The sequence below is a fragment of the Oryx dammah genome, unplaced genomic scaffold (genome assembly GCF_014754425.2).
Source record: "Oryx dammah isolate SB20612 unplaced genomic scaffold, SCBI_Odam_1.1 HiC_scaffold_13, whole genome shotgun sequence".
NCBI lineage: Eukaryota > Metazoa > Chordata > Mammalia > Artiodactyla > Bovidae > Oryx > Oryx dammah.
In genome coordinates, this window is record NW_024070197.1 from 48029879 (window position 1) to 48173454 (window position 143576).

Sequence of the window (143576 nt, forward strand, 5' to 3'; positions counted from 1 at the left end):
GTCCAGACATTGTGCTAGGGACTGGGGACACTTGGATGAATGATCAGTGCCCTTATTCCCCTCAGAAGTTCACATTCAAGGGTGCATGGAGTTGTAGACATGTAAGACCTGTCAAGTTATAATATTAATACGAGGATGTAATTTGGTAGATCAGAGATATAAACCAAGTGCTAAGGGAATCTAGAAGTGGGAATTCAGAAAGCCTTCCAGAGAAGCGGGGGAGGCCTTTGAGCAGGGTCTTGAAGGTTAAGTAGAAGACTGCATGGCAGAAAAAGGGAGGTAAGTCTTACCAAGGAGAGTGCATACTGTGTGCACAGAGAATTTTGTACCGATTGTGTTGTTTTAGAGGAATGAGATAAAATTTAGTGATAGATTTCTGTGTTAAGGTAGAAGTTGGCCAAAATCTATAGTGCCTTGATCTAGGAGTAGTAGAAATAGGAATTAATGTTTACTGAGGAGATCCAACCAGTCCATTCTGAAGGAGATCAGCCCTGGGATTTCTTTGGAGGGAATGATACTAAAGCTGAAACTCCAGTACTTTGGCCAGCTCATGCGAAGAGTTGACTCATTGGAGAAGACTCTGATGCTGGGAGGGATGGGGGGCAGGAGGAGAAGGGGACGACTGAGGATGAGATGGCTGGATGGCATCACGGACTCGATGGACGTGAGTCTGAGTGAACTCCGGGAGATGGTGATGGACAGGGAGGCCTGGCGTGCTGCGATTCATGGGGTCGCAGAGAGTTGGACACAACTGAGCGACTGAACTGAACTGAACGGAGCTGAGCATTTAAATGTGCCAGCCCTATGCTTTAATATTCTGTGTCATTGCAGTGTCAGAGCAACTCTGGGAGGTGGGCACTATTACTTTCCACAAACTGAACTTAGGAAAGTGACTTATTGAAGGAGACACGCACATAAATGGTAAAGATGAGATACAACTCCAGATACTATTGCCCTAACGAGTGAGAGTACCTCCCCTCCCCCCACCAGTGCAGAAAGTGTGGACCGGTGTACAGGAGACCTGGGTGCCCTACCTTTTGAGGTTTTGTCTAACTCTGAGTACCTTGATTCCAGCCTGTCTCTCTGACTTGTGGTATGAGCTTGAACAAGCCACTTAACACTGATAAGTCATAATTTTCTCATCAATAAGAGATCTGTCTCATGAGGAAGAGGATGTCAATGAACCCATCTGTGAAAATGCTTTGGAAACTATCAAATATCATGCAAATAGGGCATTCTACCTTCTGCTTCTTCAATCTAGCCATACACACAAAATGTATGTTGAACTGGGGTGGGGGGAGGAAAACAGCGGTTAAGACAGGTTTCAACTGGGACTGAGTGGCTGCATAACAAGGATGTGTTTATAATGTTTCCTATGCCAAATGCCAGGGCAAACCTTAATGGGTATAAAGTCCAGTTAGATCCAAATATGATGTTAGTTGCCTGGATGATCAGTTAGGATTCCTTCTCTGCAAGAGACAGAAAAAAACAACCTTACCACAATGAGATACCACCTTATACCTACTAGACTAGCAATAATAAGAAAAGAAAAAGGAACATAACAAGTGTTGGTATGAATGCTGAGAAATTGGAACCCTCGTGAACTGTTGGTGGGAACGTAAAATAGCACAGCCACTGTGGAAAACACTGTGGCAGTTCCTCAAAGAGTTAAATATAGAATTATCGTATGATCCACCAAATCTGGTTCTACAGATTTGAAAGAATTAAATTTCAAGAATCGAATCTACAGATCTGAAAGAATTACCACAGAATTGAAAGCAGGGCTTAACAGGTATTTGTATACCAGTGCTTATGACCTTATTCACAATAGTCAAAAGGTAGAAACACCCAAATGTCCATCGAGAGATGAATGGATAAACAAAAGGTGACCTATACAAACTGTGGTTTATCTTTCAATCAGAAACAAATGAAAAATTGATATATGATACAACTTGGATGGATCTTGAAAGCATTATGCTAAGTGAAGTAAGCCAGATGCAGGCTGCTTCAGTTATGTCCGACTCTTTGTGACCCTATGGACTGTAGCCCACCAGGCTCCTCTGCCCATGGGATTCTCCAGGCAAGAACACTGGAGTGGGTTGCCATGCCCTCCTCCAGGGGATCTTCCCCAACCCGTGGGATCGAACTGAGTCTACGATGTCTACCTATATTGGCAGGCGGGTTCTTTACCACTTATGCCACCTGGGAAGCTCCAAATATTGTATATTTCCACTTAATGAGATACCAGGAATAGGCAAATTTGTAGAAACAGAAAGAATTTTGAGAAGAGGTTACCAGGGGCTAAGGGAGGAAGGGGAGAGAGAATGTTTAATTGGCAGAGTTTTTATCGGTGTTGATGAGTTTTAGTGGATTGTTACCTGACATTGTAAATGTATTGAACACCACTAAATTGTACAATTACAGTTAAAATGGTAAATATTATGTTATGTATATGCTAACACATACAGGGACGCACACACACACACCCCAGATGGCTTAAGCTAAAAGAACCTCTTGGATCACAAAACAGGAAGGCCAAGGTTGATTCAAAAGACCAACATCCCCTTCAGTCTGCCTTGGCTTCATCCTTGGGCTCTGCTGTGGGCTGTGGGGGCTCCATGTCTCCTCTTCCCGAGCCAAGATGGTTGTAGCCTCATTTGTTCAGTTGGTGAGAAAGTACAAGCCCTTTTTCTGGTGATTGTTGTCTAGGTCCTGAGATACACTCTGATTGGTTACCTTCCCCACCCCTCAGCCAATCGCTGCGGCCAGGGGTTACCGCCTTCTGGTTTGCTTCCACCTGAGAGTCTGCTCCACCCTGAGCTGGTGGTAGAGCCCCACCTGGACCACACAGGCCTGATGGCTAGGAGGGAGGCGGCCCCTGAACAAGACTTGGGAGCTGCTGCCTGCAGAAGGAAGGGGCACTGGGAAGGCACAAGGAAGACCACTTGTGGGAGTTTGATGAGTTTCTCTGGATCCAATAATCCAGCTCTAACCATCCTGACTACCCTGGTGGCTCAGATGGCGAGAAGTCTGCCTGCAACGCGATACACCTGGGTTCAATCCCTGAGTCCAAAAGATCCCCCAAAGATGGAAATAGCAACCTACTCCAGTATTCTAGACTGGAAAATTCCATGGACAGAGGAGCCTGGTGGGCTTACAGGCCATGGGGTCCCAAAGAGTTGGACACAGCTGAGCAAGTTTCACTTACTCAGGCACCCTCGGTCACGTGCTCTGTGGGTGCAGACGACTTGATGGGCAAGTGTGCCTCTTGAGCACTTTTCTTTCTCTCCCGAGGCAGATTCAACCTGGACCCCTTTGACTGCTGCACGGACGAGCAGATCTGGGATGCCTTGGAGAGGACGTTCCTGAACGAGACGGTGAGTAAGTGCAAGGCTGCGTTCTCAGTCCTGCTGGTCCTCGGGGCTCCTCTGGTGTGGTATGCCAGAGGCTGCGTGGATTAAATCATCTCACGGGAATGAGATGGCTTGAGATCCCTAGATAAAGGCTGATGATGCCAGTAGTAAGCCAGGCATGTACCAGCTCAGGGCAAGGGGGGTACAGCTTTGTCTTTCTGGTGCTTACAGTCAGGAGAGACTCAGATGGGACCAGTGCTGTGTAGGTATTGATGAGAACTGCAGACACCGCAGTGGGTGGCCAGCCAGGGCCTCTGTAGAGACACACATTGGAGAGACCAAATGCTGAGGGGGCGGCAGGGCACAGATCTTTGAGAGAACATTCCAGGTATAAAAGCTAGCAGGTGCAAAGACCTTGTGAGGGGAACTGGATGGGCAGAGCTGGGGACGAGAAAGGTCAGTGTCTGGAGTGTGGAGACGGGGTTGGGGAGGGAGTGTCACAGACAGGACAGGACAGGAGAGGTATGAGGGGTCAGGTTTTGAACTCATCCCATTGTGGCTCACGGGCGTCTTCCTCGATATCACAGATCTCAAAGTTGCCCCAAGGCCTGCAAGCAGAAGTTGTGGAAAATGGCTCAAACTTCTCTGTGGGGGAACGGCAGCTGCTCTGCATTGCCCGGGCCCTCCTCCGCAGCTCCAAGGTGAGAGCTGGGGGCACACGAGGGGTCTGGGGGATGCCCAGCTTGGGAAACACACTGCTGTTTCTCCCTCAGGCATCTGGGACTCTGGGCTCCACACTGGGTTCTGTCCACAAATCTACAAAGGGCTTGATGGTCACTTTCTGCCATTCTGGGCAACCCTGCCTGTGGAAGGGGGGCCTCTCTGTCCACGTGCTCTGCCCCTCTGGCACCCTAACCTAGACTTGAAACGTCCCTGCCACAACCAAGCCCCAATGCACTCCTCCTGCACAAAGCCACAAGGCTAGAGATACATTCACTCAAAGTCGCCTACTGTGCTTTCCTTTTAAAACTTGGGTGCAGGACATTCCCTCATCTTTGTTAGATTTGAGAATCAGATGACCGCTGTTCAGGAGCAAAATAACATTTTTTTTTAAAGTTTCATCCAACAGTGTTTCTTCAGTTCAGTTCAGTTCAGTTCAATTCAGTCGCTCAGTCATGTCTGACTCTTTGTGACCCCATGGACTGCAGCACGCCAGGCCTCCCTGTCCATCACCAACTCCTGGAGTTTACTCAAGCTCATCTCCATTGAGTCAGTGATGCCATCCAACCATCTCATCCTCTGTCGTCGCCTTCTCCTCTCACCTTCAATGTTTCCCAACATCAGGGTCTTTTCCAATGAGTCAGCTCTTTGCATCAGGTGGCCAAAGTGTTGGAATTTCAGCTTTAGCATCATTCCTTCCAATGAACACCCAGGACTGATCTCGTTTAGAATGGACTGGTTGGATCTCCTTGCAGTCCAAGGGACTCTTAAAAGTCTTCTCCAACACCACAGTTCAAAAGCATCAATTCTTCAGCGCTCACCTTTCTTTATAGTGCAACTCTTCCATCCATACATGACTACTGGAAAAACCATAGTCTTGACTAGACGGACCTTTGTTGGTTTAAAATTTTCCAAATATTTCAGGTACTACAGGGGCTACTTAGGAGCCAACTTTCCCTCACAAGTGAGGCGCTGTACACACATACATACACATACTTCCACACTCACATATGTATACATACTTGCACACACATGCACGTGCAATCCACAACATGGTCAGTTAATGAGCAGTGCAAAAACTGTTGGTGCGACAGTCAGAGCTGAGAGGAGGAAGACAGAGCTCGATGGGGCCTGGAGCAGGGAGGTTTCAGAGGAGGAAGGACTTTCCCCTCTTGCTCAGAGAGAGGGGTGACAGGCCTGGCCACGTGTGGGTGACATTTTCTTAGCCCCTCAGTGCCGCATTTCAGTTCCTGAGCCACTCGGGGTGAAGGCAGCTTTCCCTAGATTGTTTTCCAAGTTTGTGTCGTCACTTTATGATTTTTGTCATATCTGTGTACCACCTAGCCTATGATTTCCTTGTGATGCCTTGTCTTGTGAAGGAGCAAAAATCACACTTTCTATGCCGATTAAATTCTTCCAGTGCCTATTTTTTTTAACTTTTTAATTTTGTGTTGGGGTGTAGCCGATTAACAATGTTATGATAGTTTCAGGCCAATAGCAAAGGGATTCAGCCATACGTATACATGTATCCATTCTCCCCCAAACTCCCCTCCCATCCAGGCTCATAACATTGAGCAGAGTTCCCTTTGCTACACAATAGGACCTTGTTGTTTATCCATTGTAAATATAGCTGTGTGTACATGTCCATCCCCAACCCTCTAACTATCCCTTCTCCCCTTTCTTCCTTCCCCTGAAACCGAAAGTTTGTTCTCTAAGTCTGCTAGTCTCTTTCTGTTTTGTAAGTTCATTTATATCATTTCTTTTTAGAGTCTACAGATAAGGGATGTCCTATTTCTCTTTCTCTGTCTTACTTCACTCGGTATGACAGTCTCTAGGGCCTCCATGTTGCTGCAAAGGGCATGTGATGCATATTGTTAATGAAAGAAATACAAACATGTTGAAGTAAAAAGTGCATTTATCCACATACTCGCTGCACCATCTCTTCTGCCACCCAGGATGTGTGCTTGGCTGTCCTGAGAGGAACATTGCTCTACGTTAGTTCAGACAAATAGGAAAGCAGTTCATAAAACAGGAAGTTGCTACTGGCACATTTTCACTTTTAAGAACTTAATTTTCTGGTCACTAAAGAAGGCGTCCCTGGTAGTTCAGCTGGTAAAGAATCTGCCTGCAATGCAGGAGACCTGGGTTCTATCCCTGGGTCGGGAAGACCCCCTGGAGAAGGAAATGGTAACCCACTCCAGGATTCTTGCCTGGAGAATTCCATGGACAGAGGAGCCTAGCGGGCTACAGTCCATGGAGTTACAAAGAGTCAGACACAACTAAGCTACTAACAGACACAAAGTATAGTTAGCTCTTGGTTGAGACTTAACATTCTCTTCATAATGTGATGGATAACTTAAAGCTCTAAGTGGGTTTCGAACCAAGTCCAAAGATCTGATTTTCCAACTGAGGTACTAGGCGGACTAGCGGTCACCCCAGGACTAGACCCAGGAGTCTGAGGAGGCTGCCTTCACCCCTGTTTCTTATCTACCAGATCATCCTTATTGATGAGGCCACGGCCTCCCTCGACTTGGAGACGGACATCCTCATCCAACACACAATCCGTGAAAGTTTCCGGGGCTGCACAGTGCTGATCATCGCACACCGTGTCACCACCATCCTCAACTGCGACCGCATCCTGGTCATGGGCAACGGGAAGGTGAGGGGACACCCCCAGGCCACGGGGAGGATGGCGCCCAGGCCTTCGGACCCCTCAGGACCAAGCTCAGCTGCACCCTGCTTCCCTCCCCTTCTCTCTCTGCCTCCCAGGTGGTGGAGTTTGACAAGCCTGAAGTCCTGCAGAATAAGCCAGGGTCCATATTCGCAGCCCTGCTGGCAACAGCCAGTAGTTCGATGAGCTGAGGAGGAGGGACTGCATGGAGGCGGGTGTGGCTGAGCCGGCCACGGTGCAGTAGTCAGAGTCGGCGGGGAAGACTGCAGCCTGCAGCCTCCTCTGCAGAGATGGCTGCTTCTCTGCAAAGCAGGGCTGGAGCGTGCTCGAAGTGCTGGTGATGGGCGGGAAAAGGACACTGAGGGAGCACAGCCTGGAGTAGGGCACTTGCTGGCTCCCCTGGAGACCATGGAAGAATTTCATAATAATGGTAAAGTTTATTACAATTTTATGATTGGTGTTAAAAGTGTTGCAAGTGGTATACTGATTTTGTAAAAAAGAAAAAAAAAAGTTGCACTCTCAGTTCTGCTTTCTCTTGTTAGCTGGTACTCATTCAGCTACAGGGAACAGAAACGTTCTTAAGCTTTCTGGTAAAAGGGACGTTATTAGCTCATGTAATGGAAAGTTCCAGAAAAAACTCTGGGTGGAGTGCCAGTATCAAAAGGACATCTGCCGTGCGGGCTCTGCCTTTCTTCACTCAGCCTCACTTTCATTTGTTTGACTTCACTCTCTGGCCTTCTCTCCTCATGGCACAGCATGGCTGCCAGCAGCCTGAGGCTCACATTCCACCAGCTCCGTGCTCCCAGTCCTCTTTCTCCAGGGATTCCAGCAAAACTCCAGGGCTAAATCTCACTGGGCCAACTTGAGTTGCTCATCCCTGAACTAGTTACGTGATAGGCTGCTGGAATGCAGTGAGGGGTCAGGCCCAAATTGTATGCCTGTACCCAGGCCCGGGGATGGGATCAGCTACCCTGATTCACGTGAATGAAGGATGGAGAGGGTTGTTTCCCCAAAATAAAATTGGGGTGTTATTACTACGTTAGGAAAGAGTGAACAGCCCCCAAATAGTAGCTGTCTACCATGTGCTTGCTTACTAATTGGAGCATAGATGGGTGAAATAAAGAGTTAACTTATTATTAATACATATGCCAACTGGAAATAAGATCATTTGTGGCCCCCCACCCCTAATGTTTATAGATACATATAAATAGAAAAGGGAATTATTTTCAATTTACTTCTAGGAAGACCTCATTGTTCGAGGAGAATATGTTTCAAAGTACTTTCCTTTTGTTTTCAGATTAGTGTCTGATTTTGCCCTAAGAAAGATCAATTCAGTAAACGAATATTTCTTACTCTGTTGCACTGGGGTGGATGCTGGGGGTGTAATGATGTCCCCGCTTTCATGGAATTTGCCCTCCAGAGAGTAAGTAGTGAGGGAAAGTCGCTCAGTGTCTGACTCTTTGTGACCCCATGGACTGTGAAATTCTCCAGGCCAGAATACTGGAGTAGGGTAGCAGTTCCCTTCTTCAGGGAAATCTTCCTAACGCAGGAATCGAACCCAGGTCTCCCACATTGCAGACAGATTCTTGAGCAGCTGAGCCACCAGGGAAGCTCTCCCAGAGATTAAGTAGTAAGCAAGTAAACAGGAGGTTCTAAAACCAAGCGACAGGAGGCGAGGGCAGGGTTCAGGAGATGGAGGCAGTCAGAGCAAGCTTCTTGGTGGAAGTGATGAGACCAGAAAAATGGACAAAGCTTTGCTCAGATGAAGGGGACTGGGGTAAGGAAGACTGTCCCAGGCAGAGAGAAAAGCCAACAAACCCGTGTGGGAGTGCACTGTGGCAGGGCTGATTCAGCCGCGGGACCTGAGCTAGTGCCGCGGGTGCGTCGCCTCTGTGCGCTTCCTGGTTCTTAGGCAGCACCCGCTTCTCTCCTGGGAGTGTTTCCCAGGTGGATGTCTCATCTCTCTTAAAACTGCTTTTGTTCAGTGGGTCCTCTTCCCTTCATCCTTGCTTTTTCCTCCTGGGGCCCTGAAGAGCGGCCGCTCCTGCGCCCAGCCTGGCACAACTCTGCAGCGTCGCAGAGGTGCTCGTCGGCAAGCTGAAGATCACTCTCCTCGCCCGGCCCTGCCCTCTCCCAGAGCTGCGGTGGGGCAGCTGCCTACGCCACGTGTGGGAGGGCGCTCCACATACTCAGTGCGGCTGCCTCACAGGACACAGTTAGCTGCCTGTTTTCCTTCAGTTGGCCAGCAGATGGCAGGCTCTTCCCAAAAATGCGGGGAAGGTCCCGCGGGTTCCGGGTCTAGATCCACTGAGAACTACTATTGACCCCTTACTCAGAGGACAAGAACCAGAGCCCTTTTCCACTTGGTCTTCAGGGCCTCGTTTCACCTCTCCTCACAGCAGCTTCTCTTCAGGGCGGGTTCTCAGCCTTCCGAGCACACTGGCTTCACCCAAGGTGCTTAAAATATCCTGATGGAGGTCCACCCCTAGGTGTTTTGATTTCATTGGTTTGAGGTAGAGAATGTACACTGGGATTTTTAAAGCGGTAAGTGAATCTAAAATGCAGTGGAAATTGAGAACCATTGGCTCCAAACAACAATAAAGCAAAACTGTTTGAAAAAATAATATATGAGGCTTTTTGTTCTTTTTAAAAAATGGTAGACTCTTGAGAGTCCCTTGGACTGCAAGGAGATCCAACCAGTCCATCCTAAAGGAGATCAGTCCTGGGTGTTCTTTGGAAGGAATGATGCTAAAGCTGAAACTCCAGTACCTTGGCCACCTCATGCGAAGAGTTGACTCATTGGAAAAGACTCATGCTGGGAGGGATTGGGGGCAGGAAGAGAAGGGGACAACAGAGGATGAGATGGCTGGATGGCATCATGGACTCGATGGAATGACTTTGGGTGAACTCTGGGAGATGGTGATGGACAGGGAGGCCTGGCATGCTGCAGTTCATGAGGTCACAAAGAGCTGGACACGACTGAGCGACTGAACTGAACTGAACTGATTGGTAATATTTTATTCCTTAAGTTGAATGATGAGTATATGAGTTTGTTTTCTTTAATTCTTTATATATTTTGGGGCTATCTGAACTATATTGTAATACAGTTTTAAAAATTGCATTTTTTTAAAAAAAAATTTTGGCTGCACTGGGTCTTGCAGCACACAGACTTCTTTAGTTGCAATGCATGGACTTAGTTGACCCATGGGATTTTAGTTCCCTGACCAGGGATCAAAGACACATTCTCTGCATTGAAAGGTGAATTCTTAATCATTGGACCACCAGGAAAGTGCCCCCCAAAACTGATATTTCAAAAATAACCTAAAAATAATTATAATGAGAGAATGCAGCTCTACTTCCTTATATTTACTTAGTGCTGTGCTTAGTCACTCAATCGTGTTTGACTCTTTGCGACTCCATGGACTGTAGCCCTCCAGGCTCCTCAGTCCATGGGATTCTCCAGGCAAGAGTACTGGTGTGGGTTGCCATGCCCTCCTCCAGGGGATCTTCCCAACCCAGGGATCTAACCCAGGTCTCCTGCATTGCAGGCGGATTCTTTACCATCTGAGTCACTAGGGAAGCCCATATTTACTTAGTGGTTTGCAGAGACATTACTTTGCCGACTAAGGTCCGTCTAGTCAAGGCTATGGTTTTTCCAGTAGTCACTAATGGATGTGAGAGTTGGACTGTGAAGAAGGCTGAGCGCCGAAGAATTGATGCTTTTGAACTGTGATGTTGGAGAAGACTCTTGAGAGTCCCTTGGACTGCAAGGAGATCCAACCAGTCCATTCTGAAGGAGATCAGCCCTGGGATTTCTTTGGAAGGAATGATGCTAAAGCTGAAACCCCAGTACTCTGGCCGCCTCATGCGAAGAGTTGACTCATTGGAAAAGACTCTGATGCTGGGAGGGATTGGGGGCAGGAGGAGAAGGGGACGACAGAGGATGAGATGGCTGGATGGCATCACGGACTCGATGGACGTGAGTCAGAGTGAACTCCGGGAGCTGGTGATGCACAGGGAGGCCTGCCGTGCTGCGATTCATGGGGTCGCAAAGAGTCGGACACGACTGAGCGACTGAACTGAACTGGACTGAACTGAACTTGCCATTATTTGTATTTTCAATTACATCCCTATGGGGATAGGAGGGTATTTTTAGTGTTCAGGGATCTAAAGCCCTCCATCGGCTGTCAGGGCCTAGTCCCCCTCCTGGTTGAGTGCTGTGGACAAACTTCAACACAAACTATGTGATGTGGATATGGTCACAGAAACCTCAAGCAGACGTGCAGATCGAAGGAGGCCGTGGTCCACCTGGCCCTGCCCTGCCCTCTGCCTCCGGCTCAGGGCACTATTTTAAGAGAAACAGCTACATGGAGACTCTTCCAAGGGCGACCACTAGGTGGCCTGAGCCATGTTGTGAGAAGGACCAGGAAAGAAGAGGGAGTCTTCACTTTCCCTAAGGGCTTCCTCTAGGAACAGCTCCAGAGGGCAGCCCCAGGTCCCCGGGAACAAACATTCTTCAGCTGGAAAGGTCGGGCTAGGAGCTGCCCCTGGCTGGAAGCCTTTTCTGATTTGCACAGTTCTCCCCAGTGTAGGGCAAGGGACACTGCTGGTGTTTCCAGGCTCGGAGGGTTCCCACAAGACTGAGTCCTGGCAGGGATTCTGTGTGCGTGGGAGATCAGATTGGATAACTTCTAGGGCATATATGACTCCAGGATGCAATGGTGAACATAATAATGCCAATGGCAGGCGTCCTTTAGCCTGGAGGGCTAAAGCAAACCTTGCCAGGGCCCTCACCCGACACACGTTCTGATTCAGGAGGTCTGGAGTGGGACTCGAGAATTTGCCTTTCTAACAAGTTCCCAGATGTTGCTGAAGCCAGACCCAGCCCCACACTCTCAGAACCCAGGGGTTAGCAAGATGACTCTATCCTGTAGGGGCTAGACCGCGAAGGTTTAAACCTTGGTTCTAATGTGTTCTCCAAAGCTTCCCCAAAGTCCATTTCTGGGGCTCTTTTATTTCTATGACCTCTTTTGGTTCAGACTCCGGAGCGACCCACTTGGACCACACAGACCCTCGTTTCCTCCATCACGTTGACTCAGAAGGAGAACTCAGCACGTTCTCTTAATTTCCTTATTCCCTTTGTATGTGTGAAAGTGAAAGTGATAGTCGCTCACTGATGCAGAGGACTTCAGTGAAGTCTGGGCCAAGGGGGAGTTTCTGTGCTAGTCTGCTTCATACCCTCTGAGTTCTCTCTGCTTCCGCTTCCCAAGCCCTGACACGTGCTACTCAGAACTGTTCATTTCTCTCTGTGGATGACTTTTCCTGCTGGGCAAGTCTTCAGGGTCGTATAGTTTACCTCAAGAGACTGGTCAAGGCAGTTCTTTAAACAAACAAACAAAAACCAGTTTCCACCCTATGATAGGTGCCAGCTGTTAAGACAGTACCATTTCACCCTCATTAACCTCAGTGTGGTAGTCTATCCAACTCTGTGGAATCCAACTATGTCAGAGTCAGAAGCAACTTCAGACACTGTCAGTTCAGATGTTCTTAACCTGTAGTCCGTGGACTCCTTAGCTAGATTCAGGGGAGCCATCAACTTGAATGGGAAAAATTGTTTTGTTTTTGTTTTTACTAATAGAAATTTCCATTGACTATGAATGAGACAACAAACTATAATGGTATTAGCACTGCCTGTGACTTTGTCCTCAACAGAAATCATCAGTATTCTCAACTCTCCCTTCAGTTGTTTTAGATGTCTCAAAATATCATTTATTTTATTTTATTATGCATTTATTTGGCTGTGCTGGGTCTTAGTTGAGGCACATGGGTTCTTAGTTGCAGCATGTGGGATCTCGTTCCCTGACCAGGGATCGAACCCAGGCCCCCTGCACTGGAAGTGTGGAGTCTTAGCCCTTGGACCACCAGGGAAGTCTCACAAAATATCATTTGTATGCATCCCTGCTTTGAAATTATAGTAGTTATTTACTCTCTCAGTAGAGAAGCACATATGACAACATCTGAGTTTACTTTTTGCATATTGTTTTGCTAGCTATGTATCAGTGTAATTGGTTTTCTTCCCACTCCTGTGTAGTTTATTTTATGCATTAGAAACTCTATTCTGAATGTCAGAGAGATCCATGGCACAAAAAGTGTTAAGAACCCTCATTTGTTTCCATTCTTGATTTTACAGAGGGAAGCTGAGTCCCAGACAGAGGCTTCTTGCCCACAGCTATACCACTGGCTTTTAACTGGCTGGCTTGGGACTTGACTCTAAAACAGGGAGGAATAGAAGGGGCAGGAGAGGGGACTTCCCTGGTGGTCTAGTGGTTAAGACTCTGAGCTCCCAATGCAGGGGGCGTGGTTTTGATCCGTGGTAAGAGAACTAAGATCCTGCATGCTATGCAGTGTGGCCAAAAATTAAAAACAAAACAAACAAAATAAAATTAGATTGTGGAAAAAAAGAAAGGACAAGAGGGTAGCCAGGGCTGGGGAGAAAGGCCTCACCCAATACTGTGCTCGGGCACGGTTTGCTCAGAGCAGGGAGTGATCCCCTCACACAAACTCTAGTGTTGCTGCTTGGCTGACCCTTCCCTAGTTCCTGCAGCCATTGCATGAGCTCTAAGCAGTAACAGGGCAAAACCATTTCTCATTACAGCAAAGAGGAGTATAATTTTCCCACTTAATAATGATGCTTCCTGGCCAGTCTTTGGTTCCCCAATGCTTTGTCGTTTGTGCTGCACTCTAGCAACAACTGACTGATTCAGAACCTTCTGTTCCAATAGGACAGTCCCAGGGCCACTCAGCATTTACTGGGACGCTCCTCACCCCTTTCCCCACACTCATCAATACATTTCACAGTTCTGGGCTGTGTCCAATTCATGATTTAGAGCTTACAGACCATGTCCACACAAAATATGTGCCATGAGACTGTGCACCATAGCTAGAAAAGGCTAAGAGTTTTCACTCTGAGTTCCTTAACAGTTAGCATGAAGAAAGAAGAAAGATGTGTTACAAGAACTTCACGACCCAATTATTTTAAAAAAATATAGTTGTTGACAACGAGCATAGTTTTCCTGGTCCTAAGAATGGAGGGTCATCTTTCCCACATGTGGAATATTACTCAGCCATAAAAAAGCACATTTGAGTTCATTCTAATGAGGTGGATGAACCTAGAGCCTATCTTACAGAGTGAAGTAAGTCAGAAAGAGAAAAATAAATGTTATATATCAACACATATATATGGAATCTAGAAAAATTGGCAGCAATGGAAATGCAGACATGGAGAACAGACTGTGGACACAGTGAAGGAAGGAGAGGATGGGACCAACCGGGAGAGCAGCACGGAAGCATGCACATTACTACACGCGCAATAGACAGCCAGGAGGGATTTGCTGTATGAGGCAGGGAGCTCAAATCCGGCATTCGGTGACAATGTAGAGGGCTGGGATGGTGTGGGTGGTGCAAGGGAGGTTCAGGAGGGAGGGAACATGCATCTGCCTACGGCTGATTCATGTTGTTGCATGGCAGAAACCAACACAATGTGGTAGACACTTATCCTCCAAATAAAGTAAATAAAGACCACTGTCTTCCAAAGATGGGCTCAGGTCTTTAAACTCTAAGTGGCAGAGCTGAGCCAGAACACAAGTTTTCTGCCCAAGAACATGTTTTGTGTTTTCCAAGAGGCTTGCTTTCTCATCGCTGTATGCACACATGTCTGGTTCACTCATTCATGTTTCTTCCGCTTCCTGTTTTAAAAGCCCATTTGAATTCCAAGTTACTTTGCAAAATCATTTGACATCAGCTTTGTTTGATCTTCCCCTTGTATCTCTCTCCTGATTTCACAGGCAAACAAACAAAAATGAAAACCCCAAACTTCTTCCTTTTGCAGGTACTTTGTGTCCTTCCAACAGCAGCTCAGAAAGTAGACTTCCTATTTCCCTGTGAGATCTTGCTAATTAAAAAATTATTATTCACAAATAATAGCTACCATTTACTGAGTGTTTACTATGTCTAAGACACTGTGTTAAACACTTACATTATCTAATCCCCAATTAATTTACAATGCTTGGAAGTTAGTATTCTCATTTTGTAGCTGGAGAAATTTAAATTTAGATACTTTGAGCTCAGATCTAATTCCAGAGTTCCTATTCCTAACGCTACACGTTGCTGACTCTGTGTGACTCCATATGACTCCATATGCCAACCTCTGTGTGCTTCCTGGGGTAGTCGAGCCAGGTCTCCCTGTCTGTCTCTTTCTCCCTTTATTATTTCTCCCCCCTTTTTTTCTTTCTTCCTTCCTTCCTTACCTCTCCTACCTCCCAGCTTCCTCCCTCCTGCCTTCTCTTCCTTCCTTCACCTCTCTCCTTCATACACATACATTTTTTAAAATATTAAGCAATTTTTTGAGGTTAGTTGAGTTCATGCCTTTTATGCTTTGTTGATGAAGGCAGGAATAGGGAGGATTTCAGACAGAGAGTGACTTTGGAATAAAGGCCTCATAGAACTTCAGAGCTGGAAAATCCTCCAGAGGAGCGGACCTGAAACTTTGCACTGAGCGCAGCATCAGAGTCCCGACACAGGCATGGACACTTATTTACTATGATGTACTGCATATACGCGTAGGTTGTATACAAACGTATTTGTATACACAAAAAATAGAATTTTTATAAGGATGAGGACAATTTAGAAATGATTTCTAAAATTTTTATTTTCTTCTTGTACTCCAGTGGATTCTCTGCCTCTGCAACCCCCTCCATAGAGGTGTATACTCCCTGCCTGGGCCTCAGTGCCCAGAGCTTCTGTGAGTGTTCTCACCACCTGGACAGGAGCTTGTCTATGCTTCTCCTAAGGACTCCCTGGGGTGGTGACTGCACAGGCCCTCTCCATGATTCATGCCCCAACCTGCTGCATGATCGGCCAAATGATCTTCTGGATGTGGCACCTCAAACTGTATCTTGGTAGAACCAGTTTCTGTAGACCCTCTATAGACATGGAGGAAAATTGCCTGTTCTTCTCCTTCCATAAACCCGCCAGCATTTGAATCTGTTTGGAAATTGTGACAGTGAGTCTGTGCTGGGTTTCTGAGACCTCCTGGGGTTGTTGTGAAGATCAAGTGATGAAAGGAGGCAGAACTTTGTGATACACAAAGGCCCTACAAATGTCAAGTTATATTATTAGCTGTGATGTGCTTTTATGGAGGTAGGAATGGAGGCAAATAAAACGAGACCACTTAGACTTGCAGAGAGAGAGCCTCCGTGGGCCCAGCACCCCCCTGAGTTCAGGGAAACTTCCTCCTGGGAAGGTTTTCCTATACTGTCTGCAGTTCAGTTCAGTTCAGTCGCTCAATCGTGTCTGACACTTTGGGACCCCATGGACTGCAGCACGCCAGGCCTCCTTGTCTATCACCAACTCCCAGAGCTTGCTCAAACTCATGTCCATCGAGTCAGTGAGGCCATCCAACCATCTCATCCTCTCTTGTCCCCTTCTCCTCCTGCCTTCAATCTTTCCCAGCATGGGAGTCTTTTCCAATGAGTCATTTCTTCACATCAGGTGGCCAAAGTATTGCAGTTTCAGCTTCAGCTGTCTGCAGACCTCCATTTCCCACCTCCCTTTCAGGCACAAAGAGAGAGCGGCCTCCTCCGTGAATTTTAAAAAATTTATTTTATTGAAGTACAGTTGATTTACAATATTGTGTTAACTTCTGCTGTACAGAAAAGTGATTCAGTCATATATATATATATATCTATATATTGATACATATATTTATTGTTGTTGTTTAGTCACTAAGTTGTGACCTTGCAACTTAATGGAGTGTAGCCTGCCAGGCTCCTCTGTCCATGAGATTTTCCAGGCAAGAATACTGGAGTGGTTGCTATTTCCTTCTCCAGGGGATCTTCCAAAAGCAGGGATTGAACCCATGTCTCTTGACGGATTCTTTACCCCTGAGCCACCTGGGAAGCCCAATATTCTTTTTCATATTCTTTTCCATTATGGTTTATGACAGGATATCAAATATAGTTCCCTGTGCTATACAGTAAGATCTTGTTTATTCATCCTATATGATAGTTTGCCTCTGCTAACCCCAACCTCCCACTCCATCCCCTACCCTCAGACCCTTGGCAAACACAGGTCCACTCTCTGTCTCTGTGAATGACTCCCCTAGGATATGAAGGAGTCAGGCACAGCCAGCAGGGGGAGAAATTGATCAGGAGAAGAGTGGGAAGAGGCCTCGGCAGGCTTCAAATGATATAGAAAAATTTGTTGTAAAATCCATGTGAATCAAATGAAGAAGGCCTTTTAAAGTGGTAAATAGTTCTTAAGAATGAATCAAGATTTGCTATTTCTGGATTTATAGATGTTGCTCCTTCCCAACCATTCACCGGCAACTGTGGAATCCTCCAGCCACCACTGAGCTGGGTATGTATTCTGAGGAAAGTACTGAGGCCGGCCACTCACAGAGACTCAAGAAATTGGGAAAGACCTGTAGTTACCTGTGTTACAGAGTTTGCAAGCTTGAAGTGAGATAAACAGAAAACTTTTATATGCAAGACAGCCAGTCTCGGACTTACTTTTCATTTAATTCAAGAAAGCAAAATTAAGCTCAAGTTGCATTTTATTTTTAGTTAAATGAATGGGGAATGAATGAATGAAGTTTTCTGTTTTGAAGATTGGATTTCCCCATCTGGCCTCAGAGTTGCTTCACCTTTGCAGGAACACGGAGGGAGAAACGCTTATCTCCTGGGAGTGGGGAGACTTGGCTACAGTCTGAGCCTTGCCCCATTTCAGCCATGGAAAGCCCTCTGTTTTTTGGTCTCCTGGCTGTAGGGAAGCCCAGCTGGGGAAGGAATTTCTCCTCTTATACAAGGCAGTGACGTGGCAGGCTGGCTGGGCAAGCCCATGACATGAGCTTGGACTGTCACTGAAGGAGTGGGACCCTGCCCCAGGTCCATCCTGCGAGGGGGCAGTGCCCTTTAATGTGGGCAGAGGGAATGTTGGTCCCCCAGGGTTCCCTTCACAGGCGTGGTGGGAGCGGCAGTTGAATGGGGCAGTTGGAGAGGAGGGCTCCAGGAGGAGGGGCAAGGAAGCTGAGTCGGAGGTCCGAGGAGCGAAGGTGACCCGGCAGCATCGGCAGGCACGGCCCTCGGAGCCCCATGACTTCTGGCCCTGCCTCCTCTCCCGCCCATCCTCAGGACCAGAGCGTTTCCTGCCCAGGTAAAGCTCCTCTCTGTAGCGCTCAGCGCCCAGTTGGGCTTCGAGGCCCTTGTCTCTCTCTCCCAGGACAGGGTGTGACGGGCAGCCTGTGTGGGAGGAGGCAGTGACCTGGGGCCCCCAGGGCACAAGGGCACCCCGGGCACTGCCATTAGGGAATCCCCCTAGTGTTGTTAAAAAGAAGCAGAAATGCCAAGGCAGGATTTCCAAATCTGACATACAAAAGCCTACATGAATAGACCAAGTCCTTCACACACACACACACGTTCACCATTTAATCAAAGGATTTATTAAAAAGAAACACTACTTTGTGGTACTCTCCTGTACGGTTTTGGTGTAAATGGAAGTCTTCATCTTTCTTCAATCTTGTGAGAGCATCTCTGTAACAGAGACTGCCTCACCTGGAAACCCCTTCACAGATCGCCATCGGGGCTCTCTGGGGACAAGAGGACTTGAGCTAACCTCTGTCTCCTTTCTGCACTCCAGTCCCCATGATCCCTTCTGCCCTCTCTCCCCTTCTTTCCTCGCTCCAACACCAGTCCCGGGACTGGCTGTCCACCTGGATGCCGGGGACCGCTAGACTGGACAGATGGCACAGGGGAGGAGCAGGGGCTGAGGGAAGCTTCCCAGAGCTTCCCGCCTGAGCTGGAGGCTGGTTAGACTCTCAAGGAAGGGGCTGCAGGATTTGCAGGGAAGCGCATAAGACCATCAGATATTGGTAATTTTGATGATTTTAAATTAAGAAAAGGTTTGTTAAGAGAGGAATAGTGGCCATAATCTCTTATCTGGGAAGGATTTTATTTTTATCCATTTGACTGATGCAAGAGAGTCCTAAGGAAGGATTTCCAATATGGGCACCAGGGGAACCTGAGAATCCAGTTCTCAAACGAGACATTGTTAATTGTTCATTTTCTGGGTTAGAGAGGCAGAAATAGATCATGATGGAACAAAGTAGGTAGGTGTGGAAAATGTTTCTTCTTGAAATGCTCTCAAGGTATCTTTTGTCTTCCATCTTTGGAGAGAGACAAGGTTAGAGAAAAATGAACCCACTGTAAGGAAAATAGCAAATGTGATGATAAATGCTAAGTCACCCAGACCCCACAGTCAAGGAGACATTAAGGAGTGGTGGAGACTGTGGCAAACTAAAACCCTTGTGCCCTACCTAAAAAGGGTTGACGCGGATCTTCATGAGTTGATACAGAGCTCCTGATACTGAGCATACAGAACTCCTGACTTCTTGACAAAAGGCAGAAGTCTTTTTTCTTTTTAACAAGAGTATCTTCTGATTTTTAAATGTTTTCTACAGGTTCAGAAAATTTGAAAAACTATACAGGCTAAATAAAATGGACTTGCAGGTATAATGGTCTATGATCTGTGAGTTTGTGTCCTCTGCTCTAAAATGAGACCTTCCTGCTTCTGCCTTTCCTAGTCTATTGAGGTCAGCTTAGGGAACGTCCTGCCAGCAAGCAGAGGGATGCACCAGGGACCTTCTTCCTTCTCGTATCATCCCTCAGATACTCTGAGTGGAAAACAGCAAGGTGGGAACAGAGTCATGACGGCTGCAGGGGCCCTGGCCTGTTGGGTCCTCGCCTTTTCCAGCTCTCATCAGCGGCCCCCACCCCTACCCACCCCATGACTGCCAGCAAGCAGATTTCTCGCTCCAGGCAGCTCCTCACTCCTGGCAGAGGATGGCACGACAGACGGGGTAGAGACGTTAGCCAAAGCAGACTTCCTGATTTAAAAAGCCTCATTTCCCCCTGGGGCTGCCAAATTCTGCAAAGTACCATTCCAGCTGCAATGCTTCCAAGTGGTCTTAGGTAATCACAACTCTGCATTCCCTGTGGAGTGCTCAAGGAAATTACCTCCCAGCCCCAATTTCCTATGCATTCTGATTACCTGAACCTAACCAGGGAGGCCTGCTGTCCTGTGTTTGGCATCTTGGAGTCCAGACCCCTTACGACAAGCTGATGACAGCTCCCTGCCAGGACTCTTTGCTATCAGAGAAGTGAGGAAAATAATAGAGATCATAGGAGAGTTCTCCATGGATGGGGAGATGCAACCTCTCAGAAGGAGAGTCAGGATCGGAGGCACTGGGGACGTTCAACCTGGAGGAGAGAAGAATAGCAAATGGTTTGATGGGGTGAGCAGAGGGACACAGCAATTGTATTCATGTGTGTGAGGGTGCATAAAGAGGGCTTAAATGTGATCTGCATGGCCCAGGTGAGCAGAGCGACTATGGCAGGCAAATCGCTTTCAGTTCCACTGAAGAAAAACGATTTGTTCCCTGTAGGGCTATTTCTTTAAAAAGAAGTTTAGCTTTTTATTTTGAAATGACTTCAAACTTATGAAAAGTAACACGAATGATGCTATGAAATTCTAACTACTCTTCACTCTGATTTGCAAATTAACATTTTGCCACACTTGCTTTAACATTTTCTCTCTATGCATAATTATTATTTTTCTGACAAGTTTGAGAGTAAATTGCAGACATTTTGCTCCATTACCTCTAAATACTTCAGTATGTATTTCCTAAGGGTTAAGGATGTTCTCTTACATAGTCATAATTATCAAAATGATCAATTATGAAATTGCACAATTATCAAAATCAGGATATACTTTGATATATTAATAATAATCTTATGTAACCTACAGTCCACATTCAAATTTCAATTGTCCCAGTAGCATCCTTATTTTTCTTCTGATCCAGGACTTAATACAGGATTGTATGGGCTTCCCAGGTGGCACTAGTGGTAAAGAACTCACCTGTCAATGTGGGAGACGTAAGATACATGGGTTCGATCCCTGGGTTGGGAAGATCCCCTGAAAGAGGGTATGGCAACCCACTCCAGTATTCTTTCCTGGAGAATTCCATGGACAGAGGAACCTGGCAGGCTACAGTCCATGGGGTCAGAGAGAGTTGGGCATGACTGAAGCAACTTAGAATGCATGCACTCCTATGGCTTTTTGAAGAGTTGGACACGACTGAGCAACTTCACGTTGACTTTTTACTTTCATGCATTGGAGAAGGAAATGGCAACCCACTCCACTGTTCTTGCCTGGAGAATCCCAGGGACGGGGGATCCTGGTGGGCTGCCGTCTATGGGGTTGCACAGAGTCGGACACGACTGAAGCGACTTAGCAGCAGCAGCACGTCCATTTAGCTGTCTTTAACCTAGAACGTCTCCTTGCCTTTTTCTGTCTTCTATTATACTAGCAGTTTTGAAAAGCACAGCCAGTGGTTTTGCAGAATGTTTCTTTAGGTTTGTCTGATATTTCCTTGTGACTAGATCCAGGTTATCCATTATTTGCAGAAATATTGCACGAGGGCTATCTTGAAAAGAATGACTGGGGTCTGTTGCCAAGCTTGTTGCACCACAGTGTGGCTGACCAGAAGGAAATTCTTACTCAAGACACTGAGTTTGCCATGTCTGATGTCTTCTTGGATTCTTTTAATTCTTGGATTCTGGGATTCTCACTCCTCAAAATAGTTTCAGTTGAGTCGCAGAACTTGTACTGAGCTCTTTCATCAGCTAATCTGCTTTCCTACCTCTGCTGTGCTCAATTGGAACTTCCAGGCAGCCCTCAGGGCCCAGAGCCCACAGGAAGCTTGGGCATCTGGTCAGGGACCACAGCGTGGCTGTTCATAACCCACGGCAGTGACAGGGAGGATGGGGAGGCTGTCAAGAAACTCTGCATACAAGGCTGTGCCTCTGACCAGATTTCCTTCCTCCTGCCTCTCTGCCCAGAGCTGGATTGCATATATTCGGGGAGCCAATGACCCATCCAAGAGTGACAGTCCAGTTTCTTTACTTTTCTCAGTCCGAGCATCCCTACAGTAGCTACCAGCCCCCCTCACACACACTTCTCCCCTGCATATTCCTGCAGCAAAGCCCGAGAAGCCAGGAGGGCATGGTGTTTTGGGTAGAGGAAGCTGTGAAGAGCTTTCTGGTAAATAGACAACGGAAGTCTTGTGGGAGAGGCTCAGGGTCGGACCTATGCAGGGCCCGCAGTCTGCTGTCCACAGAAGCAGGAGCGGATCTAAAGCCCTCACTGGTGTTTCCAGTCTTGTCGCTCTTGACTCTTGCCTAAATCTCATGCATGTGGTTCCCTTAAGAGCCTCACTACACAGACACTACACACCCAGTCTCAGCGAACGTCCCACCTGGGCTTCCCCTCAAACTCTCTTTCTCTCCTCTCGTCTGCTTCTAGCCACCCACCTCTAGCCTCACTTCCTATTAGAAATCCTCCTGAAAGCCATCCTCTTCCCAGACCGTCCTGATCTGTCCTTCCGCAGAACTTGGGTAGCACAGAGGGCCTGCATTCCTCTGTGATACTCAGCACAGTCAGCCCAGTCCCAGGTTTGCGTTCTTAAATACGTGGTTAAATATTTCAATGTCATGGGTCAAAACCTGTATGACCTCTATTTCTCTACCTTGAAGGTAATAACCATCATCTTGAAATTGGTGTATATCTTTTCAAATTCATTTTTTAAAAATACACTTAAAAAACAGTATTATGTTTACAGAAAAATTGAAGAATAGTATGGAGGATTTCCCCTCTTATTAACAGATTAGTATGGTGTATGTGTTATGATTCCATATATATTACTATTCAACAGTAAAAATTAATGAAATAAAGCTACACATCAACCTGTGTGAATATTGTAAATCAAGAGAGGAAAAAAAGCAGGTTGTAGGAAAATTTATTCACTGTGATAACCATATGTGAAAGTTCACATACTAAGTTCAGTTCAGTTCAGTTCAGTTCGGTTCAGTCGCTCAGTCATGTCTGACTCTGCGACCCCATGAATCGCAGCACACCAGGACTCCCTATTCATCACCATCTCCCGGAGTTCACTCAGACTCATGTCCATCGAGTCCGTGATGCCATCCAGCCATCTCATCCTCGGTCATCCCCTTCTTCTCGTGCCCCTAATCCCTCCCAGCATCAGAGTCTTTTCCAATGAGTCAACTCTTCACATGAGGTGGCCAAAGTACTGGAGTTTCAACTTTAGTCATTCCTTCCAAAGAAATCCCAGGGTTGATCTCCTTCAGAATGGACTGGTTGGATCTCCTTGCAGTCCAAGGGACTCTCAAGAGTCTTCTCCAACACCACAGTTCAAAAGCATCAATTTTCAGTGCTCAGCTTTCTTCACAGTCCAACTCTCACATCCATACATGACCACAGGAAAAACCATAGCCTTGACTAGATGGACCTTAGTCGGCAAAGTAATGTCTCTGCTTTTGAATATGCTATCTAGGTTGGTCATAACTTTCCTTCCAAGGAGTAAGCGTCTTTTAATTTCATGGCTGTAATCACCATCTGCAGTGATTTTGGAGCCCCCCAAAAATAAAGTCTGACACTGTTTCCACTGTTTCCCCATCTCTTTCCCATGAAGTGATGGGACCGGATGCCATGATCTTCGTTTTCTGAATGTTGAGCTTTAGGTCAACTTTTTCACTCTCCTCTTTCACTTTCATCAAGAGGCTTTTTAGCTCCTCTTCACTTTCTGCCATAAGGGTGGTGTCATCTGCATATCTGAGTTTATTGATATTTCTCCCAGCAGTCTTGATTCTAGCTTGTGTTTCTTCCAGTCCAACATTTCTCATGATGTACTCTGCATAGAAGTTAAATAAGCAGGGTGACAGTATACAGCCTTGACGTACTCCTTTTCCTATTTGGAACCAGTCTGTTGTTCCCTGTCCAGTTCTAACTGTTGCTTCCTGACCTGCATACAGATTTCTCAAGAGGCAGGTCAGGTGATCTGGTATTGCCATCTCTCTCAGAATTTTCCAGTTTATTGTGATCCACACAGTCAAAGGCTTTGGCATAGTCAATAAAGCAGAAATAGATGTTTTTCTGGAACTCTCGCTTTTTCCATGATCCAGCGATGTTGGCAATTTGATCTCTGGTTCCCCTGCCTTTTCTAAAACCAGTTTGAACATCTGGAAGTTCATGGTTCACATATTGCTGAAGCCTGGCTTGGAGAATTTTGAGCATTACTTTACCAGCATGTGAGATGAGTGCAATTGTGTGGTAGTTTAAGCATTCTTTTGCATTGCCTTTCTTTGGAATTGGAATGAAAACTGACCTTTTCCAGTCCTGTGGCCACTGCTGAGTTTTCCAAATGTGCTGGCATATTGAGTGCAGCACTTTCACAGCATCATCTTTCAGGATTTGAAACAGCTCACCTGGAATTCCATCACCTTCACTAGTTTTGTTCGTAGTGATGCTTTCTAAGGCCCACTTGACTTCACATTCCAGGATGTCTATGTCTGGCTCTAGATTAGTGATCACATCATCATGATTATCTGGGTCGTGAAGATCTTTTTTGTACAGTTCTTCTGTGTATTCTTGCCACCTCTTCTTAATATCTTCTGCTTCTCTTAGGTCCACACCATTTCTGTCCTTTATCAAGCCCATCTTTGCATGACATGTTCCCTTGGTATCTGATTTTTTGAAGAGATCTCTAGTCTTTCCCATTCTGTTGTTTTCCTCTATTTCTTTGCATTGTTCATTGAAGAAGGCTTTCTTATCTCTCCTTGCTATTCTCTGGAACTCTGCATTCAGATGCTTATCTTTCCTTTTCTCCTTTGCTTTTCGCCTCTCTTCTTTTCACAGCTATTTGTAAGGCCTCTCCAGACAGCCAATTTGTTTTTTTGCATTTCTTTTCCATGGGGATGGTCTTGATCCCTGTCTCCTCTACATACTAAAACACTAATATATTCCTTTACTGATAAATATGTTTGCAGTAAAATCCCATTTCTCCAAGGAGCTTGGATTCCTTTTGTTGGGGAATGTTGTTAGAAACCAAGATTTGGCACTGGGTGTGTTATTTGTTGCAGGGATATATACATCTTGCTTTTCTCACTTTTGGATAAATTGTAGAAACAAAAAAATTAAGATTAAGAAGAGAAGTGACATGCTGGTGTAAATGTGATTCATTTAAATATAAAAAATTAATATCCAGAACTTATAAAGAATGCGCAATAAATAATAACAAATACAATTAATTATCAATACAATTGATACATACAGTTGATCAACTGGTTCAACTGTTGAACTGTTCAACTGTTGATCGACTGGTTCAACTTTGGTTCAACTGATCAATACAGTTAAGAACACATATAAAAACACATATAAAAATGCTTAACCTTTGAGTATCAGGGAAGTGTGAATTAAAGCCACAATCACAAAAGAGCTATTTATCATTCTTCGATTGTCAGTATTTAAAAGCCTGGAAATTGTAAGTCTTAGTATGTACATGGAACAGAGCAGCTCTTAAGCCCTGCTCATGGGAGTAAAATTTGTCCAAAGCAATTTGGTGCTTTATGGTCAAGTTGAAGAGTATCTTACTAACAGTGCCAGCAATTCTCGCTCTTAGGCATTTACGTGATCCGAACAGATTCTGCTTGCTGAAGGAGTCACCTGCAGAGTGGCCACCAAATTTGCATGCTTCCTCCCACTGTCCTCACAAATTCCCCTCACCTCTGCTAGCCTTGTTGTTGTGGTTCAGTTGCTCAGTCATGTTTTGTGACCCCATGAACTGCAGCACGCCGGGCCTCCCTATCTCTTGCTATCTCCTGGAGTTTGCCCAAGTTCATGTCCATTGAATCGGTGATGCCATCCAACCAGCTCATCCTCTGCCCCTCTCTTCTCCTCTTGCCTTCAATCTTTCCTGCATCAGGGTCTTTTCCAATGAGTTGGCTGTTCACATCAGATGGCCACAGTATTGGAGCTTCAGCATCAGTCATACGGGAGAGTTCTAACAAAACATGGTCCACTGGAGGAGAGAATGGCAAACCACTCCAGTATTCTTGCCCCAAGAACCCCACAAACCGTATAAAAAGGCAAAAAGATATGACACCTAAAGATGAGCCCCATAGTTTGGAAGGCATCCAATATGCCACTGGGGAAGAGCAAGGGCAGTTACCTCTGCAAGCCTCTCTCCTCTTATACTCACTGATGTCAACACAAGTTTAATTTAAAAAATGCAAGCAAACAATCCACAGAAAATAGACTCTGCACAAAATATCCTTGCGGCTCTCTACAGGAACATTTGTAGCAACTCTAACAGTTTTAAACATTCATCAATAGAAAAATGGATGGATTGTGTAATATAGATATAGAATGTTACTCCATAACTCATTTATTTTGTGACTAAGAGTATTTTTACCTCTTAATCTCCCTCACTATTTCATTCACCCTTGCCTCCCTCTGGCAACTACCTGTTTGTTTTCTTTATCTGTGAGTCTGTTTCTGATTTGTTATGTTTGTTCATTTGTCCTTTTAGATCCCACATGTAAGTGAAATCATATGGTATTTGTCTTTCTCTGTCAACTTATTTCACTTAACATAATACCCTCTGGATCTACCCATGTTGTCACAAATGCCAAGATTTCATGAAGTGTAATCACTGGATTGTATAGCAGTTCTATGTTTAATTTTTTGAGGACTCTGCATATTGTTTTTTTATAGTGGCTGCACCAATTTACATTCTTCCCAACAATGCATGAGGGTTCCCTTTTCTCCATATCCTCCTCAACACTTGTTATTTGTTGCCTTTTGACGGTTGCCATTCTGACAGGTGTGAGGTGGTATCTCATTGTGATTTTGATTGGCATTTCCCTGATGATTAGTGATACCTAACATCTTTTAATGTGCCTGTTGTCCATCTGTATGTCTTCTTTGGAAAAATGTCTATCAGGTTCTCTGCCCATTTTTTAATTGGGTTGTTGGAATTTTTGATGTTGAATTTTAAGACTTCTATGTTTATTTTGGATATAGACCCCTTATTGGATGTATCATTTGCAAATATCTTCACCCATTCAGTAGGTGGCCTTTTCATTTTGTTGATAGCTTCTTTTGCTGTGAAAAAGCTTTAGTTTGATGTAGTCCCGCTTGTTTGTTTTTTATTTTATTTCTCTTGCTTGAGAAGACATAACCAAAAAATATTTCTAAGGGCAATGTCAAAGAGTGTACACTGCCTTTGTTTTCATCTAGTTTTATGGTTTTAGGTCTTTAAGTCTTTAATACATTCTGAGTTTATTTTTTTATATGGTGTGAGAAAATAGTCCTGTTTGATTCATTTCCATGTTGCAGACCAGTTTTTCTAACACTATTGAAAAGTCTGTCTTTCCCTCATTGTATATTCTTGCCTCTTTTGTGTGGATTAACTGACCATACCAGTGTGGGTTTATTTCTCATCTCTTGATTCTGTTCCACTGACCTATATGTTTGTTTTTGTGCCAGTATCATACCATTTTGATTCCTGTCACTTTGTAGTATAGTATGAAATCTGGATTTGTTCTTTCTTAAGATAGTTTTTCCCACTTGGGGTCTTTTGTGTTTCCATACAACTTTTAGAATTCTTTATTCTAATACTGTGAAAAATGCCATTGGTCTTTTGATATGGATTCTGTTGAATCTGTAGGTTGCCTTGGATAGTATGGTCATTTTAATAATGCTAATTATTCCAATCCATGAGCATAGTATATCTTTCCATTTGTGTCATCTTTCATTTCTTTCATTAACCTTGTAATTTTCTGAGTACAGGTCTTTTAACCCCTGGTTTGATTTATTCCTAGGTATTTTATTCTTTTTGATGCAATTGTGAATGGGATTGCTTTCTTAATTTCACTTTCTGATAGTTCATTGTTAGTTTATAGAAGTGCAACAGATTTCTATATATTAATTTTGTATTCTGCAACTTTACTAAATTCATTGATGAGTTCTAATAGTTTTTTAGTGGCATCTTGAGGACTGTGTACATAGTGTTATGTTATCTGCAAATTGACAGTTTTACTCCTTTTCTAATTTTTTTTTAAATTATGAAAGTATGATAACACATTTACAGGAGACAGAAAATACAGGACAAAGTTACATATAATTCGGCTATGTATTCCAATTATTTTTTAAGTAGATAAATTAAGATTTTTTTGCTTTCGAACTGTGACTCTTGAGAGTCCCTTGGACTGCAAGGAGATCAAACTAGTCAATTCAAAAAGAAGTCAACCCCGAATATACATTGGAAGGACTGATGCTAAAGATGAAGCTCCAATACTTTGGCCACCTGATGCGAACAGGCAACTCACTGGAAAAGACCCTGATGCTGGGAAAGATTGAAGGCCAAAGGAGAAGGAGGGAGGCAGAGCATGAGATGGTTGGAATGCATCATCGACTTAATGGACACAAGTTTGAGAAACTCTGGGAGATAGTGAAGGGCAGTCTGGCATTGCAGAGTTGGACATGATTTAGTTACTGAACAACTACAACAAAATTAAGATTTTTAGCTGGAGTTTTAATATCAAACTCTCAACAATCAATAGAATGAATATAGAGAAAAGTAGGATATAGTAGACCTAAAAAGCACTATGAACCAATTCAACATAATTATGCAATTTTCACACAACAGTAGGATACAGATTCTATTCAAGTTCCCATAGACTATAAACTAGGAGATACTGGGACATATACAGGGACATAAAACAAGGTGCAAAAATTTCATGGTCTTGTAGTAGGCTCATGATCTTTTTTATTTCTGTGGTGTCCAGTGTAACTTCTCCTTTTAATTCTGCATTTTTTTAATTTGGCCCCTTTTTCTTTTTTTCTTGATGAATTTGGCTCAAGGTTTATCAGTTTTACTTTTTCAAAGAAACAGCTATTACTTTCATTGATCTTTTCTATTGTTTTTAATCTGTTTCATTTATTTCTGAGGATCTGTTCTGATCTTCATTATTTCTTTCCCTTTACTAACTTTGGGTTCATTTGTTCTTCATTTTATAGTCCCTTTAGTGTAAGGTTAGGTTGTTTATTTGTGATTTTTCTTATTTCCAGATGTGGGATTTTACTGTTATAAAATTCCTTTTTAGAACTCTTTTGCTGGGTACCATACATTTTGGATCATTTTGGTTTCATTTGTTTCCAGATATTTTAAATTTTCCTCTTTGATTTATTCAGTGATCTATTGGTTGTTTAGCAGCATATTGTTTAGCTGCCAGGGGTTTGTGTTTTTTGCATTTTTTTTTCTTGTATCTGGTATCTAGCCTCATACATTTGTGGTCAGAAGAGATGCTTGATATGACTTCAGTCTACTAAATTTATTTGGACTTGTTTTGAGGCCTAGCATTTGGTCTATCCTAGAGAATGTCCTGAGCTTCCCTGGTGGCTCACTGGTAAAGAATCCTTCTGCAATGCAAAAGCCCCAGGAGATGAGAGTTCAATCCCTGGGTTGGGAAAACCCCCTGGAGGAGGACATTGCAACCCACTACAGTATTCTTGTCTGGAGAATCTCATGGACAGGGGAGCCTGGTGGACTATAATCCCTAGGCATGCAAAGAGTTGGACATGACTAAAGTGACTTAGCATTCACTCAGAGAATGTTCCACATGCACTTGAAAATTTTTCAGGCCAGAAAACTGGAGTGGGTAGCCATTCCCTTCCCCAGGGGATCTTCCAGACTGAGGGATTGAACCCAGGTCTCCTTCACTGCAGGTGGATTCTTTACCAGCTGAGCCACCAGGGAAGCCCAAGAATACAGGAATGAGTAGCCTATCCCTTCTGCAGCTGATCTTCCTGACCCAAGAATCGAACTGGGGCCTCCTGCTGTGCAGGCAGATTCTTTACTAGCCGAACTACCAGAGAAGTCCAAAGAATGTGTATGCTGCTGCTTTTGAATGAAATGTTCTGTATGTATACCTATCAAGTCCCTTTGCTGTAATGTATTATTTAAGGCTTGTGTTTCCTTGTTGATTTTATGTATGATCTGTCCATTGTTGTAGGGGGAGTGTTAAAGTCCTTTAATATTATTGTGTTACTGTCAGTTTTCCCCTTTATGTTTGTTAATATTTGATTTATGTATTTAGCTGCTCTCATGTTGTGTGCATATATATCTTCAATTATTATATTTTCTTGTTGGATTGATCCTTTGATCTCATGTAATGTCTTTATATCTTGTTACAGTCTTTGTTTTAAAGTCTATTTTTCTGATGTATGTATTGCTATTCGAGTTGAGCTATTTCAAATTCTGAAAGACAGTTATGTGAAAGTGCTGCACTCAATATGCCAGCACATTTGGAAAGCTCAGCAGTGGCCACAGGACTGGAAAAGGTCAGTTTTCATTCCAATTCCAAAGAAAGGCAATGCCAAAGAATGCCCAGACTACCGCACAATTGCACTAATCTCACACTCTAGTAAACTGATGCTTAAAATTCTCCAAGCCAGGCTTCAGTGGTACATGAACCATGAACTTCCAGATGTTCAAACTGGTTTTAGAAAAGGCAGAGGAAGCAGAGATCAAGTTGTCAACATCCGCTGGATCATGGAAAAAGCAAGAGAGTTCCAGAAAAACATCTATTTCTGCTTTATTGACTATGCCAAAGCCTTTGACTGTGTGGATCACAATAAACTGTGGAAAATTCTGAAAGAGATGGGAATACCAGACCACCTGACCTGCCTCTTGAGAAACCTATATACAGGTCAGGAAGCAACAGTTAGAACTGGACATGGAACAATAGACTGGTTCCAAATAGGAAAAGGAGTATGTCAAGGCTGTATACTGTCACCTTACTTATTTAATTATATGCAGAGTACATCATGAGAAACGCTGGGCTGGAGGAAGCACAAGCTGGAATCAAGATTGCTGGGAGAGATATCAATAACCTCAGATATGCAGATGACACCACCCTTATGGCAGAAAGTGAAGAGGAGCTAAAAAGCCTCTTGATGAAAGTGAAAGAGGAGAGTGAAAAAGTTGACTTAAAGCTCAACATTCAGAAAACGAAGATCATGGCATCCGGTCCCATCCCTTCATGGGAAATAGATGGGGAAACAGTGGAAACAGTGGCTGACTTTCTTTTTCTGGGCTCCAAAATCACTGCAGATGGTGATTACAGCCATGAAATTAAAAGACGCTTACTCATTGGAAGGAAAGTTATGACCAACTTAGACAGCATATTAAAAAAAAAAAAAACAAGCAGAGACATCACTTAGCTGACAAAGGTCTGTCTAGTCAAGGCTATGGTTTCTCCAGTGGTCATGTATGGATGTGAGAGTTGGACTATAAAGAAATCTGAGCGCAGAAGAACTGATGCTTTGAACTGTGGTGTTGAAGAAGACTCTTGAGAGTCTGTTAGACTGCAAGGAGATCCAACCAGTCCATCCTAAAGGAGATCAGTCCTGGGTGTTCATTGGAAAGACTGATGCTGAGGGTGAAACTCCAATATTTTGGCCACTTCATGTGAAGAGTTGACTCATTGGAAAAGAACCTGATGCTGGGAAAGATTGAGGGCAGGAGGAGAAGGGGACGACAGAAGATGAGATGGCTGGATGGCATCACTGACTCGATGGACATGAGTCTGAGTGAACTCCGGGAGTTGGTGATGGACAGGGAGGCCTGGCGTGCTGCGATTCATGGGGTCCCAAAGAGCTGGACACAACTGAGCGACTGAACTGAACTGAACAGATGTACTTATTGCCATTTTTTTAACTGTTTGGAGGCTGTTTTTGTAGTTCATTTTTGTTCCTTTTCCCCTTTGCTCTTTCCCCTTGTGATTTGATGTCCATTTTAGCATTATCTTTGGATTCCTTTCTCTTTTTTGTGTATATATCTATCACAAGTTTTTGGTCTGTTCCCATAAGGTTTACATATTAACAGACTGTATATGGTTGGCTGGTGGTTTAGTCACTAAGTTGCGCCCAATTCTGGGAACCCCATGGACTGTAGCCTGCCAGGTTCCTCTGTCCATGGGATTTCCAAGGCGAGAATACTGGAGTGGGTTGCTGTTTCCTTCTCTTCCTGACCTAGGGATTGGACCCAGGTCTCCTACATTACAGGTGGAATCTTCACTGAATGAGCCTCCAGGGATAGCCTGTGTATATAGGGAATTATTTTAAGTTGATGATCTCTTAAGTTTGATCACATTTTGACCCTGCATTGTTCACTGCCCCCATCTCTCCTGTTTAATGCTTTTGATATCACATTTTACATCTTTTTTTTTTTTTGCTTATCTCTTAACTGCTGATTGTAGATATAGATGATTTTACCACTTTTGTCTTTTAACCTTCCTTTTATCCTTGTACGTGATTGATATATTCCCTTTACTGTATATTTGCTTTACCAATAATTTTTTGGGGGGGTAATTCTTATATTTCTAGTTATAGTCTTTTTCTCCATTTAGAAAAGTCCCTTTAACATTTCTTGTAATGCTAGTTTAGTGGTGCTGAAACTCTTTTAGCTTTTGTTTGTCTGTAAAACTCTACCTCTACATTTAACCTGAATAATAACTCTGTTTAGTAGAATATTCTTGGCTTTGGGCTTTTTCCTTCCATTGCTCTAAATATATTGTGACACTCTTTTAGCCTGCAAAGCTTTTGCTAAAAAGTAATCTGACAGTCTTACGGAAGTTCTCTTGAATGTAACTGGTTACTTTTTCCATGCTGCTATTATGGAATTGTTATTATGGATTGTCTCTTTATCATATTTTTTTTGCCATTTTAGTTACATGGTGGATCTCTTTGGTTTGATCTTGTTTAGGACTCTGTGGTTCCTAGACCTGGATATCTGTTTCCTTTCTAGGAACTTACTAGGGAAGTTTCAGCTAGTAAGTCTTTAGATATATTCTTTGCAATTTCTCTTGCTCTCCTTCTGGGACCTCTATAATGTGAATGTGAATATTTTTGATGTCATTCCAGAAGTCTTGAAAACTGTCCTTGTTTTTTAAAAATTCTCTCTTTTTTTGGTTCAGTTTGGGTGTTTTCACTACTCTGCCACTTCACTGATCTATTCCTGTCTTCTAATCTACTGTTGATTTTTCTAGACTCTTTAATTTCAGTTATCGTGCTCTTCAGCTCTGTTTGGTTCTTCTTTCTATATTCTAACTATTTGTTAAACTTACCACTGTGTTCATCCATTCTTCTCCTGAGTTCATTGAGCATATCTATAATCATTACTTTGAACTCTTTATTGGGGTAAATTACCTCCACTTCATTTTGTCTTTTTGGGGGGATTTATCTTGTTCCTTCATTTGAAACCTATTCCTCTGTCGCTTCTTTTTGTCTGATTTTCTGGTTTTATTTTTATATATTAGGTAGACGGGTTAGTTTTTTGATCTTGAAGAAGTAGGCTGTTTAAGAGATGTCCCTGAGGCCAGCAGGACACTGTCTTCTGGCCACCACATCTTTCTGTTCTAAGGGTGCACCCTCTGCAGACTGCGTGCTCCCTTCTGTTGTGGTAGGGCCAACTACTGTGGGTGTGTTGGTGGTTGGGCATGCCTCCAGCCCTGTTGGTTCCTAGGCTCTGCTTCATATGTGATCTCCCTGTGGGCACATTCAGGTCTCAAAGCAGCTGGCTCTGGGTCCTAGAAGGTCCCAAGGCTGGTGCTGGCCTGCTGGTTAGTTAGAAAGATCCTAAGGTGACAGGAGTGGGGCTTGGGTGGGCCTAGCTGGAATCTTAATTTATTTTAATTTACATTTTTTAAAGAGTATCTTTTGATTAATGACATATTTTCCCTTTTTGTATTTACTGTACTCTTGAAAGCACTTTATTCTGCTTGATTAAGCTGTTTATCAAAATGCTTTTGGGTTGACAATTCTGATATTGTTAGCATGGTTTTTTGCATCCTTTTTTTTTCAACCCATTTGTGTCTTTATATTGAATGGATCTCTCATAAGCAGCATATCACTGGGCATTACTTTTATATGCAATCTGACAACCTCTGCTTTTTAATTGAAGTATAAACTCCATTTATATTTAATGTAATTATTGATTCAGCTGTGTTTCTGTCAGCTTGATATTATCTTCTATTTGCTTTTCCTCTGTCCCTCCTTACCTATTTTTGGGGGGTTAATCTGCAACTTAGTGCTCCATTTTATTTCCTTGATTGACTTCTTAGCTCTAAGTCCTTATTTGTGTGTGCATGTGTGTGTGTGTGTGTTTTCTAGGGCTAACACTATGCTTCCCTGGTGGCTCAGAAAGTTAAGAATCCACCTGCAATGTGGGAGACCTGGGTTTGATTCCTGGGTCAGGAAGATTCCCCGGAGAAGGAAAGGGCAACCCATTCCAGTAATCTTCCCTGGAGAATCCCCATGGATAGAGGAGCCTGGTGGGCTATAGTCCATGAAGTTGCAAAGAGTCGGACACAACTGAGCGACTAAGCACACACAAGATTATGCTATGGTTTTATATTTTCATGTGTGTTATTGTGTGATCATTTCTCCCTTTTTGAGGAAAGGAATTTTGTCTTAGAATTCTCTCCTATCATCGTTATTCATTCATTCAGTTCATTTATTCATTCAACATATTGTTATCAAACATCTACTATGTACCAAGGACTTCTAAGTATTACAAATACAACTGTGATCCACAGAGATATGAAGCCAACAGTCTGCTTGGAAATAGATAAGTAAGTAGGACAGTTTTCCCAAAGGAGGAAACACCAGAACTAAGCCTTGAAGGCTCAACAGTGAAGTTCAATTTTCTTCAAGTGAAGGGAATAATGTTAGATTGTTTCAGGTTGTGGCAATAGTGATTTCAAAGACCCAGAAACAGGAGCAACTGGTAATTCGCTCAGGGAGTGGTAAGACATGCAGTGTGGCTGGAGCACAGTGTTAGATGGAGCAAATGGGGTGGAATGTGAAGTATGAAATAGGTTGGCAAGAAGTTTAAGGAGTCCCTATGCTGCGATTCATGGGGTCGCAAAGAGTCCGACACGACTGAGCGACTGAACTGAACTGAACTGGTGATAACTTCTAATTTTGGGGGGAATCTATGATATATCCATGATATTCATGTTATTAATGTTCACTAATTGAATAACTGAAGAGATTTTGAACAAAATTGTTGCCTATAAACCATGTGCCTCGTCCAGTTGTCTATAATGCCTGTTTTCACTTTGAGAGATTTGTCTTTTGGAGGTGAAGACATTTTGATTGTCAAATCCTATTATAAAGAAGAATATGTTATTCCAGAGGAGTGCTTTTTGTAACATAACATAAGCAAGGGATTTTCCAAGGTTATTGGAGAAGAGAGTATGCATCCATTTACCTACACCTAGATTGCCTCAGATGAGAAAGTGCTTCTTATTTTACATATATTCTTCCCCTGCCCAGCTTCACTGGGATGTAATTGCTCCATAACATTGTGTAATTTTTAAATGTACAATGTGTTATCTTTCTGTTTTTTAAATTTATTTTTAATTGGACGATAATTGCTTTACAATATTGTGTTAGATTCTGCCACACATCAGTGTAAATCAGCCATAGGTATACATATGTCCCTTCCCTCTTCAACCCCCCTCCCACCTCCCTTCCATCCCAGCCTTCTAGGTTGTCAGAGAGCATCAAGCAATGTGTCAGTTTGACACATGTATATATTACAAGGTGATTACCACAGTAGCATTAGTTAAGTCCTCTATCTATTCACATAATTACCAGTTCTTTTTTATGGTGAGAACACTTAACATCCACTCTTAGCAACTTTCAAGTGTATAGTACAGTATTGCAAACTATAATCGCCATGATGTACATTAGATCCCCAAAACTTATTCATCTTATCACTGGAGGTTTTTCATACTTTGACCAATAGCTCCCTGTTTCTCCTGACCAATAGCTCTCCTATTTCCCCTGACAATTGCAAGACTATGCTCTGTTCCTATGAGTTTCTGTGAGTTGGGCATTGAATATATATATTTACTTGGCTGCATCAGGTCTTAGTTGCAGCCTGCGGGATCTTTATCACATCATGTGAGGTCTTCCGTTGCAATGCATTGGACTTTATAGTTGTGGTGCGACAGCTCCACGGGCACGGGGCTCTGGAATATGCACATTCAGTTGTTGCCATGCACAGGCTTTGTTGCTTCACAGCATGTAGACCTCAGTTCCCTGACCCGGGATAGAACCTCTATCCCCTGCATTGCAAGGTCAATTCTTAACCATTGGACCACTAGGGAAGTCCTAAAGTGAAAAAGTGAAAGTGAATGTGAAGTCGCTCAGTAGTGTCCGACTCTTTGCGACCCATGGACTGTAGCCCACCAAGCTCCTCCATCCATGGAATTCTCCAGGCAAGAATACTGGAGTGGGTTGCCATTTCCTCTCCAGGGGATCTTCCTAAGTTAGGTATTTTTAGTTTTCACACATAGGTGATATCATATAATATTTGTCTTTCTCTGACTTATTTCACTTGGCATAATGTCCTCAAGGTCTGTCCATGTTGTCACAAATGGCAGAGTTTCCTTCTTTCTCATGGATGAATAATATTCTACTGTCTATACAACTGACCCTTGAACAAAGCAGAGGTTATTGCTGCTAACCCCCCAGTGCAGTGCAAACTCGTGTACAGATACCAATGGACAACTATAAACTTGGATACCGATGGTATCCAAGGAGAACTGGTTCCAGGACCTGGCACAGGTATTCAAATCTGAAGACGCCCAGATCCCACAGTCAGCCGTCTGCATTTGTGGTTCTGTGTCAGTGGAGTCAACAACCCTGGATCATATAGTACTGCAGTTATTGAAAAGAACTGTATGTAAGTAGACACACACAGTTCAAGCTGGTTTTATTCAATGGTAAATTATATATCCACTTCATCTTCTTTATCCATTACTTAGATTGTTTCCATATCTTGAAAGTGTTAGTCACTCAGTCGTGTCTGACTCTTTGTGACCCCATGGACTGTGGCCCGCTAGGCTTCTCTGTCCATGGAATTCTCCAGGCAAGAATACTGGAGAGGATAGCCTTTTCCTTCTCCAGGGGGTCTTCCTGATCCAGGGATTGACTCTGTCTCTCTTATGTCTCCTACATTGGCAGACAGGTTCATTACCACTAGCGCCACCTGGGAAACCCAAGATTGCTTTATCATGCTTTATTTTACTTTCATTCTCTTTTTTTAAAAAAATATAAATTTATTTTTTTTTAATTTGGAGGCTAATTACTTTACAATATTGTAATGGTTTTGCCATACATCAACATGAATCCGCCACGAGTGTACATGTGTTCCCTGTCCTGAACCCCATTCCTGCTTCCCTCTCCATCCCATCCCTCTGGGTCACCCCAGTGCACCAGCCCCGAGCACCCTGTCTCATGCATCGAACCTGGACTGGCAATCCATTTCACATATGATAATATACGTGTTTCAGTGACATTCTCCCAAATCATCCCATCCTTGCCAAAAGCCGTGGTACTTTCATTCTCAAAGGATAATTTCACTGAACAAAGAATTCTTGATCCTTTTCTTTCATCCCTTTCAGCCACCAGGGAAGCCCTTCCATATCTTGGTTATTGTAAATAAAGCTGCCATGTACATGGGGGTGCAGATATTTCCTTGAGATACTGATTTCATTTCCCTAGGATATAGACCCAGAAATGGGATGGTTGGATCATATGGTAGTTCTATTTTTAATTTATTGAGGAACCTTCAGACTGTTTCTATAGTGGCTGTACCACTTTATATTTCTGCTAACCATGTTTTCTGTATCTTTGTCAACACTTGGTTCCCTGGTGAATCAGATGGTAAAGAATCTGCCTGCAATGCAGGAGACCTGGGTTTGACCCTTGGGTCAGGAAGATCCCCTGGAGAAGGGAATGGCTTTCCACTCCTGTATTCTTCCCTGGAGAATCCCATGGACAGGGGAGCCTAATGGGCTACAGTTCATGAGGTCGCAAAGAACTTGACTGAGTGACTAACATTTTCACTTCGCTTTCAACACTTGGTTATCTCTCGTCTTTTTGATGCTAGCCATTCTCATAGGTGAAAGGTGTTATGTCCTTGGGATTTTGATTTTAATTTTTATGGTAATTATGGTAATTATGGTAATGGTAGCACCTTTTCATGTACTTTACGACTATTTGTGTGTCTTGTATTCAGTTCCTCTACCCATTTTTAAACTGAATTGTTTTTTGTTTTGTTACTGAGTTCCTTATATATTTTGGATATTAACCACCTATCAGACACACAATTTTTTCTCTTCTTCCATAGGTTATTTTTTCATTTTATTGATTGTTTATTTTGCTGTGAAGATGTTTTTCAGTTTGATGTAGCCCTACTTAATTGTTTTTACTTTTTATTTTGCTTGTGCTTTTGACGTCATATTAAAAAAATACCTGCTGAGACTATTTCCCTATGTTTTCTTCTAGGATTTTTATGATTACATGTCCTATGTTTTAAGTCTTTGATTTAAAAGTGTCGGTTGTGTGTGATAGGAATGCAATTTTAATCTGTATGTGATTATATGGTTTTTCCCAATACCTTTTATTGAAGAGCTTATCCTTTCTTCATTGAGTGTTCTTGACTCTACTGTCAAATATTGGTTGACTGTGTATGTGAGGGTTTATTTCTGGCCCTTAACTATGTTTCCTTGGTCCATGAATCTTTTCTTATGCCAATATCATACTGTTTTGATTAATAAAGCTTTGCAGCATATTTTGAAATTAGGAAGTTTTGTGCCTCCAACAATTTTGTGCCTCAAAGAATTTTCTTATTCTTTCTCAGGATCGCTTTGGCTATTCAGGGTCTTTTGCAGTTTCATACAAATTTTAGGATTGTTTTTTCTATTTCTGTGAAAAATGCCATTGGAATTTTGATAAGCATTGCATTGAATCTATAGGTAGTTTTGGGTAGCATGGGCATTTTAACAGTATTGATTTTTCTGATCCATGAACACAAGATATCTTTCCATTTGTTTGCATCTCTTCAATTTCTTTCCTCTAAGCCTTGTAGTTTTCAGTGTACAGATCTTTTACTTCCTTGGTAAAATTTATTCACAAGTATTTATTGTTTTTGATGCTACTGTGAATGGGATTATTCTCTTTATTTCTTTTTCAGATATTTTATTTTAGTGTATGGAAACACAACTGGTTATGTGCTGATATTTCCTACAACATTATTAAATTTGTTGATTAGTAACAATGGTTCTTTTGGTGGAGCCTTCAAAATTTTCTCTATATAAAGTCATATCATCTACAGAGACAATGTTATTTATTTATTTCCAATTTGGATGGCTTTTATTTCCTTTTCTTGTCAATTGTTATGGTTTCCAATACTGTGTTGAATAGAAGTAGTGAGAGTACGCATCATTGTCTTTCTGATCTTAGATGAAAAGCTTTCAACCTTTTACCACTGAGTGTGATATTATGTATGGGTTTGTCAAATATGGCCTTATTATTTTCAGGTACTTTTCTTCTATACCTAAGATTTTTCTTTTTATTATCATGAATGGATGTTGTATTTTTTTAAAAATACATCTGTTGAGATGATCACATGATTTTATTTTTTATTCTGTAAGTATGGAGTATTTATTTAGTGATTTATGTTGTTGAACCATCCTTGCATCCCAGGGATAAGTCCCACTTGATCATGGCATATAATCCTTTTAATGTGTCATTGAATTAAACTTGCTAATATTTTGTTAATATTATTACATTGATATTTATTAGGGAAATTGGCCTGTAGTTTTCTCTTTTTTTTCCTTATAGCATCCTTATCTGGCATTGGCATCAGATAACACTGGCCTCACAAAATGAATTTGGGAATATTTCCTCCTCTTTAATTTTTTGGAAGAGTTTGAGAAAGACTGTCATTTAACTCTATTTATTTGCTAGAATTCACTACCGAAACCATCTGGTTCTGGGCTTTTCTTTGTTAAGAGATTTCCAATTAATGATTAAATCTCCTTACTCATAACTGGTTTGTTAAGATTTTCTGTTTCTTCATAATTCAATCTTGCTGTTGCCACTAAGTCGCTTCAGTCGTGTCCGACTTTGTGCGACCCCATAGATGGCAGCTCACCAGGCTCCCCTGCCCCTGGGATTCTCCAGGCAAGAACACTGGAGTGGGTTGCCATTTCCTTCTCCAATGCATGAAAGTGAAAAGTGAAAGTGAAGTCACTCAGTTGTGTCCAACTCCTAGCGACCCCATGGACTATAGCCCACCAGGCTCCTCCGTCCATGGGATTTTCCAGGCAAGAGTACTGGAGTGGAGTGCCATTGCCTTCTCCCAATTCAATCTTAATAAACTGTATATTTCAATGAATTTCTCCATGTTACAGAATTTGTTGGTATATAATTGTTTATAGTCTCTTACTATTTTTTGAATTTCTGCCTACTCTTTCATTTCATTTCTTTTTTTTTTCCCTTAGACTAGTTAAATGCTTGTCAATTTTATCTTTGATATTCCCCTCCCCAGCCTTTTGTTTCATTGGTCCTTTCAATTGTTTTTCAATATTGTATTTCACATATTTCTTCTCTGATACTTATTTCCTTCATTCCGCTTTGGTAGACTTAGTTTGTTCCTTGAAGTATAAAGTTATTGTTTATTTTAGATCTCTCTTTTTTCTTAATGTAGGCATTTATCACTGTCAACTTTTATCTTGGAACTATTTTTGCTGCATCCCATAGGTGTGGGTATGTTTTGTTTTCATTTGTTTCAAGATTATTTTTATTTCCCTTTTTATTTTTTTCTTTGACCCCTTGGTTGCTCAGAAGTGTGTTGTTTATTTCCACATACTTGTGATTTTTTTCAGCTTTCCTTCTGCTATTGATTTCTAGTTTCATACCATTGTGGTAAGAAAAGATACTTGATATGATGTTAACCTTCTCAGATTTGCTAAGTCTTGTTTTGTGGCATATCATCCTCTATCCTGGAGAATATTCTATGTGCACTTGAGAAGAATGTGTATTCTACTCAGTTGGATGGAATGTTCTATACATGTTTGTTAGGTCCATTTGATCTAAAGGATATTTCAAGCCCAATGTTTCCTTATTGATGATCTAGATAATCTATTTATCTGGATGATCTATTTAATGTTGAAAGTGAGGTATTGAAGTCCCTTATAATATTATATTATCTATTTCTCTCTTCCTCATCTGTTAGTATTAACAATATATTTAGATGCTCTAATATTAGGGATATATATCCCCAATATAATTATCATATCTTCTTAATAAAATGACATCTTTACTATTATGTAATAACTTTTGTCTCTTCATATAGTTTTTGGCTAAAGGTATGCGTTCTCTGGGCTGGAAGAAGCACAAGCTGAAATCAAGATTGCCGGGAGAAATATCAATAAGCTCAGATATGCAGATGACACCACCCTTATGGCAGAAAGTGAAGAAATAAAGAGCCTCTCGATGAAAGTGAAAGAGGAGAGTGAAAAAGTTGGCTTAAACCTCAACATTCAGAAAACTAAGATCATGGCATCTGGTTCCCATCACTTCATGGGAAATAGATGGGGAAAGAGTGGAAACCATGGCAGACTTTTTATTTTTGGGGGGCTCCAAAATCACTGCAGATGGTGATTGCAGCCATGAAATTAAAAGACACTTACTCCTTGGAAGAAAAGTTATGACCAACCTAGATAGCATATTCAAAAGCAGAGACATTACTTTGCCAACAAAGGTCTGTCTAGTCAAGGCTATGGTTTTTCCTGTGGTCATGTATGGATGTGAGAGTTGGACTGTGAGGAAAGCTGAGTGCTGAAGAATTGATGCTTTTGAACTGTGGTGTTGGAGAAGACTCTTGAGAGTCCCTTGGACTGCAAGGAGATCCAACCAGTCCATCCTAAAGGAGACCAGTCCTGGGTGTTCTTTGGAAGGAATGATGCTAAAGCTGAAACTCCAGTACTTTGGCCAGCTCATGCGAAGAGTTGACTCATTGGAAAAGACTCTGATGCTGGGAGGGATTGCGGGCAGGAGGAGAAGGGGACGACTGAGGATGAGATGGCTGGATGCCATCATTGACTCGATGGACGTGAGTTTGAGTGAACTCCGGGAGTTGATGATGGACAGGGAGGCCTGGCGTGCTGCGACTCATGGGGTCACAAAGAGTCGGACACAACTGAGTGACTGAACTGAACTGAACTACTGATGTTTTCTCTGATATAAGTGTAACTACCCTGCTCTTTTGGTCTCCACTGTCATGGAATATCATTTTACATCCCTTCACTTTGAACCTTTGTGTATTCTTAGAGCTGAAATGAATCTCTTGTAGGTACATAGAGTTGTGTCTTGTTTTTTCAAATCCATTCAGACACTATGCTTTTTGATTGGAGAATTTAATGCATTTACACTTAGAGTAGTTGTTAATACATATGGACTTTCTAGTGCCATCTTATTGTCTTCTGACTGTTTTGTAGTGTCTTTGTTTCTTTCTTCCTCTCTTTCTGCCTTTCTTTGTGAATTGATGATTCTCTGTAGTGTTACGATTTGATTCCCTTCTCTTTATCTTTTGCAAATCTATTGTAGGATTTTGCTTTGTGGTTACCATGAGCTTACACAAAACATTTTATAGATATCAGTTCAGTTCAGTTCAGTTGCTGAGTCATGTCTGACTCTTTGTGAACCCATGGATTGCAACATGCCAGGCCTCCCTGTCCATCGCCAACTCCCGGAGTTTACTCAAACTCATGTCCATTGAGTCAGTGATACCATCCAACCATCTCATCATCTGTCGTCCCCTTCTCTTCCTGTCTTCAATCTTTCCGAGCATCAAGGTCTTTTACAATGAGTCAGTTCTTCACATCAGGTGGCCAAAGTATTGGAGTTTCAGCTTCAATATCAGTTCTCCGAATGAACACTCAGGACTGATTTCCTTTAGGATGGACTGGTTGGATCTCCTTGCAGTCCAAGGGACTCTCAATAGTCTTCTCCAGCACCACAGTTCAAAAGCACCAATTCTTCAGTGCTCAGCTTTCTTCACAGTCCAACTCACACATCTATATATTACTACTGGAAAAACCATGGCCTTGACTAAATGGATCTTTATTGGCAAAGTAATGTCTCTGCTTTTTAATATGCTGTCTAGGTTGGCTATAACTTTCCTTCCAAGGAGTAAGCATCTTTTTATTTCATGGCTGCAATCACCATCTGCAGTGATTTTGGAGCCCAAAAAGGTAAAATCTGCCACTGTTTCCCCATCTATTTGACGTGAAGTGATGGGACTGTATGCCATGATCTTTGTCGTCTGAATGTCTAGCTTTAAGCCAACTTTCTCAATCTCCTCTTTCACTTTCATTGAGAGGCTCTTTAGTTCTTCTTCACTTTCTGCCTTAAGGGTGGTGTCATCTGCATATCTGAGGTTATTGATATTTCTCACAGCAGTCTTGATTCCAACTTGTGCTTCATCCAGCCCAGCATTTCTCACGATGTACTCTGCATATAAATTAAATAAGCATGGTGACAATATACAGCCTTGACGTATTCCTTTTCCTATTTGGAACCAGTCTATTGTTCCATGTCCAGTTCTAACTGTTGTTTCCTGACCTGCATCCAGGTTTCTCAAGAGGCAGCTCAGGTGGTCTGGTATTCCCATCTCTTTCGGCATTTCCCACAGTTTATTGTGATCCACACAGTCAAAGGCTTTGGCATAGTCAATAAAGCAGAAATAGATGTTTTTCTGAAACTTTCATGCTTTTTTGATGATCCAGAGGCTGTTGGCAATTTGATCTCTGGTTCCTGTGCCTTTTCTAAAACCAGCTTGAACATCTGGAAGTTCACAGTTCATGTATTGCTGAAGCCTCGCTCAGAGAATTTTGAGCATTATTACTAGCATGTGAAATGGGTGCAATTGTGTGGTAGTTTGAGCATTTTTGGCATTGCCTTTCTTTGGGATTGGAATGAAAACTGGCCTTTTCCAGTCCTGTGGCCACTGCTGAGTTTTCCAAATTTGCTGGCATACTGAGTGCAGCACCTTTTCATCATCATCTTTCAGGATTTGAAATAGTTCAATTGGAATTCCATCACCTCCACTAGCTTTGTTCATAGTGATGCTTCCTAAGGCTCATTTGACTTCACATTCCAGGATGTCTGGCTGTAGGTGAGTGATTACACCATCATGATTATCTGGGTCATGAAGATCTTTTTTGTACAGTTCTTCTGTGTATTCTTGCCACCTCTTATTAACATCTTCTGCTTCTGTTAGATCCATACCATTTCTGTCCTTTCTTTGAGCCCATCTTTGCATGAAATATTCCCCTGGTGTCTCTAATTTTCTTGACGTGATCTCTAGTCTTTCCCATTCTTTCCTGTATCTGACAAAGATACTATTCAGAAATAAAGGAGAGATAAATATTTTCCAGATAAAAAGCTGAAGGCTTCATTACCTCTAAACCTACATTAAAGAAATGCTAAAATGAGTTCTTCAGGTTGAAATTTAGATCTCTGATCTGAAAACATGAAAATATACCGCATATTGGTAAAGTAAATATATAATCAAATTCAGAATGTCCTACTACTATAATATGTAATGTGTTAGCCATGATGGGTGAAGCTGTCTTCCCTCCCTGCTGTTTACCTGGAGCCAAATGGCAAGGCAACAGCAAATGTTTAAGGAGAGCTTGCCATGTGCCAGGACCTGTTTGGGTGCTTTACAAACATCTCATTCACTCCTCACAACCACCCTGGATGTGATTATATTTTTCTGATGTGTGAATAAGTGAGGCACAGAAAGGTTAAAGGTAATAGATACAGGAATAGAGCTTTCCTCTATTTCTTTGCACTGATTACTGAGGAAGGCTTTCATACCTCCTCTATTTCTTTGCACTGATTACTGAGGAAGGCTTTCATACCTCTCCTTGCTATTCTTTGGAACTCTGCATTCAAATGGGTATATCTTTCCTTTTCTCCTATGCTTTTCACTTCTCTTCTTTTCAGAGCTATTTGTAAGGCCTCCTCAGACAGCCATTTTGCCTTTTTGCATTTCTTTTTCCTGGAGATGATCTTGATCCCTCTCTCCTATACAATGTCACGCACCTCCATCCATAGTTTATCAGGCACTCTGTCTTTCAGATCTAGTCCCTTAAATCTATTTCTCACTTCTACTGTATAATAATAAGGGGTTTGATTTAGGTCATACCTGAATGGTCTAGTGGTTTTCCCTACTTTCTTCAATTTAAGTCTGAATTTGGCAATAAGGAGTTCATGATCTGAGCCACAGTCAGCTCCCAGTCTTGTTTTTGCTGACTGTATAGAGCTTCTCCATCTTTGGCTGCAAAGAATATAATCAGTCTGATTTTGGTGTTGACCATCTGGTGATGTCCATGTGTAGAGTCTTCTCTTGTGTTGTTGGAAGAGGGTGTTTGCTGTGACCAGTGTGTTCTCTTAGCAAAACTCTGTTAGCCTTTGCCCTGCTTCATTCTATACTCCAAGGTCAAATTTGCCTGTTACTCCAGGTGTTTCTTGACTTCCTACTTTTGCATTCCAGTCCCCTATAATGAAAAGGATATCTGTTTTGGATGTTAGTTCTAGAAGGTCTTGTAGGTCTTCATAGAACCATTCAGCTTCAGCTTCTTCAGCATTACTGGTAGGGGCATAGACTTGGATTACCATGATATTGAATGGTTTGCCTTGGAAACAGAGATCATTCTGTCATTTTTGAGATTGCATCCAAGTACTGGATTTCAGACTCTTTTGTTGACTATGATGGTTACTCCATTTCTTCTAAGGGATTCTGTGCTTTGCTGGAGCAGTTGTGAAGGTACACCCCACGTCCAAGGTCAAAGAAACCCCAGTAAGTGGGTAGGACCTGGAGTGGCTATGAGGAGATACCCCACATCCAAGGGGCAAAGAAGAAGCCCCAGCAAGATGGTAGAAGGGGCTAATTCACATTTAGAATCAAACCCCATTCCCACCAGAAATGCTCAGAGGGCTTAAACAAACTGTGTGCACCAGGACCCAAGTACCTCACAGAGACTGAGCCAGAACTGTGTTAAGTGTCTCCCATGGAGGTGCAGGTCAGCAGTAGACTGCCCCAGGGACAGGGGCTCTGGGTGCAGCAGGCCTGGGTACGGCATAAGCCCCCTTAGAGGAGGCCACCATTAACCCCACCATAGAGCTGCCAGAACTTACACAGGACTGGGAAACAGACTCTTGGAGGGGCAGAAACAGAACCTTGTGCACCAGGACCTGGAAGAAAGGAGCAGTGCACCGACAAGAGACTGACCCAGACTTGCCTGTGAGTGTCCAGGAGTCTCCAGTGGAGGCGTGGGTCCATGGTGGCCCGCTGCAGGGTTTGGGGCACTGAGTATAGCAATACATGCATGGGACCTTTTGAAGGAGGTTGCCATTATCTTCATTAGCTCCACAATAGTTTGGCCCCAGGTAAGCATCAGGGAGGGAAGACAGCTTCACCCATCATGGCTAACACACTACATATTATGGAAGTAGGGCATACTGAATTTGATTATATACTTACTTTACCAATATGCTGTATATTTTCATATGTTTTCAGATCAGAGATCTAAATTTCAGCCTGAAGAACTCACTTTAGCATTTCTTTAATGTAGGTTTAGAGGTAATGAAGCCTTCAGCTTTTATCTGGAAAATATTTATCTCTCCTTTATTTCTGAATAGTATCTTTGTCAGATACAGTATTCTTGGTTGGCAGTTTTTTCTTTTGAATATACCAGCCCACTCTCTCCTGACCTGTGAGATTTCTGCTGAGAAATCTACCAATACCTTTATGGGAATTCCTTTGCAAGTAATGAGCTTCTTTTCTCTTGCTGCTTTTTAGATTCTCTTGTAGTTTGATTTTTGACAGTTTTATTAAAATGTGACTTGGAGAGGATCTCATTAAGTTCAGTTTGTTTGGTGACCTATTAACTTCATGAAATGGGATATGAAAATCTCTACCAAATTTGAGAAGTTCTCAGTCATTATTCCCTTAAATTAGATTTCTATCCCCTTCTTCCTCTCTTTTTCTGGAACCCCAATAATTTGCATATTGTTTCCTTTGGTTGTATGCCATAGATAATGTGGGCTTTCTTCACTGTTTTTCCTTTGTTGTTCTCTGTCTGGATAATTTCAAAGTTCTTATCTTCCAACTTTTATGTTTTTCTTGCTGTTAATATTCTTTAATATAATTTTCATTTTATTTGTTGCATTTTTCAGATCCAGCATGCTTTTTTTTGGTTCTTTTTAATGATTTCATCTCTTTGATAAATTTCTCATTTGCATTTAAAGTAGTAGTCATCTCTTCTAGTCTTTACTAACTGTTTTTGGGAGAGAAACACCTTCTGTTAGTCCTGCTAGGGACTCTGAGGTTTTCTCAGAGTCAGTTCTGTGGATTCACCTACAAATTGCTTTTGTTGGACAGGAGGCAGAGAAGCATAAATGAGGTATATCTTAGCCATGAATTGATGTCACTAATATACTCTTGAGTAAATGCTTTCTCTTCTTTGGACCTCTGTTTACTTTTCTGAACAATGAGGAGCTTGTAACGATTGCATTTGAGGTTACCACCAACTCTGAAATGCCATAGGTCTATCAGCCATTAAAACCTCAATGGGGATTGATTAACTTTATGTTTCTGGTCATGAAAAATTCCATAGTGAATTCATAGGATTTGTGTATTTATAATGGTGAGGCTTCTGGTTGCTAGTGACAGAAACTAACCTGGGATAATTTAGGTTAAAAAAGAGAGTTTATTGATAGAATATGAGGAGCAGAATGTCATGGAACTTTAGGGCAAGAATAGAGCTATGTACCGGGAAAGAGTTTGAACTAGGCATAGAAAACCTTCGGGAATTGTTCTCTATTACTTAGGATTAGGTGATTGGTGAATGGGGTGGTTGGTTTGTGAACTGGACAGGCACTCCCAAAAGTGTCCCCTCAACCTAAATTTTTGACTTCTCTTTGGGACAGTTGTCACAGAAGTGGAGGGAAGGGTGCAGACTTGATCAGATGTGTCTGGTCCCGAGAGGTGGTTTCTTTGAAGTTCTCTGATCCTTGGGGTATGGAGACATAGGAATGTGGGTATCTGAAAGAATTAGGGAGAAAAGGGGGTTTGTATGTGTGACAAACTTCAATCTGGGTCACATTAAGGCAGCAAACACAGCTTCTTGGGTTCTTTTGCTGGGCTGGTACTTAGGCATGGTCATGGGCTGGCTCCTGGTAGAAAACCTGCCTTAGCCTTTTCTCCCGGTCAGCCCAAAATGGGGAAAAAGAGGGACAGAATGTCTTTGCTCATAAGGAAGCCTCTTGGTGGAGTTGAGGGAATTATGGGGCATCTACACTCTCCCCCATGATGTGAAAGGTTGATTGGTGAAACCAGACTGGCGCTGATCTGGGTGGAGTAGGGGCTGCCTAACCCCATTTCAGAGTGTTCTCATCTCCTTACCTTTCTGCTGCAGAGTGAAGGTCGCTAGACCAGGAGCCCAGGGCTCTAGACTGCCATCAAGATGGTGGGTGATGGCCCCTACCTTATCTCTGATCTGGACCGGCGAGGCCAGCGGAGATCATTTACAGAGAGATATGACCCCAGCCTGAAGACCATGATCCCTGTGAGACCCTATGCAAGGTAAGTCAGGAGGAGGATTGAAGGGAGGTCTGGGCAGAACTTCCAGGAATCATTTCCAGCCCATCAGGACAGTGGACACTGCCCCTGCTCCCTAAGTTGCGGCTCTGTATGCTTGTACTTTTGGCCTTCCATCCATCCATCCATCCATTTTTAAAATTTATTGACCATTCACTTCAAGAATCCTCCTTTCCTTTGGTGGAAAGGAGGCAACAGCCAATGTTTAAGGAGAGCTTGCCATGTGCCAGGACCTGTTTGGGTGCTTTACAAATATCTTCTCATTCACTCCTCACAACCACCCTGGACGTGTTGTGATTATATTTATCTGATGTGCGAATAAGAGAGGCACAGAAAGGTTAAATAGCTTGCACAAAGTTAATCACCTAGATATCACTTTGTAACAAACTGCCTCTGCACTTAGTAGCCTAAAACAATCACCATTTCTTTAGCTTGAAATTTTATACGTGGTTCAGCAACTTGAGCTAAAAAAACGGTGATTGTTTTGGGCTTGACCAGATTTTCCTATGCATTGCTGGTCAGCAAGATGGCTGTGCTTCTGGGGGTGATGGGCTGGGGGAAGGTGGGCCCCATGGACTATGAACTTCCAGCAGGCTAGCCTGCACTAGGTTCACCATTTCTTTCACTGCATTCTATTGGCCAAATCAAGTCACATGTAAGCCCAGATCCAAGGTGCGTGGAGAAACAGATCTGACATCTTGAAGGAAGAAGCTGCAAGGGTCTGGAACACAGATGGAGAGAGAGAATTGGGTTAAATTGCAGAATAGGAACTCGGGAAGTCTGAATTTCAAGCTCACATGCTTAACTATAATGTGATGTTATATTACTATATGTGTATTCTTAACATTACATTGACTATAATGTTTTAAAAAGCTGCTTTTTCTCAGTGGTTAAGAGTCTGTCTGCCAGTGCAGGAGCACAGGAGATGAGGGTTTGAATCCCATGGACAGAGGAGCCCGGGGACTAAAGTCAATGGGGTCACAAAGAGTCGGACATGACTGAGCAGCTGAACCCACATGCACACAAGCACACACACCTTTTCTACATGAGAAGTGCCCTATAACCTGTCCTCTGAGCAGCAGAAGGCCAAGTGACATCTCCATGGTGAGATGACATAGCACTGCTCTCCTTTCAGAATATGTAGACCAAAGATAAACCTGTGAACACTCTAAGGTAAGAGGTGAAGGTTGAAGGGTCACGGCATGGGCTACCATCTTTAGTTCCAGGCAGGAGAGCTCTAACTACCCACTGTTTTGGCTCTGTTCACAATTTTGTGGAGAGGCAGTGTGATATAGTGCTTAAGAGAAAGATGGGAGTTGGTCAATCAAGTGTTGGTCTTGATTTCCTGCTTCACCACTGACTAGCTATAAGACTTTGGGCAAGTACTATAACCTCTTTTTGCCTTGATGTTCTTGTCTATGAAATGGGATCATAATATCACCCAAATACTTGGGCTGTTGTTAGGATTATATCATGTGATGCATTAATGTTACCCTTTGGGAAATGTTTACTATGCACCAGGCACATAGTATTAATACATTATTCATGAGTTAGCTTAAAGTTCAACATTCAGAAAACGAAGATCATGGCATCTGGTCCCATCACTTCATGGGAAATAGATGGAGAAACAGTGGAAACAGTGTCAGACTTTATTTTGGGGGGGCTCCAAAATCACTGCAGATGGTGACTGGAGCCATGAAATTAAAAGACACTTACTCCTTGGAAGAAAAGTTATGACCAACCTAGATAGCATATTGAAAAGCAGAGACATTACTTTGCCGACTAAGGTCCATCTAGTCAAGGCTATGGTTTTTCCAGTAGTCACGTATGGATGTGAGAGTTGGACTGTGAAGAAAGCTGAGTGCCGAAGAATTGGTGCTTTTGAACTGTGGTGTTGGAGAAGACTCTTGAGAGTCCCTTGGACTGCAAGGAGATCCAACCAGTCCATTCTGAAGGAGATCAGCCTTGGGATTTCTTTGGAAGGAATGATGCTAAAGCTGAAACTCCAGTACTTTGGCCACCTCATGAGAAGAGTTGACTCATTGGAAAAGACTCTGATGCTGGGAGGGATTGGGGGCAGGAGGAGAAGGGGACGACAGAGGATGAGATGGCTGGATGGCATCACTGACTCGATGGTTGTGAGTCTGAGTGAACTCCGGGAGTTGGTGATGGACAGGGAGGCCTGGCGTGCTGTGATTCATGGGGTCACAAAGAGTCAGACACGACTGAGCGACTGAACTGAACTGAATACTATCTTAGCTTGGGTTCTCCCAAAAGCAGAACATGACAAAAACTTGGGTGCAGGTAGCTGACTTGGGAGGTGATGCCCAGCGGCAGGAGGGAAGGTTTAGGGAGCGTGTGGCAGGGAAGGAGCGCGTGTGTGTTGTCAGTGTCGCTGCTTGTAGACGTGGGACTGGATCCTACGAGGCCCCCTCCAGAAGTATACAGTTTTCTACCCATAGGGTGGGAGGTGGGGGCATTTGTCTGTGGGCTCTTATACTGCATTAGTTAGGTTTTCTTCCTGCAGGCACTGAAAGTGAAAGTGGAGTCGCTCGGTCGTGTCTGACTCTTAGTGACCCCATGGACTGCAGCCTACCAGGCTCCTCCGTCCATGGGATTCTCCAGGCAAGAGTACTGGAGTGGGGTGCCATCGCCTTCTCCAGAGGATCTTCCCGACCCAGGGACTGAACCCGGGTCTCCCGCATTGTAGGCAGATGCTTTACCGTCTGAGCCGTCATTAGCCCCCTGAAATTCTGGGCTACACTTATGCTCTGAGAAGACCCTGAAGGTAGTGAAAAGAGGCACAACACACCTGTGAGATGGGACACTGTCAGCAGAGCCCAAGCTGTACAGCATTGTCCTCCACAGCTGAGATTGGAGGTAAATGTGACAAAGTCTACACAAAGTCTGTGACTCAGAGCATCTTGACAGTATCTGCTACAAGTACAAAGCTCTTCCAGGGCCTGGAATATAGCAAACACTCAGGAATTAGTAGATAACACCCTGTGTCTCTGACTCTTATTCCATCTTACATGGTTAATTCCTCAAGGGCAGAAACACATCTCCTCCTCCTCCCTTATTGCTTTCCTTTTTCCCTTCCATCTCCCCTGTCCTCCTTCTTTATCTGCTAGCTAATATTTATATCATAGTTGTTGTTTAGTAGCTAAGTTGTGTTCAGCTCTTACTACTCATGGACCGCCGCCCACCTCTGTAGGCTCTGTAGGCTTCTCTGTCCATGGGATTTCCCAGGTAAGAAGGCTGGAGTGGATTGCCATTTCCTCCTCCAGGGATCTTCTCGACCCAGGAACTGAACCTGCATCTCCTGAACTGGCAGGCAGATTCTTTGCCACTAGCGCCACCAGGGGAGCCCAGTATTGTGTAGTAGCTTAAATACATTAATTCATTCCATCCTCACAATAAACCATGAGTTTGACTTTAGCTCTTGCCTCCTTGGGCGGGGTCACCCCCACACCCTGCTCTGACCCTCCCCGTCCTCCCAAGAGCAAAAGCCAGGTGCCCAACTCCTCTGATGATCAGCTACCTGGTCTCCATTTCCTCATGGCAAATGAAGCAGGTACCCTCTTTTCCATGGGGTGGTCATTGCTAAATGTTTAACAACTGGCTCACTAAAAGAATTCCCTCGTTTGTAGCACTTCTCATTTTTTATGGTGTAAATTCTCCCATCATGGCTTATTTCAACATGCTGTCACTGATTGCAAAGTTGAGAATGGATGCATGGTAAGAGAGTCCCATTATGTGTGCTATTTCCACCACAGAGGTCATAGACTTAAATAATTGAAAGAATCAGTTCAGTTCAGTTCAGTTCAGTTCAGTCGCTCAGTCGTGTCCGACTCTTTGCGACCCCATGAATCGCACGCAGCACGCCAGGCCTCCCTGTCCATCACCAACTTCCGGAGTTCACTCAGATTCACGTCCATGAGTAAAATCCAGTAAAATAATCTAGGAAGCTATGAGTTTTGCATATTGATTGCATTTGTCTCTAAGATAATTTACTTACATTTATGTAATTCAATTTTTAATACTGGCTATGTTTAACAACTGACTTGCAGAATTCCTAAAAATCAGCTCTTACAAGCTAGCAGGAGCTGGCCCAGCACAGGGCTGCTCACAGGGCTGTGATGTGAGTCGCCACCTGAGAGTGGCTATGGTTATCACTGTAGTTTAGAATTCTAGCCAGGCACTCAAGGCAAGGACCCCAACACCCTGGGACACCGAGCGTTTTGTCTGCTTCAGGTTGGCGCCCAACCCTGTGGATGACGCAGGGCTCCTCTCGTTTGCTACTTTCTCCTGGCTCACACCCGTGATGGTGCAAGGCTACCAGCACACGCTGACTGTGGACACCCTGCCCCCTCTGTCGCTGTATGACTCATCCGACACCAATGCCAAAAGGTACGGGGGTTTGTTCGGGTCTGTTTCGTTTAGAGAGGAGCCCAGGGACCTGCGAGCCCTTTTACGTGCTCCCGTTTCCCCATGGGGAAATCTCCACCCACCAGTCTTGGTGGCCACTCCCCCTGGCTCCTCCCTGAGATGTGGGCTGGGCTGACTGGGCTAATATTTCACAGTCTGACTGGCAGAATCACACTTTTCATTGCTTCCTGGCCTAGTCTCCGGGGAGGTGAATACTGGGGAGAGTTGGTGGAGAGAAAGAGCTTCTTGAGAGCTTGAGGATCCAGGACCACTCGGGCGCAGCTGTCAGCTGGCTCGTAGGATCACCGCATCAGGACAGGAGTGTCTGGAATCTCACTTTGCTCTGTGCTGGCTGGACTCCACCTGGGCTGCTGCCTGCTGTGCCAGCCACGGTGTTTTATTTCACTTTAAAAGTTGTCACTGGACTTAAATTTTTTTTTATTTTATATTGGAGTATACTTGATTAACAATGTTGTATTAGTTCCAGATGTTACAGCAAAGTGATTCAGATACACACACAGGTATCTATTGTTTTTCAAATTCTTTTCCCATTTAGGTTATTACAGAACATCGTGGACTTTCGTATTACAAAATGCATTTCGGTTGAACCGAATGAAATATTTGATAATTTTGACTTGCCAAAACATACATTTCAGTGGTTCAACCTAATTCAGATTCATTACAGAAATGTTAAAGCAACAGAAGTTTAAGCAGTGGAAGTGCCCCCACCATACGCCCACCCCATTCCCCAGAGGTCAACAATGTTAAATGCTGGTTTGCATCTGTCTGGAATTTTTTCTACTCTGATTAAACACACCCTGTGCTACCATCTTCTGCAGATCAATATCTCTTCTTCTTTCCTACTGACAGGTCATCTTTTTTTCCTTTGAAGAAAAACTGAAGCATACTATTTCATGGTTAACCATTTTGCTATTTTCAGTTAAGAGTTTATATTTTTCCACAGCATAAAAACCTCCTGCTGTGCAGCCCAGTTCCTTCATTCTTTCTAATGGCTGCATTGTTTTAAGCAGTGGAGAAGCTCTCAAAGTCGTCTCTCTGCATTTGTTTCTTCTGGAATTCTCCTTCTTTTTGGTCTATATGCTTGACGGGCTGTGAGTTCCAATCATGCTCCTACAATTGTGCCTTCACATCCCCTTATCCGTGTCTCGAAGAAATCTCAGCCAGTGGTGGTTTCCAAAACCTACAGTCCAGGGAGCACAGAGAGAAATGGGCTGGACCAGTGTCTGAGGAGTACCAGGTTTTCCTTCTACCCCTCTCTCTCTTTTTAATGTTGCCTTCCTTCTACCCAACATCAGCTTAGATCCTTTTCCAAACACATGCTTGACAACCTTAGTAACACGTGATCTTCAGTCCATGCCTCTCTTCCGGACTCTGAGTTCATACACCCACCATCCAACAGGACTTGGATGATTCACAAGTATCCTACATCAAAAGCTATGTTCTTGATCCTCAGCCCTGCCTGATGATATTCCCTTTCTCCATCTCTGTCAACTCCATTCCCACAGTTCTCCTTTTCTCCCGCATCTAATTCATCTGTAAGTCCCAATGTCTCCACTGTCTACCTTTCTGTAAATTCTCAGCCACCTCCCACCTGGATGGGCTTCCATGGTGGTCTCTCTGCTCCCCACCCTCATAACCCACTATTCTCACAGCAGCCAGATGTTCTTTTAGATATGTAAAGTAATCTTGTCACATCAGCTTAAAAACCTGCAATGGCTTCCTTTGTACTTGGAATGAAATCGAATCTCCTTCCTGAGGACTATGAAGTCCCGTGAGATCTGGCCTTGCTTTGCCTCCCTGTGCCCCTACATGCCTGGCACACTGGCCTCTGTTCTGATTTTTGACATGGACAAACTCCTCCTTGCACTGGAGACTTTCTTCTTGATTTCTCTATTGCCTCTGTGTTTCTGTCACAACTGGTATTGTGCCAGGGACAGGCAGGAGGAGGAAATCAGGGCCTGGAAAGAGCCCAAATGCCAGATCCCAGCTTGTTCTGTGTCAGGGCTCTGGCCACTGCCGGTCCCATGTCCCACCCACCCTGTGAAACAGTGGTCCCCAGTTATTTTGGCATCAAGGACCAGTTTTGTGGAAGACAGTTTTTCCACAGATCAGGGGTGAGGGGATTGGTTTCATATTATATATTATTGATTTCATATTACATATAATAAGGATGTTACAATTATTGTGAACTTTATTTGTATTATTATTACATTGTGGTATATAATTAGATAATTATAGAACTCACCTTAATGCAGAGTCAGTAGGAGCCCACCAGTTCAGTTCAGTTCAGTCTCTCAGTTGTGTCCAACTCTTCGCTACCCCAGGAGCCCACCAGATGCAGCTTAATTGTCCCTTGCCACTCACTGATAGGGTTTTGATATGAGTCTGGAAGCAGTTGACTTATTGTGGTCTCTGCAGTCAAATCCAGAGAAGACAGTAGCACCCCACTCCAGTACTCTTGCCTGGAAAATCCCATGGACGGAGGAGCCTGGTGGGCTGCAGTCCATGGGGTCGCTAGAGTCGGACAAGACTGAGCGACTTCACTTTCACTTTTCACTTCCATGCATTGGAGAAGGAAATGGCAACCCACTCCAGTGTTCTTGCCTGGAGAATCCCAGAGGCGGGGGAGCCTGGTGGGCTGCCGTCTATGGGGTCGCACAGTCAGACACGACTGAAGCGACTCAGCAGCAGCAGCTGCAGCCAAATCTCTCTGCTAAGGATAATCTGTATTTGCAGCCACTCGCCAGCAGTAGCGTCACCACCTCAGCTCCACCTCAGGTCATCAGGTATTAGGTTCTCATAAGGAGCGTGTAACCTAGATCCCTTGCATGGCAGTTCACAGTAGGGTTCATGCTCCTATGAGAATCCAGTGCCATCACTGATCTGACAGGAGGCAAAGTTCAGGCAGTAACTGAACGATGGGGAACTGTTGTAAATACAGATGAAACCCGCTGCTCACCTCCCGCCATGCAGCCCAGTTCCTAGCGGGCCACAGATGGGTATCAGTTCGTGGCCCAGGGATTGGGGACCCCTGCTGTAAAAGAAGAGAGAACTAATGACTAATGTTGTTCTGAAGCTGCCTCTGCCAGGGATGTGGGTTGTGGATCCTTGCAATGTTTTATCCATCAGCATAGCTTTCAATAGCAAGTGGGAATATAAGTCCCTTTCCTTCTTCCTGTTCTTTTGTCACAGATTTCGAATCCTTTGGGATGAAGAGGTAGAGAGGATGGGTCCCGAGAAAGCCTCTCTGGGCCGAGTGGTCTGGAAATTCCAGAGGACGCGTGTTTTGATGGATATCGTGGCCAACATCCTGTGCATTGTCATGGCAGCCATAGGGCCGGTGAGTGCAGTGGGCCTTCCTGCCCTTGTCTCCCAGGTCCCCAGACAAGCAAAGAATGTTATTAGTTACTTTCTCTATGAGCTGGTGGGTTTAGTACATTGTTGTTATCTTTGCACTCCTTGGGGGAGAATTTTCATAAAGCTAATCCTTGTCAAGCACGGCAGCTACCACTGAAATTAATTAAAACGTTTGCCTCATAAAGTCTGCTTGCTGACATTATCTGAAGCCTCCTGTACCTACCTTGAACCCCAGCGGCACTCTCCTCTCCCCTCCGCACTGTTTTACAGACAGTTCTCATTCACCAAATCCTCCAGCAGACCGAAAGCGTCTCCAGGAAGGTCTGGATTGGCGTTGGCCTGTGCGCAGCCCTTTTCACCACTGAGTTTACCAAAGTCCTCTTTTGGGCCCTTGCCTGGGCCATAAATTACCGTACGGCAATCCGGTTGAAGGTGGCCATCTCCACCTTGGTTTTCGAAAACCTGGTGTCCTTCAAGACGCTGACACACATCTCTGTTGGTGAGGTAAGCTGGTCCAGAAGGAGTCTAACTTTAGGAAACTGCATTCAGACTTTTCTGAATATGAGTGAGGTGTGCTTCCGGGGTGGAATATCTGCCCCCTCTTTTGGTTGTCTATCATTTCCCTTCTTCCCACTAAGTAAAGTGGCGGACACTCAAAATACCAGAAGAATTCAGAGAAAGGAGGACTCTATTTGAGCTGGAGAATTTGGAGAGGCTTCCCTGTTCCAGTTGGAACAGGGCTTACGGGTGACCTCATTCAGCCCCTCTGACTGTCAGTGAGGACATCGGAGCAGTACAGAGCATGCTACGGCATTTAATAAAATTAACTAATGGATCTGATGATTCCAACTGTGTAGCATTTTGGATGCCAAGTCACAACAAAGACCATGCCTGTTGGACTTTAGAGTTGACATTTCCTTAAGCCCTTAATCCTCAGCAATAAAAACTCCACCTTTTACATGAGAATATTTCCCTGGCCAAGGGAACCCTAGGTAGTGTGAGGTAAGGGAAAAGACTGTTTCTTTCAGTTGCTCTTTCAGTTTGTTTAAAGCATCCGGTATCAATTGTGATTAGATTCACTTGTGTAAAACCAAAACCCCCAAATAACAGTGGGTTAAACAGGATGAATTTATTTCACTCTGTGTGAAAGGAGTCTGAAAGAGGGTGATCGAGGGCTGGAATGGGGGCTTCCAGGCTCGTCTGTCTGTCTTTATCACTACCTTAGTACATGGTTTCCATAATTGTTCAGGATGGAAACTGCGGGTCCAGACATCCAGTCATGTTTCAGAGAAATGGTAGGAAGAAGCAGAGAAGAGAAAGGGATAAGTCTTCCAAGTCGAGTTGGCTCCCTGTCAGAATTCACCCCCAAAGCTTCTTGACCTGTGTCTCATTACCCTGAGCACAGCCACATGGCCACAATGCTTTCACAAAACAGGCTTGGAAATGTGCTCTTTTTCCAGGGCCCATGGATGCCCTGATTAAGCAGGGTTGAGCTAACAAAGAAGGAGGAGAGAGAGCTGTCAGGTAGACAGTGGGCTTTGCCGATGTACTCCTAGGTGGTATTTACGCCTTTCTTCATTGGGATTCTCAGTCCTAAAAGACGGGCTTCTCCAGAGTCATACTAGAGTGAAACTCACAAAACTCACTGTGTTGGTTCTCTGATGACCTCCAACCCCTTTAAGGCAGTTTTCCCTTTCCTTCCGCAGATGCCCCAGCCATTCCAAAAGCCGTCAGTTGAGGAAATGCTCGGGTGGCCCTTCCAAAGCCTGAACCTGTGTGCTTTCTTTCCAGGTGCTCAATATACTATCGAGTGATAGCTATTCCTTGTTTGAAGCTGCCTTGTTTTGTCCCTTGCCAGCCACCATCCCTATCCTAATGGCTGTCTGTGCAGTGTACGCCTTTTTCATTCTGGGGCCCACAGCTTTCATCGGGATATCCGTGTATATGCTATTCATCCCCATCCAGGTAATAGAGCCTGTCTTTGCAGTTGTATTTCACACACACTCTCACTGAAATGGGTAGAAGGCTTTGCTTCCCGGGCCTGGCCCTGAAACCTGAGCCCTTACTTTGGGCTCATGGACAGTATAGTTTTTAAAGAACTTGAATTTGAATGCCCTGGGGAAGGGGGCATGCTTCTTCAATTTGTCAAAGTCCCCAGTGCTTCCCTTGTATCCTGGTGATTCATGCATCTGTATCACCTGGCCAGACTCAGGTTGTGTCCCCAGAGAACATTGACCACAACTCAATGGAAGGATTCAGCTGAGAATCTCTCCCTTAGAACTTTTCCTGGCAGCTACACTCCAATCCCTGGATTTTTAGGCCAACAGCAACTCAGCAATTCTCTCTGAACACTGTACCTTGATTTCAGATGTTTCTGGCTAAGCTCAATTCAGCTTTCCGACAATCAGCAATTTCAGTGACAGACAAGCGAGTTCAGACAATGAATGAGTTTCTTACCTGCATCAAGCTGATTAAAATGTATGCCTGGGAGAGATCTTTTACCAACAGCATCCGAGGTAGGATAAGCAACGGCTGATAGAACCACTTACCCCGTAGAGTGTGCTTTTCCAATGGGTTCTTAAGATTCTGGGTTTGGGAATTCTGGAAATGGACTGAGGGGACTTCCAAGCTGATCTGCAGGCTTTTCAAAAGAGTATAGAGATTTTGGAATAGTCCCAGGCATCTCTTCTAGGGAACCCAAAGCTTAGTAGGTGAGTGGCATATGGTTTAGCCATACTGAGGCTGGCGAGTGGTTGTACTGGCCAGCTACCCTTCACAAAAATAATCCACTAAAGCATTATGAGCAGAAGAGCTGGCTCAGGCTATTTCGTTGACTTGGAAGCTCTCCATATGGGCACATGTATGCACTCACACTTATACACGTGTCCCCTCCTTCCTGGCACCAGCCTCATCAGGATTGGATGTCCCACTGACTTGACATGCTTTAGGCAGATAGGAGAATGCATATATAGCTGTTTTTTTTTTAAAGATGATATTTAAAACTCTCAATCAAATAAAAATGCAAATCTAATTGCAGGAATATTTACATAATTGCCGACATAGACTCAGGTGGTTGACCAGTTAATGATCTGAACCACTGTTACAACCGACTGTCTGGATCTACAATTACACTTGTAGACCAGCCTGTAATTGGATCCAAAGTTGTGTATCCACAGTTTCAAAAGTGGCTTTAGAAAATCTGCTTTTGAGCTTGCCAAAGGAAGTGTCCCAGGTTGGGACACTGGCAGCCTTATGTACCCTCTTTCAAGAGCCAGAAATACTTCCGTGCACATTGAACTTCACTTTAATACAATTTATTTGATGTGATTATATTTGATTCCATTTTATGTAATTCAATGTAAGTCAATTTAATTCAATAAATATGTACCAAGTTTCTACTATGTACAAGGCCACAGGAGTCACACAAAATAATTAGAAAGGATCTCTATTTTTAAAATGAAGGAAGGATGAGCTAACTAAGTTCAAAAATAGCTATAAGTTTGTTGGCTCTGCTTCTAGGATATATCCAGAATCTGTCTACTTCTCTTCATTCCACTGCCACCCCAGTCCAAGCCAATATCCTCTCCCTTCCCATTTATGGAAAGAACTTCTAGATGCAACCTCTGCTTTCTGCCTGCCCCATAAAATCCATGATGCACTCAACAGAATGACCTTTTAAAAATGTCGATCAGATCCTGTCTCTCCCCTGCTGAAAAATCTTTAGTGACTTCTTATCACACTTAAGTGTTTTCAAATTTAGGACTTCTGAATGAAGTCCAGATTCCTTCCAGTACTTTAACTTTTTCTGTTAGTTCCCAAGATTTAAATGTAGGGCGATGTCTCACAAAATTCCAGATCTCAGCCTATTAGATCCAGCACCATCTGACCCCTGCTGACCTCCTGACCTCATCACATCTTATCCCAGGCTGGTAGCTCCGCATGAGCCACTCGGATCCTCTGTTTTTAAAGCAGCATCCGCATCCATTCATGCCTCAGGAGCTCTGCAGCTGCTGCTCCCTCTGCCTTGAATGTCTTCTGCTAGTTGTTTGTGCTGACTTTGTCTTAACTGTGGGTCTCCTAAAGTAACGTCAGTGGCGCACGAGGCCTTCTTGACCACAGTCCCGAGCAGGTCCACTCCCTCTTTTTTTAGCTCTTAGTCTTGTCTCCCTGTTCATTTCTCTCATATCACCCAACACAGTTTGTAATGATCTTATTTACTTGTCTATTTCTTGTCTATTGCTCCTACTGGAAAGGCTGAGACCCTCTTTACCCCTATATTCCCCAGAACCAGGCACAGCCCCTGGCATACAGTAGACATCAGATTAAAATTTATTTAAAATAATAAGCAAACACGTGAATTAATTATAGAATAAAATGGGTAAAAAGCCACAACAGAAACTGAGAGGAGATCCGTGGGCATGAGAGATGAGGAAAAGGCTCCGGCAGAGGCGGCGTTTTAAAAAGGATCTGAAAGACAGGAGGGATGTGGACACCGCAGGAGCTGGGAAGCCCCACTGGGCAGGAGCAAAGGCCTAGAGGCTGTGCTCGGAAAGGAGGTGGCTGCTGTTCTCGAGGGGAAGGCTGTGTGGACAGCAAGTGTTGAATCCCAGAACTGGATTCTAATTCTGCCCTGACCTCTTAAGGAGCAAGTCACTTAGCCCAGGAAGACTTTCCTCTACTGTCGGGGGGCATAGTGATGGCTTCTCCTTTGCCACGCGGTAGGGAGAGTGGCTTAATGAGAGCCTGCCTGTGCAGGGCTCAGCCCAGCACCTGGTCCATAGGCCACAGTCCCCGAGCAGGGCTGTGGCACCATGCTGCTAACGTGGAAGGGTTTCTGTGGAGGAGGCTGGTGTTGGTGTTGAGAACTTTAAACACCAGGGGAGGGATGCTTGAATTCTATCTGAAAGTGGTACAGAGTCTTGGTGTCATCTGGACTACGGAAGGCAGACATGTTCTTGGGGTTTTGTAGCTGTTCCTGAGACACAGGGCACGGGCCTCAATCTGGCAGTCTTCAGGCTGGCATATGTGTTTTGTTTGGCTCCTACAGTACTTTAACTTTTTCTATTAGTTCCCAAGATTTAAATGTAGGGCGATGTCTCACGAAATTCCAGATCTCAGACTTCAGAACAGTCTAGTGAGCCTGGGACACCCTCGCTCTGGTCTTGCTCTCTGCCCGCTCCCTTTATTTACATTACTTACCTGTAGGCATCTGAGTGTATGATTCCTGACACACAAGGAATCAGATTGGAAAGGACCTTGGAAGCCATCCAGCAATGGCAGCTGACAAGCACTGAGCCCCCAGTACATGCCGTACAGGCGTTGTGCTCAGGGCTGTCTGTGCTTCCTCTCATTTAAACTTCTCAGCAGGAGCCCTTATCACTAATTTGCAGGAGGATCCAGCAGAAGTTATGCTTTTTTTTTTTTTTTTTAATTGAAGCAGGTGGCGCTAGTGGTAAAGAACATGCCTGCCAAGGCAAGAACTGTAAGAGATGCAAGTTGAATCACTGGGTCCGGAGAAGGGCACGGCAACCCATTCCAGTATTCTTGCCTGGGGAATCTCATGGACAGAGAAGCCTGGTGGGCTACAGTCCATAGGGTTGCGAAGAGTTGGGCATGACTGAAGTGACTTAGCATGCACACACATAGTTGATTTACAGTGTTGTGCTAGTTTGGGGTAAACAGCAAAGTGATTCAGTTATACATATATATAGGCTTCCCAGGTGGCTCAGTGGTAAAGAACCTACCTGCCAATGTAGGAGACAAGAGATATGGGTTCAGTCCCTGAGTCGGGAAGATCCCCTGGAGGAGGGCATGGCAATCTACTCCAGTATTCATGCTTGGAGAATTCCATGGAAAGAGGAGCCTCGTGGGCTACAGTCCATAGGGTCACAAAGAGTCAGACATGGCTGAAGCAACTCAGTACACATGTATTTGTATATATTCATGTATGGATGACATGGAAAAGAATCTGAAAAATATTCAGATTGGTTTGCGGTAGTTTAGTGGCTAAGTCATGTCCGACTTTTGTGTTTAGTTGCTAAGTTGTGTCCGACCAAGTCATGTCTGACCAAATCGTGTCTGATTTCCCAGGTAAGAATACTGAAGTGGGTTCCTGTGCCTTTCTCCAGGGGATCTTCCCAACTCAGGGATCCAACCATCACCTAAAGGAACTGAGTAGATCCTTTACCAGGATCTACTGGGAAGCCCAAGTATCTTTTAAGACCAGACTCCCGATTTATCCATCTCCCTACCTCTTCCTCTTTGGTAACCATAACTTTGTTTTATATGTCTATAAGTCGGTTTCTATTTTATAAATCAACTCATTTGTATTATTTTTAAGATTCCACATATAAGTGATGTCATATATTTGTCTTTTCTGACTTCACCTAAATTTTTATATATATGATAATCATCCATGTTGTTGCAAATGGCAATGTTTCATTCTTTTTTTGTGGCTGAGTAATATTCCATTGGACTTCCCTGGTGGCTCAGATGATAAAGAATCTGCCTGCAATGCAGTAGACTGGATTTGATCCCTCGGTGAGGAAGATCCCTCGGAGAAGGGAGAGGTTACCCTCTCCAGTATGCTTGCCTGGAGAATTCAATGGACAGAGGAGCCTGGCAGGCAACAGTCTATGGGGTTGCAAAAAGTTGGACACTACTGAGTGATGAACACTTTCAATATTCCATTGAGTAATATATTTCTCAATACTGGTGCTTGACATGCAAATTAAGACCACTATGGACCATTTCTATTTACTAGGTATAAGGAAGAAGGAAAGGAAGTTACTGGAAAAAGCTGGATTTGTCCAGAGTGGAAACTCAGCATTGGCCCCCATTGCATCCACCATTGCCATTGTACTGACATTCACCTGCCACATCCTCTTAAGACGCAAGCTCACCGCCCCTGTGGTAAGTGCCTCTCTAGAACTGGCCTCTTCTGAACCAAACTCTGCCAAGTGCCGGATGGGTAGCTCCTCCCCACCTTTGCCCAGCCCTGGCACCAGAACACCTTATCACGGTGAGCTAGGTGACACCAGAATTCCATCCCAATTTCTAAAACCAGTGCTTGGGCTAACAGGGAGCAGAGGAGAGCTTAGTAGCAATTCTTGTTTAGTCTACCACAGGATAGGGGTAGTAGTTAACACTGGAACACAGTTTTACATTTGGAAAACAAAATGGAAGCCAAAGGAGCTCTTTGTTCGTATGTATACATATATATGACAGGAGCAGAGTTTGTGGAAGTTCTCTGGGTGGGAGGAGGTATCGGTGTTGGGAGAAGCAGTATGGTGTCTAGATCAGAGTCCCCCTTGTTTCAGTCCCCACTCCACTCTCTGCTGTGACTTACAGCAGTTCCTGGAGCCTCTCTTGCTTCAGTTTTATCATCTGTAAATGGGGTGATGACACTCTCTATGGCTGTGAAGACAGAAGTTCTTTTAAACAAAGCCCATGGGCCAGCGCCTAGAATGCAGCAAATTCTGTAGAAGTGTTTGCTCTTCTTATTAGCCTGATGCTCACCCAGGCTGGGCATAACTGAGTTGAAAGCCTCAGAGGGAGAATTGGATTGAAGTTGGGGTGGGGGGCGGGTCTTGAATTACAAGGGGGCTGCGCATTCAAAGGTAAACCTGAGCTAGAGGGGGAATGGCTCCGAACTGAAATAAACAAACAGATATTGAACAAGTGTCTGAAGGGCAAGTGGTTGGAGGAAAAAACACAAAGGCAAGAAAAAGAGAGAGAGGAAAGTAAATAAACTAGGAGAAGTATGCTCACAGGGGAAGAATTGCACCAAAATCAATACTGGTGCTTGACATGCAAATTAAGACCACTTAAGTGGGAAGGTGGCGGGGACATTTGAGAAGGCAGGATCTCTTCTGGTTCGTCCGTTGTCAGGCCGTCAGTCCCATTGCTGCCCATGTTTCTTTAGAAGGCACTTTTTTGCCCAGTGTTCTGTCACACACACACACATTCTGGGAGCTTGAACATAGCCACAAACTCAAAGCCGGTGTGAATGTCAATGATGATTATGCTGAAGCCTGAATGAATGCTACCTGATTCTTGTAACTGCTGCCTATGATCCCAAGCCAAAAAAACAAAAAAACAAAAAAAACCCAGAACACACCAAGCAAATTAATTTGAAGCCAAATTGAGTGCATGTAGTTAATATTTTCTAAAACAATGATTTAGAAGAAATCTAGATCCAGAACAGTTTGACTGAACGTGAGGCTTGTATTTCTTTAGACTAATAATCCTTGCAGTCTGCTTCTCTGCCAGGGTCACATCAGTAGGAGGTCAGCCCTGAGGTGCTGTCACATCAGGCAGCCTGGGGTCTCTGGGTTTCCTGAGCCAAGAGGTACTTTGGAACCGGGAAGAGATGAGTTCTCTTTGGGGATGTATTTAGGATCAGATGTGATGAAGGCGGCGGGGGGCGGGCTTCCCAAGGGCCTCAGTGGTAAAGAATCTGCCTGAAATGCAGGAGCCACAGGAGATGCAGGTTTGATCCCTGAGTCGGGAAGATCCTCCAGAGGAGGGCACGGCAACCCACTCCAGTATTCTTGCCTGGAGAATCCCATGGACAGAGGAGCCTGGTGGGCTACAGTCCATGGGGTCATAAAATGTCTGACATGACTGAAGCGACTGAACTCGCTCATGACGAAGGGAGCGTCCTTCATCACGCTCTTAATGAACTAAGTGGGATTGGTTGACACCTGGGAGCCCTGACCACAGGGCCCATTCAGCAGCAGGAAGGATCACTCCAGATTTGTTGAAGGAAGTTGTGTTTTTAATTTCTCAGATGGGTGGTTAGGGAGAGGCTGCTAATTACAAGTCGGACAGATGAGAAGATGAAATCTGAGATCATGTCCCCCCTGGGGTACTCACAGAGCAAGGAAACTTGTCTTCATTGAAGCTGTATGATATTAGCCACCCACTAGGCAAGGCTCAGTGGGGAAGGCCCTAGTGAAGAGGATGATTTTTTTGGAAATGGCAGTGGAACAAAGACTCTCAAATCAGTCCCTTATGAGTGTGTGGAGGTAGAACATGGAGGCCAGCCCCTGAGGGCAGGAGAACGAGCAACCAGCCTAGGCCGAGCACATCATTGCAGGGAGCGTCCACCTTAAACACTGGCCTGTGTGGTGTGTAAAGGGATGCTCTGTCTCTGAAGGGTCAGATGCTCTGAAAGAAGGGGACGATTTAGGAAAATCTGCGTACGATTTCAGTGAACTGCCTAGGCCAAATAAGGATGTGGGATGGATGGGGCTTTCCACATACACTCAATTAGAGGCCCTTCTCGGACTTTATCCTCTGGACTGACAGAGATAAGGGGATAAGTTTCCCACCATGTTGATGAAAATCCAAAACCAAAATAGATTAAGATGTTGATATCTTTAATTTGCCATCCCATGATTTCTGAGCCATGAAATGAGAAAATTGCTCCTCTGAGAATCCCAACTGTGCTACTGTTTCTCATTTCAGCAAGTTTAATCCCCATGGACTTAATGGTTCAAAGGCAAGGCAACATCCCATCTTAAACTCTATACCTCTCTTTTGTTCTTCAGGCATTTAGTGTGATAGCCATGTTTAATGTAATGAAGTTTTCAATTGCAATCTTACCTTTCTCGGTCAAAGCAGCGGCTGAAGCCAATGTCTCTCTAAGGAGAATGAAGGTATAACTAACACTGGGTGAGTAGGGAAGAGAGATCTCATTTTTGGGTGGGAAAATTCTCAGAGAAGGGGAGGCTGGGCTTCCCAGGTGGTGCTAGTGGTAAAGAACCCGTCTGCCAGTGCCGGAGAGACAGGAGAGGCTGGTTCGATCCCTGGGTCAGGAAGACTCCCCGGAGGAGGACATGGCAACTTACTCCAGTATTCTTGCCTGGAGAATCCCATGGACAGAGGACTCTGGTGGGCTACAGTCCAGGGGGTCTCAAAGAGTCAGACATGACTGAAGCAACTTAGCAAGCATGCACGTGTCAACACTTTGGAAGGCTGGGTCACTGGTTTGGTGGATATTGGGAGAAGACCCTCCATTCAGTGTTGGATACATAAATATACATCATGCAGGATAGAGGCAGAATATTATAGGCGGCCTGTTCTTTTAATAAAAGTAAGATAGAGTCTCCACTCAGGGAGATGATGTTCCTGACCCTCTTCTCTTTTTCCAAGCTATAAATCTTAAGTTCCAGGAGTGGAGTTCAGTCTGCACTGAGCCATGCCCCCTTGCCTATCTAGTTTGTCCTATGATGGTGACAGAAGTGATGATAGCGTGGGGGCACCATATTTATACACTCATTTAGCCACTTTATTTTTTTTAACTTATCCATTCACCAAAGACTTATTGTATGAGTCCCAAACAGGACAAACCAAAAGAGAACCACACCAAGACTCTTTGCAATTAAAGTGGTAAAAGGCAGCAGGGACTTCCCAGGTGGAGCAGTGGTAAAGAATTCACTTCCAATACAGGGTTTGCAAGAGATGCAGGTTCAGCCCCTGGGTTGGGAAGATCCTCTGGAGTAGGAAATGGCAACCAACTTCAGTATTTTTGCTTGGAGAATTTACGTGGAGAGAGGAGCCTGGCGGACTACAGTCCACAGGGTCGCAAAGAGTCAGACACAACTGAGCGACTCAGCATGCACATTAAAAGCAGCAAGGGGAAAGCAACAAGTTACATACAAGGGAACTCCCATAAGGCTAACAGCTGACTTCAGCAGAAGCTCTGCAGGCCAGTAGGGAGTGGCACAATATATTTAAAGCGATGAAAGGGAAAAGTCTACAACCAAGAATAATCTACCCAGCAAAGTTCTCATTCAGATTTGTTGGAGAGATCAAAAGCTTTCCGTTCAGTTCAGTTCAGTCGCTCAGTCGTGTCCAACTCTTTGTGACCCCATGAATCGCAGCACGCCAGGCCTCCCTGTCCATCACCAACTCCCAGAGTTCACTCAGATTCACATCCATCGAGTCAGTGATGCCATCCAGCCAACTCATCCTCTGTCGTCCCCTTCTCCTCCTGCCCCCAATCCCTCCCAGCATCAGAGTCTTTTCCAATGAGTCAACTCTTCACATGAGGTGGCCAAAGTACTGGAGTTTCAGCTTTAGCATCATTCCTTCCAAAGAAATCCCAAGGCTGATCTCCTTCAGAATGGACTAGTTGGGTCTCCTTGCAGTCCAAGGGACTCTCAAGAGTCTTCTCCAACACCACAGTTCAAAAGATTTACAGATAAGCAAAACTAAAAGAGCTCAGAACCATAAAACCAGTTTTACAAGAAATGTTAAAGGGACTTTTCTAAGCTAGAAAGAAAAGGCTACAACTAGAAACATGAAAATTACAAAAGGAAAAAGCTCATCAATAAAGGCAAATATACCGTAAAGGTAGTAAGTCAACCTTGTGCAAAGTTAGTAGGAAGGTTAAAAGACAAAACTATTAAACTAATCTAAATCCACCATAAACAGTTAAGGGATAACAAAACAAAAAGATGTAAAATATGCAAAACAGCATGCATGAGGGGAGGAGAATAAAAACACAGGGTTATTAAAATGCATTTGAAATGAAGAGATGTGTAACTTAGAATAATCATGTATTCATATATAGATTGCTATATATAAACCTTATAGTAATCACAAATCAAACGTCTATAAGAGATACACACACAAGAGAAAGGAATCCAAACATAACACTAAAGATAGTTGTCAAATCACAAAGGAAGAGAACAAAAGAAGAGAGGAATTTTTTTTCCTCAAAAAATTAAAAATAGAACTGCCATATGACCAGGAAGTCTGGAGTATATATGTGAAGAAAACCGAAACATTAATTTGAAAAGATACATGCATGTGTATCCCACTGTTCATAGCAGTATTATTTATAAAAGCCAAGATATGGAAGGAACCTAAGTGTCCATTTATAGATGAATGGATAAAGAAGATTGTGGTATATATATACAGTGGAATACCACTCAGCCATAAAAAGAATGGAATTTTGACATTTGCATCAACATGGATGGATCCGGAGGGCATTATGCTAAGTGAAATAAGTCAAAGAAATACAAATACTGAACAATACCACTTATATGTGGAATCTAAAAAACCCCACAAAACTCTGACTATAACAAAAAAGAAACAGACTCACAGATACAGAGAAAAAATTAGTGGTTATCAGTGGGAAGACGGAAGGGGGAAGGGGCAAGGTAGAGGTAAGGGAATTAATAGCTACAAACTACTGTGTATAAAATAGATAAGGTACAAGGATATATTGTACAGCACAGGGAACAGGGAATATAGCCAATATTTTATAATAAATTTAAATGGCATATAATCTATAAACATTTGCAATCACTATATTGTACATGTGAAACTAATATAATATTTTAAATCAATTATGCTCTGATTATAAAAAAGATTTACTGTGTGCTTCCATATACACAGCATTGTGGAAAGTGCACATACAAAGAAGAGGGTCTTTACTCTGAAAAGCCTCCAGTCTAGTATAGGACCAGGTACCCCAGTAACTGCTGTATACAGTAAGGATGTGATGTGCAGAAAGGACTGATTAAGTGGCTTTGAAATTGAGGCAAGAAAAGGAAAGAAGGGGATTTCAGTCAAGAGAGCAACATGTTCAGATGCCTGTGAATTGATGGGAAGATCTTATTCATTCAAGCCTGAAATGTAGATGTCGTTTTAAATGTCTTAGGGTGGCGCTAGTGGTAAAGAACCTGCCTGCCAATGCAGGAGACGTAAGACACGTGGGTTCAATCCCTGGGTCAGGAAGATCCCCTGGAGGAGGGCCTGGCAACCCACTCCAGTGTTCTTGCCTGGGAAATCCCACGGATAGAGCAGCCTGGTGGGCTACAGTCCGTGGGGTCGCAAAGAGTCGGACGCGACGGAGCGCACGCACGTGGGTGCCTGCATCCCTCTTCTCCTGTTCAGTCCATATCCAACCAGTCATGAATCTTGCTGACTCACTTCCTGATTGCTGAATTCCTTTAAGTTTAAGAGGTACCATTGTAAGACTGGATTGGAAGATTGCATTGTTATTATTTTTAAAATAAGACACAAGTCGATCTCATCACATTATTAGTATAATGATATCCGATGTCTTAGACTAGAGGAAAAATTCTATTTCTTGACTCTTCAGCCTCTACTCTGTCCCTAGTGGGGATCATCCACTAGAGATGGGGATCACCTCCGTTTAAGGCCTTATAGTCTCTCACCAGAACTATCACAGTGACTTAAGAACCAATCGTCTTTTCCCACAGTTGTCCTTTTCAAATCCACGTTGCACTGTTAATTGAGCTGTTAAATGATTTGTCTGATCACTGATATTAACCTGCTTGAAATCCTTGTCCTTCACCCTCCAGGGCTGTGCCCTTGATCAGCGGGTCCTCAGTTATTTCTCCACCTCATTTCCTTTCTACCTTGGGCTCTGGGCCTGGTGATCCTGAATTTCTTGCTTCATAACCCTTCTCCCTGAAAACCACACTATTGCATGTTTCCTTGCATTTGCTCACGCTGTGCCCTCTACTATAAGATAAAGCTCTCCTCCCCCTCCCCTCCCTCATCACTGCCTATACAACACTGTAAGGACTCAGCTCGGGCATCAGTTACCTGGGTCTCCAGGATGGGGATCAAGGATCCCATCTCTGACAGTTATAGGGTGCAGTCCCTATCACATTTCACTGAAATGACCCATGCATGTTCCCGTCTCGTACCAGACTGCAGTCTTTTCAAGGACAGGAAGTATGCTTTATTAATACTTGCATTTCTGTTGCTTACCCCAGAATCTAGCATAGAATAAGCACTTGGCAGGTGTTTTGTTGAACTGAGCTGAGTGGGGACTTAGGAAGGCAACACAGCAGAGATTGAACATGTGACCTTAGTTTCATAAGCATTAGTGCCAAGCAATAAAGCCCACTGCCCAAAGACTGGCATAAACTGGCCCTGGTGGGCATTAGGGTAAAAATGTAGCTGGAATCAGCATTCTCCAATGTGGGTGACCCAGATAGGCCTGTGGTTGAAGAGTCATCTGTCCTGGATAGTATGAGCTAGTGGCTATTTTTGTTGCAGCTTCTCCTGGGGGGGAATATCTTCAGAATACCTTTCTTGGATGTCCCAGGTAGAATTGCCAAGACTGTGATTTGAGGTCATTAGAAGATATATTGGGATGATTCTTGCAAATGGATGACATCTGCCAAGTTAATTTTGTTTCTTTAATCTTAGAAAATTCTCATAGCTAAAAGCCCCCCATCTTACATCACCCAACCAGAAGACCCAGATACTGTCTTGCTTTTAGCAAATGCCACCTTGACATGGGAGCAAGAAACCAGCAGGAAAAGTGGCCTAAAGAATGTGCAGAACCAGAAAAAGCATTTTCTCAAGAAACAGAGGCCAGAGGCATACAATTTGAGTCCATCAGCTCAGGGAGCCCCTGATGAGGAGGAGCAACATGAAAGCCCCAAATCAGTTCTACACGATATAAGCTTTGTGGTGAGAAAGGTGGGTATGTGTTCCAAAGGTGTGGCCTGAATATGATTCAGTTTGAGCAGGAGGTGGTGGTGGGATGTCTCCATTTCTCCCCAAATTTTAAAGCTAGTAAATCAACCATGGGCTTCTCTCTCCAAGCCGAGAGAATACCATGGTCTTAGTGATTGTTTGTGCTGATCTTCAAATTACGGAGGAGTTGACAACCAGTTCCAGTGTTGAACAGACACTCCATTTCAGGTGGCTAGACTCAAACTGACTAGCCTTCATAAATCTTTTCAGATTTGTTCTTAATTTCACATTGGAGTCCTATGATAGATTATAATAGCTGACAATTATGAGCAATTTCTATTTACCAGGCATGAAATGAACTCATTTAACCACCCCAATGACCCTATGAGATGGGTATATAGCCACCCCACTTGATGACTGAGGAACCAGAGGCACAGCAGGTTAAATACTTTGTTCAACTCACACAGCTCGAAAGTGGCAGAAGAGGGCTTCACACCCTGGGCGCCTGGCCCCACAGTCTGCACTTAACCATTATGAGACACTGCTCTTGTAAAAAAAACAAAATGAGAGCAATAAGCAGCCCAGCAACAGAAGCCAGCCAGAGCCTGCTGCCTGCCCCCGTCGGGATTGCGGGTGGGGTAGAGTGTTTAGAGAAGCTCTGCATTTGGGGAATGTCTGACCTTCTCCTGAGTGTGGTTTTCTTGCCCTGGGAACTCAGCAGCCGTGCTCCCCGGATGGCAGTGTTGATTTTGTTGCAAAGGGCTCAGCATTAATCTTGTGCCTAATATTTTAATCTCCCCTCTTGTTGACTCACCTTTTCCCCATGTGAGCACTATAGCGGGAGAGGTTCTTATGTGTTATGCGACGCTAAGCTCAATAGCTGGTGTAGAGTGGTACTTCTTGTAGTCAACAAGGCTGTCTGCACACATTCATTGGAAATGCTATTTGGTTGGCTGAGTGCAATCGAGCTTGGCTCTCAGCTAAGTCCTGCTGTGTGCAGCCCACTTGCTTGCTCATCACTTTCCCCCACCTATGACGCACAGCACCCAGATTACTTCAACCATGCCTTCAGAGTTGCTCCTAAGAGGCCTCAGTGAGCTGCTCTTGGGTTGTGAAGAAGCTGCCTCTGATCTCTGCACTTGCTTTCCTCCTTTTCAGTACATTGGTTGCTCCTGACTCATCATCAATGACACGGTCAATGTTTTGTGAAGTAAGGTGAAGTTCAAAGGGGCAGCACACTGTCCTGGGGCTTTGGGCTCTGCCTCTCCAGCCTAGTGGACCTGGGCTCCAGTCCCTGACACTGGTCAGCTGTGTACCTGAACATACTCTCTAACCTCTTGAAGTCAGCTTCTTTACCTGCTCCATGGGTATTTTAACAATCGTACTGGCTTCCCAAGGTGGGGGTGAGGTCAGAAAGACATCACACACAAATGCTACGTCCCCGTGGGTGAGCTATGGTTGTTGCCTTTTTCCTCCAATAATCATGTCCAGCTTAAGTGCTGCCCATAAGTGTCCTAAGTTCAAGACATCCATGTTTTCCCAAATTCAGTTCCAAGATTCTATTAGACTGTAGCCTCTTCAAGGTCAGGGCCCATATCTTCTACACAGCTGTGACCTCACACTGGGCCCAGTGCCTGGCACAGAATAGATTCCCAGTAATGTTTTCTGTATGAACGAATGAATAATCAGAAACTCAGGGATGAGGCCTCATGGATTTCTTGCTGAAAACAAGGATGAATCTAGGCTGAAACAAGGCTCAGACCTGGCTGCAGGTAGTAGACAGGACTCAACGAAAAGCCAAATGCCTAGGCTGGCTGGATCCATCCTTATGTTTCTTTGTCTCAAAGTCTCCTTAATGCCCCCTTTCCTTGTAGTTCTTTTAGTGGAATTAAGATGATCAGTTTTATTTATGTGCAGCTCCGATGACTACAAGGCATCTGCCCTGAGCACTGTTTTATCGCCAGTGCCTACTGCTGTGCCTGGTGTTCCGTGAAGACTTACCCAAGGGATGAGTATGGACAGGCAGCAACCCTCGTGTGCTGGGGTAGCAGGCCAGCAAGAGGCCCTTCTGATCTAGCTCAGGTGGAAAAGGAGTCATATTTGGTCCCATGCTGGGCATTTTTGTTCCGAGGGATTGCTGCAGGTCTTTTTTAAAAAATAATTTTATTTATTCATTTTTATGGCTGTGCTGGGTCTTTGATGCTGTGCAGGCTTTTCTCTAGTTCAGGAGAGCAGGGGCTACTCTTCGTTGCAGGGCAAAGGCTGCGCGTTGCAGTGGCTTCTCTCGTTGCAGAGCGTGGGTGTTAGGCTGTGCAGGCTTGGTGGTTGCAGCATGTTGTCTGAGTAGTTGCGGTTCCTGGGCTCTGGAGCGCAGGCTCATTAGTTGTGGCACATGGGCTTAGCTGTGCCTGTGGGACCTTCCCAGATCAGGGACTGAACCCGTGTCTCCTGCATTGGTAGGCAGATTCTTTACCACTGAGCCGCCAGGGAAGCCCTGGGAGCAGGTCTTAAGGAGAATGTTTCAGACGTTGCAACCACAGCTTTGCAATAGCTGCTTGAACTCGAGTGGGTCTGTGCCAACCTCAGAGTCTCTGCGTGGACTCCTCCTCTGCCAGCAGCGGCTCCCTGCTGATAGCTACACAGCTCACCCCCCTCACCTCCCCCGGGTCTTACTCAGACATCACCAGTAGCAGGTACTATCACTGACCCATCTGTGTGTCCTGGCCACCTTCCAATGGCCAGATCAGCATCTGTGTGCCTGGGCGCCCTCCCCACCATGCTCAATGAGCCAAGACATCAACAGTTGAGGGAACAGCTCTCAAACACTGGCTGCGGGATATTTATCCTGATTCCTTCAACCAGTGGGAGGATAAAGACTCAGTTTCTGCGATTCCTTGAGTTTCTCAGCAGCATTGAGCTTCATTTGCCTCCTGTGGAAGCTGACCCAACAGCACACCCGTGATGGGCCACCTTCCTTCTCCTGTACTATCCCCCTCCCCGCAACCCCCCCCCCCCGCCTCCCTGCACCTTCCCAGTGAGCTACCGTCACTCAATTCCTTGCTTTGGGTCCTCTTTCTGGGAGAACTCAAGCTAAGATATCCACCTTCCCGGTAAGGCCTCTGCCCCCATTTCCTGCCTGCTTTATTTGTTTCCATAGCAAGCATCTGTCCTACTTCATATTTTATTCAATTATCTTGTTTGCTGTCTGCCCAACTAAAGCATAAGCTCCATTAGGGTAGACCCAGACTGGACTGTTGTGGTCTTTGCTATACTGTGCTGTTGCTGGGATTCAGAACAGCACCCGGCATAAAGCAGGCTTTAACAACCATTTACTAGTTGAATTAATAAATCTGCTGCTGCTGCTGCTGCTAAGTCACTTCAATCATGTCCAACTCTGTGTGACCCCATAGACGGCAGCCCACCAGGCTCCCCTGTCCCTGGGATTCTCCAGGCAAGAACACTGGATTGGGTTGCCATTTCCTTCTCCAATGCATGAAAGTGAAAGTGAAGTCGCTCAGTCGTGTCCAACCCTCAGTGACCCCATGGACTGCAGCCTTCCAGGCTCTTCCGTCCATGGGATTTTCCAGGCAGGAGTACTGGAGTGGGGTGCCATTGCCTTCTCCGTATATAAATCTGCAGCCATAGAAAAATCCATGAACCCAACATGCTGGAACAACATAACTGCTCAGTAATTTCGGACTGAGATGTTATGGTGGGTGGGTGCTTTAAGAGGACTTTTAGAACGCTCCCAGGCCTCTGCACTTCAAGGCTGCCCCTGTACCTCTGGGCTGTGCAGCCTTTAGCGTCCATTGAACTTGCTTTCCTGGAGTCTGGGCACAGGACAGCTCTCAGATTCAGGGCCTGTGTGTCCCAGACCAGCACAGGCTGTTCCGCATCAGTACTTACGCATGATTTCTAGAAGTCCTCCGGGCACTCTGCTGGGCTGTGCAGGGGAGGCACTCAATTAGGGCTGAGGTTCCAGCATCCTCCCAGGCTGTGTATCAGGGCTGGGGTGTGAAGCTGCGGCTGCCACCTCACAGAGCCAGCAGTGACCCGTTGGTCCCTGCCTGGCCTGGCCAGCACAATTTGCGGATGACCGTCTAAGAGCTGGGAGACTGACTGTCTTTTCTGTTTTTCTGATAGGGGAAGATCTTGGGCATCTGCGGGAATGTCGGGAGTGGGAAGAGCTCCCTTATCGCAGCTCTGCTAGGACAGGTAAGCTGCGTGCGCAGTGCTGTGACGGTGGAGTGGTTCCCCGCCTGCTTTGTTCGGGGCCCTGGCCTCAGCCCCACTGGATGCTGTCCTCAGAGTTAACAGTGAGTCCCAGGCAGTCGATGCGCTTGGCCTGTGGGGCCGGACCTTCCACACTCTCTCTGCTTTGCTCGCTGAGTTAAGCAGTGAGAGATTTCTTGCCTGGAGCTCCATCTTGGTCAAAGGGAGAGACGGGTCATTAAACCCACGGTTTTCTCATGACATGCTTGGCCTGCGCCGATTAGAAAGGCCAGCCAGGCGGCTTGGCGGGGAAGCACCCGAGGACCTGCAAGTCATCGGAACTTTAGATCCACCTCCATTTCCCCAGCGTCTGCCCAGAGCAGGTGCCGGTCCTTGGAGGAGGGGCTGAGTGAATGCATGAACCAAAGCACACCTCGTGGTAGGAATGGGGGGTGGGACTCTTGTCCCTTGTCTGCTATTTCTAGCTGCGTGACCCCAGGTAAACAGCCAAGCCTTTCACTGTATCCACAGTAAGTGAACCGTTCACAGTTACCAAGGCTTCCGAAGTGAATGAGAAACATTCAGGGAAAAATATTAAGTCCCTTTCCCCCTCACTCTATGCTCCAAAAGAGCTTGGGACCTGCGACTGCCTTTGCCTGCAGCAGAGACAGGGGAATGCCAGGCTCAGAAGAGCCTCTCCAAACAGGGTGACTTCTGCCAGCCTCAGTTGCCTCGCTTGTAGGAAGAGTGACAGCTCCTTCCCTGCTTGAAGGCAGAGGTAGGGGCTGAGGCAGGTGAGCTGCTCAGCCCCTTGTGCTCTGGGATTTGGCATGTGTCTCTGTGACAACCCTAGAGCCGGCAGGTGCATGACAGGTGACTCAACCTAATTCTCCTCCTGGAATCCTTTCCACGAAATCCTGTAAGAGATGAACCAGCCTCTACTCAGATACCTCCAGTGATGGGGGACTCATGACCTCACCCTGATCCCTCTTTGGAGAGTTTTGAGGTGTGTGGGAGTGAAATCTCCCTCCTTCTAACTTCTGCTCTTGCCCTGCTCCTTTGGAACATCCCAGAGAAAACAGAATCCAGCTGCCATGTGACAGGTGCATGGTGTCCACAGCAGCCACACAGCCTGTGTTCTCCAGCATGCAGGGGCTGTCTCTGCTCCTTCTGGAACATTCCCACCTGGCCTCTCAAACGTGTTTGAGTGCCTCAGTCAGCACAGCTGGGCTTTGTGTGTGGCGAGACATCCTGTCACCCTCCATGCCTTCAGAATTTGTGCTCATGGAATAAGCAAGTGGCAAAGGTCCAACGGGGCTTCCCTGGTGGCTCAGTGGTAAAGAATCCACTTGCATTGCAGGAGCCGCAGGAGATGTGGGTTCAATCCCTGGGTAGGGAAGATCCTACCCAGGGACTGAGATGGGCATGGTGACCCACTCCAGTATTCTGGGCTGGATAATCCCATGGACAGAGAAGCCTGGTGGGCTACAGTCCATAGGTTCGCAAAGACTCAGACACGACTGAAACACACACTCATGCACACACTCATGCACACACGCAAAAGTGCAACAGGGCCCCGAGGAGAAGACAGTGAGGCCTGGCTCCTGAGGGTTCTCTGGTGTTGTTGCTTCAGATGCAGTTACAAGAAGGGATTGTGGCCGTCAACGGGACTCTGGCCTATGTTTCCCAGCAAGCATGGATCTTTCATGGAAATGTGAGAGAAAACATATTATTTGGAGAAAAGTATGATCACCGAAGGTAATATTAACTTTGAAAGTGTGAAGTACTTTTGTGTTAGGTACACTCTGCTACAGAGGCTGATGTCATTGGTAATGATAGCTAAGTGGGTTTCTTTAATGAGTCCTGATTAAACATTCATCATATGTGGAAGAGTGTTGGTTTTTTTCTTCCTGATCCCAGAGTTCAAGAGAGGTGCCTTCTGCAGACCTGAGATCACACTCCCAGAAATGAATGGAATCAGCGCTCCATCCCAATGCAGAGTAGCATATGTTCTGAGGTTTTCTGTAGCAGTGCATATGGTGTCTGACTGCAGAAAGAGGAATCTGACAATTTTGCTTTAGGCCAAGTGACAGGAACTTTCCTTGAAACTCTGTGCAGCAGGTATGCAATTAATCAACCCTGAAACTATTAACTGACACCAGAGCGGTCCGGGATATGTTGCTCTTGATGTCCTCAACATGAAAGGAATGAAAACAAAATTCATAATTTTTGAATCCATGGATAGGGCCATTATATTTAAGCTCGGGAAACACATTCTTAAGGTTCTTTGCCAAGTTTGATCTGTTGCCACGTACAGTCTTTTATTAGAGTCCCATAACCAACCGTTTAGGAGGACTCTGGCATCATATCCCCATTTAACAGAAGAGACTAAGGCCCAGAGAGGAGAGCTGACCTGCCAAAGAGAGTTGACTCTGTCAAACTCCATTCCTGCTGGCTGGCATTGGCCGGCATATGGGTTCTCAGCAGGAGAGATGTTACCTCCCCTCCTCGTCCCTGGTCATGACATCCTGCTGTCAAGAGGCTCCGTCAGGGAGTCCTTAGCACTGGCCACACTGTTCTTCCCAGCATCTCCTGGCCTGCCTTTTCCTGTGCCTACTCCCAGCCCTGTCTGGAACGGCTTGTCTCCGCAGAGGCAGACTAGAGGAAGGGATTCTTGTCTTTATCTCTTAGGGCATCAGAATGCAAGTATTTACCAAATGCCCGCAAGACACAGGACTGTGCGTGACCAGGGGGGCCACTGGGGTGGCTCAGACGTGTCTTTGGCCTTCAAGCGCTCAAGTCTGGAATGCGTGGTAGGAGACTCACAGAAGTGACAATGGGCCAAGGAGGAGTATGCCAAGGGCAGGAGGCTGCCAGACTGTTCAGAGGCAGCAGAGACCACAAGAGGAAAGAGAGGGTGGCACTTGAATTGGGCCTTGAAGGATGGACTGAGCACCCTTTGTGTGTGGCATCTCTAGCAGAGGTTTTGCTCTTGGGATGGATATTGAGACTCTCAGGACCAAGGGAAGCAGGAGGGTAGGAGGAAGTTTAAGATGGGAGTGGAGGTGGCAAGATGAAGATGTCCTGAGCAGCCTGAGTCTCATAGTCAAAGACTGGCCAAGGTGATAACATTAGTTGTAACTACTGCTGATGGAGAATTTGAGCATCAGACAGCGTTCCCGCTTCTCCCAACCCAATGAGTTATTAACCTAATGTACAGAGTGGAGAGTGAGGATCAGGGAGGCATAGTCAAGGTTCAAGGTTACCCAGCTAGATTCAAACCCAGGTTGTTCTGATTCCAAAGCTAATGGTCTCAGCCACTAGGCGTAGCAGCCCTGAAGCTGACACATGGGCGCAATGCTCAGGGCATCAGATGCTTCCAGAACCTGGTGCAGACCTGTGATCTGCCTGCTCACTGTCTGCTGGTGCCCCCCACATGCATCTTCTTGGCCATCAGTGGTCTTGCATCCTCTGGGCAATCTCCTCCAGCGACCTCAGCCTTCACTGGTGACTCCCTGCTCCGACCCCCATGAGTAATTTTCCCTTCAGAGGTCTTGTATGCACTGATTTCATCTTTCTCAAATGGTAGGAAGCCTGTGAGGGAAGGGACCGGGACCCTCCCGAGTCAACTGTGCGTCAGATAGGTGGGAAGAAGTCAAGAGGGAGATGCCCTTGGACATCAAAGATCAAGCAACCAGCCACCTCCTTGCCTGCCCATGACACCAGTGTGCCTTTTGAGCCACCCTGGGCTGCATGGACGTGGGGTCTTTCTCACTGTACTGACCTCGAGCTTTGCTCCCACAGGTATCAGCACGCAGTTCGCGTCTGTGCCCTCCAGGAGGACCTGAGCAGCCTTCCTTATGGAGACCTGACCGAGGTGAGTAGAACCCAGAGCTCAGCCCCACAGCAGTGCATAGCAGCCCAGATGCCAGGTCCACTGGGCTGAAGCTCTGCAGGCTCTGGTTCCATCATATCCAGGTGGCCCAGAGGACCGAAGGGTCCCAGGAGATGTGGGGAAAGTCAGGCTCTACCATCCTGTATTCTCCACCTGGGTCCTTTCCTGGGAGATATCACAATGGGTGTGACACCAGCTCCACTTGGGTTTGGCTTTGCCTGGCCACTCCTGGGGTCACTTCCAGTTTGTCTGGCATCTCAGGGATGGTTTCTGGCAACAGCTGCTTCCCCTCCTCCCAGGCTGGCTTGTCCTCCAAAGACAGAGGCTGGGGGTACAGCACTGTGGCTGGATGCTCACAGGCCCCTTCCTGCTTTGCAGCCCCACTCGCCCAGGAGTGTAAGGGTCATCTCCAAATATCTCCCCTGAAGGGTGTTCATGTAAAGGGCCGGGGCTGAGCCTGCCAACTCAGGTGGCTGAGGGAAGCCCCCAGGCCACCTTCTGTCTCCCCATCCCAGGGGGCCCTCCGCGCAGTCTTCCGATCTGCCAGGAGCCCAGAGAAGGAAGGCACCTGCGAAAGGCCTGTTCAGAGCCCACGTCACTCTGCTGGTGCCGCAACGTGCCTGCCTTAGGGGAAGGGCCGCCACCGCCCGCGTCTGCTTTCACCCACCCCTGCGTGCTTGCCTAGCTGCGCCCTCCCTCCCAGGGTCTAGACCTCTGCTCCTGCCGATTACCTCCATTCGAGATCCCACTCCAAATCCATCCCCTTGAGAAGACTTCCCTGAGTCCCAGAGTCTAAAGTAATATGCCCCAGAGTACTCCGTTTATGCTTCTCAGTCGGCACCTGTTAAAATCTCCCTTGTGCTATTACTATGTGAACTAAAACTGCCCACCCCTGCTAAGATGTGAGCTCCCGGGAGAGAGGGGACTCTTCTTGTCTGACTTACGTGTCCGGCCCTAGTGCTCAGTCCAATACCTGGCTGAAGTCCTGGAGGCTCGCTTTTGGGTCAGTCGGATAGAATCACCTCAAGCAGGCAACCTAGGCTTTTCACCTTTTCAACAAATGTTTGCTGAGCATCTGTTCTGGTCCAGGCGTGGTGCCAGGCCTTAGGAATATAATGGTGAACAAACCAAACACATCTCTTTTCTTCACAGAGCTTAGAGTTGCCTAGGGGGAGTGAAAAGTTGACCCACATGTGGACAAATAGAGATACCCCGTGCTTGACCCTCTGCTCCCATCCACTTCTCTCCCCTGTTCACGTGTCCACTGTCTTTCCTGCTCCACAATGAGAGATTCCTGCTCAACAATGCCCTCTGGTGCTACTGGTCAAGATGAAGCTCTCTCTATGGGGTTGTACTGGGGTGGTGGTGTTGTGAGCCAGGTACCCCTCACGCAACACTGGAAGGAGCATTTCCCTAGTTGCCACTGCCCACCAGGCTTCCTGCAGAAGTGGAGCCTCCCACTGCCCAGGGTACCTGGTGTGGCCAGGGTGTTCCTGGAAGGGGGTGGAGGAATTGGACCATAGTGATGAGCGGTCTGCTGAAGAGTCTCCAGGAAGCTCCTGGTCCCCAAGGACTGCGGGATGGGAGATGGGGCCTGATGATGGACTGTAGTATTACCCTTGTCCACAGATTGGGGAGCGGGGCCTCAACCTCTCTGGGGGGCAGAGGCAGAGGATCAGCCTGGCCCGTGCCATCTACTCAAATCATGAGATCTACCTGCTGGACGACCCGCTGTCGGCCGTGGATGCCCACGTGGGGAAGCACGTCTTTGAGGAGTGTATTAAGAAGGCGCTCAGGGGGAAGACGGTTGTCCTGGTGACCCACCAGCTGCAGGTGACTGGGACCAGCAGGACTCATGAGACCATGAAACGAGTGTGGCATCTGATGCTCGCAAAGACTCCTCTTCTGCCTGAACCTGCAGTCCTCACCTGGACCAGGTCAGGGAAGGGGCAGGGGACACTGTGATGGTCCCCAGCCATCCAGGCTTGCGTGGAGCCCTGCCCAGTCCTCTCTGGGCTTGGCCTCCTTTAACCCTACCTTTGGGCTCAGTGGAGCCAAGACCATCCATCAGAGGGAAATTCTCCAGGAATACCTGACCCCTACCTGCGGGGTCGACACGGGGCACCTCCTCCAGCTCTGGATCACTGATGGTGGGTAGGTGGGAAGCCAGGTAGGAACAGCCTTCTCCTCCATCAGGGGCTGGGCGGGCCTGAGGCCAGGGGTCGGAGGTGCCAGGAGATGATGAACGCTTGATCAGGATTCAGATGCCCCTTGTATCACTCCCTAGGGGAAAGGGGCTGGAGACTAGGACTTCAGGGCTGAGGCAAGAAACTTCTCCCCACTCAGAGCCACTCTCAGGCTTAGGAACATGAATATTGCCCAGGAAAGGGTCTGACTGAACTCTCTGAATAAGCTTGGGAATTTGGCAAAGTGGCGACAGTACTTACTGTGTCAGCCCCACGGAAAGGGTTCAGGACCCCTCTCCACCCCGAGATAAGTTAGGTTGGTCCTGGCTTGTCTACAGTGAGTAGGTAAGTGAGTCCCCAGGGGTGTGCTGTGCGTCTGTGTGTGTATGTGTGTGTGTGTGTTGCTGGAGGAGAGAGCCCTCAGCATTGGATTGTAATGAGAAGTCAGTTGGAGCAGCAGCAGCAGAAGTCCTATCTTCTGACTCGGGGGAAATGTTAGGAGTAAGAGATGGGACTCCCCGCCTTTGCAAGGGTAAGACAAGCTGGGGGAGGGCTCTGAGCTGACAGCATGTGAAGTTGCCATTGTTACTGGATGCTGTAGCCAGCATCTTTAGGCTCCTGTCAGTGGCCAAAAGGTCTAGCTGAAGAAGGCCGGGTTTTCAAGGATCAGGCTTTGCCCCGACCTCTGCCTCTCTAGCCGAGGGTTAGAGGTCTCAGAAGAAGCACCGAGCATCTGCATTTAGCGTATGGAGTTTACCCGAGTGGTGTCCATCACCTCTAGGAAGCATGGCTGGGCGGGTGAGATAAGAGCTCCTTGTTCCTCTGCTAGGCAGAGGCAGGGTGTGGACAAGCCCCCGTGAGGTGACTCAGAACAGGCTCTCGCCCAGCCCGGGAGCTAAATGTGGTGACCACAGCTCTGCCCCGTGAGGCTCCAGTCCCTGGAGACCACGGGCAGTGGAAAGGGCTATCCTCCTGGAGGGTCCGACGGATGTGGGTCAGAGCTGTCTTTGCAGGAGTCCTCAAGGGGCGCAACGTGACCTTGGCCCTGGCCCAGTCTCTGAACCTTGCTCACCAGCAGAATGACCTCAGACTAGATCCCAGGAAGCTCAGTCTCCTCAGAGACTCTATTTTTCACCAAGGTCATTTCATCTTACTTTTTGCGTGTTGAAAATACAGGCAGCCACTAGATGGCGCTGGAGTCTCAATCCGGTTATCCTTTACGGGAAGGAGGGGCTCAGAGGCGGACCTGAAGCCCCCTGGGCTTTTCCAGAACATTTCTCCGGCTACTTTCACTCGGGGGTCCACAGGCAATCTGGATGCTTTTGGGTGCTCAGACTGGACAATTTGCTCTTCTGAAACTTGAGGAAACAAATGAAATGAGCCCAACAGCCGACTGCTGACATGCAACCCAGGGCTAGATTTTGTGTTTGGAGAACAAAGCTGCACAGATCACTCTCCGTCTCACTGGAGAGAGCTGGGAGCTCACTGGCCAGAGGGGCTTCACCAGGAGCGTGAGGGGCTGGGATGTGTGCTCTTACATCTGTGCCTTAGTTTCCCCATCTGGGAAATGGGCTGATAATCATGCTGCCTGCTTTCTTGATTGGATTGTGGGAGACAGAGAGGAGATGAGATCAGGCTTTGAAAATTAGAAGATGCTGTGCAAAGATGAGAAGAGACTTTCTGTCAGAAAGTGTCTCAACTGGATATTAAGACCCAGCTGTTCCTCCTTGGGCTGTCTGGGAAAGTGGGCATGGAACCAGGCAGTTAGTCCAAAGAAGCCAGAAAGGCTGGAGCTGTCCAAGACCAAGAAAAACTAGTCATTTGGCTTCTTCCCCACAAACCCCAACAGATGCAGAGTGACCAAATGTAGCTACTTCTTTTAGAGTTTCAATCAAGAGCATCAAGTGAACCCTTGTGTGAACCCCAAAGTACAAGGGAAGACTCTCACCTTAATTGCAAAGCCCTGTTCAGGCTGAACTATCTTAGATATCATAGCATCTTGTCCACCTCTAAGAGGGTCTTCCTGCCCCTAGATGGGCTGATCCTGTGGGGAGAGCTTAGTCTCATTCCAAAATGAAAGGAAAGTTCTCTTAGCAGCTCTTTGATCTCAGACATGATATAGAAATGAAAGAAACTCAAATTAGAAAAACAGAAGTGCTTTGGATAAAATGTAGGATGCTATCATTAAGGGTATAGATAAGGCTGGTGTAAACTCCTCAAGGCAGGTAATGTGGCCTGGAGGCCAGGGACTGTGCCAGGGGCTGCATCTCCTGGGCTGGATAAGGATGGCGAGGAAGGATTGTAGTGTTACAACAGAGGGGAGCCATCGCTGAGGTCGTACCTCCCTTCTCCACCAAATCATGGCTTCAGTGACCTTGTTAATTTCATACTCCAAGTTCCCGTGATCAGATTTCTTAACAAGGGGGCTCATATAGGGAGCAATAGCAGAGGAAGTTTCAATGTGCTTCACAGTGACAGTAAAGGCCCCCTTTGCTCTCATGAGACACATAGGCACTAAGTCAGTGTTTCTCAACTGGGGGCCACTTTATCTGCTAGTGGACATTGGGCAATGTCTGGAAAACACTTTTACTTGTCACAACCTGGGAGTGGGGGGTGCTCCTAACATCTAGTGGATAGGAGCCAGAGAGGCTGCTAAATATCCTGCAATGCACAGGTCAGCCCCCACCTCACCCCCAACTAAGAATTATCTGGCCCTCAATATCAGTGTTGCCAATATCGGGAACCCCTGGATCACATGAGCCCAGGACGCTACTGGATAGGAGTCCAGCACCATGCTCTTCTCTCTCTTCCAAGACAGAAGCTCACTGTCGATTGCCTTAATATCCCTGCAGTTCTTAGAGTCTTGTGATGAAGTCATCTTGTTGGAAGACGGGGAGATTTGTGAAAAGGGAACCCACAAGGAGTTAATGGAGGAGAGGGGACGCTACGCAAAACTGATTCATAATCTCCGTGGGCTGCAATTCAAGGTAAGTCTCTCCTTACTTGGGTGCAAGAGACTGGGTGCCTCCCCTCATAATTTCTGGCCTGAAGTTCTGTCATTTCGTTTTCAGAGGAATTTCATTTTGTCTCTAGGATCCTGAGCACATGTACGAGGCAGCGGTGGTGGAATCCCTGAAAGAGAGCCCTGCTGAGAGAAATGCAGACGCTGGTACAATCAGAGTTCCCGTCACACCTCTCTTATCACTCATGGCTCGTGAGTGGACACAGATCTTTCTTTATTTCTCACCCTAGTTTTGGCTCCAGGAGATGAGAAACGTGAAGGAAAAGAATCTGAAACAGAATCAGAATTTGTAGACATAAAAGGTATTTACTGGTCATTCCCTCGGTTACATACTCTTAAGTATTTGTTGGGCATCTACCGTTTGGGATAGAGAAGTGCAGGCATGCTGTCCTTTGTGGGCAGCTGGAATTGTATGGTTTACTGTAGTGTGAGCCTTGGGGTTCAACTCCCTCAGTTTTAATTCTGGCTCAACCACTTATTAGTTTTAGGACTTTGAAGCAAGATGCTTGGCCATGCTGAACCTTAGTTTCTTAATCCATAAAACGGGGGAGATAAGAGTACCAACTTCATAGATTCTTGCAAAGATTACAAGAGAAACTCTACATAGAATGACTAGCACAGTGCCTGACATATAGTTATTATTGTTATTAGTTGTTGTTGTTATTGTTATTTGGAAAGATCAAAACAATGCAGAGAGATTATGTGCATAATCAAAACAATGCACACACAGGAGATGAGATGTTTCCCAGTTTTTATGCTGAGTGTTGAGAAAGAATTGTATAGCAGAGAAGAGATCGAGGTGGAATAAGGGTATTCATTCTTCCCACAAATAAGGACTCAGCATTCTACTGTATGCCAGTCACTAAGCTAGACTGCCCCTGTCTTCAGGATCTTTGGGTCTGGTGGGGGCCGTAGGTAAAAGGATAATCATGGGCAGATGTGATCAAGGAATAGGGAGCTGAAGTGGGAGCAAGAAATCAGGAAGGGAGGGCATCCCAGAAGAGGTGGCCTTTGAACTGGTCCTTTAAGCATATGTAGGAGTTTGCCCAGGACACTCTGGTGAAAAGGTGGGGAAAGCAGGGGGATTTGGGGTCGAGGGTAACGAGTAATTCCAGGAATGCAGAGAGAAGAGATGTGGGAGATAAACCCGGCAAGGACCAGGCTGGTCAAACTCCGTCTCCTTCTTAGACTCTCCTGCCTTTCATCCCTTCATCCATCCGGCATTTGTTGAGCACCTGCTCTATACCCTGCCCCTCGAAGGGCACTGGGAAGACAGGAATCGAAACGCACCTTCCTAAACATGCCCACAGCGAGGCCCTTCAATAATGTGTGGCTGAAAAAAAAAACCTTAGTATATTTCATCACATTTAAGATGCCATCTATTTTAGGAGCAGCGTCATTTTATGTACCACTAAGAAAAGTCTCTGCCAATTAAATGATATGGCATGCTACCGAACGGGGCACATCCTGATTTCAGAGATGTTAAAATGTGGGCAAAAATGTGAGTCTTCACATCGATGGAAGTTGGCACCATTAATGGTGCTTGTGACAAACGCATGCCCATTTGGACAATGTATTTTTATCGCTCTGGAGGCGGCCAAGGCTGAAGTGGGGCCCTGGTAGTCTCTTCCATGCTTTCCTAGGAAAGCTCCAGGCTACTAAGGATTTGGGGTCTTGTGGGGAGAGTAAACCTGCTCCTCTTCTCCTCCTCACCCGCCCCCCCTTCTCTGGAGAGGAAAGGGAAGGTGTGAAGCTAAATGCTCTGAGAGCTGTAGGAATGCAAGTATTGAGGGTGGCACAGCCCGCAAAGGTACGCAGTGTCAGCAGCAGAGCTGACTGGGTTGGGACTGCAAGGGGGCCCGACAGGTCCTTTAACGTTCCAGGATGCTGTTCATTAGGCTCTGCTGACCCATCAAGGCCACCCCTGCATGCTGCAGTCCCACAGGGAGACACGATGATGAGCAAAAGTCAGGCTGAACATTTTGAAGAAGCCCCAGGCAGAGGGGATAATGGCAGCTCTGTTCACAGAGGCACCTTTGAGATGCGAGCTCTCTTTGCCCGGGCAGGGTACCAAGAGCCCTGCGCAGGAGGATCCCCTTGTCAGGCTCCAATCATCTCTGTTTACAAGAGCCAGGTATAAGCATAGGATGCTGCTTTGGAGCCGACATTCTCATACCTCTCATGCTGGAGAGGGGAGAGACGTGCATTCACTCCTGGCTGCTGGGAGCTCATGCTTGCACCTCTGGACGTTGCTCCAGTGGGAGCTTTGTGGTCCTTTGCCCTTACACTTTGGAAAATGGAAAGGACTTGGAGCAGCCACGTGGTGGGATCTAGGGACCCACCTGGGAGGATGCCCTGGTTTCTTCTCATGGTGTGATCTCCGTGGTGGAGGCCTTCTTGTTGGCCCTGTAGTAGATGGCGTGGGTACCCTCAGGACTTCTGCACCACCCAGCCCAACTCCCAGCTGGCATTTTACACCTGCAGCCCTTTGCCTGGAGCTCTCTGAGAACTGCCAGCCACAGGTCAAACCTGAAGTTTGGGGAAATTAACCCCTTGCGGGGAGCCCTCACCCGATGCCAATGGGAGTTGGTGTAGAAACATCCCAGGTCTCACTGATCATGCGAAAAACCTCTGAGGTGTAGTTATGCCCCAGTCTGAGAGTTCTCTGTGCTGAGATAAGCTACCATTGCCCATGGAAGTGGGTAGGGAGGGGGAGCAGGGAGCACTACCTTGATGAGACACTTTTTACTGTTGACTTCCTTTCCCTGTACCCTCTAGCTCCAGAGTAAACTGCATGTGTTCACATCCTCTTCTTAGGATCTGCTTCTGTAGAGCTAGACAAAGACAACCCTTGTTTCCCCAGAGCTGAGCACATCAGTTCAATCACTCAGTCGTGTCCGACTCTTTGTGACCTCATGGACTGCAGTACTCTGAGCACATCAGTTCAGTTCAGTTCAGTCGCTCAGTCGTGTCCAACTCTTTGCAACCCCATGAATCGCAGCACGCCAGGCCTCCCTGTCCATCACCGACTCCTGGAGTTCACTCAGATTCACATCCATCGAGTCAGTGATGCCATCCAGCCATCTCATCCTCTGTCGTCCCCTTCTCCTCCTGCCCCCAATCCCTCCCAGCATCAGGGTCTTTTCCAATGAGTCAGCTCTTCTCATGAGGTGGCCAAAGTACTGGAGTTTCAGCTTTAGCATCATTCCTTCCAAAGAAATCCCAGGGCTGATCTCCTTCAGAATGGACTGGTTGGATCTCCTTGCAGTCCAAGGGACTCTCAAGAGTCTTCTCCAACACCACACTTCAAAAGCATCAATTCTTCGGTGCTCAGCCTTCTTCACAGTCCAACTCTCACATCCATACATGACCACAGGAAAAACCATAGCCTTGACTAGACGGACCTTAGTCGGCAAAGTAATGTCTCTGCTTTTCAATATGCTATCTAGGTTGGTCATAACTTTTCTTCCAAGGAGTAAGCGTCTTTTAATTTCATGGCTGCAGTCACCATCTGCACATAGTAGTTGCTTAATAAATATGTTTCAGGAGACTGAAAGCCCCCTGCCTCACTAGGCTGTCATGAGGACCAACCAGGATAAAATGAGCAGAAGTGTGTTGGGAATTTCAAAGTATAGGGCCAGTGGAAGGAAGGATGACAGCCGGCCTTAGTGGTGGGGGTGGAGAGGTGGGCGGGAGGGGGCCACCCCACTGGGGGTGTCACAGGACTTGTGTTTGTCTCCACAGTTCCTCCGCACCAGCTCATCCAGACCGAGTCCCCCCGGGAAGGAACTGTGACCTGGAAAACGTATCACACGTACATTAAGGCTTCTGGAGGTTTGGTAGAAAACAACGGGTTTCTTGATTTAATTTGCATTAAAAATTCTTTCTTAAACTGTTGGGTTCATGTTTTATGATTCCTCTAACAATTGCTCTCTTTATGCTAGGGTCGTTTATCAGTGCTTTTATTTTTTTCCCCCTTATAATCCAAAGTCTGCTAAAGCAGCCTTTTAAATGGAATCATCCTTTATCTCCATTAAAGCTGCCAGACACTATTTATTGAAACTGAATGAGCAGCAGCGTGACCTGGCTGTGGTGCGTGTGTAACCTTGCACTCTAATCTCTGAGTGCAGTGCCATCCCCCCGTTGCCTGCCTTCAGGGCGAGAATCACTGCCCTGTGCGAAAGATCCCTATAGTTCCATTTCTTGTCACCGTCCAGCAAGACCGGGTTTTTTAAAATTTGTTTGTTTTCAAAACATTGAGTCACTTCTATTACAGTGAATAGTGGTGTTTTTTCCTTTTTAAACATGTTGACATTTGGATCCATTTTCCAACCAGGTGGAATAGATGTCCCCATTGGGGTTTCTGGGACCTAATGCTCAGAGTTGTCACGTCAGCCTAGAAAGTGGTTCCCAGGGTGGAAGCCCTTTCCCTATAGGCTTCAATTCTCCCCGCCAGGATTGGACCCCGAGGAAGAGGAGCCCACCGCTGCCGCGCGGCCTCTGCAACCCCTGGCCCTGTCTCTTCCCCTGCAGGGTACTTGCTCTCTCTCTTCGTGGTGTCCCTCTTCCTCTTGATGATCGGCAGCTCTGCCTTCAGCAGCTGGTGGCTGGGTGTCTGGTTAGACAAGGGCTCACAGGTGAGTTCCCTTTTGGCTCTGGCAAATGTTGAGTCAGTTGCTAACAGAGAGTCTGAACACAATGAGCCTCCCACAGCCCCCGCCAGAAGACCGAGGTCGGTGGCTTACAACAACGCAACTTGACTCCCACAATCCCCTTTGATCTTTCAAGACAAGCAGGGCATCTGAATTTGTATGTGCCACTTTCGAATTTTAAAGGATTGGCTAAAAAGCTTGTGCCGGGCAAATGCAGCCTGTCTGGAGTCACGCACAGGCAGGATAGGGTCAGTTTTTTGCAGCCTCTGTCGTAAGGGACCTCCGAGGAGAATCTGGGAGGGACTTGGGAAGCCTAATGCAGATTTCCATCTTCTTGTCTTGAAGAGAAACTGACATCTCATCACGGACACTATCTGATGTTAGTGGCTTCCACTTGGCTTGGCTTCCCAAAGTCCCTCTAAAGGAAGAGGACATGCGGAAGCCAGCCTGGATCTGCTGCAGGGCCCCTGCAGGCCTCTCCCTGCCTCCCTAACTTGCATCCAGGCCAGGCCCCTCTTGAGGACTGAGAAGTCTACTCTCCCTCAGGCCTGCTCAAAACTCTCCCAGCTTTTGGCCCATGGTTTCAAAGCTTTCCTGGAGCCCCTAGGAAATGCTGTGAGGTTGCCTCCCCATCCTCCAAGATTACATTTTGGTATAGTGCTGTTGCTATGACAACCAAAGTGGGGAGGCCTTGGGAAGACACAGGCAGAGGAGAGGATGGGATTGCTCTCCTGGAGTTCAGCACAGCTCCCTGAGACCAGTCTCAGGGGGATGGCCTGCACTTTGCAGAAAGAGAGGCACCTCTGGAACATTCCCCCAGATGCTCCTGAAGAGCCCTTTTCTTGGAGAGCCCAGGGTGTTAGTCAGAGTGAAGCCTCCCCAGTAGGCCAGTGCTAGGCTAACTGGGCAGCAGCCATGACGGCCTACCCACGTGCTGGCTCCACCCCCAGACACCGTGGACACAGCCCACAGCATAGTAAAGCCTCCTCTTCAAGCTGGTCCTTTGGTCGATTAGCTCCCCAAGGATGCTCGTGCTTTTATCGATGTGCATCCATCAGCTACCACCTCTGGTTTACATTTCCTCTAGGGCTGTAATCAGCAAAATGGCATTTAGAAGGAAGATGCTTGTTTGCGCCCCAAAGGCAGTCTTGACTTTTAGCACACAGCTCTGAAAAGAATGAAACTGCCAATTTCTCAGGAGGAGGAGATGGCCTCTCCCCAGAAATGGAGGCACAAACGTGTTTTCCTGGGGCACGATGGAGCCAAGTGGGGTCACTTTGGATCCTCCCAGAGTCTTCGGTTCATCAGACTCCCTCCTACCCCCTGGAGACTCCAGGGCAGTGAGCCAGTGCCCTCCTAGGTGCACCCCCAGAAAAGGAAAGAAAGCGGGCCCAGGGGCTGACCCCTCCTACAGAGATGCTCCTGAGTCTCCCCAAAGGCCCGGTGGCGTCTGCCTTCAGGTCCCTGATTCCCTGACCTGTCTGCGCCGCCTGAGGGCTGCACAGCCAGCCTGTGGAATCCATATGTTGTTGCTTCTGTGACTTTCCTGGCCTAGCATCACCTCTGGTCCCCTAAGGCACTGTTGGTTTCCAAGACGACTGTCCTGTACAGGTCTGGTCTGTCTGTTTTGCTTTTTCCACTGACCGTGCTGAGCCTCATCAGCCAGGCGCCCTTGTCATCCCAGAGAGCCCAGCAGGAGGACCCACAAAGTGCAAGAGCCCCGCAGGGAACTGACTTGACTTTACCACCTGATTCATCCTTAACATTTATGCTCGTCCGTTTAGTTTCTTTTCCCTGGGAACATTCTCTGGAAAATTCCCATTCTTTTGACAGTTGATCAGTTCTTGGTGCTTCTTGTTTTCCTCCCAAGATGATGTGTGGGGCTCACAGCAACATGAGCACGTGCGAGGTGGGCACGGTGCTGGCAGACTCCGGGCTGAGGGTATACCAGTGGGTGTACCCAGGGAGCATGGTGTCCATACTGGTGTTTGGCATCACCAAAGGCTTCATGTTCACCAAGACTACACTGATGGCCTCCTCCTCCCTGCATGACCGAGTGTTTGACAAGGTACAGACCCCGTGCCCCTCGCCCTGGGGCTGCATGCATATCCCGGTACAGCAGTCAGTAGGGTTTATACAGATCACCTGCAATGCGCCAGACGCAGTGCTGGGCTCTGGGGTGGACACAGTTGCTTGCCGAGCTTACCGTTGAGTTTCCCATATCTAATTGTCAACAACAAAGGCAAACTCTGGGGAGCTGCAGGCGTGTCATGGGCCCGACAGGGCTGGGGGTGAAGGTGAGGGTGGTCAGGAAGTTTTCTTCCTGAGGACACTGCCATGGAGCCGGCGAGCGTAGGCCCAGAGAGCATCTCTTGAGTACATGGGATCCCTTCCTCACTCCCTGGCGGCCGGGGAGGTCCCTGGCTGGAGCGCACAGGGGAGGCTGCATAGAGACAGTGGAACTTGACTTTTTATTGCCCTGGGGCACAAAATCCCTCCATCCTTCATGGAGGCTGAATCCCTCCCCCGTCACGCTCCTCCACGGTGGCTGCAGCCTCACTTTCCCAGGATGTCGGGCCCTGGAGGGAAACTCAGGCCTGGTTCGCGATCCCAGGCACCGGGCAGGCCACCCGGGGTGTTGGCAGGCGGGGGGCGGCCACCAAACGCGCACCTCGACCCTGACTCTCCGTGGTCACCTGCAGATCCTGGAGAGCCCCATGAGCTTCTTCGACAGGACGCCCACCGGCAGGCTAATGAACCGCTTCTCCAAGGATATGGACGAGCTGGACGTGAGGCTGCCGTTTCATGCTGAGAACTTTCTGCAGCAGTTTTTTATGGTGCTGTTTATTCTCGTGATACTGGCCGCTGTGTTTCCCGCTGTCCTCTTAGTCCTGGCCATCCTGGCTGTAGGCTTCTTCATTCTGTTACGGTAGGTTGATGTGCTGTTTAAAGCGGAGCGCACAAAACCGGGGCAGGGACTGGTGGTGTCCGGTGGTGCTGAGTCCTTGCTGTCTTCTCTGAATGCCGGAGCATGTTGACTTGGGTGCTGCGCTAAGTGCTCGGCGTACATCAGGCATTTGATCCTCAGAGCCATGCTGAGAGGTGGGTAGGGTTGGGAGATTAAGTCACTGGTCCCAGGTCAGGAAAGTAGCCACAGTGGTTGCTCTCTGACTGATGTTATGTTCTTAACCACGGGGCTCTGAGGTTTTTGCTGCTGCAGGAAAGAGGAGACCAGTACTCAGTCTCTCTGAGCTTTGAGAAATAGCCCCACCTGACCACTGATGTGGTCAGCTGTTTGGCACTGGGGGGAGGTTGTCCCTGTGCCCACCTTCTCACCCACCCTGGGGAAAAGCAGGAGGGTAGCATCTGTCCCAGCCTTCCAGGAAACCCAGCTCCGCCCTGTCCTGGATGAGCTGGAGTTCTCAGCCGGCAGCTGGTGGTGTTGTATGAGGGCTAAGGATTAGAGATCAGATGGAATTTGCACCAGAGTCCCAACTCTGCTGCACAACTAGCTGGAGGAACTTGGAGAAGTCAAAGGAATGCTGCAAGCCTCAGTCTCCTCATCTCTAAAATGGTAATCAGCAAAACATGTGACTACCCTCTTCCAAAGGGGTTCTTGCAAGGATCAGATGAGACTAGGCTGCCTAAATGTTATACAAACTTTGAGTTTCAATAAAACTCAACAAAATTGCTTTGGACTGGACACACAGCATCTTGAAGAGGGTCCCCCAGATTGCAAAGGATTCAGCCCACAAATCCAGGGACACCACACTCAGAGTTGAGCTTGCAAAATATTGCTTTGACCACAGTGTGGAGGGTGGATGAAGCTTCAGATAGAATGGGGAAGGGCTATAGGATTGGAGACTCTTGCATGGCAGAGTCTGACTGAGAGATGAGACATAGGCAGTAGCAGTCCTGGCAAAAAACAGGTAGATCCTAAAGCCATTTCCAAGATCGTCCACTGAGGTTAGGGGATGGGAGAGCCAAGGATGCATCCGAGATGGGGAGCAATGTGAAGACAGATATGAGTGACACAGGAGGAGACACAGTTGAGGGTGATCAAGATTATGGGTTTGGTTTTGGATAGTTCAAGGCTGTGGATCAAGTCCACGGATGAGCCAGCTGACAGTGGGAAATGTGAGTGCAGGGACGCATGGGTGGAGAGGCAGACTCTGCATCCTTGGCTGAAGCTGGCATCACCATGGGAACCAGCACGTGCGCCCTGGGAGTTGGGGGAGCTGGGCTCTCACTTCTGTCTCCCACTGCCCCCTTGGTGGCTGCGAGAGAGGACACGTGGGCATCCGTGTCTGGCCTCAAGGGTTTATTGTGATGATCTAATAAAAAGGATTTCTGCAGGTCTTTTTTACAAATATAAAAGGTGCGTGCCTGCTCAGTTGCTCAGTGTCAGACTCTGTGACCCCATGGACTGTAGCCTGCCAGGCTCCTCAGTCCATGGGATTTTCCAGGCAAGAATACTGGAGTGGATTGCCATTTCCTCCTCCAGGGGAATCTTCCCAATCCAGGGATCAAACCCATGTCTCCCACATCTACATTGGCAGGCAGGTTCTTTACCACTGAGCTGCTGGAGAATCCCCCACGTTGTGGGTGCCGCGTCTTATTAAGAAAAGTGATTCCTTGGGCTAGTGTTAGCTTTTACAATCCACGTGTTTGTCTGACCGTCGTTCCTATCTGTTCTCCTCTCTGTGTTTTTTATTTACTTTGCAAAAGGTTGTTCTCTGCACTGCGTTCTTATTTGCTGTAAGACAGGCCAGATCAGGCTGATCCAGACTGAATTATTCGATGTTTCTAACGAACTCACTTGAGCTCTAACAAATGAGGTTTCCCTTCCTCTGCCCTGGGTCAGATTCATTGTCATGGATCAGCTGCCACTGTGCGTGCTGAGGGCAGTGATCTCTCACTCACTGGGGCCCAGGGGGAGTTACATACTGTGAAGAGTCTGGTTTTAAAGTCAGTTCCTAAGGAGATGATGTTCGTATATTGCTCAAAATTACCTTTGAAACTGCCTTTAGAAGACCACACGCTGGCAGTTGATATGCTAGATTCAGATTTTCCTCCAGAATTGGAAGAGATCCCTTTTTATTTGGTTGTGTGTATAGTCACTCAGGAGTGTCCGACTCTTTGCGACCCTTTGGACTGTAGCCGGCCAGGCTCCTCGGTCCATGGGATTTCCCAGATGAGAATACTGGAGTGGGTTGCCATGCCCTCCTCCAGGGGATCTTCCCAACCCAGGAATCTCGTCTCTTGTGTCTCCTGCATTGCAGGCGACTTTTTTACCCACTGAGCCATCGGGGAAGCCCTTTTTGTTTGGTTAGGCACCCCAAAGTGGCTGGCTTGTATTTAGGAGTTGCAGTGTGTGAAAATCTCTAGTCTTTGAAAAGACTAGGGTCATAGCGTGTGCAGTGAGACCCTTATGCTACAGGAAGCCTGCAGAACTGAGAACGCAGGAAGGAGTGGCTTGACTTTCTGAGACCCTCCCTCCCTCCCTGACACACAGGGATGGCTGCTCCCGGAGGAGAACGGCGGGCCAGCCCCTCCTCCCTCGTTCAGTGGCACCGGCCGTCTTACATTTGTCTTGAGCGCCCAGTTGGGTTTGAGTGAGCCAAGGGGAGCCCTGGGAAACCCTATCTGGGGCTCTTGTGGTCTCCCTGCAGCGTCTTCCACAGAGGAATCCAGGAGCTCAAGAAGGTGGAGAACATCAGCCGGTCCCCCTGGTTCTCCCACATCACCTCGTCCATGCAGGGCCTGGGAACCATCCACGCCTACAACAGGAGGGAAGACTGCGTTAGCAAGTGAGTCCTGGGCTGTGCTCCCCCCGGGCTTCTGCTCCCCGCTGGCCCAGCTCTGAGGAGGGAAGTCTCAGGCATGGGGACTGGCCGGATGGAGAGCCAGTAGAATGGATGGGGAGCCTCTCATGCACTAAGCCTTTTTCCCCAGTGTCCGAGGCCCCCGAAGACTTGAGTTCATCCAATGACAAGCTTACTGTGGCGCTTTACGTGTTTTATTTTTCCTCTCTAAAAGTAGAATGTTTTCAGTTCAGGAAAACAGGAGAAAACAACGCCAACAACAAAAATCACCCATAGGCCTGCAACCCAAATCCTAGTAATATTTTTGTGTATTTACTTCCAATCTTTTCTGGTTTTCTATTTCTGAAGCATTTTAGTCATTTTTGTCTTGTTTTATTTTTAAAAAGCAGCTTTTTCATGTTATTACATATTCCTTGTAAAGGTCATTCTGAAAGTGAAGGTCGCTCAGTCGTGTCTGACTCTTTGCGACCCTGTGGACTATACAGTCCATGGAATTCTCCAGGCCAGAATCCTGGAGTGGGTAGCCTTTCCCTTCTCTAGGGGATCTTCCCAACCCAGGGATCGAACTCAGGCCTCCCACATTGCAGGCGGATTCTTTGCCAGCTGAGCCCCCAGGGAAGCCCAAAAGGCCGCATTACCTCTCATTTAATAGATGGACCAGTTTTCTTCTTTTTAAGATGCCAGGACTAGGTTAATAAATTTCTCTGGAGTCCTCCAGCTCCAAACTTCTAAAACACCATATAATCACATGTTATCACTGTGTTATCAGTCACAGTAGGCTCACTGTGGTAACAGACAGCTCCAAATTTTAGGGGCTAACCCAACACATGTCTGTTCTTCTTCAAGTCATAAGTGAATAAGGGTCCATGGGGCCGGGGTCGGCGATTCTGCTCCGTACTCAGGCACACGGTCTCTCCATCTCACAGCTCCTCTGGCCTAATTGGAAGGTAAGAGCAGAGATGTGAGTGGAGGACCCCAGCGAAGGTGCTTATCATTTATGTACATTCACTGGCCGGATTTCAGTCACATGGGTGCGGCTAACTGCAAAGGAGGCTGGGAAATGTAGTCCAGCTGTAAAAATGGAATTTGGTGAATCTATAGGACACGACTGAGCGGCTTCGCTTTCACTTTTCACTTTCATGCACTGGAGAAGGCAATGGCAACCCACTCCAGTGTTCCTGCCTGGAGAATCCCAGGGACGGGGGAGCCTGGTGGGCTGCCGTCTATGGGGTCGCACAGAGTCGGACACGACTGAAGTGACTCAGCAGCGGCAGGAGCAGCATAGTGTCTCTGCCACACGGATGTTCTTATTCCACCCCCATCCTTTCCTTTCTTAAAAGTTTAATGTATATTTCAAAGGTTGCATCTCTTTCTCCCTGCCACCCACAACCTCAGTGTAGACCTGGCACTCCGGCCTGTCTTCACTTCACTCAGCAGCTAGCCTTGTTACTGGTTTGACCTGAACATCATCTGTCAGGGGCCCTGCAACCCCCCTTCCAGTGTCTTGGTCAAGGGCCATTCATCGACTCTCAACAAGCAACAGATTCAAGCCTTGTCTTCCAGCAGATTGTCCCCCAAGGTTTCCAGAACGATCCTATAGGTGAGCTGAGCCCCCACAGTGTTGACAGGCTCTGCTGTCTTTATCCATTCTTTGCAGTCATGGACTTTCCAGAGAGCTTGGGCTTCTGACCTGAGTTGCTTTTGCAACCAGACAAAAATCCTGCAGCACTAAAAAAAAGGTTTGAGGTCAAATTCCAATTTGACCCCAGCCAGTGGTCCTGTTTCTGCACAACCTAAGCAAGCACGCAGAGAAGACCACAGATGACTCCTAAGTCACTCAAGCTGTAAGTTGAATTTGTAGGCGGTACAGCGACATGGTAAAAAACATCATGGTGTTTGGAAGAATATTTTAACTGAGGAAAGTAAGTTAGAGTGGAAACAGAGAGGGCCAGCCTGGGTGTTCAGAGGTGTTTCAGGCCAGACTCCTTGGAGGAGGTTTAGAACAGGATGGAGCAGCAGTGCCTGAGGATGTCATGCCTGTGCCAGTGAAGGAATCTCAACTCTTAGGGGTTTAAACATCGAATGGTTTTCAATTTTACCAATAATTTCTTTTACCAGTTGTTCTGAAGAAGCCCGTTTCCCAGGAGGTCAGGGGAACCTTTAGTGGCAATTGTGATTGATGTCCCTTCTGGTCTGTTTAGCTTAGTTCAGTTAAAATTACACTCTTAAATGTACACAAGTCATAGCACACACACCCCCGCCCCCTGGGCATCTGCTCAGAGAATTGGAGCAGTCGTGCTGTGCTGCCATATGTCTTGGGCAAGGGGGCAGGGTAGCTGTTAGGAAGCACCTGGTCTGTTGGATTAAACACCCCCTCCCTTTTCTCTGAGCCTGGTTATTTGAGGCTGGTGCAAGGAGATGGAGTGGGGGAGCAGAGGAAGGAACACTCTCAGGTGACCACTGTCTATTTCTGCTGCTCATTTCTGCTGTTCCAGCTCCTCATGCAGATGTGGCGTGGCAGGGGAGAGCCCCCGCCAGGACCCAGGTCCCCAGCCACTCTGCTGGACACTGCCCATGGGCTCTGCTTTGTTCTTCTGTGAGCTCCGCCTGGCAGCCTCACTGCTTTCCTTTGATGTGGGGCCTCTTGCTTCATGCCAATCAGTGTGGCATCAAGATTGCAGCCCCCCATGCCATCTTCCCTCTGAACCCCCACTCTAGGTCCTGCGGGAATGGGCAGGACCATCTTCCATACATCTGGGGAATGAGCAGCTCCGGGGATGGGTCTTCCCCATCCCCTGGCCGTGTCATTGCTCTGTTGCTCTGCCCGGTGCCCCCTCTCCTCTTTGGCCCAGGAGACGTGCAGCAGGGGTGCAGGGTGTCAGCTTACTCTTTTTTCCTCCAGCTTTATGAGCAATTGCCTCGAATCTTCTTTCCCTGAACTGGGGATGAGAATCAGTCCAGCACTCTCTCTTCCTTTCCCTACCATCACAAACACTGAGATTCCCTCTACCTCCTCCCACCCCCTTTATAGATCAAAGTAGTCAACAGTCGTTTCCACTGGGCCTTTGGGGGATGGCTACCCTGAAGACAAGGGTCCTTTGAAGGTTGAACATGAGGCTCTCAGCCCCTTTTGTTCTCAGCTATGGGTTCCAGCTGCCAGTTCTGGGAAAGACAGAAAGAGCCCACTCAGCACCATACTCTGTTGCCACCTGGGATTTCTCAAAATACGTGCAAATCAAAGATGCTTATGGTGGCAGATTTTAGAGTCTGGATCTATGCTCATCTTTGTAAGAGATTCCTATGTACTAATGTGTTGGCCTTTGATTAAAAATTCCTCTTGCCCTACTTCTCTGGTAGCCCTAACCCTAAGTCTGTGGAAGCACAACCTGACCTCCTGTTTTGTCTCATCTCTTAATGTTAGGTTCAAGATGCTGAATGATGAAAACTGCAGCCATCTGCTGTACTTTAACTGCGCTCTCAGGTGGTTTGCTCTAAGAATGGATGTCCTCATGAACATCGTCACCTTCATTGTGGCCTTGTTGGTGACCCTGAGTTTCTCCTCAATCAGTGCTTCTTCCAAAGGCTTGTCATTGTCTTACATCATCCAGGTAACACCTAGTGTAAGGCTGGGCTTGGCCTGGAGGCTCTGGCATAGAGTGTATCAGGGAGGGTGGACATAACCGAAAACCTTACTCGAATGGGCTTAAATAATTAAGAAGGCTGCAGCAGCTCACACGGTTAAAAGGTCTGGCAGCTGTATGGGCTTCGGGCACAGGTGGATCCTGGCCTCTGGCTTTATCCTCCTATAATGACTTCCTTGTTGTACAATGGTGGCTGGCAGCCCCTAGGGGCTCTAGCAGGAAGAAAGCAGGAGGAAAGTCTTTCCTGCTCCAGCCACTGAACATTACTGTTACTGGATTAATTAAATTAATTAAATTAAATTAATTAATTTAAGCATCCCAGAACTATTGATAATTTGTGAACTGATGGGATTGAGATGATTGGCTTAGGCCAAGGGAGGGAGTCACACTCCATCCTGCTCCAAGTCACACAGCTGCCCCACAATGGGAAGAGGGAAGGGGATACTGGAGAGGCAGCCACGATGTCCATGACAAATAATTACTGACTTCTCTTTTGAGTTGCTTTGGTGTTTTTCTTTTGAAAAATAACAACAATATGGAAATAATAGTAATAGGGAATGATAATGATAATAGGGAAACACACCCTATTTTCAGCACTGTTTTAAATCCTTCACATAAATTAACTCATTTATCTTCACAATAACCCATGAGGTAGGCATGCCATAATCCCCATTTTACAGGTGAGGAGACTGAGACCCAGAAAGACTTGCCAGGATCACACACCTGCATGTGTGAGAGCCAGGACTGAACCCAGGCCATCTGGGTCTGATACCCATCTGAGTTTGCATAGAGTAGACACAGGCTACATGCTTCACGTTTCTCTCTTTGGAAGCTGTTCCTATGCAGTGCTTATCCCCAGTGCTCTGACACTCTAGGACGACGAATCCGAGTGGTGGTCTGTTTCCATCGATTCTGTTCAGGCTGGGAAGAGTAAAGTCAAGTCTCTCTTCAAGCGGAGAAATTCCTCCTTTTCCTCCCTGACTCTTCTTCCTCCTGTTGATACTGTCTTTGTCTCCTTTCCGTTTGTTTTCTCTTCCTGTGACTCACATTGCTTGAATACTGGACTTCTTGCATCAGTGCTCTGTGTTTCCTTTCTTTCATCTCAAAGTCTCCCTGTTCTTGTCTTTTTATTTTTATTCTGGGAATTTTCCTTTGCTTTATCATTCAGCCATTCTTTGTGTACTTAATTTTCACATACTCTTTCTTAGCCTCTGAGTTTTTAAAAGAATCCTCTTTAAACATGTATTTTATAGCTCTCTGAGGATATTAATCAAATTAAACTCTAAACTCTGCCTTTCGTAAACTCTCCTCTCTTCTTTGATGATATCTGCTGTTTTCCAGGGTCGGACATTTTGCCTGTTTGTTTATCTGGTTCTGCTTGTTGTCTGGTTCGTGCTCTTCCCTGCGTTGGCTTTGATCATATGTCCCTTCATCCTCTGTGTTTAAGTATGAGCATCTATGTTGGGTTTTCAGGGTTTCCTCTGTCTCCATGTATGCTTCACTAGGTCTCTCCTGAGGGGAGGTTTTATGACTGTGGATGGGTGGGTTGGACTTGTCCACAGCCTGCTTCACTTCAGGAAGGCAGCCAGGGAGCAGGCCTCCAGGCACACAAAAGCTAGATTTAAAGGGGCTTTATCTAGGAGCCCCATTATCCCAGAATAATTTATTCAATTTCTTTAAAGAAGCCTCTGTGTGTGTGTGTGTGTATGTGTGTGTGTGTGTGTTGGCCTAGGGGTAGTGTCCAGCTGGGAGGAAGATGAGGAAGGGGAAGAAATGGGTCCAACAGAAGTTTTGTCAAGGCACCATCTCTCAGTCAGTCTTTGAGGGCCCCTCATACCTGGAGCCTCTCTGAGTTCTGCTACATAGCACACCCCCGCAGCACCCTCTGCCTCAATCCTGTCAAAAGGCTTTCATCCTCTTTCCATCTTCCAGAAACTTGTAACTCTCATTCAATACCTCTTCCCAAGCCTCTGGTTGTTCATGGTCCATTCCTTTTTGAAGTCTCTCTACCATCATTTTAATAATACTTTGGAAAAGAGGAGGAACAAAAATATATGCTCAGGACTCTATGTTAAGCAAGGAAAATGGATTTTCCTTGGGTAGGCAGTTTCCCTCATTGATGGCTGATCTTATTTGGTGTTGCCTAGTAAAGTATTAAACAGATGATGTCGACTGGATTCCTGTATTGTTTCAGCTTTCCTCAACTGAGGTCATGCTCTTGGGAGATATCACCAGCTTTCTGTGAGACTGTTTTCAAGCATGCCTGTAAGGCTGGAGAACTTGCCCACGTCAAGATCTAGGGGATATGTTTCTTGCAACTGGCTTTCTTGAGCATTAGCCCCCTTTGGAGAATACAGAAAATCCAGCTGACAAAGCTTCTCTTGAGAACAGAGGGGACTCCTAGATGGATGGGAATTTGTTGTGAAGAGCAGAAAGCGAGTGCAAAGTAATATCACATAACATCCTGGAGAGAACAAACACTTCCTGGGGCCAGCACTGTGCTGACAAGGGGATTCTAACCCTGTGGAGGGCTGCCTGGGGCCTTGAAGAGCTGATACCCTTGAATTTTTTTTTTTACCTTTTTATTTTGTATTGGAGTATAGACAATTAACAATGTTGAGATCTTTACAGGCGAACAGCGAAGGGACTTAGCCATATATATGCATACATCCATTCTTCCCCAAACTCGCCTCCCATCCAGGTTGCCACACAACACTGAGCAGAGTTCCATGTGCTATGCAGTGAATCCTTGTTGACTGTCCATTTTGAATATAGAGTATGTACATTTCCATTCCAACTCTCTAACTATCCCTTCTCCACTTCCTTCTCCCTCGGCAACCATAAGTTCGTCTCTTTCTGTTGTAAGTAAGTAAGTTCATTTGCTGATACCCTTAAATTTAACAACAACAAAAATGTATGTGCCTTTCTCAAGAGAGAGTTCGTTCACCCACTCACCAGATGTCCACTGAGCACCTGCCAGGAGCTGGAACCATGCTGGCTGCTGTGGGTTCAGCTGTGAACAAGCTGGGCAAGTCCACGCACTCATGAGCTTACATTCTAGTGGGATGGGATAAATAAGTGTGCAAGTAAAGAAACAGGACTTCGGAAACTGTTCAACTGTTATGAAGATAATGAAGCAGGGTAACTGGCTGTCAGTGGAGAAGCTGCATGAGACCCCATAGAGTCAAGGAAGGTTTCTGCCAGGAGGTGACTTGCAGGCTGATATCTGAAGTTGACAAAGAAGGAGCCAAGGGAAGACGGAGGGAAGAGAGCTTCAGGCTGAAGGACCAAGGATTTGGGGAGGGCATATCTGTGGGGGAACCACCATCCAACCTGCCCAGTACACTCCTGCCCTCAAATCTCAGGGTTGGCTTCTGGAGGATCCTGCCCTAAGGCGGGTGTCCTTAGCAGGCCATGGTCTAAGGCTAGATTCTCTCATGTCTCAAGCAAGCTTATGGGCTTGATGATTTTCTTCCTCTTCTGCCATCTGTGGTGACTGGGGCTTTCCGGCTGCAGGCGGGGTAATCAGGGAGGGCACAGAGGTGCAGGAGCCCACAAAGTGGCCTCAAGGGGTGGGCACCCAGCAGTTCAGAGGCCCCCGGAGAACTTCTGCTTACAGGCATTCCCCACCGCTCCAGCCAAGAGATCTGTGCCAGAGCGATGCTGTGGTGGGTTGACTCTGACCATCTGGCGTGCCAGGGAGGATGTAATTACCATTTGTTTCTACATACAAAGGAAGTGTTTAAGGCAAAACAGCCCTACAGGAGTATCTTTACATCTGGACCCTTGGCTGGGAGTGGAGGCCTATTTTTGTGTGGTCCTGAGTGAGACCAGAGGGTGACTCACAGCTGCCCCTGAAGGTGGAAAGGGCTCTGACTGTCGCTTGTTTCCCCTCCATAGCTAAGCGGGCTGCTCCAAGTGTGCGTGCGAACGGGGACCGAGACCCAGGCCAAGTTCACCTCCGTGGAGCTGCTCAGGGAGTACCTTTCGGTAAGAAATTGGGGCCAGAGGAGCAGCCAGTTAACTCTGGCAGAACTTAGGCATTTGCTCCTTTTTCACGTGTGGATTTTCTTAAAATCTGTATTTATATAGTCTAAACTCCTTAATGCTGAGGGAGAGGTTCTTTTTTAAAATATTTCCTCAAGGGGTTTCTGTACCCAGAAAAGAGAATTCAGTGGCTTACTTTAGTTTCTAAAAATTAACATTTGACTGACTAAATTAAAAAAAAAACTAGTCTAACTCTTCTTTAAAAGCTTTTTCTGTTCCCCTTACAAATCTTGCTGTTCTTTGAAAAGCAGTCTCGCCAATTCAAGCAATCACTTTTAAGGGCCTTTGAACAGCATTTGGCCCCATTTGCAAACTTAATTAAACACTTTAAAACATTTTAAACTGCGTTTTAAAATTTAATGCATTCCGTTTCCTTTTTAAGTACCTCGATAATCTGATTCAACAAACAAACCTTCCTGAGGTTATATAAATCTAATAAATTAAACTTATAAATATGGAGAGCTTTAAGTTCTCATAACAATCCCAATGCAGTATATAAACAGTAAGTTTTAAAACCTAAAACCATGTTAAGATAAGTTATTCAATTATACATTTTAACTTAGAATCACAGTCTGAATGTTATTAACATTATGAATAGTTAAAACACCAAGTATGCAGAGTTCATAAACTAAAAATATTACCATTATAATTTTGCTTCTCTTAAATACTATTATTACTAATTCTAAATCTTCTAGGGGTTAAAAATACTCACTGTCTAGGAATACTATTATTTTCTCAGCTAATTGTGGTTGCCTATCGTCCAGCAATTTGAGCTGGTCAGCCACCCTACTGGGGATCATGGGAGCCTTATTTGTCCCTGGTTAACAGGGACTTTATAATTCAGAGGAGGGGTTAGTCTTGTAATGCAGTCACGTTGCTTCAGTGCTTCATTAGACTGCATTTCTTGGGCTCTTCGGAAACTTTAATTCCTTTTCCCTGCAACTCTGAACTTGACATGCTGTGCTTCCTACTTCTAACACCACAGTGACTCTTGCAGATAATGAAATTGTGTCTGACTGAATTCTGCAAATCTCTCAAGGCTTGGTCTGGATTGCTCACAATGCTGATACGTGCCCAGGCTCACAAGGACCAGCATGCCCTGCTCCTTAGATTTATTCATCCTTCTATTCACTAAGCCCTGGCCATACAACTTCTCTTTCTATTTCTCAAAGTCCTCAAGATTGGTCTGGCCTCAGGGCCTTTGCACTAGCAGCTCTCTGTCTGGCATGAATCTTCTCATAGTTGGCATTGTCTCAGCACTCCAGGTGTCGGCTTGAACATCACATCCTCACAGACGCCTTCCTCAACACTGTTCCTTTCACTTCTACCCCTTTCACCACACATACTTATATTCTACAGCAACGGTCTGTTTAATTGTCCTCATTTCTCACTTCTTTTCTTGTTTTATTATCTGAATTCCCCTTGCAGTGTGAGTTTCTGCAGTATCCTTATTGGTCTAGTTCACCATCATGAATACCAGTACCTAGAACTGTGTGAATGAATACGTGAATGAATGAGTGAAATGAATGGAAAAGCAAATGACTTTAACCTGCCGTTTGTTATTCTGCTTTTTAGACCTGTGTTCCCGAATGTCCTCACCACCTCAAGGCGGGGACCTGTCCCCACGACTGGCCCAGCCACGGGGAGATAACATTCAGAGACTATCAGATGAGATACAGAGACGATTCTCCCCTTGTTCTCAACGGGCTGAACTTGAACATCCAAAGTGGGCAGACAGTTGGGATCGTTGGAAGAACAGGTTCTGGTGAGGACAAGCTCTGATCGTGTCTTGTGCAGGCTGTTTTCTTTGCATTTCCACTGGGTGTGCTAGTTATATCACACCAGAGGGTGATGTGTGTGTGTGGCGGATTGGCTGTTTTTTTCCTGAAATGTCTTTATTTTAAATTGGGAGTTCAGGTTGAATGGGTGTGTATGCAGTTGGAAGTAAACACACATCAGTTTTTGAATTAATTAAGTGAGAATCATTCTGGTGAGACGAGGCCCAGAGGATGAGTCCAGCGCTAACAGCCCTGCAGGGCCAGGCCGGGTAATGGTGTTAGGGCAGCCAATCACCCCTGCAGAGTGGGACTTCCGTCTGTACACTCCTCTGCACAGAGCCATTTGCACTGCATTAAAAATTCACTTGATTAGACAGCTACTCAGATATGATGCGATGCAAACTTATGTGATATTTGCTGCTTCCTCATTTATTGTCCCAGGCAAGTCATCCTTAGGAATGGCCTTGTTTCGTCTGGTGGAGCCCGCTGGTGGCACGATCCTCATTGATGGCGTGGATATCTGCACTGTTGATTTGGAAGACCTCAGAACCAAGCTGACTGTGATCCCGCAGGATCCTGTCCTGTTTGTAGGTACAGTAAGGTAGCTGTTTTTTATCGCTGTGCATCCCTATTTTTGGATAGTGAAATCAGAGTAACAAGAGCTTTGGGAAGTTGTCACACAGTGGCTGGCCTGGGGTTGTTCTATCTGAGGGAAGTCATGTCCTGAGATGTTCACAAGCTTTGGGGGAGCTGAGGACCAAGGCCCTGAAACCTGTGTTTTATAAACTGCATTACAAATAAGCAAGATGCTATGTGCAGGGTGAGCAGACACCCTGGTTGACTCTGGGATGCCTGTCCAGCATCCTATCAGGTTTAACCGTGGCCACTCCCTAAATTATCCCAGTTTGCACAATACAATAAATGGTTATTCTACATATGTAGCCATCCTTTGGAAGCACGTCAATTTATTCCCACTAAGAAGTGAACGGAGGCACTCACCTGGTGGTCCAGCGGTTAAGACTCTGTCTTGCAATGCAGGGGACTTAGGTTACATCCCCCGTTGGGGAACTAAGATCCCACACACTGCAGAGCAACTAAGCCCACTTGCTCTGGGGCCTGTGAGCCACAACTAGAGAGAAGATCTGACATAGCCAATGGACAAATAAATATTAAAAGAGAGAGAAGTGAACAGAAGCTGCTCAAGTACAAGAAAAGTAGGGCCATTGCAACCTCTACAGGGTTCAAGATCTGTTGGCAAGGCACAAGGGGAAAACCACAGTTTCTCACTTGGCCCAGTGCAGCGGCTGCCCCTCTAATAAGAGGGACCTTTCCCTGACTGAGTTCCAGCTGAAGTAGGGGGCTATATTGAGAGTTGTGTGAAAAGAAGGACGTTCCGTGTCTTGAAACACCAGACTCACACCCTGTACTTGAGACGCTCACCCTCTGCGAGGCCCTGAAGCTGCTGACAAAGCTTTGCCTCTCAAGGCAGAGTGAATGCACCAGCAAGTGGAACTGCCTACTCCCTCTCACTCTGCCAAGACTTTGCACGAGGTCAGACCTGCTGTTCTGCACACAGCCACCGAGAGGACCGAATGTGTTTCCTTGGTGCCTCGCTTGGCGGTGGTCTGCCCACCTTGGTGTGGTCTCTGCTCCATCCCAGAGTCATGGGTCTGCAGTCTCTCGGCCTGAGGTTTGTATTCCATGGACCACTGTCCCAGGCTAAGCACTGCCCTTGTTGCCGCGGCATCATCACTTACCACCTCTGCTCTTCCCCTCGTGCTGTGGAAAATACGCTCTTCCATCCGCTCATGCTCAGAAATTCAGCTTCTTTTCCTTTCCTTCACTGCAGGTACAACTTGGACCCATTTGAGAGTCACAGTGATGAGATGCTCTGGCAGGTTCTGGAGAGAACATTCATGAGAGACGCAGTAGGTCACTGGGGCTGTCCGGGATGTGTCCATTTCCTAGCCCCAGTGCCCCAAATACCTGGTCTGGGTTTACATTTGGTTAGATGTTTGCTGGCACCACATCACTCCTTGTTAAAAGTTGCAATAGACTATTTATTAGGCCAGTTCAATGGCCTAAATAGAGTCAAGAGCCCTACCTGCAGTATCTCAGTTGGTCCTGATTACAACCCTCTGAGGTTGGTACTCCTACCCTCGCTTTTAGAGATGCGGCAGTTAAGACTCAGGGAAGTAAGGTATGAGTGGCAGAATGGAGACTTGAACTTAAGGCCATCTGACTCCAGAGCAGAGGAAGTGCCAGTAGCCCCATTTGCTTACGGAAACAGATAAGCTCTGGGAAGGTGAGGGGTGTGGTATGGAATGAACCATCTGTGAGACGTGGCCCTGTCCTGTATGAGCTGAAGCTGGGTCAGCAGGTGAGCGTGGGCACCTCTGCAGCCCAGAGGGAATTTTTCCCCAGGACTTGGGACCAAGGTGAGCATCTCGCAAAGCCGCTTTGACTTAAAATGCTAAATAAATCAGACCCTGTCTTACCTTTCCTTGATGACCAGAAAACACCCATCCCGTCTCTATTGTATCCGTGGAAACAGGGACGCTGAAAGCCGTTTACAGTTGTTTGCGTTTCTCTGGAGCCATCTGCGTGTCATTTGTACTCCTTTGGCAAGGTGTCTACGGGGTTCTATGAATCACGCTGTGATTTTAAATTATTAATGTCTGCCTACTCCTTGGTCTCTCCCTGGTGCCTGTTCGCAATATTGAAATGATTGTTGTTTTGCGCTTTCTTTTCTGCAGTGAAATAAAGCCAGCTGATAAATGCAAGAGAAGGGGGCCATCAATATAGCGGACGCAGGATAATTTTATAGATCATCAGTACAGATATGGCATTCTCTGTGTTTTATAGATAATGAAACTCCCGGAAAAATTACAGGCAGAAGTTACAGAAAATGGAGAAAACTTCTCAGTAGGGGAACGTCAGCTGCTTTGTATGGCCCGAGCGCTTCTCCGTGATTCAAAAGTAAGGAAGCAGCACGGAAAATGGATTGGTCAAATTTTTGATATTCCCTGCAGCGCTGCTCAATCCAGGGGATAGAGCCACGTGTTTGTCTTTCAGCAAAGAGAGAGGGATTGGTCCATTTAAAAACCGATCACTTTTCTTAAGACAAAGTTGTGAAGGGTAAAAATTGAAAAATAACAGCTATTTACAGCAATAGCACCTGCCTCCCTGGGCCTTTCCCCGGGAGGGCTTGCTTAGGTATTCTTTCTGTCCTCCTAAGTGGTTTGGGTTTGAGAAATCAGCCTCTCAACATTTCTCCTTTGTCCCTAAACAATTCTGAGGCCTGATAAATAGTACTCAGGATGCTGAAAAAGGGCTTCAGTATGCCAGTCTATGAGGACTATACAATTATACTCATTTTTCTTAGTAACTTAGTCATCTTTGCTTACCGATTTCAAGGAAAGGATTGCTGCTGCTTTAGAAATCCCATTCTCCAATCAACCAGACTTTTAAAAATACCATAAAAACAAATAAGTGGTTGCCTATTTTGTCCACTCTTAAGAAGGTATTTAAACATTAGGTAGATAATTGTAAGCATATTCTGTGTGTTTAAGTGTAAGTTTGTTACAATCTTTCAATTAAATTCAGTGATCCAGAGAAAATTCTGCCATAAGAAATTCAGTCTTTTCCATAATGTTAAGTTGTATTTGGGCTTCCCTGGTGGCTCAGTGGTAAAGAATCTGCCTGCAATGCAGAAGACCTGGGTTTGATCCCTGGATCTGGAAGATCCTCTGAAGAAGGAAATGGCAACCCACTCCAGTATTCTTGCCTGGGAAATCCCGTGGAGAGAGGAGCCTGGTGGGCTGCAGTCCATGAGGTCACAAGAGTCAGACATGACTTAAGTGACTAAACCATCACCACCAAGTTGTATTTTATGATATACTATGAAACTGTGATAGGTATAGGTGAACAATCTTAGACATGGTAATTGACATGGTTTTTATTTACTATATTAAAGAATATTTTGGTAGAATTTTAACTTTATAATAAAATCAATAATTTGAAGTGAAAAAAAAAAAATCGTGTCCTCTGAACCCTGATCAAAGCATAACCCATCACATGGGCTCTCTAGCATGCTAACGGCAGGGAAAGGGGACAATATATGTTCACTGCTGACTGTGGCCCTACACGGTGCTGAGTGGTTGATGGGTTGTCCTTGCATTTTACATACATAATAAGGTGTAACCCCCTTTCACAGACAATGAAATAGAGGCTTGGGGAAGTTATATAATTTAGCCAGTCAAGCAGAGTTAGAGCTGAGCTGATCAAGTCCTCTGATTTGCAAACCAGCACTGTGGCAGGCCAGAGAAGGCAATGGCACCCCACTCCAGTACTCTTGCCTGGAAAATCCCATGGATGGAGGAGCCTGGTGGGCTATAGTCCATGGGGTCGTGAAGAGTCGGACACGACTGAAGTGACTTAGCAGCAGCAGCAGCAACTGTGGCAGGCATAATAATGCCCCTCCACCCCCCCGCCACCAAAGATGCTCATGTCCTGATACTCAGAATCTGTGAACGTGTTACCTTACCTGAGGAAAAGGGTTTTACAAATGTGATTAAGTCAAGGATCTTGAGATGGGGAGATTACACTGGATTACCTTGGTGGGCCCAGTGTAATTACACAAGTCTTTGTAAGAGAGAGGCAAGAGAGTCAGAAAGAAAGTGACGATGGAAGTAGAGGTTAGAGTGATACCAGGAAGGGGTCACGAGCTAAGGAAGCTCTAGACCTCTAGAAGCTGAAAAAGGCAAGAAAAACATTTCTCCTTCTGAACCTGCAGAAGGAATGCAGTGCCGACACTACCTTGGCTTTAGGACTTCTGACCTCCAGAAGTAAGTGTAAGACAGCCTGTGTGGTTTTGAGCCTCTGACTTGTGTGACTCTGTTACAGCAGAAACTGGAAACTAATACAAGTGCTGTTATTATGCCTCATGCTGACTCATAAGCACAGTAGCTAAAGATCATGGGGCATTTCTTCCTATTAGTTTGTGGGATTAGAATAAATCATTTATAAAAAGGTAAGTAAAGAATGTACAGTCTTGTTACTCCAGCAAGTCAATTCCCTCTGAGAAAGATAAAGATTGTGTGACATGACTTTTTTCTCTTGCTCTTTTTCTAACTTTCTGAGATGGATACGTAGCTCCTTAACTTTTCAGCCCTTCTTCTTCTTTTTCAATGAGTTGAGCTAAGTAAGACTGTAAGTTTCCCTCTAGGTACAGCTTTGGCTTGGTGTGACGTTCACAATATTCCTTCCTCAACAGATCATTCTCCTGGATGAAGCCACTGCCTCCATGGACTCTAAGACTGACACCCTTGTTCAGAACACCATCCAAGACGCCTTCAAAGACTGCACTGTGTTGACCATTGCCCACCGGCTTAACACAGTGCTCAACTGTGACCGTGTCCTGGTCATGGAAAATGGGAAGGTACAGAAAGTTGGTGTCACCTCTCCAGAGGTTTCAGTGGTTTGGGTTCTGTGGTGGGTAGCTTTCTTCTGACAATTTCAGCTCTTCTTCTCTGCTTTTCAGGTAGTTGAGTTTGATAAGCCTGAAGTCCTTGCTGAGAAGCCAGGTTCTGCCTTTGCGATGTTACTAGCTGCAGAAAACAAAGTCCAAATATAAGAGTTCCAAAGGACGCCATCAGCTGATTTTAGAGGAAGAGGAGGCTTTGTGAGGCGAGTCAGATGCGCCTGTGGGGGCAGGGGCTGTCATCTCAGGGGTTATCTGGTCCACCATCCCGCCCCCCACCCTGCCCTGCCCTGCCCTGTCCCAGAGCCTGGAACACAGGAAGAGCAGGGGTGGAGGTTGCTTCCCTGCTTTGCCCAGCACATGCCTCCTGGAGGGCTTGGGTCTGACTCTCAGTGATGAGCAGAGGCAGAAGAAGCTCATGGATTAGAAAACTGACCCTCAGTTCCTAAATGCCTCATCATCCCTCCCATGTTCTCATCAGTACACCTCAGAGCCTGGGAATGAAAACATTGTAACTTCCAAAAAGGTTACGAACAGAATGGGAAGATGCCTAAGGATGTACTTTGTAAAGGTTTCCTGCCTGGTTATCAGAAGGAAAAAGAAGAGTTTTCTTCCCACTTCCTATTCACATCTATTTTGAGTGTGTGACAAGAGATAACTACACAGATCTGTAGCTTGAAAGATTGATTACAGTATTTGGTGAAAAAATTAAAAAAAAAATCATATTGTATGTCCCATTTGATCTATTAGAACAACCAGGGAAACAAAATGTTGGAGTTTGTCTGTAAACGACATTTTTATATCTTCTATATTGGTCATTAAAATGCAGTAGGAAATTAAACTACCCTGAAATGTTGCCTTGCAATTATTTTGCTGAAGATATTCTAGTCTTTGTACTATTTCCTCTCACAGACTCCCTTTGCTTTCAACATTGACTCAGTAATAAACCCCCACAGCGTTTCTCAAATAAAAGGCTTTTCTTTCCAGCCTTAAGGTTTGCTACGATGGAGGCTGTAAAGACATAGCCCCAGTGGCTCAGGAGTGAGTGCTGCTAATTCACAATAACATTTGATAAGGAAAAAAAAAAAAAAAGGAAATCCAAAGGGTTCTTCTACAGTATTTTCCATAGTCTGTCTGCTTCTTCTTCCTTAGGACTGAAGTCCCTGGGGGTGTTTCGGTGAGGTTTCCTGGACTCTCCTTCCGGCCCCCAGGCTGAGCACTAGATGTGGCATGGGGCAGCCATGGCCCATGAACTCCCCACCCCAAACCCTTCTTAATCTTGGTCCCGTACTTCACCCTACCCTTCCAAACAATGAGGAAGACAAGCCTGGCACATAGTAGTCAAAAATGAGTGACATGAGTGCTTGACACCACGAGGAACTCATCCTGGCAGGTACCCCTCATCTCCCTACTCCTTGGGTATATTTACATGTTGAGGGTTTAACCTGGAGAGACTGAGATTTAGGGCAGACAAGCTATGGGCTCGCATTTCAAAGGCTAGGCTTGTGGGATGTACCTTCAGTCACTCTCCAGCTCTTTGACCAGGCCTGGGCAGGTATCTGCAGGACAGGAGGTGAAGTAAGTACAACCAGCCGCAGGTAGAGCTCCCCATCTGGTGAGCCTCAAGGCCCTGGCTAAGGTAGTTGGGCAGCAACTCTGCCACAGCAAAAAGGGTACACAGCAAAAAGATGTGGCTGAAAAGTCCACGAGTGGGGGGCTCCTTTTGTGGGCAGCTCCATGCTGTTTGGATCTCCCTGTGAAAGGGCACAGTGCATCTTAGAATGCTCCGCTGCCCCAATCTGATTCTTCTTCCATCATGGTATGTGACCTTGATCTGGGGTCATTAAACCCACGTGCACTGGGCAGCTGCCTCACGCTGAGTGTAGCCTTCACCTGGATGGATGTCCAGTGACTCCTCCATGTGGCAAGCAGACCAGGCAGTTTGTGCTGGTCATGGGAATCCATGCCAGCTGTGCGGTGCGGGGAGGATGCTTTGTTTTCTACCAACTCAGCACTAGCCAGACAATCAGGCTATGATCTCAGGAAGGCAGAGGGGAACCAAGGCTACAAAGATCCCTGTGGCCTGTTCAGGTGCACTGAAAGATGACTTGCCTCCTACCACTTGCTTCTGCCCACACTTCCCTTGGCTGGTACCATCTAGACTAGAATACCAGCCTGACACCTAGTGAGCCCCTGCCATGTGCTAGGCACTGTGGTAACATTTTCACATGAATAATTTCATTGAATCTTCACCCCACTCCATGAGATGGACACTTTTATTATTCCCATTTTACAGAGATGGAAACTGAGGCTCATTCAGGTTACTAACTGAGCTGTAGATGTATAAGAAGGGAAAAACAGAGGCAGGGATTGAACCCTAGCCAGTCTGACTCTAGGGTCCTGCATGTAATCTCTCCACAAGAGCCCTTCCTGTCCCTTCCCCTGGTCCTGAGCAGGGACAATGATGGTTGTCAGCATGGCACACAGCTGAGACTGACTTCTGGTGGGAAGACTGTTGTTTGCATATGCAATGACATGGAGCAGTCTCAGAGAGAGCCCTCACCTCTCAACTCCTACTGTTGTCTAAATGTCAGCCAGGAGGACAGTATGTAGAATAATAATAACCAATGTTTAGCCAGTATACACAGACCTCCCAGAGATACTGCAGGTTTGGTTCCAGATCACAGCAATAAAGCAAATATTGCAAACATGTGAGTCAGACAGTTTTGGGGAGGGTTTCCCAGTATGTGTTAAATTTATATTTGCTATACTATACTGTAGTCCACTAAGTGTGCAAGAGTATGTCTAAAAAGCAACATACATATCTTAATTAAAAAATACTTTATTGCTAAAAAATGCTGTTATCTGAGCCTTTGGTGAATTATTTTTTTATTGACATCATTATTATTCTTTTATTAGCATTAAAGATCACTGATCACAGGTCACCATAAGAAATACAATAATGAAAAGTTTGAAACATTGTGAGAATTACCAAAATGTGACAAAGATACAAGAAGAGAGCAGATGCTGTTGGATAAATGGTACCAATAGACTTGCTTGATGCAGAGTTGGTATAAACCTTTGGTTTGTAAAACACTCAGTATGTACAAAGTGCAACAAAGCAAAGAGCCATCAAGTGAGGTGGGTTATAGTCCTTACAACACAGATTAGTTCGTTGAATCCTCACCAGGTCACTGTAGAGAAGGTACTAATCTCTATGTTACTGATGAGGACGCTGAGGCACAAAGAGCCCCTGGCCCATCACACAGCTGAAATCTGAACCCAGGCAGACTGACGCTGGAATGTGTGCTCCTCACACACAGCGTGTGGCATAAATCCTCTCGGAAGAGATTGCCACTAGCCCCACCACAGAGCTGCCAGGTGGGTGACCCACAAACTGGAGAACAATTATACCAAAGAAGTTCTTGCACTGTTGCAAAAGTTCTAGGCACCACAACAGACTTTCCCACCTGGGGATCCAGCAAAGGGACTGAGCATCCCCAGGGAATCTGACATTGACGGTCAGTGGGATCATAGAAATTCCACAGGACTGGGGAAACAGAGACACTTGAAGGGCACAAACCAATCCTAGTGCACACGGATCCATGAGAAAAGAGCAGTGACCCCACAGGAGACTGAGCCAGACTCGCCTGTGAGTGTGTGGGAGTCTCTGCCAGATGTGAGGGTCCACAGTGGATTGCTGTGGGGTCAGGGGCACTGGGAGCAGCGATCCTGGGAGGCTCAGCATAAGTCCTTTTGGAGGAGTTTCCATGACCCCTATGATAGTCTGACCTGAGCCCAAACTATAGAGAGGGAGCACAGCCCCACCCGTCAGCATAAAATTGGATTAAAGATTTACTGATCATGGTCTTTTGTACTCCTTTTCCTATTTGAAACCAGTCTGTTGTTCCACGTCCAGTTCTAACTGCTCTGTGTAACTCATTGAAACTATGAGCCACACGGTGTATAGCCACCCAAGACGGACGGGTCATGGTGGAGAGTCCTGACAAAACGTGGTTCACTGGAGAAGGAAATGGCAAACCACTTCAGTATTCTTGCTTTGAGAACCCCACGAACAGAATGAAAAATCAAAAAGATATGACACTGAAAGATGAACCCCCCCAGGTAAATAGGTGTTCAATATGCTGCTGGAGAAGAGTGGAGAAATAGCTCCATAAGGAATGAAGAGGCTGAGCCAAAGCAGAAACAATGCTCAGGTATGGATGTGTCTGGTGGTGAAAGCAAAGCCCGATGCTTAAAGAACAATATTGCATAGGAACCTGGAATGTTAGGTTCAAGAATCAAGGTAATTGAAAGTGGTCAAACAGATGGCAAGAGTGAACATCGACATTTTAGGAATCAATGAACTAAAATGGACTGGAATGGGTGAATTTAATTCAGATGACCATTATGTCTACTACTGTGGGCAAGAATCCCTTAGAAGAAATGGAGTAGCCTTCATAGTCAACAAAAGAGTCCGAAATGCAGTACTTGGGTGCAATCTCAAAAATGACTGAATGATCTCTGTTCATTTCCGAGGCGAACCATTCAATATCACAGTTATCCAAGTCTATGCCCCAACCACTAATGTCAAAGAAGATGAGGTTGAGTTCAGTGAAGACCTACAAAACTACTAGAACTCACACCCCCAGAAGATGTCTTTTCACCATAGGGGACTGGAATGCAAAAGTAGGAAGTCAAGAGATACCTGGAGTAACAGGCAAGTTCGGCCTTGGAGTACAAAATGAAGCAGGGCAAAGGCTAACAGAGTTTTGCCAAGAGAAGAAACTGGTCATAGCAAACACCTTCTTCCAACAACACAAGAGATGACTCTACACATGGACATCACCAAATGATCAATACTGAAATCAGATTGACTATTTTCTTTGCAGCCAAAGATGGAGAAGCTCTATACAGTCAGTAAAAACAGGACTGGAAGCTCACTATGGCTCAGATCATGATCATGAACTCCTTATTTCAAAATTCAGACTTAAATTGAAGAGAGTTGGGAAAACCACTAGGCCATTCAGGTAAGACCTAAATCAAATCCCTTATGATTATACAGTGGAAGTGACAATTAGATTCAAGGGGTTAGATCTGATAGATGAGAGTGTCTGAATAACTATGGACAGAGGTTCATAACATTATACAGAAAGTGGTGATCAAAACCATCCCCCAAAAAAGAAACACAAGGCAAAATGGTTGTCTGTGGAGGGCTTACAAAAAGCTGAGAAAAGAATAGAAGTGAAAGTCAGAGAAGAAAAGGAAAGATATACCTATCTGAATGCAGAATTCCAAAGAAAAGCAAGAAGAGATAGGAAAGCCTTCTTAAGTGAAAAATGCAAAGAAATAGAGAAAAGCAGTAGAATGGAAAAGAATAGAGATCCCTTCAAGAAAATCAGAGATATCAAGGGAACATTTCATGCAAAGATGGGCACAATAAAGGACAGAAATTGTATGGACCTAATAGAAGCAGAAAACATCAAGAAGAGGTGGAAAGAATACACAGAAGAACTGTACAAAAAAGGTCTTAATACCTTGATAACCACGATGGTGTGATCACTCACCTAGAGCCAGACATCTTGGAGTGTGAAGTTAAGTGGGCCTTAAGAAGCATTACTACAAACAAAGCTAGTGGAGATGATGGAATTCCAGCTGAGCTACTTCAAATCCTAAAAGATGATGCTGTAAAAGTTCTGTATTCAGTATGCCAGCAAATTTGAAAAACTCAGCAGTGGCCACAGGACTGGAAAAGGTTAGTTTTCTTTCCAATTCCAAAGAAGGGAAATGCCAAAGAATGCTCAAACTACCACTTAATTGCACTCATTTCAAATGCTAGCAATGTAATGCTCAAAATCCTTCAAAACAGGCTTCAACAGTACATGAACCAAGAACTTCCAGATATACAAGCTGGATTTTAGAGCTTGTAAGCAGAGGAATCAGAGACAAAATTACCAACATCCATTGGATCATAGAAAAAATAAGGGATTTCCAGAAAAACCTCTATTTATGCCTCATTGACTACGCTAAAGCCTATGACTGTATGGATCACAACAAACTGTGAAAAATATTCAAGAAATAAGAATACCAGACCACCTTACCTGCCTCTTGAGAAACCTGTGAGCAGGTCAAGAAGCAACAGTTAGAACCAGACATAGAAAAATGGACTGGTTCGAAATTTGGAAAGGAGTATGTCAGGGCTGTACATTGTCACCCTGTTTGTTTAAATTCTATGCAGAGTACATCTGCAAAATGCCTGGCTTGATGAAGTTCAAGCTGGAATCAAGATTGCCAGGAGAAATATCAATAACCTCTGATATGCGGATGATATCACAGTAATGGCAGAAAGCAAAGAGAAACTAGAGATCTTCTTAATGAAGATGAAAAAGGAGAGTGCAAAGTTGACTTAAAACTCAGCTTTCAAAAAACCAAGATTATGGCACCTGGTCCTATATCTTCATGGCAAATAGATGTGTAAACAATGGAAACAGTGACAGACTTTCTTTTCTTGGGCTCCAAAATCACTGCAGATAATGACTACAGCCATGAAATTAAAAGACGCTTGCTGCTTGGGAGGAAAGCTATGACAAACTTAGACAGCATATCAAAAAGCAGAGGCATTACTTTGCCAACAAAATTCAGTATACTCAAAGCTATGGTTTTTCCATTAGTCATGTATGGATGTGAGAGTTGGACCATAAAGAAGGCTGAGTGCCAAAGAATTGATGCTTATGAACTGTGGTGTTGGAGAAGACTCTTGAGAGTCCCTTGGACTGCAAGGATATTAAACCAGTCAATCCTTGACAAAATCAACCCTGAATATTCATTGGAAGGATTGATGCTGAAGCTGAAGCTCCAATACATTGGCTGCCTGATATGAAGAACTGACTCATTTGAAGAGACCCTGATGCTGGGAAAGATCGAAGGCAGGAGGAGAAGCAGATGACAGAGGATTAGATGGTAGGATGGCATCACTGACTTAATGGACATGAGTTTGAGCAAACTCTGGGAGACAGTGAAGGACAAGGAAGCCTGAGGTGCTGCAGTCCATGGGGGTCACAGAGTCGCACATGACTGAGTGCCTGGGCAACAACAGTTCTGAGTAGCACCACTGGAAACCTGAGACTCTCCAGGTGAGAAAGAGCCCAGTGTTCAGAGTTGTAAAGCCTGTGTATTGGTCAGGAGTAGGCTCAGTTAAGCTGTTGTAACAAACAGCCTCACATTTCAGGGATTTATTCCACATGCACATGACATGTCTATCACAGGTCAGCTGTCTTGGTGCTACTTATCTTCTTCACCCTGTAGCCCAGGCTGGAGGAGCCATCAGAAGGGCCATGTACCCACTTCACCACACTTCATGGGCAACAAGTCACTTGGCCACTCTGGAGTTCAGCAAGGAGCTGGGTTATGTACTCTAGCTCCAGGGAGGGGCATGCCAAGGCAAAGGTCAAATTTTTCCTTGCAGGAATTTGTAGAGTCCACCTCTTGGGAGGGGCAGCAGAGATTTTGAACGATATTACAACCTACCACAGCCTGGCTTTGGGTCTTAATTTTGGCACTGTGTGGCTGTGTGATCTGGGGAAAGTAGCTTGTCCTTTTTGAGCCTCCATTCCTTCATCTATAAAATTTGGGGGTTTGGACTGAGTTCTTTTCAGTCTTGACTTTCAATACAGGAAGAATAAAAAGGAGATATGAAAATAGCTTCTGGAGCATAGAATTTGGACTTCCAAGGGGATTATAGTGAGCCCTAGATGTTTTGCAAATGTTAATTTGAAAAGTAAGCTACAAAGTAAGTACAGAACAAGGTTTAACTGAATTCTGAGTCTTCGCTTAGTGTCTACTTTGGTGCTCATTAGAACGTAAGAAATTCTTTGAAATTTTTACTTCATTTGGTGTCCCAGTTTTGCTGTGTTCTTTTAAAATGCCTATTAGATGATCATACATTCAATGTTATGAATTAGAACTTCTCCAATATCTTTTGTTAGATGCCAGCAAAAAATAGAATAAACCACTTACAAATAACAAATTGCTTGTGATATGTTTCAGAATGGTCAATCTAGAGCATGGATCGGTAAACTACAGGCCATAGGCCAAATCCAACTTGCCTGTTTTTTAAGGTGTTTTGTTTTGTTTTTTTGCCTTGCCATGTGGCAAGCAGGATTTTAGTTTCCCTGACTAGGGATCAAACTCATGCACCCTGCCGTGGAAGCATGAAGTCTTAACCACTGGACCACCAGGAAAGTCCAGTCTGTTTTTATCAATAAAGTTTTTTCGTAACAGAGCCACTGTTGTTTATTAATGCATTAGTGATGGCTGCTTTTTGGTAGAGCTGAGTACAACCAAACATGTCTTCAAAGCCAGAAATATTTATTCTCTTGGCCCTTTACGGAAAAAGTTTGCTGACTCCTGGTTTACGCATTGGTGTGTGATGCAATTCAGGCCAATGAAAAGTCAGCTGGGGTGGGGCTGGGGTCTGGAGATTATTCTCTCCCATGGCCTGGTGTGTGCATGGCATCTGGAGCTGCAGCAGCCATCTTGTGCCCGCGGAGGAAGTGGAGAGATGGACAGAGAATAAGTCTTTGCTTATGACATTGAGCAGCTGGTTTGCTGACCCTGCAGTCATCCCCTCCTCTTTGTCATGTCAGAGGCTGAATTCTCCCTAGAGATGAGTTGCTGTTGCTGCTGCTGCTGCTGCTAAGTCGCTTCAGTCGTGTCCGACCCTGTGCAACCCCATAGGCGGCAGCCCACGAGGCTCCTCTGTCCCTGGGATTCTCCAGGCAAGAACACTGGAGTGGGTTGCCATTTCCTTCTCCAATGCACGAAAGTGAAAAGTCAAAGTGAAGTCGCTCAGTCGTGCCCGACTCTTAGCGACCCCATGGACTGCAGCCTACCAGGCTTGTCCATCCATGGGATTTTCCAGGCAAGAGTACTGGAGTGGGGTGCCATTGCTTGCAGCCAAAAACGTCATAAATGATGCAGAAGAAAATGAGGTCTTTCTTTTTGGGAAGACGCTGAGTCTGACCCAAGGAAAGCGAATTCAGGTCCCTGCCCTGGAGTCACACCAGTCTTCCTCTAACCTTGGAAGTGGTCCAAATGGGCACTAGGTCACATCTAAGCAAGGAGGACTTTCCAATTCTCATCTTATGCCCTAGACTCATGCCACTTACGGCTATTTCCTTCCCTGCTGCCTGAGATCAGAAAGATCCAGAAAGAACTCACAAATTTTATTCTTGCTATTCAAGTGAACAAGTCTGAAATTGGCCCAGAATTACTGGTCAAAATGTGAAATATTCTTTGCTAAGAGGTAGAATCACTTTGGCCAGAACAGTGTGATTTAAAATGAATTGAAAAGCGCAGGAGGTCAGTTTGTGGTCAGATGGACGATCAAAGAAATCACTTTTCTTTTGGCCCTGTGTAGAAGGTCACCTCTGGGTGAGGCTAAATCGGGCACTAAAACCTTCAAATACATGCTGATTTCCACAGAGAGGGTCTGCCTGACTTCCCAGTGTGCACGTTCACAGCTTCTGCTGAAAGACTTTCCTTCTGTGGGACTGGCATTAAAGGGCCAGACCCAGGTTGTTGCCACGGTTTCAGCACAAAGCACGGAGGCAGCCAGGCTGATCTTTACCCTCAGCTCCAGGAGCCTCTGGCAAATTTGGTTTATGGCAATTGTTTTATGTTTCTTTAAAATATTTTTATTATGTTAGAGTATATATAATGTAAAATCTACCACTTTAACCATTTTCAAGTGAACAATTCAGTAGCATTAAATACATTTACATTGTTATGCAACCATCACCACCCACACAGCCTCAGATCTTATTCATCCTTCCAAACTGAAACTCCATACCCATTAATAATACCCCCAATTCCACCCTCCTCCCCCAGCCCCTGGTAATCACTATTCTACTTTCTGTCTCCATGAATTTGACTACTCTGGACACCTCATGTAAGCAGATTTATATAGTGTTTGTCTTTTTGTGACTGGATCATTTCTTTTAGTGTAATGTCTCCAAGGCATGTGTCAGAATTTCATTCCTTTTAAAGGCCAACCTAGTAAGTGTGAAGGCTTCCCTGGTGGCTCAGATGGTAAAGAATCTGCCTGCAATGTAGGAGACTCGAGTTCAATCTGTGGGTCAGGAACATCCCCTGGAGAAGGAAATGGCAACTCAAAATCCCATGGACGGAGAAGCCTGGTGGGCTACACCCCATGGGGTGGCAAAGAGTCAGACACGATTGAGCAAGTAACACACATTGGCCTTGCATTTCTTTTAATGAGAAATTTGTCCCAAGGGCTCAGTGGTAAAGAATCCACCTGCAAGACAGGAGATGTAGAAGTGAGTTCAATCCCTGGGTCAAGAAGATCCCCTGGAGGAGGAAATGGCAACCCACTCCAGTATTCTTGCCTGAAAAAATATCCCACGGACAGAAGCACGGCGGGCTATGGTGCATAGGGTTTCAAGGAGTCGCAAAAGACTGAGAGACTAACACTTTCACTTTCTCTATAAAAAGAAGGAGGTAAATGAATGTCAGAAGAGGTGAGAACGATTGACAGGCCCGGCACGACATGTAGGGTCCGTGAAGGCGGGGAATTGGGAAGGGTGTTCCCGGTTGGGAAAGTCATTCAAACACATGAGGTGAGCGTTCACCTTGTCGGATGACGGCAGTTGACTGCCTAACTAGGGTTGAGGACTGGTTGAAAAATTGTCAGTTTCTTCACAGTCTGCATCTCCAAACACAGTTGGAGACCACCAACGGCTGGGATATAATTGGTGGTGGAGAACAGTTTGTTGTGGAAACAATTAGGGCAGTTGCTGGAAATAGCTCATTAGCAATCCAGGGAGTCTGGCCAGGGAGAGCAGGCCTTGGACAATCCCACTGCCGTGGAGCCAACAAGCCATGGGGGACAGAGTGGTTTGGTTCCACCACATCACCCCCTCCCCAGGGCAGGTGGCGTGTCTTGAGGACAAACTGCCAGTGACATGCAAGGCTCACATTCACCAGCCGGTAACGAGCAGGCTGCCCGCCCACTGGAAGCTCTCTCCCTAGCACATGGTAGAAGGGAAGCCAAGTTTCCTCTGGCACACCCGTTTCTACTGCATGTCTCTTTGCTTCTGCAGCAGGTAAGTCTGAGGTGATCTGCACAGCAGGATCATTTAGGAAATGATGAGACCGCTCTGTGCAGAGAGCACGCTTGGCTTGGCAACCAAAGGGCTTCTTTGGTAAGTGGTCATTATGGTGCTTCAACACTAATCAAATTCCTCAGTGTTCTCTGACATAGGAATTTTAGAGCCAAGTGTCCTCATTCTCAGTGAAGGCAACATGTTACTATCTGGACTGACAAAGTGGAGGGCATGGTGTGAAGGGAGAAAAATGAGCCTGGACCCTGGCCTTTTGGAAGTGCTATCGGTGACTTGCCTGGATCCCTCTGGTCAGGGAATGCTCCAGCCAGCTCTTGCTTCCCAAGGGCTCTACCATTTCCTCTTCTCCCCAGAACCACCCTGGGCTGCTGGAGTCACTGAATTCACACAAGGAAACACAGAAGAGCCTGGAAGTTTACAGTCTTCCAGGTTAAAGGAAGCTCTGAACTGATCAGAGGTCAGCCCCCTAGTCTCAGAGTGGGGCTCTCTGGAAGTGAAACTCACGCTGGCAGGGTCCCATGTGGGATCAGGGAGCCTGCCCAGGAGATGGCCAGAATCTGACCTCTCCTCTTCATTGTCCTGCTTTCCCTCTGCCCTTACAGACGTTCCCTGGGGGCACTTCCTTGATAAACTGTGTGTGTGTGTGCTCAGTTGCCAAGTCGTGTCTGACTCTTCATGACCCCATGTACTGTAGCCCGCCAGGCTCCTCAGTCCATGGGATTTTCCAGGCAAGAATACTGGAGTGGGTATCCATTTCCTTCTCCAGGGGATCTTCCCAACCCAGGGACTGAACCTACATCTCCTGCTTTGATAGTTGAGTTCTTTATCACTGAGCCACCAGGGAAGGCCAGTATAGTCTTCCTTGATAAATGACTCTCATATAAATCCTTATCTCTGGGTTTGTTTCTGGGAAAGCCTACCTGAGACAGAAGATCAAGGAAATCTCAACTCAAACCCAAACCCATCATTTCCAAGATCTCAGCACTTCTTGGGGGACCACTACCCACTTTATTCTTAACCCAGGTCCTAGGCAGTTCAGATGATGCTGACTCACCAACTGTGTCTCAGGGTGGGCCAACTAGTGAGTTACACCTCTGTGGTGTTATGAGAGGTCTAGGGTGGGCACGTGACCCCAGGCCAGGTCAGTGAGAGTTAAACCCAGGACTTTAGCTAGAACTAAGGTGGGTCAGACAGTAAAGAATCTACCTGCGATGCAGGAAACCTGGGTTTGATCTCTGAGTTGGGAAGATCCCCTTAAGAAAGGAAAGGCAAATCCATTCCAGTACCCTTGCCTAGAGAATTCCATGGACAGAGGAGCCTGGCAGGCTATAGTCTGTGGGGTCACAAAGAGTTGGACATGAATGAATGACTAACACTTTCACTTTTTCAAGGGGGAAGCCGGGAACTCTCCTTGAATGGAGGTAAGGGAGCCACGGACCTCTTTAACTTCCTGCTTCCAGATGTCAGTTTTGATATCCCAGGGAGAGCGTCTGCCTGAGAATGAAACCAGTACAGAAGAAAGAAGACCTGAGAGATGGGGAAAATGTTACCATGTGCCCTGGGTGTTTCTAATCTCTTTTGAATAGCACAGTGCCTGTTGGGGCTTTGCTGTTGACGGGGTGTTGACCCCAAAGTACCCAAATTTTCCCACTCTGGAAGAGCCATACTGTGTCATGCCTTGAATGGGGAGAAGGACCTTCACAAGAAGGCTAGGTGGGGAGCCAGATGTTCTCTCAGGCCCAGGCCTGCCCTGCACAAGGCCTCCTCCTACAAGTCAATCCCAGGGGGTCCCCTGCACTATTACACTGTTCAACAAGCATCTTGAAGCACAGAACTAAGAACAGATTTGTTTAGAGCCTGCCATGTGCCAAACCCTGTTTTGCAACTTTTGTGGGATGACCCCACTCACTTCTCATAAGAGATGTTGTGATCCCAACGTTGGGATCCATGCTTCACTAGGGCCTAGGGAAATGAAGTTACTTCCTCAAGGATCCTACATTTTAAAAGTACCATTGAGTAAAAGTACCATTTTCCAGTGATTTTACATTTTAACCTCCTTTTATCATCACGACAGTTTCCTGAATTGGAATTATGATGCTTCATTTAGAATTTTAAAAGGCTTCCCAGGTGGTGCTAGTGGTAAAAAACTTGACTGCTAATGCAGGAGACTTAAGAGACTCAGGCTCAGTCCCTGGGTGGGGAAGATCCCCTGGAGGAGGGCATGGCAACCCACTCCAATATTCTTGCCTGGAGAATCCCACGGACAGAGGAGCCTGGCAGGCTACAGCTCATAGGGTCGCAATGAGTTGGACACAAATGAAGTGACTTAGCACACAGACAGAGTTTTTTTAAAAAACTCAAAGCATAAAAGGTTGAAATAAATTGCTTGTGGTCAGATAGAGTCTCACATCAGGGTTCATTCATAGAAACATGGAAGCTCAGGGTTGGAAGAACTTTGGAAACCACACAGTTCCAGCTGTTCATCTAACTGCAGGGGAGATGGACTCAGAGGAAAGAGAAGTTTGCCTGAAAGCAACTTGAGGTCTGGTGGCTTAATCTTCTCAGCTCTTTCACTCTACCATGCTCCCCAGAGGGGTGTTTCTGTCTCTCTGCAACTCTGTCTCACACACACACAGGCACACACGAACGCATATGGCACCCACCCACCCTCTCAGAACTGCTCATCTTCACCCTCACCCTCCAACCCCTTATCTCTCCCTCTGACATTAGGAGGAGCAGAAGGTCTGTGCTAGCCACCATCCCTCTGATGAACTAGGCAGCATTTCAGCTCAAACCCAGATGACTTTATTCCCCCCCCCAACCCCCAGGAAATATCCTTATTGTCCAAGGGAGTTTAAGGTTTCCCTGATTTTTTTCTAAGCTGAGGAGGGAGGCAAGTACATGATGGAAGGACCACCATCCTGGGGTGGGGGGCAGTGGTCAGAGCTCCTGTGTGCAACAGGGCTGCTGTGAGGACTCTGGTCTTTCTCTGCCCAGACCGTGAATGTCTGGGAGAACGAACAGGGAGAAGGTGGGAGTGGAGACCTTGACCAGCCAAGCAGGCAGGCCTGTGGGCTGTCACTAATGCAGAGAAGACACAGAAGGAGGCTGCAGCCGAGAGGAGCTCATAGTTGGGAAGAGAAACCCATCACCCGCACTAGGTGAAGAATGCAGATCGGCAGAGGCAATGCAGACTCCAACGGCTAAGCGGAGCCTCTTCACTCTCCCTTCTGCAAAGCTACCATGTGTGGATTGGTGTATATCTACTGGGTCGAAGTCAGCAGCACAAACAAAATTAATGAGGGCAATGGAATGGAAATGCCTTGTATTAATAGACTCAAGCGAAAAACAAATTAAAACGGCTTTCATGAATGAGGCCAAGTGAGGAACAGCAACAAAAAGATGCAGGGCACAGTCAGAGGTTTTGGGGGCAGGGATGTGGGAAGACACAGAGAATGGTTACCAAAGCTACTTGTTGGAAGCCCTTGGTGACAGCAGCCCCAGAGATGAGCTATCTGATTAACCTGAAACAGGATTCAGGAGACTGGCATCAGAAAGGAGGATGAGGGTGAGAGTGGAGGAGAAGTTGGAAGTCAAGAACGTGAAAAGCATGATGCTATAAAATTTGATTTTGCAACTATGTGCAGAGTGGAGTCCCTGGGGGCAGGCTTCCACCAGAGGAAGGCAGGGGTGTTGAGGGGTGCAGCGGAGAATCATTGCTCCATGGGCTCCTGGCACCTGCCTGAAGAGGGAGCTCTCTTGGAAGTGTTGGTAACCACACGGGGGAAGAAGGCTGGGGACCAGTCAGATCTGGGCAGCTTTTCCAAGGAAAGATGGACGTAACAGGAGTGTTTCAAAGGCTTCAGGCTTCACAATTTCCTGTGTTCCTGGGAGCTGGGCAATGGGATCCCAGGCTGTGCCGGGCGGGTTGATGATTTTCCCACAGTGGTACCCCTCTCCCTCCTCTGATGAAGAAAAAGCGGTGGGAATTTTAGCTTCTACCTGGAGAGGTGAGGTTGGGCGGCCCTCCTCTACATGTGCATTATACCAGCGGCATCACAGCAGACCACATCACAAACACTTGTTGAGCCCTTGCTCTGGAAGAGCTGTAGGCCTGGCAGTGGGGAGGACACCAGGTAGACAGGACATAAATGGGAAGGTACAGTTTAAGGGGAAATGGACATGTTCCACACCATCAAAAGTGGTGGTGGGGTGCAGAGCCAGCCCAGATAACATCAGGCATTAAGGGTGGTCTAGGGACTGGAGGACTACTCTTGCCTGGAAAATCCCATGGATGGAGAAGCCTGGTAGGGTGCAGTCCATGGGGTCGCTGAGGGTCGGACACGACTGAATGATTTCACTTTGACTTTTCACTTTCGTGCATTGGAGAAGGAAATGGCAACCCACTCCAGTGTTCTTGCCTGGAGAATCCCAGGGACGGGGGAGCCTGGTGGGCTGCCGTCTAGGGCGTCATACAGAGTTGGACACGACTGAAGTGACTTAGCAGCAGCAGCAGCAGCAGGGACTGGAGGAAGGCTGGGCTGTGCTCAGGCTGGAGGCTTAGGATAGGAGAGAACCAGAAAGAGAAAAAAACTGTTTCCTAAGGACAGCTAGGATCGACACCAGGGATGTCAACTTCCGTGCTCAAGTTCAAGGAGGATGCTCGGGCCAAAAAGGGGAGAACTACTGGAAAGTCAAAAGTCGAGAAAAAAACTGGTAAACGGTGAGGAACAGGATTGGAAGAAAAGATTTCCTGACACTCTGCTGAGAACTGGGCTGGAAGTCCCGATGCCTCTCTTTATTGATCGTTAGCCATACATTGTGTGGGTGAGTGGATTTGTTTAAAGTCTTGGGGTCTGGATGTGTATCTCTGCAGTGCTTTACACTGTGAGCCACAAAACCCTGTCCCAAGGTGGGTTTAGAGTTCAAGAGGCTCCACAGTCAAGAGTAATTTCAAAGCAAGCTGTCTTATGCTTAGTTTATAATTTTCAGACACCAAAGAGGGCACAAAAATCTTCAGCCATTCTTAACCCGTTCCTGTTTTCTCTCTCACCCATCTTACTCAGGCACTGCAGCAGCTCTGACCTTATTCTTCCCAAGCCAGCCCGGATAACTCCCCCTCCAAACTCTGGCTCCCAGACCCCTTGTGTTTCTCTCCCTTTTCCTTTCTCTTGATTCTGTGCTTCCAATTCTGAAGAGCTGGTCTGCTAAGCAGTGGCCTTCTTGAAGGGTGAGAAGCAGGCCCAGCCAGAATGTTCAAGATTGGGTAGGGAATCAGGAAAGATTCAGAACATACTCTTCTAAAATTATATCCCATCACATATAGAACAGACCACCAAATGCCAAACGTGAAGCAATTGCCAAGCGGAAGGCTAAGTATCTGTGTGCAGGTTCAGACAGAGTTTCCTGTCTGCTGTGGATCATCACAGAGATTTCCTGGGACAGTACCGTGGAGTGTCCCAGAGAGGACACCCCATGTCCTTCTAGGGCAAAGTAAAATTTCCCAGTCCTTGCTGAAACTTGGAGGGTGTCCCTGTGCCTCTGTGATGCTCTGGATTCCAAACATAGGTTCAACACAGCATTTCATGGTTGATTTCCCTCCTCCCACCTTCTGCATCTTCCACTAACATTGTTAAATGCCTCTGCTTTGCTGGGCACACCTTAGATTTTCCAACTATAAAATGATCCTATTTTATATCACTGCAGGTTCTGCATCGCTTGAATGCCTCTCAGACCCGGACTCAATCCTGCTCAAGCCAAGTTGTTGGAAAAATTCCTCCCCAGCTATTTTCCATTCATCTCAAATGTTGAGTTTCCTGACATAATTGCCCAGTCCTGGGGTGTCTCTGCCTCTCCATCTCACAGCTGGAAGGAGATTGGTACCCTTTCCTTACAGGTAGGAACAGGGCAGGACGGTTTGTTCCCTCTCAGGCAGCAAAATATTCTTTGTTTGTGAAGTGTGAATCCTCTAGGAATTAGCCTAATCCACACCCTGTCCTTGATACAGGAGAGTAGGAATTCAAAGCAGGCCCTGTAACAGTAGATGAAGCTGTTTAACGTGCACGTCAGAACTTCGGGCAGCCTGGGCCTTTGGGAGGGCTTTGTCCCTGAGGAGTCCTAAGCCCAGATATTTCTGGGAGGCTGACTATTCCCTCGCCAACATCTCTCCTGCCTCACATACTGCCAACCCATCCCTGACTTCTTCCCTTGACACAACTCTGTGACAAGTGTGCGTCCTGCCCAGGAGCTACCACAGGGCTTCCCAAAGACTATTCTCTAGAACCCTCGCTCTCCAAGATAAACTGTGAGAGAAGGGTTCCTTGGTCAAATATATTTAAGAAGGCCTCAGACTCTGGGCCTTGGTTGGAGAGTTAACATGTGCCTTGGTTGTGTCTTCACCTCCGTTTCCCAAGAGCACTGACTGAGATAAAGTCTCCTGATTCCAGAGACTTCCCTGGTGATCCAGTGTTCAGAATCTGCCTTCCAATGCAGATCCATCCCTGGTTGGATGGTACGTGCGTTCCATCCCTGGCCAGGGAACTAAGATCCCACACGCTGAGGGGGAGGCGCGGGCAGCTAAGCCTGTGAGCCACAGCCGCTGAGCCTGTGCACTCTGGAGCTCATGTGCCATAACTAGAGAGCTGGCGTGCTGCAACCACTGAAACCCGTGCACCACAATGAAAGATGCCGCGTGATGCAACAAAGATCCTGCATGTCACAGCTAAGACCCAACACAACCAGAAAAAAAAAGAGAGAGAGAAGAGAGAGACGAGGAGGAAAGATCAAGGTTTTTTTTTTGTTGTTGTTGCTGTTGTTTTTTAAAGTGCTCAAAAAAAAAAAAAAAAGTTTCCTGATTCCTAATAGATAGGGAATGAAGGCAGGGAAGTGAGACAGCTAAGAATGAGTTGCAGGGCCAGCGACCCTGTGACTGAAGCTTGATCCTACTGGGGAGCTTTGCAGCTGTGAGTGCACGGGTCTGCTGCCCCCATGAAAGGGCGGAGTGGGAGATCTAGGTGGTCACACACCACCTCCATGGCTCTTTGGCTGGAGGGCTGCTCCTCAGGCGTGCCCAGGCCTTGGCACTTTTGCTTGTCTTGGGTGAGCAGGGTGGACTCCAAGGGTCAAACAGCCTTTAGGAACAGAAATGCAGGTTCCGACCATGGAATTTGGACCACATTCACTGAAGAGTCAGGGACGTGGCACCAACAGTGACTGCCAAAGTTGATTAATCCAGCATTTTCAAGTTTATTTGACCACAGACTTCTATTTTCCTTCAGGGAATACCAGTTTCTACACTGTGACACATATTGGATAAACCTGGCTTAGATAGTTAGCAGGCAAACATAAAACCAAAGGCTGAAAGTAGTGCTTTGGTATGAGAATAACAGGCTCTCTATCCAGAAGAGGCAATACTTGAGAGATGGGGGAGGCCTGAGGGGTTGTCAGGGAGGCAGACGGCATCCTTCTTCCCCTGGGAGTCAGTGCACAGATCTGGCTCAGAGGCAGGAAGAAGTGGCGCGCTCGGGCCAGAGCCGGTGGGGACGGAAGGACTGCGAGCTTCCCGGCGCCGGGCAGATCCTAACAGCATCTAGGGTCTGTGAGAGGGGAGGGGAGGGGGCGGGATGTGTAAGGGAGGAGACATTTGTCAGAAGGCTGACACTCTAGCTCTGAGACTGTGTCATTTCACATCGCCATTTTGATGCTAGCTCCAAACTTGGAGGCGGCTTCCCAGGTAGCTCAGTGGCAAAGAATCTGCCCACCTATTCAGGAGACTCAGGGAACGTGGATCCCTGGGTTGGGAAGATCCCCTGGAGGAGGAAATGACAACCTGCTCCAGTATTCCTGCCTGGGAAATCCCATGGACAGAGGAGCCTGGTGGGTCACAGTCCATGGGGTTGCGAAGAGTCAGGCATGACTGAACATGGACACAACCCAGCCAGGACTGGAGGGCAGGAAGAGGGGAAAGCCAGGGCGCTATTTCCCAGTCTCTCTGCTTATTTGGCATCTCTAACACTAGCTAGATGCCGACGCAGGAGATGCAAGAGACGTGGGTTTGATCATTAACTCTGGAAGATCCCCTGGAATAGGAAATGGCTACCCACTCCCGTATTCCTGCCTGGAAAATTCCATGGACAGAGGAGCTTGGCAGACTGCAGTCCATGAGGTTGCAAAGAATCAGGCACGACTGAGCACAAATCCTGGTATAGCCTAGCACTAGCTGGGTCTCTCAGTGCCCCCAGGCAGTCTCTGCCATGGCTTCGTTTCTGCCAGAAACCCCAGCTTGTGAACTTTGTACCAAAAATGGAAGGCTCACTTCTGCTTGCAGTCGAATCGTCTCCCTCAATAGGCATTTACTCTTGGGTTGAGGGGAAACTGCCCTTTTCACACAGCTGGAGTGGGAGACAGTGGAGGGAAAGCAGTATCCAAGGTCCTAAAGTCTTTGCCTGGTGTGGCAAAAGCCATCCTCTTTCTTCCTTCCTTTCCAACTATGTTAAGAATCCCACAAGACATTCTGTGCTGAGATCCTCAACCAAGTCTCAAGCCTTCAGATTCCAAGGAGGCAGGGAGCTTCTTGGGGTTTTCACTCAAACAGCTGTGCTTTTCTGTTGATAAGAAATAATAATTGTCCTTTGTTCAGTCAGAGAAATGGATTAGCCCCTTGGGAACTGACAGATTTGGTTTAAATTAATCTTCTCGAAGATGTATGGAGAACATGAAAGAAAAATTTCAAATTAATAATAAAAAGAACGAAAGCACTTGTCAGAAAAGATTTAAAGAAAACAAGGAAACTTAATTCCCTCAATCTCAGCCTCATTTTCCTTCCTAACAGCATCCCATCCCAACAGAACTGCTCTGGGGGTGGAGTGTGGTTCCAGGACCCTCTGATGCTTCTCAGGTGAGAAACGTCCCTTTGCATTTTAATTCACTCAAGAGACAAAATTCAGTGCTGGCTCCAGGGGAGATGAGTGCCTTAGCAACTCGGAGAGGAGGCTATGCCTATCGACTACCCTTCTCTCTCATGCATTGCCTGCATTCTGTATCCCAAATTGGTGTCATAAGAAACTACATTTCCCAGACTCCCTTGCTCACTGGATGGAACGAGAGGAGGAGAAAAGCCAGAGTGTTTTTCTGGTCTCCCTCTGTTTACTATGTTCTTTTATAGCATACAGAGCAGTGGCTCTGTCTCTTCCAAGGCTTTGTTGTTTTTCAGGCTCAAAATCATGTCCAGCTCTTTTGTGATCCCATGGACTACGGTCCTCCAGACTCCTCTGTCCATGGGATTTCCCAGGCAAGAATATCAGAGTGGGTTGCCATTTCCTTCTCCAGGAGATCTTCCTGACCTAGGGATTGAACCCGTGTCTCCTGCATTGGCAGGCATCCGTGGCTTTAGCTTCCACCAAACTGTCCCTCCCTCCAGTGTCCCAGGTACATCCTAGCAGCACCTTATGGTGTCAGCACCTACCTGGAAGCCTGGCCTCTGGGATCTGTAGAGCCATACTTCCTCATGTCCTTCCAGTCCTCAGATAATAGTGACTTCTTGCCGATGCTAATTTCTGGCTCATCTCACTGTCCTTTGCTTGGCTTCTTGGCTCTTGCATTACCAGTGTCACCAGTTCCCCATACTAAACCTGCTTCTTTTTGGAAGACCTGGTGTGATTTCCACACTTTTGACTGGATCCTGGTAAAAATGGTCTATCTTATGGGTTGGGGACCGGTAAGACCTCCACTGGCCAATGAGGTGGGAAGCTGATTCCCTTAATTGAGGACTATGCTGAACAGAGGCCAGGCTGCAAAGAGCAAGGATCTGGGTCAACATCATTATCACACAACTGTCACAGAGGCTCCCTCAATGTTCTAGTTCTCACAATTCATCTCTACCTGACCTAGAACATTCCAAGATTGTTACCATTACTATTACTGTCCTCTTTTACAAATATGGAAATTGAAGCCTAGAGAAGTGAAGTTAAATGCCAAAGGTCAGTGTGGGGTTTGAACACAGGTAGATTGACTCCAGAGTTCATGTTCCTGACCACCATACTACTCTGATCCCCTGACCTGTTGTCCCTGTGGTCTCCCAAATAAGTGTTACCCAAGGCCCCCTGTTTCTGATCTGCTCAGACTTGCTTTGGTTTCTTTTGACTTTAAGTGGAAATTGGACTAAACAAAAAGAAAGTACATGCCTGATTTTTGCCTCTTAAATCTTATTTGACTTCTAACAAAGATAAAACTCCTTAATTAATTATGCTGTAAAATAGTCAAAGCAGTCCCCATAGCTTAGCTATAACTGCGGGGCTGCCTCACAGATAGAGAACAGTATGGAGGTTCCTCAAAAAACTCAGAGTAAAACTACCATATGACCCAAGAACCTCACTGTTGTGCAAATACCTTGAAAAAATGATAATTCAAAATGACACATGTACCCCAATGTTCACTGCAGCACTGTTTACAATAGCCAGGACATGGGAGAAACCTAGATGTCTGCTGACAGATGAATGGATAAAGAAGCTGTGGTACACATATGCAATGAAATATTACCCAGCCATAAAAAGGAATGAATGTGAGTTAGTTGAACTGAGGTGTATGAACCTAGAGCCTGTTATACAGAGTGAAATCAGAAAGAGAAAATCAAATATTGCATATTAATGCATATATATGGAAGCTAGAAAAATGGTACTGTAAACCTATCTGCAAGGAGATCCAACCAGTCCATTCTAAAGGAGATCAGTCCTGGGTGTTCTTTGGAAGGAATCATGGTAAAGCTGAAACTCCAGTACTTTGGCCACCTCATGGGAAGAGTTGACTCATTGGAAAAGACTCTGGTGCTGGGAGGGATTGGGGGCAGGAGGAGAAGGGGACGACCAAGGATGAGATGGCTGGATGGCATCACGGACTCGATGGACATGAGTCTGAGTGAACTCCGGGAGTTGGTGATGGACAGGGAGGCCTGGCGTGCTGCGATTCAAGGGGTCGCAAAGAGTTGGACACGACTGAGCGACTGGACTGAACTGAACTGAACTGAAACCTATTTGCAGGGCAGGGATAGAGATGTAGAGGTAGAGAATGTAACTGTGGACACAGCAGGGGAAGAAGAGGGTGGGTTGGGTTGGGAGAGTAGCATTGATGTACATGCACTACCGTGTGTAAAATAGATAGCTAGTGGGAAACTGCTATATAAAACAGGGAGCCCAGCCCTGTGATTGGTGATGACCTAGAGGGGTGGGATGGGGGTGGGGTGGGAGAGAGGCTCAAGAAGGAGGGGACATACATATACTTACAGCTGACTCATGTTGTTGTATGGCAGAAACCAACACAACATTGTAAAGCAATTATCCTTCAATTAAAAAAAGATGCTCCTTCCAATCCAGCAGTAATGAGCCATCCTCCACACCCTCTTACCATCTGTATGAATGCTCCAAGGACAGTTGACAGATGCTGGGTGAGGTTAGGAGAGGACTTCGCTAACAGAACAAGCAAAGTTTGTTACTCTGTATGGGGGTGGAGCCCTGACACTAGCCTCATTAGCAAATATCTCTGAACAACTGGTGACAACCACTGATGCAAGTGCTTTTTCTTCCAAACACATTTTAGGCCATAGACTAAAAGTCTGTGTCCCTGTCCATCCCCTAGGAACCAGACCTTATTAAGAAAAGAACTAGTTGTACCCAAAAGTTCCTCAAAATGACAAATTAACTAAGCTTTTTATAAAATGTGGCCTTGGAGATGAGAAGGAACTGGGTTATTCCCAGTGAGTCTGCTCCACTGATGTTGTCTTGCAAAGAGTCCTGTATGGAGTGACCAGGAAGGCACAAGGAAGGTACCTATTGGAGAAGAAAAGAATTTTCAGAGATCAAACTGGGGCTGACCTGATTTCTTATGGGGGAACTGTCCTGCTGCTGAGAATAGAAACACAAGAGTGAATATGTTTCAGGTTTTTATCACCATCACCACCATCATCATCAATGACATTATCATCCTCATCCTTAGACAGTGTTTATTGGGTCTGCAGGATTAGGCACCTTGTGATGATAACCAAATAAACTTGGGGTAATCAATTATGAAATTTGGGTCCTCGTTTGGTCTCAATTCAATCAATCAAATAACCATTGACTATTTTCTGAGTATCTGTGATGTGCTGAACCATTAGTTTTCGATCCTGTCTGCACAGTAGAATCACCTGGAAAGCTTTACAATAAAACCTGAAGTCAGTTAAATTTAAATCTCTGGTCATGGGACCTGGTGTTTATATTTTTTTTACAAAGCTCTGTTGGAGACTCTAAAGTAAAGCCAACATTGAGAAGAATTATAATAAGAAATGTGTTTGGAATCATGGCCAGATTGAAAGAAAAAAACAATACTGGCCTCTAAATATTTGCTACCTACTGCCTAGTTAGGGAAATAAGATGTAGTTAAAAAATGATGTATGTATTAGCAAATGAACTAAGACAAGACTCAAAAGATGTTTCAAAGTAGAGAGAGAGAGAGAACTTTCCATATGAGAGGAAAGAAAATAAAGTTTAGAAGGTGTGGAGATGAGAGTAAGTTCAAGTGTTCAGGAGGACTTTGCAGGAGAATTGGAGCTTGAGAAGGGATTTAGGAGAATTAGATAACAGATGTATCATTCCAAGTTGAAGTGGTCTCTATAGTTCTAGAAAAGCAGATTCAACTTGTTATCTCCTGAAAGTAGTCTTTAGCTCAAGGATACATTCAATGGTGGGTCAGAAAGATTAAAAAGGTAGGTCATGGGCTGGATTGAAATGTCCTTGTGTTGTTCAGTCACCAAGTGTCTGACTCTTTGTGACCCCATGGACTGCAGCACGCCAGGCCTCCCTGGCTCCCATCATCTTCTGGAGTCTGCCCAAGTTCATGTCCATTGAATCGGTGATGCCATCCAACCATCTCATCCTCTGTTGTTCTCTTCTCCTTCTGCCTTCAATCTTTCCCAGCATCAAAGTCTTTGCCAATGAGTTGGCTCTTCCCATCAGGTGGCCAAAGTATTGGCACTTCAGCTTCAGCATCAGTCCTTCCAATGCATATTCAAGATCGATTCCCTTTAGGATGGACTGGTTTTATCTCCTTGCAGTCCAAGGGACTCTCAAGAGCCTTCTCCAGCACCACAGTTCAAAAGCATCATTTTCTTCAGCACTCTGCTTTCTTTTATGGTCCAACTCTCATGTCCGTATGTGACTACTGGAAAGACCACAGCCTTGATTATGTCACACAACAGATTTCTAGAACTTATTCACTGTGTTTAACTGAAACTTTCTACCAATTGAACATAGTTAACAATACTGTATTATGCACTTAAAATTTTTAAATTTGTTAAGAGGGTAGTTGTTTGATGCTGTTGCTATATTCAGTCATGTCTGATTCTTTGGGACCCCACAGACTATAGCCCACCAGGCTGCTCTGTCCATGGGATTTCCCAGGCAAGAATACTGGAGTGGGTTGCCATTTCCTTCTCCAGGGGATCTTCAAGACCCAGGGATCAAGCCTACATCTCCTGCCTTGCAATCAGATTCTTTACCACTGAGCCATGGGGTAAGAGGGTAGACCTCACATGAAATATTTTTATCTCAGACATACAAAGGACACAAAAAAACTTTTGGAGGTGACAGGTATGTCTGCTACCTTGATTGAGGTGATGGTTTCATGTGTGTATGCTTATGTCCAAACTTACCAAGTTGTATATGTGTATGTGTATTTGTGTATGTAAATGTATAAGATTATGTGTAACATTATACACAATAATTGTGTGTAATTTTTTGTATACAATTTATATCAATGAATCTATTAAAAGAAAACAAAAAGAAAAGAAAATGCACTTGGCTTCAAGCTTAGGTGCTTGGTTTTTATTCTGAGCAGAGGAGTCTCAAGAGGTAGAGACTTGTTATTTTTGTTCTTTTAGGTTTGGCTTTATGATGTAATGAAATGTACACTGGAGTGGAATGGAAAGAGGGAGTATTTAAAAGTCTGTGTTTCCTCAGGAATAAAAACTTGGACCAAGATAAAGGCTGTGTAGAGAGAGGAAGACAGAGCGATGCCTAGAAGAGTCAGTGGGCCCTAATGACAAAAGGGATATGAGTTGCTGACTTGTGAGACTGATTGAATGGTGGGGGCTCTTAACCAAACAAGAAGACACCAAGCCTGACATAGTAGAGTTGAAGGCAGGCAGCAAGGATTGGGCCTGAAGTTAAATTGTGACTCAGTCACTTACCAATCAAATGAGCTTAGACTCTTTGAGATGTAGTTACCTCATCTGATAGTAGGGCTTATACTATCTGCCTTGCATGTTAGTTGGGAAGACTACAAATGATTATATATTGCCTACTAGAGGGCCTTGCACAGAGCTCATTTGGTGCTATTGTTTTTAGTAGTATTGTGAAACATAGAAGAAAATGTTCGGAGGGGTGAGGCTATATAATGAGTTGAGTTTTAGATATTATATTTGCAAGATTTCTCAGTAGGAACATTCAGTAGGCAGTAGATAGTATGAATCCAGTGGTAAAGTTAGGGCCTGAAATAAAGATAGGAAGGTCATCTACATAAAGGTGACGGCAGAACCTCATGGATGTAGATAAGATTGCCCAGAGAAAGTACGTAGAATAAAGAGAAAGGCTGTTCAAGAATGGGTTTGGTTTTGTATCAGTCAAGACTCTGGTTCCAAAAGACAGAACGCCAATTCAATTGGATTAAGAAAAAATTGAGAAGGGAGGAATGTTTACTGACTCCTGTCACCAAAGGTACAAGGGAAGGCACAAAAGGCCTCATTCATGGCTGCGTGGTTGATCCTGGGGTGCTCAGAGATCACATGAGGATTCTTCCTTCTGCCTTCCTTCCAGATGGCTTCATTTTCATGCATGCTCTCCCTGTGTTGTGACAAAGATGACCCTGAGGACTTACTCTATTTATTTAGAAATCCCAATAGAAAAGGAGTATATCTTTTTCATCACTCACAGAAAAAGGACCAAGATTACTTCTTATCTGTTCACTGGCTTTGGACCCATTCCTGAGACAATCACTATGACTTCGTCTGAGCCTGGGTCACACGACCACCCCTAGCCCTGAGGACTGGACTCAGACCTATCCAAACATGAAATGAAATGAAAGAAGAGCAGCGTGTATTTCCAAAGAAAAATCGGAGGTGCTGTTAATCCACTAAAACTGAAGTCCACAGGTCAAATCCCTCCCTCCTGCAACCCATTTTGTAAATAAAGTTTTATTAGAACACAGCCATGTGTATTTATGCATTGCCTATGGCTGCTTTTGAGCTATAAAAACAGAGCTGGAAAGTTGGTCAACCCTTGCATGAGAATCTAAGGCCCAGGGACTTTTGTCTGTTATATTCACTGTTGCAACCTCAGGGTTGGAAGAGTGCCTGACAGATGGTGTAGGCATTTAATGAACACGACAGAATAAATGAAAAAGGGAAGAGGCTTTGTACAAAGAGTGGATGCCCACCACCAAACCACAGATAGCGTCAACAAAATGATGCGTGTCAGCAAGACAGCATCACCAAGGGTGACTTGAGCATGAGGAAGAACAGCGGATGCCTCAGGAGCTCCATGAGGAGAGCAGCTCAGAGAGGCAGGTGAGCTGCAGGAAGGGCTGGGAGGAGATTCTTGGGTCTGCATGGGGAGAGGGTGCGCAACGTGGTACTGTTGCTGTTGTTTAGTGGCTAGATCGCGCCTGACTCTTTGGGACCCCATGGACTGTAACCTGTCAGGCTCCTCTGTCCATGGGATTTCCCAGGCAAGAATACTGGAGTGGGTTGCCTTTTCCTTCTCCAGGGGATCTTGCCAACCCAGGAACTGAACCCACATCTCCTGCCTTGCAGGCAGATTCTTTACTGCTGAGCCACCAAGGAAGGCCACTGCACATGGTGCCCTTCCCCAAAGCTGCTTTAACAAGGCAGCCAGCTGAAGGTGGATGGACAGGTGGAAACAGTTCGTGTGTGTCATATTTTGAGATTTGGGAGGAGCTTAGAAATATTCAATAACCCCAAGTTACCCACAGAAAGCTGACAGCAGGCCTTGTGAGAGGGAGGCTCATGTTCTTAAACTGCCTGGATTCCTTGGGAAGGCTTCCTTCTCTCCTAGTCTTGGCTTAGAAGTTAATCCCTGAATGCCCAGCCTTCCTGCTCTGACATCCATCCTCCAAACAACCAAGAAGTAGCCATACCAAGTCCAAGACCACACATGGCTGGAAGGATCTGCCATCCACTTACTGTCTAACTCATATTTCTCTCCAAGATCCAGAGCTCCAGGCTTTTCCTCATGGGTTAAACATCTTCTGAGACTTTGAAAGAAGCCCTAGGGGAATTGCCCTGTGTGCACTGTTTTAATTTCAAGCAGAAAGTATAAGGGCTGTTTATTCTTATCTTTTTTTTTTTGAGCTTAATTCAAAGACCCCTTCTGCTAACTTCATTGGAGTATACTAATTGATGTCAAAATCAACCAACTCAGTTTCAGTTGCATTTGAATCCATGTAAACTTCAGGGTCCATTAAAGGCAGGATCAAGAGTTCCATTCCCCTAAGCATCAGTTCCCTCCCAGAAGAATTCTCCTCAAGCTGGGCTCTCTGTGCAGAGTCTGAAGTGAGCTAAGTTTAGTGAAGGAAGCCTTCAGTAGCGCCTCAGCCCCCAGTAGGCAGCCACAGGTCCATTTCTCCTCCCTTCCCAGCCCCTCCAAAATGGGCCTGGGAGCAGCCTAGTATTTCCACAGTCTCTGATTCCAGGAAGGGGGATTGTGAAGGGATTGACTACTTAAATTCCCTTAAGAAAAAGTAGTCTTTATATCAATTCGTCACCTGGGTTAGGGATCCAAAGACTCCCCTGGGATGCTGTTTGAATAAGCATCTGCGTTTAGGTTTTCTTTAAGAAAAGTTGTTTAAACTGTCATCCAAGGTAGAAGTTTGAGGTTTTATGAAGTCATTTCCTGGGAAGAGAGAAGGCATTCTGTTGCTTAATGAGGGGCTCTCTCTCTCTCTCGAGTGCCGTTGCGCCTTTCTCACCTCGGCTGCTGGCAGCCGCCTGTTGGGGTGTGAGGATAAGGGCAGATATTGTGAGCCCCTGGGTGAGGCCTGTCCCACCCAGCCCTCACTCTTCAACAGCAGATTCTGCTGGACAAAGATCAAGTCAGAGCCAGGCCCCAGTTTCCCAGGCCACGCTGGACCAGTGAACAGTGGGTTTTGCTAAGACACCCTCCCTCCTCGCTGATGCTCTGCACCCGCTCTACCCACAAGGCTCCTTGATCTGGGTGCCCCCCCACACACAGAGTCAGTGTGAGTGAACATTTATTTGTATGCATTTGCATGCATTGAAAAACTAAAAGGTTAACCTCTGCCTGCAAGAAATAAAAAATAGATGGATGAAGGTGAGCAGGGAGGGTGTGCTTGGAACTGTCTGGATGCCTGGGATCCTGTGCAGGAGTGCATGGCCCAGCTGGCTGCCACTAGGGGCTGCTGTGGGCAGGGAGTCGACAGGACTCAGAGGGAGAAAGAAGAAAGACAAAGCAGGAGTTATTTCAGCTTGTGCATATCCTTGTGATTTCCGAGGATCTGGGTGCTTGCCCTCTGCCCCCATTTATCAAGTACGTGGGTCCTTTCTTACAGCGTGGCCCTGCCAGAGCAGTCCCATATGAAGGTCTCCTCTGGCTGATCAGGGACTTGTGTTGACAGGTGCAGGCTGCTGTGGCTGACATGGGCTGGGCTGGGCTGGGCTTCGGGCTTCATCTGCATCAGACGGCTTAGGGAGGAAGAGCTTCTCCGAGGGGCCGGAGCAGAGCTGGACCGTCAGTGACAAACCTCGAATAATAAACATGGAAGAGGGCAAACTAGATTAGGGAGGCAAGGTATCTTTCCCCCAGATTCTGTAATTGCCTATCAGGCTGAGGCCAAGATAAGGAACTATTGGTGCTTCAGTGTTATCCAGGGTAGCCTTTATTAAGCACCTACCTCATGCAAGATAGCTTACTCTAGTTTAACAATATTTACATAAACTCTATTCAAGAGCCATGTTAGAAATTTGGAGGGAGGGATGGGGGAGAGTTAAGAGGCTTTTGAGAACAGAGCTCACAGGAGCAAGGAAAGTAAGAAAAGCCTGTAAACTGCACCTATTTATTTACCAGGAAATAAAAATTCTCACTAGATGGGAGAAACAGTGAACTAGAGTAACATGCACTGCTTTCTTTATTTCCTGTGGTTTTGAAAATGATGCCCTGCTGAAGAGAGATTTCCTCCACATGCTAAAAAAGCACGGTGGCATTCTCATTGCTGTTGTTATTATTATCGTCCTTCTTACCTGGAACATTTTTTGCCAGTGTGAGCAATTGTCCATAGAGGATACCTATTGTTGCTTATTAATTTAGCCCTTTTCAATTGGAAAAAAAGAGACAAACCCATTCCTCCCCTATTGACAATAGATCTGAAACCAGCAGCATTGATAGCAAGGTGTTTGTGCAACAACATTTTGGTCTGGGCTCTGGCACTCTGTGGATGGCATTTCAGGCTCCAGCAGAGGATCTATAATTTTGGTGAGAGTAGAATCTGGGCAGGACTTCTGCATTTGCTACCTGCAGCCACTCCTGGGAGCAGACAGCCCGAGGAGGAAATAATTTGGAGCCAGCCTCGCTCGAGTCTCATTGTGCAGTCAGGCAGCCTTGATCTGGGCACACTCTGGTGTCTGTCGTGGCCCCCCAGAGACAGAGGGAGGTTTCTGGATATAGTCAAAGTTGGAACCTGTGTGGCGGGACAGGAGAGCAGTCTGAGAACTGTTAGCTCGCTCCTGACACTAACGCATAGTCAGGAAGCTTCTTGTTCTGTCTGTAGCTTTCACTGCCCTCTAAATGTTGTGCAATGTGCATTAGGGGAAAAGGTGTGAATAAGCCTAGTCCATTGTCTGGCATGCAACTTGTGCACAGCGATGTGATTCCTCCTCCCCTTCTTCCTTTCCTCCCAACTTGCTACCCCGACTCCAAAGGGAAGCTGTCAATTCAGTGTTCTCTGCTGAGGAAGGAATGGCCAGCGGTTTAGGAATGGCTGGTGTCCTCAGCTCAAGGGCCTGGAGGGCAATTTCCTGGGCTCTCCAGGGTCAAGTGGAGGAACAGCATCAGGGTGAAAATCTGGATGAAAAGCTGGTAACCCAGAGAAACAGACTCAAGGGAGATGCTGTGGGGTATGAGAGACCCTGTTTTGCTGAGAGTAACAGCAAAGGGCCTTAACTCTCTCATGGGTTCTGCATGAGTTATGTATTTTCTGCTTGTAAAGCATTTGACAGGTTTTAAATGCATCAAACCAAGCAGATTCGTTGTGAAGTGTGGTACACATATGCTGAGTATTTTAGAATCATAGCCACCAGGAATGCTTTTCTCCTGGTGTGAAAACACAAAGACAAATAAATACCTCCTCCATCCTTTGATCACAGTTCCCAGCATAGAGATCTCTGGATTTACATAAATATAAAGATGCTTTTGTATGTCTGGAAATCACACCATACCAGATTTCTCAACTTTGTCTTTTTTTGTAGAAGGTTCAGCACTCAGGGACTCTTAGAGAAGGAAGCGATCTAAAGTGATGATTAACACTAACGTCGCTGAGGAATTTCACCTATATCCTTCCTGCCCAAAGGATGGTCCACAATTAGCAGCATCACCTGGAAGCTTGTTGACAATGCGAAATCACAGCTCCACCCCAGACCTAATGAGTCAGGATCTGCATTTTAGAAAGAGCTCCAGGTGATTCTGGAGCATGCTGAAATTTGAGAAGCACCAATCTTCAGCTCTGACAGATGCCACCCACTTCCCCCAAAGTCAGACAGCTCTTCGAAACTTTTTACTTATTAGCTTATCATCGGGCTTTCTGAAGCAGCATGTAGTACGTCATCCCCTTCTCTTCCAAGTAAAGCAATTAAATCACTCACCCAACAAATATTTATAGTGAGCCCACTCTGCCAAGTGTTTGCATGGTAGGAAAGATGTGTATGTGAAGATAACAGTCTTCATCCCATGGCTTTTTCTTCTCCAGACTCCCAATGTATTCAAACAATATGGCTCTCAGACCCCTTTCCCATTCTTCTTCAGTTCATCCAAGATGTCAAAGTAATTCTTTCCAAAGAATTATCCCTCTTAAAAATTGGCACTTAACCAAGACCCTCATAGCTCAGTTGGTAAAGAATCTGCCTGCAATTCAGGAGACCTGGGTTCCGATTCCTGGGTTGGAAAGATCCTCTGGAGAAGGAAATGGCAATCCACTCCAGTATTCTTGCCTGGAAAACCCATGGACAGAGGAGCCTTGCAGGCTACAGTCCACAGGGTTGCAAGAGCTGGACATGACTTAGCAACTAAACCACCAACCAAGACCATATTTTTTTTTTCCTTTTAAATCATATGATCCAGTAATCTCGATTTGGTGTATTCATGGACTAACCACTTGTTAAGATAGAATGAAGACCATACATGGTATTATCTATCTTACTAATTTAATAGGATATTCTGTATTTGGGCTCATGTGTGCATGCTAAGTCGCTTCTGGTGTGTCTGCCTCTTTGTGACCCTATGGACTATAGCCCGCCAGGCTCCTCTGTCCATGGGATTCTCCAGGCAAAAAGGCTCAGTAGGTTGCCATTTCCTCCTCTAGAGGATCTTCCCAACCCAGGGATCCAATCCAAGTGCATTGGCAGGCAGGTTCTTTACCTTCAGTGCCAACTGGGAGGCCCATAGTTAGGCTTAGAGAAGTATATTACCACAATTGGAAGCAGATACAAAGTGTAAATATTTCCAAAAAAAGTTTATTTGCCCAAAAGAACTGAAATCAGGATCTTGAAGAGGTACTATCACTGTAATGTTCATTACAGCACTATTCACAACAGCCCGGATGTGGAAGCAACTTAAATATCCATTAGTGGGTGAATGGATAAGGAGAATGTAGTATATACACATAACAGAATATTACTCAATGTTAGAGAGAAGGGAAGTTCTACAACATGCAAAGACATGGATGAACCTTGAGAGCGTTACATGAATGAAATAAACTAGTCTCGGTCAAATACTGCATGACACAACTAACATGAAGCATTTAAATAGTCAAATTCATAGGATCAAAGAGTGAAATGGCAGTTTTCAGGGGCTGGTGAAAGAGAGAACTGGGAAGTTACAAATCGAAAGCCATAAAATTTCAGTTAAGCAAGGGGAATAAGTTATAGAAATCTGTGTACAACATTGTACCTATCATTAACAAAACTTTAAAATTTAAGAGGGTAGATCTCATGTTCAATGTTCTTACCACAATTCAATTATATTTTTAAAATCATGTATTTCCACTGTAGCCTAAAGAAATAGTAATTTAGAGGGACTTATGCTTTTGTAGTCTGGACAGAAGTGTCAGGGAGTCCTGTGGGGGAGGGGTGAATCCTCTCACCTCTTTGGGCATCTTCATCTAAAGTCAGGCCATTGGCATAGATGCATTTAGATAAGAGCAGTGCTAATAAGAAAGGCACTGAATTGTATCTAGGCATCAACTGCTTTAACACATCGCTTTAAAAAAGTCTTTAAAAATAAAGTGTTTTAGAGTTGAAAGAATTCAGGGGAATGTGGAGTGATTCAATGCATATGGAGTTTCTCTTTGGCCTTGATGAAAATATTCTAAAATTGATTGTGGCGATGGTTGCACAACTCTGTAAATACATTAAAACCATTGAATTGTACATGTTTAAATGGATGAACTGTGTGGTATTTGAATTATGTCTCAGTAAAGCTGTTAATTAAAAGCATTTTTAAAAAAATAAAATGAGGCTGTTGGAACACATCACCAATTCCCGGCATGTTCTATGTTATTATTCTGGGCTCTGACTGGAAGGAAGAAGACTCCCCACCACCACATGGCACCCCTGGGGCACCCGACTTCTTCTCACCCCACCCTCCAGGCACGTTCCTAGGCCCTGGAGATGCAGAGCACAGCACCTCAGCCTTCGTGGAGCTTCCTTTCTAAGAAAGAACGACAGAACGGAGGAGCCAGCAGAGTGGCACCGGTCTAGCAGCTCTCCAGCCCACACTCTGCAACTCAGATGGGGGAGGCCAGAGAGCAGCATTTGCTGCTATAGCTGTAGGCCCATCAGTTATTCCTTATCTCTGTTTTGTCAGCAGCCCTCTTAAGAATGAGAGAATGAATAAAGCAAAAGAAAAGCTTTTTGTCTGGGGCTAAACCCACTCTGTTGTTCAACATTGACTCCCACAAGGAGCAACTACATTGCTTTTCCTGGGCAGCAAGAGGAGGAAATGGGAAAAGCAGAATTCCCATGGCACCAAGTAAGCCGCATTTTCCACCCCAACGGCAGCAACAAAGAGCCTGAAAGAAGTGGGCTCCAGGGTATGATTTACGGAGGCTCTTATGCCCATCCACTCCCCAAGTAAGTGCTCTGAAAACACAGGTCTGCCATAAAATGCAAAATGTATGTTCAGGGGCAGCCAAGTGGGTGGATGCCACCCCAGTGCAGATCCAGAGAGGAGCACTCCAGATGACTCACTGACATTTCCTGGGCAAGCTCTCTCAAGCATCTCTACTGCAAACAGCAATCAGAAACCAGAAAAGCCTTTGCATAGGATGCCTGTCATTCTACTGGTGCAGGGAACCAGTTGTAGGAGGAAATAACACTTTGAAAAGGCTTTGTGATGGACAAGCACTTCTGAGATGTTCCTCACAAAGCCTGTGTACAGGCAACCCCAGCTTAATGCAGCCTTTCGTCCCAGAGTCCCCCTTGAGACAGGACCTCCTCTGGTTGGCCAGGAATCTATCATTGTGGAGGTTCCAGGAGCTTCTCACTATGACCCAATGATGTTGCTGACCATCCACCAAACTCCGGACCTGCTTATGTGTAGCTGCATGGCCCAATGAGGACTTAGTCTTCTCTGCTCCCTTCCCAGTTTCTTGGTTGTTCCGTGAGGGCCCCAGTGACCAAGCAGAGAGCTGTAGTTTTGGAAAAATTTTTCATCCTGCCAGCACTTCGTATTGGTTAGGGTTCTGGGTTGCCTGCAACAAACAGCAAGCAACTTTGGCTTCTTTGTACAAATGGAGATTTATGGAAAGATATAACAGGCAGGTATTCCCATCTCTTTCAGAATTTTCCACAGTTTATTGTGATCCACACAGTCAAAGGCTTTGGCATAGTCAA

General features: G+C 45.8%; 3 protein-coding genes across 4 annotated transcripts in view; all 3 read left to right on the forward strand.

Moving 5' to 3' along the window:
• Positions 1 to 7781, forward strand: part of LOC120872904 (ATP-binding cassette sub-family C member 11-like) — a 92428-nt gene extending 84647 nt beyond the window's left edge. For both annotated transcript variants that reach the window (XM_040253586.1, XM_040253587.1), the window contains exons 27-30: positions 3299 to 3377; positions 3941 to 4054; positions 6568 to 6732; positions 6843 to 7781. In XM_040253586.1, coding sequence (XP_040109520.1) covers positions 3299 to 3377; positions 3941 to 4054; positions 6568 to 6732; positions 6843 to 6935 — 451 coding nt within the window. In that variant the 3' untranslated portion in view covers positions 6936 to 7781. The remainder of the gene's footprint in view (positions 1 to 3298; positions 3378 to 3940; positions 4055 to 6567; positions 6733 to 6842) is intronic.
• Positions 7782 to 48119: 40338 nt separating this feature from the next.
• LOC120872910 (ATP-binding cassette sub-family C member 12-like) lies at positions 48120 to 76508 on the forward strand. The gene is made up of 11 exons (XM_040253595.1): positions 48120 to 48238; positions 52508 to 52663; positions 55895 to 56042; positions 56330 to 56563; positions 57851 to 58024; positions 58428 to 58575; positions 62823 to 62971; positions 65614 to 65721; positions 70262 to 70537; positions 74678 to 74749; positions 76380 to 76508. Exons 1-11 carry the CDS (start codon positions 48120 to 48122, stop codon positions 76506 to 76508), a joined length of 1713 nt encoding a protein of 570 aa, XP_040109529.1.
• Positions 76509 to 78103: 1595 nt separating this feature from the next.
• LOC120873328 (ATP-binding cassette sub-family C member 12-like) lies at positions 78104 to 109427 on the forward strand. Its single transcript, XM_040254128.1, has 18 exons — positions 78104 to 78135; positions 78551 to 78623; positions 80271 to 80513; positions 83680 to 83814; positions 83921 to 83996; positions 84092 to 84151; positions 87594 to 87683; positions 88383 to 88486; positions 90372 to 90569; positions 91204 to 91430; positions 94174 to 94311; positions 97748 to 97934; positions 101868 to 101957; positions 103590 to 103779; positions 104234 to 104379; positions 106658 to 106771; positions 109068 to 109232; positions 109335 to 109427. The coding sequence occupies exons 1-18, from the start codon at positions 78104 to 78106 to the stop codon at positions 109425 to 109427; spliced, it is 2361 nt and encodes a 786-aa protein (XP_040110062.1).
• The last annotated feature ends 34149 nt before the right edge of the window (positions 109428 to 143576 follow it).

Excerpts from the sequence above, each read along its gene's own strand:
- LOC120872910 (XM_040253595.1), top strand. The coding sequence starts at position 48,120 with ATGGTGGGTGATGGCCCCTACCTTATCTCTGATCTGGACCGGCGAGGC. Across the intron at positions 62,972-65,613 it reads GCAAGCTCACCGCCCCTGTG|GCATTTAGTGTGATAGCCAT; the intron begins GTAAGTGCCTCT and ends TTTGTTCTTCAG. Across the intron at positions 70,538-74,677 it reads TAAGCTTTGTGGTGAGAAAG|GGGAAGATCTTGGGCATCTG; the intron begins GTGGGTATGTGT and ends TTTTTCTGATAG.
- LOC120873328 (XM_040254128.1), top strand. The coding sequence starts at position 78,104 with ATGCTCAGGGCATCAGATGCTTCCAGAACCTG. Across the intron at positions 80,514-83,679 it reads CTCATGAGACCATGAAACGA|TTCTTAGAGTCTTGTGATGA; the intron begins GTGTGGCATCTG and ends ATATCCCTGCAG. Across the intron at positions 90,570-91,203 it reads ATGACCGAGTGTTTGACAAG|ATCCTGGAGAGCCCCATGAG; the intron begins GTACAGACCCCG and ends GGTCACCTGCAG.